The sequence below is a fragment of the Crotalus tigris genome, unplaced genomic scaffold (genome assembly GCF_016545835.1).
Source record: "Crotalus tigris isolate CLP2741 ecotype Arizona unplaced genomic scaffold, ASM1654583v1 scf7180000017605.3043972, whole genome shotgun sequence".
Taxonomy (NCBI): domain Eukaryota; kingdom Metazoa; phylum Chordata; class Lepidosauria; order Squamata; family Viperidae; genus Crotalus; species Crotalus tigris.
In genome coordinates this window covers 54,432-198,610 of record NW_024096508.1, presented here as the reverse complement: position 1 = coordinate 198,610, position 144,179 = coordinate 54,432, and the positions used below count along the sequence as shown (strand labels likewise).

The 144,179-nt window shown below is 36.7% G+C and overlaps 4 protein-coding genes and 1 long non-coding RNA gene across 18 annotated transcripts in view; 4 read left to right on the top strand and 1 right to left on the bottom strand.

Annotated features, from left to right (window-relative positions):
- The window catches only part of LOC120297655, a 26,644-nt gene extending 2,276 nt beyond the window's left edge, over positions 1 to 24,368 (top strand). The window contains exon 3 of the long non-coding RNA XR_005553853.1: positions 20,396 to 24,368. This is a non-coding gene — a long non-coding RNA (uncharacterized LOC120297655). The remainder of the gene's footprint in view (positions 1 to 20,395) is intronic.
- The window catches only part of TMCC2 (transmembrane and coiled-coil domain family 2), an 82,333-nt gene extending 32,082 nt beyond the window's left edge, over positions 1 to 50,251 (bottom strand). Inside the window, exons 1-3 of one of the 7 annotated variants that reach the window (XM_039320416.1) lie at positions 50,094 to 50,248; positions 49,535 to 49,902; positions 24,895 to 25,401 (exon numbers count right to left, since the gene is read on the bottom strand). In XM_039320416.1, coding sequence (XP_039176350.1) covers positions 24,895 to 25,401; positions 49,535 to 49,723 — 696 coding nt within the window. In that variant the 5' untranslated portion in view covers positions 49,724 to 49,902; positions 50,094 to 50,248. Of the gene's footprint in view, positions 1 to 4,949; positions 5,571 to 24,894; positions 25,402 to 49,534 lie in introns of those variants that run through there. The other 6 variants (XM_039320427.1, XM_039320437.1, XM_039320445.1 and 3 more) reach the window with 6 other exon arrangements.
- Positions 50,252 to 59,193: 8,942 nt separating this feature from the next.
- On the top strand, positions 59,194 to 101,785 carry DSTYK (dual serine/threonine and tyrosine protein kinase). 2 transcript variants are annotated; one of them, XM_039320327.1, is made up of 14 exons: positions 59,194 to 59,836; positions 71,795 to 72,183; positions 75,827 to 76,490; positions 80,110 to 80,345; positions 82,048 to 82,131; positions 82,485 to 82,661; positions 83,314 to 83,443; positions 85,162 to 85,318; positions 86,492 to 86,624; positions 89,140 to 89,253; positions 94,057 to 94,171; positions 95,450 to 95,584; positions 96,902 to 96,925; positions 97,992 to 98,122. In XM_039320327.1, the coding sequence occupies exons 1-13, from the start codon at positions 59,557 to 59,559 to the stop codon at positions 96,907 to 96,909; spliced, it is 2,622 nt and encodes an 873-aa protein (XP_039176261.1). In that variant the 5' UTR covers positions 59,194 to 59,556; the 3' UTR covers positions 96,910 to 96,925; positions 97,992 to 98,122. The 2 variants fall into 2 exon arrangements, with proteins under 2 accessions (XP_039176261.1, XP_039176252.1); XM_039320318.1 differs by lacking the exon at positions 96,902 to 96,925 and having other exon boundaries at positions 59,195 to 59,836; positions 97,992 to 101,785.
- A 4,293-nt stretch (positions 101,786 to 106,078) lies between these two features.
- On the top strand, positions 106,079 to 134,787 carry RBBP5 (RB binding protein 5, histone lysine methyltransferase complex subunit). Of its 7 annotated transcripts, none has more exons than XM_039320372.1 (14): positions 106,079 to 106,214; positions 107,892 to 107,917; positions 108,182 to 108,354; positions 108,914 to 109,054; positions 110,971 to 111,133; positions 112,378 to 112,487; positions 117,500 to 117,619; positions 118,713 to 118,866; positions 118,968 to 119,039; positions 119,850 to 119,967; positions 122,007 to 122,076; positions 122,595 to 122,824; positions 124,500 to 124,577; positions 132,243 to 134,787. In XM_039320372.1, exons 1-14 carry the CDS (start codon positions 106,196 to 106,198, stop codon positions 132,371 to 132,373), a joined length of 1,605 nt encoding a protein of 534 aa, XP_039176306.1. In that variant the 5' UTR covers positions 106,079 to 106,195; the 3' UTR covers positions 132,374 to 134,787. The 7 variants fall into 7 exon arrangements, with proteins under 7 accessions (XP_039176306.1, XP_039176273.1, XP_039176325.1 ...); XM_039320339.1 differs by having other exon boundaries at positions 124,500 to 124,694; XM_039320391.1 differs by lacking the exon at positions 132,243 to 134,787 and adding an exon at positions 129,420 to 130,828.
- Positions 133,858 to 134,787, top strand: TMEM81 (transmembrane protein 81). The gene is given in 1 exon segment (XM_039320404.1): positions 133,858 to 134,787. A coding segment is annotated over 1 exon segment (843 nt). The 3' UTR covers positions 134,701 to 134,787.
- Positions 134,788 to 144,179: the final 9,392 nt, after the last annotated feature.

Here is a 144,179-nt window from a genome sequence, read left to right as displayed (position 1 = left end):
AATGTTAAATCACAATTCATTGTTTTGTTATACACATATTCAGATGGATGGATGGATGGACAAACGGATAGACGAACAGACAGACAGACAGATAGATAGAACACCTGGGGAAACAATGGAGGACTGAAGACAGTTCAGTGAATGAACTGGCTCCCCAAATTCCTCTCAGGGTTAAGGAGAGGACTTGGGATCCTCTTTAAAGTGCTCTTTAAAGACTCTCTCCACAATGAGACCATAAAACAGGGGTTTCTGGCAGATTTTAGGGGTCTGGGTGACAGGATAATCAGCTTTGTCCAAGTAACACTTCGGAACCTTCAAACGGACACACAGGGTTCATCCACGTCCCCTCTCTTAATAACTTTTACTGGAAAAAATGGCTTGTAAATTGCTTTTTAGATACCAAGAACTTTTAGAAGAACAAGAGATTTTTTCTTCAACTCTCAGCAAAAGAAGAGTAAATTTAAGAAGCTAAAGACAACTTTTTTAAATTTGGAAATAAACAGCAAAGTTAATTAGAACACTGATTTTCAAAAGTTCTAAACTACCATGGGGCCAGGTTGACGGGAAATAAAATTTTGAAATAATTATAAGTTTATTTTAAAAATGTATTCAAAATATATGAAGATTTTGAATTTAAGGATAAGAAATCATTGGGGAAGTGTTGTGGATTAGAGAAAAACATAAGAGGAAACCTTGAAGGCTGGTTACTTAGAGGCAACCAGAAAGAGCTAGATTATAATAAAAACACCGTTTTAGAGTCTAAAGTTATAAAGAAATCAGAAACAGACACATATAGAATATGAAGGATTGGTTGGAATTATCAAAGTAACAGGCTTCAAATTCTCTATACTTTTGCTTCTTGACCACATAATGAAATAAAGATAGCTGTTTCCTCAGGTTTAACATCCTTACCCTGAGTAGACCAATAATCTAATATATTATTTCTCAATGACTTCATCTATGCCAGCTGTTCCACCTATTCAATTCCTCAGTAGTGACTTATTCATTTCTTATAAATTTCTCATAACAATATCCAATAATCACTGAAGCAATATGATGCCTGTCCTCATTACTATTATTTTGAGACGATGAGCGTTGTCCCAAATAATAAATCTCAATAAATAATAAACCTCATTTATGAAGAGTTGAGCTTAGATTGTCCTCATTTGCTAAATTACAACTTATCCCAGATCTATTTACTGTGCTGACAGGAAATTATGAGGGTGATCGCTATAACATGATGTCATTCCTAAAGGACTGAAGGTACAGTCTATATCAGGGGTGTCAAACTCAATTTCATCAGCATTGTGGTTGCCCTCGGGGGGCTGGGTGGGTGTGGCCAGGGTGGGTGCAGCCTACTGGGTGGCATGGATGGAGTGGGTGTGGCCTACTGGGTGGGCATGGCCAGCTCTACATCATTCATGGCAAGGGTGCCTGTGGGGGCCTGGCCAGTAGTGAGACAGATCTGAGGTTCTCTGACAGAAGGGAGTAGGACCAGGGCAAGTGCCAAGGCATGGTCCACTGGAGGAGCCTCACTGTTCCTCTCAGGCCACGTGGGGGGGGGCTGGATGGTGGTGTGGGCCGCCTGGAGCCCTGGGCAGCAGAAGTCAAACAAGTAGCCTGGCCCTCGAGCACCCACGGCACCAAGCCCAGACTCACTTCTCCAGCTGCACTTACCTCCTCCTCAAGGCTGCTGCTGCTGTGCTTGCTCTCCTTAGCCAGGTTGCTCATGATGGGTATGAGGGCAAAGTCAGAGGGAGGCCCATTTCTTCTCCATGGGAGGAGACCTGGCTTTGTATCCAAAGCTTCCTTAGCAATAGGATGGGAGACCCCCAGGATAGGCCAGGAGGAGGGGGCAAGGGGATGGTGAAAGGCAGCAGGGCAGGACTAAGGCAGGACTTCCCTCAGACCCTCCTTCTCCTTCTTTCCTTCTTTCCTTCCTTCCTAAGTACACAGTGGTGGGAAAATATTTGAGATGAGGGAGGGAGAAAAACAGGCAAGAAACGCAACTGGGGAGATGTCACCCTTCGTGAGGAATGAAGAAATGCATCATTGCATGGAAGTGGCCAGCACATGGCCCTCACCTACTTCACATACTGTATCTGGCTTGGTGGGCTCTGGGGGAGGGGATGCCATGAGCAGTGTGAGAGTTAATGTTACCTGCACAATGCTGCCAAGCCCCTAGCCTGCACAGTCTTGGCAGGCAGTGGGGCACTCTCCTCACAGCGCCGAGAGGCTGAGCCGGGTGGCGCAAATCCAAAAACAAGGCCTCCCAGCCCCAGCCTGCCCGCTTTCAGCAGGCAGCGAGATGCTTTCCTCACAGTGCCGAGAGGTTGAGCCGGGTGGTGCGAAGCTCGTCATCTTTGCACCTTGCTGCCTGCTGAAACTGGGCAGGCTGGGGGCTAGGCAGCATTGCACTTCTCATCAGACTCGCACCACCCGTCTCATGTTTGACATATCTGGTCTATATATTGCACAAATCCAAATATCATATTATAGGCTCTCAAGGAAATTACTCAACTATTGAATCAGCAACCCTTACAACAAGCAAAAAATAATCACCAATGGCATCTATACTCTCAAACCCCAATTTCCCCAGCTTTGCTAAGATAACAAACCTATACTATAGAACTCACCTCCTTTTAGAAAAATAAATAAAATTGTTTATCCAAGCTTTTATAAGAATCTACTTACCACATTGGGAAACCTCTGCCTCTAGTGTGATATATCCCATCATTTACAAGTGACGTTCTCTAGATACTACATAAAATAAAACAGGCCAGATTTTGTGCAAAAGAATGACACACTTGTAACCAGAGCTCAAAGTGAGGACAAAGTAATAATAGACCATTTTAACCTCTCAGGATGTTCCATTATGATCTAAAAATAGCAGTTTTGGAGAAAAAGAAACTTTGCCAGTATAATTGAATGAAATATATTGAAATATAAATCAATATATTTCAACTAATTTTAGAATTTATGAACAGAATAGAAAGACTAGAGTAGAGTAGTATTCTTAGGAGATATAGCAAAATAGTTAACACACTAATGAAAGGTATTGAAAGACAGAATGTTCAAGCTTTTATCCCCACACATAGTATCAGTGCACAAACAAATATGCAATACACTTTTCATTTTTCATATCCTGATGCATAAAATATAAATTAGGCTTATCCTTTTTTTTTAACTGTTAAGTTCATTAGAATCTTCTGCCCTAAAATTCATTGTCCTTAACCTTGCATTTAAAGGCACACTGAAATAGATTTAGGTAGCTTCATGGTTTCATTGATGGTTTTGTGGAAGATGTGGACACAGAGCTAGGCAAAGTTCACTCCTTATGACAGGCTCCAAAGATCATATAACTATTCCCAATACTTGGGGGAGAGCCACAAAATTATGGTTAACTAACAAAAGTTCCCAGTTCAGTCCTTACATCTCCAAATAGGACTGGGAGAGATTTTTGTCTGAAATTTGTGACCACTAAGATCAACCATGGTACACAATTCTGACCTAGACAGATCAGTAGTCTCATATCCCAAACTTGGTAGCTTCCTTTTGTCATCATCTATTAACAATGCTGGATGGAATTCAGAGCATTCAATGCATCTGTGCAACACAGCATTTAGGAAGTCTAAGGTATTTTTTATTTTCTTGACAGAAGTAGAAACTCAACATTAGCTAGATCTGAGATGAGGATGGATGGGAGCTAATTAAAACTGGTTTCTTTCTTTGAAATGATATTTTGGTTGAATGCCAACTGAAAGTAGTCCTAGTACTTCTACTTTAACAGACACACATCAAACAGGAATTAAAACAAGTACTGAGAATAATATTAAATGATCAAAGACTGTGAATGAGGTTACTGAGGAACCCAAAATGTCTCTGATTTAAATCCACATTCAGAGGAAGAAATAGACATAGTAGCTTGATAAACATTTTTGTAATTTAGTTGTGAAATGCTATAATAGCACTGGCTACAAAGATTATAAAGGGTAACCACCAACATTAATGAATTACACACATGACTGCTGGAATCGAACCACATAATAAACTGTTGATTTTTAAAATGCTATAGAAAATCAACCAGGATAATCATTGAAAACTTCTGAACCTTCTGTTAAATTTCTCATGGTTCTATAGGTAGCTCCTGTCTTAGACAGAATGCTGGGTTATGCAGATCTTTAACACCATATGACCTTCATTGGTCATGGTTACCGTTTGCACTTTTAGTCCTTAAAACCCTGGTCAATGAATTTAAGAGCTTTCTGAGGCAACACAATTGATTATAAAAACCAGAAGCATTGTATTAAAACTTTGGACCACCTTTGCCTGATGAGAATCCTTTGAGCTGAATAGAAACAAAGGAAAGTTAAAAAAAAAAAAAAAAGAGGACGCAATCTAAAACACGAAGCCATAGCTCTCCTGCTGCAATGAGGCAAATACTGTTAATAGATCAGGACAGCTGCTCTGCCTCCTCCACCACACGAAAGCACTGCCAGCATGCTTCATCACAGGTGCAAATCATCCTACATTCTCAGTGTACCCAAACATCCCTCTTCCCACTCTCTCGGTGGGCTGAAAATCACAGCATAGTTAATCTGCTCCCTTGTCTGCTCTTCTTCTGTCTCCATATCTGTATGTTATAGAACAAACACTGCTTGTAGAGGGATCTAATACACATGATAATAATGATGATGAAAATGATATTAACAATAAAAATAGCAAACTTCTACCCCTCTTGATTCAACAAGCCTCTTATCCTGCATTTTCAATTAAATTTTGAATCAGTAAACATCAGTTATTTCTTTGTTCCACTTTTTAATCCTCTGCTCTACTGCTGTCTCTTTCCTGCTGCTCCTCCTCCAAGCACCCACATTTTAAAGCCAGAACAAGCTATTTCCAGGAATTTATCCTGGAGTACCGAATAGACATCCAGAAAGAATGCTCACCTGAGCATGAACCATCTCGTGGAATCATATAGACTGCACAATCCCAGTGGATGACCTTCTGCCCCTCTCTCCTGTAGCATTACAGATCAGTGTAGCCTGGGGCCATAGCATGCCACAGTCCGTCTTGTGTAGGTGAAGGGTAGAAAGGAAAAATAGTGCTTCAGCCATACAGGCTCTTCCAAATCCACATGGAGGGTGTCTTCATTCAGCATTAATCCAGATACTGCCCGCCTGACTGACAGGCAGTGAAGGTTAAGCCCCGGGAGTGAATTCCAATTATTTCCATCCCTTCCTCCTCCCCCTATGACTGTCCAGTGAAATGGATGATTCTGTCTTGGTAATTCCCTCTGTCACTCTTTTCCAAGAAAGTCTGGCAGGTCATCAAAGAAGAGATTAGTGAAATAATGAAAATGCCCCTCTTTGGAGCATTCCTAATTCCATCACTGAGATTTGAGCACTGACATCCTCCCTGGATGAGACAGATGCTTCAATTATCTGGTATTGGTTTGATCTCAGTATGGAGAAATCTTTATTCCTCACAACTGTACAAATTCTTCTTACAGGCTGCAGCATCATCTGCTGGCATCAGACAGAAATGCTGCACAGCTTCTCTCACTGAAAATCTATTGATGTTAAAATCCTCGTATATTTTCAACACACACATATAACCACAACCATATACTGTATTAGGCAAGAATCTTGAAAAGCATCAGTCAATAAGCTGTGGGTCTTAATCTCATAATATATGACCTGTGTATGAATAGATTATTAATATTATTACTATAGAAAGGCTGCTTTAACGGCTATTCTAGTAAAAAGATGTAACAAACATTTTCTAATTTAAAAGCCCAGACATAAAACATAATTTATTATTTAAATTATTCAATTTATATGGGTGCCAACCTCATTGAAGCAACTCTGGGTAGAGAACAAAGTTTAGGAACAACAATGTAAATAACAATACCCCCCCCCCAAAAAAAACCCACAATCAAAACAAAAGAATGACAAAGTAATAGAAGAGTAATACCTCCAGGACAAAACAAACTATGAAGCTCAATCATTCTCCTGACCCCCATTTGACCCTATAGACCAACAGCCAGGTCTTAAGTGCTTTCTGAACTGAGCTAGCTGAGTTGGGGCCAATTTGACCTCAGGAGGCAAGGGGATCTAAAGGGCAGATGTCATGATAGAAAAGGCATGCTTCCTGAGTCCTGTGAGATGACATTCTTTTATTTGACAGGATTTGGAGTATGTCCTTCTTGATGGGGTGAATAGAGGCAAATGGAAAGAGGTAGTCTCTCAAATAGCCTGGCTCATTCCATTCAAGTCTGCAGGACTTGATAAGTGACAAGCACTCAGAAACCTACTGAGAGCCAGTGTAGTATGTGAAGCAAAGGTATCACATCAGCAAATCAAAGGATGCCCATAGTTGCTCATGCTGCTGCATTCTGGACTAATTGCAACTTTCAGCTATTTTTCAAAGGCAGCTCTATGTAGAGTGCATAGCAGTAATCCATATAGGAGGTAACCAAAGCATGAGTAACTGTGTGCAGAGCCTCCTATAACTGGTCATACAAGTATTTGTATAATGCCATCAGTGTATTTGATTCTTTACAAAAAAAAGAAGCATGTCCAAGGAATTTAACAAGTGAAGGATAAGAACAGCTGTTGAAAGTTCTAAGAATGCAGCATTCTAGTGGTAGAATAGCCAAGCAGATATCATTGTACAACAAAAAGTAGAACATGAATTCACCCTCCTATTCAGGTTTGCCAGGAAGTATTGCTCAGAGTCACATTGCCATTAATGCTGAAGAATATATATATTCTTTTTTTATTTTTTATTTTTATTTATTTTTAGCAATTTGTCCATTATCTTTTAAAAATCCATACAAACTGGTAGCCACCTCTAAGTTTTATGATGAGAAATTCCAATGGTAAACTGTTTATTGTATTAAGAATGGTTGGTTTCTATTATGTTTAGAATTCCTCAACAGGTTCATTAGAAGATTCTGGACTCATATTGCAAAGAGAAACAAGAGATTTTTTTTCCTCTTCCCATTCTCTATGTTTTTCTCCCAGGACCTCTTTCGACTTTTTAAAATTATGGAAGAGCCCAAATAATGTACCTTTTCTTAGTACCGTATGTTATGATTGATATGTACCATATTAAAAATTAAATTCGACACTTTTGCTGCTACTACTATTTTTCACTATTGTTTGATGGATTTTAATTTTAGATTATTTTTCAGCCACGGCTGGCAACATTTTTGATCTCAGAAGGTCTTGGGGTACCAGGGATCCTAGGACAATAGCTTAGGAAACACTGCTCTATGCCATACACAATTTTAGATGCTTGGTTCGCATCCTCCTTATTCACTTTGGGGGAAAGATCTTAACTGTGATAATCATTCATTACGTAATATTATGTAAATGTTCAAATAATTTTATTTATGTTTTTCCAACTCTAGAATACTCTTTTTACATCATTATATGTTCCCTGTTTTTTATTATTAAGTAGATATATATGGCTGTCCGGACTCACACACGGTGACTCTGAGTGGCATACAGCAACAAAATAAAAACCCAGAAACCCCCACCCACAATCAATCAGTCCCAATTAATTCCTATTCCCTATGAATCAGTCCTATCTTTAAAAACAATGATCCAGTTTGCATGACATGACGACCAAATGCTTTTCCTACCTCTGTTAGTTCACCTGCTTTCATCCTGGAAGATTACGACTGGAAGAGAGGAGAAGAATATGCAGAAGAGCTCAGTGGAATAAGATTATTAGAGTTAGGGAGAAGAAGCGACATACAAGAGGATGGTCAGTGGAGGAGAAAAAGAAGAAGAGAAAACAAGAAGAAGGAAGAATGATCCAGACCTGATGTTGAGTGAAAGTAATGACCAACTGATTCTGAGATAATGACAGAAGCATCAAAGCATCAAAGTGTTAAAGTGTCAAAGTCCAGTTGCTGGTAAAGAAGTTGGCAGAAGTTAGGTTGGTGGCAGCTGAAACTACAGAGAGATGGAAGTAGAGAACAGGAAGTTGGACAGAAAAGTAAAAAGTATGCAGTGTTATTGTCCTCCTTCAGGCTTTTGATTAGAACCAGACAAAAAGCAGCAGTTATAAGTTTAAATAATTGTCATAAATCAGTCATCCACAATAGCAGTAAATGAGATAAGTCTCTGAATAAAAGTTATGAATAGGCACAAGCTTGCATTCAGTGAAATACAGTGCTATTGCCTACAACACATTAGTGGGGTCCTAATCAAGCTTTTGACTGAAAACAGATGAAGACAAAGAGGCTGAGTTACCTAAGACAGAGTCAGTGCCAAAGAAGTCTATAAAATCCACTCTAAAGGTAAAGCTAGAAGTCTACCACAAAGGAATGAAGAAGAAGCAGAGCATAAAGGAATGTCAAAATTACAATACAGTATAAAAATTCCAGCTAGTATTTTACTTTGAAATGAGATTCATATATATAAGAGCATTTACGGCAGCAAAACCCTTCTCTGCTTTCTTAATCCTGTTATGATGAAGGAGACTGGAAACTTGCCAGACTGGAAGCTTGCATATGTTTTTTTTTCTGATGACTGCTGTTTGCTGTTTGACTTCTTAATGTAAGAAATAACTCAATGATAACTCATGGATAGCAGGGTGGATGGGTGGGTTCCTGTTAGACTTGGTGCTTATTTGGGGGCATATGGTATATGATATGAACAGCCATCAGTCCTTTGGCCATCAGTCTTTAAAATAGGATATGTAAAATCCTGAATTGTTATGGTTGGATCATTTTTGGGTTATGTTGCACATGATTGGCTTCCTGGATTTCTGTAAGAATGAAGAACATGCTAGGATGTTCCACTCAGGGGCCTGATTGGTAGAACTGAGTTTTAAAACTTTTTAAAGTGTTTGGGAATTTTCCAGCAACGTAGAAGGTTTTTTCTCTCATATCTGGTTTATTCTGACAAAAGGAGATTAGAACAGATTGCTTTGGTAGGGTTCTTTCTAGTCTAGTTCAAAGATTTGCCAGATGTTTTGCTGATAAAAGTCATTTAGACCTTGATGCTAGTTGGGCAGAGCCAAGAGTAATGGTGGGAGCTCAATTTCATGTCATCTGGAATTCTTCTGAACCCTATGGACCCTGAGGTAATGGTAACGTTCTCTGCAGAGTTCTGCCATGTCTGAACTGAATTCATGATCAAATGGGCTCCTTTCAGAGCATGTGTGGCTAGATTTAAGAAGTAACAAATATATCTTTGAGAGAAGATGAGGTGCTGTTAGTTTTGAACAAGGCACTAGTATGCCTTGTCTTGAAGAGGCCATCTCTAGATACAATTGTGTTAGACAACTTTCTCCCAATCTCCAATTGAAGATTTTGAAAAAATATGGTAGCTATGGAGGATCATAGATGAATTGGATTATTCCAATCAGGATTCAGGACCTGCAATTGAAACAGGATTCATTGATCTGGTGGAAGAGTTCAGTTGCCAGCTGGTAAAGGGAATTTGCTTTTGAAACTTTCAGCAGCATTCTGTACCACTGTCTGTAATATCCTTCTTGACCACCTCTGAAGATCAAGAGTGGAAGTACTCTTTACAGTGGTTCTGTTCCTACCCAAATCCTTAATTCCAGTTGGTAGCTATGATGGTGCAGCAGTCAAATTCTTGGCAGTTCTACAGGACTCGATGCTCTTGCATTGTTTAATATCTATTTAAAAAAACACTGAGAGAGGTCATCTATTGGTCTGGAAAAGGTATTGTAAACATGCTAACAATAATGATGCAACACCTCCTCACAATGGACTGGAAATGCTGTAGTTTTTAATTGATGTGTGGAGTAGATGTGCCACAAAAAGCTCAAATAAAATCCTAGCAAATAAGAGGTTCTGCTTATTTGGAAACACTGTGGCTAGAATTCAGTTCCAATGAGAGCTTTAGGCAGATCAATTTGCTCCTGTAATTGGCAGCCCTTCTGTATCTGTGTCCAAATAAACCTATGTCAGTTTGGGCTCTTTTTAGACCATGAAGCCCTGGCAATACTGTAGTGACTCATATTGTCATCTCACATTTTAATTATGGCATCACACTGAACATGTTTTTGAAGATTACTTGAAAGCTGCAATTCACAAAAACAGCAGCTAGGTGCTGATAGAGCTGTGTTGCTTTTTCAACTATTTCTTGGTTGTTGCACTAGTTCCTATAAGCTTTTGAGCCCAATTCAGAAGGCTGGTATAATATCCAACCAACCATGGGGTGCATTGCCAAGACATTTGAGGGACTATCTCCTTTAAAATGATTCTTCCTGCCTAGTGAGTTCATAGAAACAGGAGTTTCTTATGGTTCAAACTCCCATGAGGGATCCAAAGGCAAGTGTGGCAGCACTGATGTTTTTCCTCTCATATTTTGCACCTGATCTTGTGCATAGCTGTCAAAATAATGTTATTTAGACAGGCTTTTTAAGGGGCATGGTTGGAGAGAGGTTTGTTTCAGGTTCATGTTGCTTTATATTAGGTTTTTATATACTGTGTGCGTTCAGTTATGGAACTGGGGTGATATACAAGCATATTAATAAATGGGGTTTTACACCCACATATTTTTCATATTTTGCATATCTTTGAACATATTAAATGGCAAATGGAATTTTATACATGATTAATTGGTTTCTAAACATGTACAATGAATGGACAGATTTTGTCCATTGCAGCTGAGGACCCTTAAATCAAATGTTAACTGTGTCTAGATGAAAAGATTATTTTTAAGTACAGTTTCCCTCAAGATAAACTTCAATTACGAACATATCCATTTTGCTTTCTTGGCGACAATATAAAAGCAGTTTTACCAGGCTATTTTTTTAAAAAACTTTCAGACTAGTTTACAACTTTTAGGAATTTTCATCCAAACTGTAGCTAATTTTGTCTCAACTTAGCTTTTTCAATATCAGCCAAGACCAACTAGATGCTGCCATCTAACCTAGCTGGGCAAATACTATAATATTTTTTTAATTATTTAAACTGTGAGTGGTGCTTTTAAATCTTAAACTTGTCATGTAATTTAGCTAATATTTAAATATTGAATTGAAATATTTTACACTAATCATCTGTGTGCCTTCCTTCCTTCCTTCCTTCCTTCCTTCCTTCCTTCCTTCCTTCCTTCCTTCCTTCCTTCCCTCCCTCCTTCCTTCCTTCCTTCCTTCCTTCCGTCACCCAGTTCCCCAATAGGGCAACTCTATATTTCAGAAATTGAAATACATAAATGATTTAGTATTAATATTTGCTACCAGTAGATACTATTTTTTGCTACCAGTAGAGGGAGATCTATGTTAATACAACTGGCAGTGAACTCTGGTGTGGACTGAGATAAAAAAAAAGTTTTCCAGCATGCAGTATCCAAATTATGTTTGATAAGACAGGTGGTAAGTACTTAATTATGAATATTAACAGCTATTCCAAGTGCATGCTGAGGAAGAGCTGTCATATAATAAATTAATTTAGTTCTTCTATTGAAGGCATTATGCTTTTCACTCTTCCTATCATTAAATGTATAATATCCAGATGAGCTGAACATAGAAGTACCCACATACAGCAAGAAATGGCAGGCATCAGGTGTCAGCACAGTCAGCACTACAGAATAACAACTCTAATTGCATAGACATGTACAAGCAGAAGGTCAAGAGACCTGATATAACAATCCAAGTAGACTTCTGTAGTGTTCAGTAGGGCTTTAAGCAGCTTCTTGCACATTAGAAAGTATTAAAATATTGTACTTCAAATATGGGAGAAAGAGACAACTTTTTAAAGTGAGAAGGAGACATTTTCCAAATCCTGGGTCCATGAGGAGCCATTTCTGCTTGGAGATGGATCTACACATGTACATGTAGAGTCTTTTCTCATGCATCGTTAAAATATGGTTCCTATACTATGTGCTTAGAGCAGTGGTTCTCAACCTGTGGGTCGGGACCCCATTTGGGGTCGAATGACCATTTCATGGGGGTCGCCAAACAACGCAGTCCGCCATTTTCTTTTCCCCTTTTCCTTAGCTGTGCTACTCCCTTTTATTCTATTGGCTTTTGAAAGCCAATGGAATAGACTCTCTTGAATAGAGTCTAATTCTATTGGCTTTGAAAAGCCAATAGGAGTTGTCCAGGCTGTCTCTGCCCTGCTGAGCCCGCCAAAAATCCCATTCTGCAAACGGTGCTGCACCAGTTGAGTAGTCCTCGACTTACAATCGGTTGAGTAGTCCTCGACTTACGACCGGTTGGGGGTCGCGGCATTAAAAAGGTTGAGAACCACTGGCTTAGAGTCTCCAGCTATCCTTCAGTTGAATCATGTCTCCTTCCCTAAAGGTCAACAGAAAGAAATACTGGCCACTTATCAATATATATGAATAAATGGGTTCCTCAGGAAAAAATAAAGGCTTCAGATTGTCATATACTGTATATGACTTACATTGATTAGTTGCTTATAAGACAACATTTAAACCAATGTATATTTGTGGGAGCAGAGAGACTTCCATAGAAGGTAGGGAGATTAGAAAATATGCACTGCATATTTTACGATAGCTAATGTTTCAAAATGAGCAGTGTTGTTAAAAGTATACACATCAATAAACATTTCTAACTTTTTCCAATTATTCAACACACATAAAGCCATAGAGTAGGAAGGAACAACCAGGCCACCAAGTCCAACCTGTTGCTTGATATGGTTATTTTATAAATAAGGTGAATAGCATGGAACCAGACAGTTAAGTACCCAATTTTCCAAAAGTACCTAATGGCAAAACCTCACAAGCTAATTGCATGGAAATGTGTGGTATATCATTCTAGAAACTTTCCAATAACATTTCATGTGCCCACAGAGACATTAATCATTTCATGTATTATTTGCACAATAAGCCTATTTGTATTTATTTAATAACATGATATATTTTTACCAAATCAAAGCCCCAATCACAACAGCATTTATACCTGAAGCACTCTTTCAGAAACATGGTATATATATATGGTATATGCCATATTGTACTAGGGATCTTTCCAAACTTGCTGAAGTTATCAAATAGATAAATTCCAGGAGATCAAAACATGGTCCAACAAAGCACGATGATTCCTCATGTTGTGTGGATGTGTCTCTATTTTGAGCTGCCCATCATATATGGCAGGATAATTTCTCTGCACTCGCCCCACTCCAGCTTTTATCATATTTGTTCCCCCGGCTCCCCTATGTCCCATACCTGTTACAAAGCGAACAAATAAATAAATAAATATGATGATGATGATGATGATAATAATAATAATAATAATAATAATAATAATAAAGTTGGAAGGGACCGTGGAGGTCATCCAGTCCAACCCCCTGCTCAGGCAGGAAACCCTGTACCATTTCAGACAAATGGCTGTCCAGTCTCTTCTTAAAAACTTCCAGTGTTGAAGCATTCACTGCTTCTGGACGCAGGTTGTTCCACTGGTTAATTGTTCTAACTGTCAGGAAGTTTCTCCTTAGTTCTACGTTGCATCTCTCCTTGATTAGTTTCCATCCATTGCTTCTTGTCCTGCCTTCAGGAGCTTTGGAGAATAGCTTGACTCCTCTTCTTTGTGGCAGCCCCTGAGATATTGCAACACTGATATCATGTCCCCCCTCATCATTCTCTTCATTAAACTAGACATACCCAATTCCAGCAATCGTTCCTTATATGTTTTAGCCTCCAGTCCTCTAATCATCTTTCTTGCTCTTCTCTGTACTCTTTCTAGAGTGTCAACATCTTTTTTACATCGTGGTGACCAAAACTGGATGCAGTATTCCAAGTGTGGCCTTACCAAGGCATTGCAAAATAGTATTAATACTTCACGTGATCTTGATTCTATCCCTCTATTAATGCAGCCTAACACTGTGTTGGCTTTTTTGGCAGCTGCAGCACACTGCTGGCTCATATCTAAGTAATTGTCCACTAGGACTCCAAGATTCCTCTCATAGTTCCTACTATTGAGCAAGGTACCCCCTATACTATACCTGTGCATTTGGTTTTTCTTGCCTAAATGTAGAACCTTACTTTTTTTTCACTATTGAATTTCATTTTGTTAGATAGCGCCCAGTGTTCAAGTCTGTCCGGATCCTCCTGTATCTTAAGCCTGTCTTCTGGAGTGTTGGCTATTCCTGCCAGCTTGGTGTTGTCTGCAAATTTGATGAGTTCCCCATCTATCCCCTCGTCCAAATTGTTGATGAAGATGTTGAAGAGCACTGGGCCCAGAACAGTGTGTAGTGGCACCCCACTACACACTTCCCTCCATGCAGATGCGGTTCCATTGAGGACCACATATTGAGTATGGCCAGTCAGCCAGCTTTGAATTCATCTGGTGGTGATGTTGTCTAATCCACATTTTTCTATCTTATCAAGTAGTAGGTTGTGGTCTACTTTATCAAATGCCTTAATGAAGTCCAAATAAGTTATATCCACAGCATTCCTCTGGTCCACTAATTTTGTCACTTGGTTAAAGAATGCAATAAGTTTTGCCTGGCATGATCTGTTTTTGACAAACCCATACAAAGGGGATGGTAGACTGGGCCCCTGCACACAAAAACTATACTTTCCAGTTAACTAAAAGCAGAGAATAAGGATCTCAAACTTGTTTAATATCCACCTTGACAAACATTTAGGAGGGTTCTAACTGTTGCCAACAAGGCAGCTCAGTACTATCACAAAATGTCCAATGACTGGGTTCATTGAGTGGAGCCGACAGAATGAAAATGGTTAATCTTCACAGTTCAGTTAGAGTATAAACATTAATAATTGTATTCATAAAGATAAAGCAGACTTAAATAATAGATAAACAGATCATTTCCTGGATTGTAATAACCTTGCATCTCTGTCATAGAGCTTTTAAATGAACAAACACATTAAGCTTGTTATTGCTTAATCACTATTACTATAGCAAAAGTGTACATCATACCAAGTTCACTATTCTTGTGTAAAAGCTTTGGTATCCTTTCCAGCACAGCTAAAAATGAGCTGTCCTAGAAACAATGCCTCTAACAGGCCATTTGTCCTGAAGACTAAGTGCCAGCAGGAACATGAAGCCAGTTCTGTGAAGCAGATACACAGAATTCTTCTCAAGGAAAGAGAAAAACTGGAATCATATATCTTGACTACTCCAACCTCTTCTCAGTTGTCTAGGGCAGTCAAGGTCAATCAGCACCACACTGAGAATGAAAAGCATACTGTTTGAATGTGGCACATAAAGGCTAGCAGCAAAGTAGCAGTAAAAGTATTACTCAACATTTACTTACAGCATCTAGAGACTATCTCAGCCTATTCTTATTGCTCTGTGTGTATCAGTATGTATATCTTTGTGCATGCTTGCAAACGCATCTGGTTATATGACCATGCAACTGCTTGAGCACAGTTCTGAGCTCATACAGAATGCATATATGAATCCATGTACAAAATTACATAATAATGCATGTGTGTGTGCATTTTAAACATAATTAAGCAACTTACTGCTGTTAATATGTTAGAAGTATATAATGATCTCCTTTGGGCAGTTTACACCCAAGCAGATGTGCTCTCTCTCTCTCTCTCTCTCTCTCTCTCTCTCTCTCTCACACACACACACACACACACACACACACAGTTCCAAATATAGAATGTTGGATAGAATTTCAGTTCAAAAACATGCCTTCCCCATGGAATGGAAAAATATGACAGAATAATTTAGAGTTTTAGTTTAAATTAATAAAATAAATATAACTTATCCACTGATTTTTTTTATAACAAAACCACACTAACTTTATTCTGCCTTCAGCTGATCTAGTTATTTGCTGGTAGTCACTGAAATTTAAAAATTTTTATACTTAACCTTTCACTTATTAGTTAGATTTATAAATGGTTAGATTTGTAAAATACCTTTTCTATAGAAGCTCTGAATATCTAAAATGAGAGCCTCCCTTCATTTTATACATATAGTGTAACAGCAATCCTGCGAAGTAGATCTGTTTAAGAGAACAATTAGTCCAAAGTTACCCAGTGTGTTTCTGTGGCTTGGGGGGTGATGTGTTAAAAATGCAAACACATCCTTTTTAAAAAAGTAGTAATAGAATTTTTATTTGCCTTACACATTTTCCAATGGTTGCAGATCATACGCACATCTTGTATTCATACTTCCTTATCTTTATGGTGGAATGCTATGCTTGTTTCAAAGTATACAGTGGTATCTTGGTACTCAACTGCTTTGAAACTCATCGAATTTGGTTACTAATTTGGAACTTATTTATCCAACTGATTGATTATATGCCATCAAGTTATTATTAAATCTTAGTGACCAAATAGATTTTCCTCTACGATGACCTGTTCCTAACTTGGACTTCTAACGGTGCATCCATTGCTACTGTAACCAAATCTATTTATCTTACTGCTGGTTATTCTCTTCTTCTCTTTCTCTCTACCTTTACCAGGATCTTCACAGATTGTGTCTGAACTAGGATGATTTATGCCTGGTCACTTGTGCCTCAAGTGAGAACTCTGGGCTGATTTAGTGGTCCATAGGTTTGTTTTCCTGCCTGTGCATGGTATATTCAGGAATCTTCTCCAACATCAAAGTTCAAAAGCAGCAACACTCTTCCTATTCTGCTTCTTCCAAGTCTAACTTCTGCTTCTATAATGTGTCATAAGGAATGCAAGATCTGCATAATTCTGATCTGTATAGGTACATAGACATATAATAGCTTCTGAATAACTTTTTATGGCTAGTTTGTCAAGTGCTAGTCTGTGGTACATTTCTTGATTGTTTATTCCTTTGCTATAGATGGTTGAACCCAAAAGGTAGGTGCTATCCAACACATCACATAAATGGAGTTATGAGAACGTTCAGCACACTACAATGGTTGACTAAGGAATCCTAGGAGTTGAAGTCCACACATCTTAATATTGCTAAGATTAAGAAAAACAGGATTAAGAGCAGGGAGAACCAGTTCTAATCTATTGTCAGTCACAAAAATTCACTTGAGATTTTGGGAGCAGTCACATTCCTTCAGTCTCACCTATACCACAGGATTGTTATGAGGAAAAAAGGAGGAGGAAGCACTATATATGGTGCCTTGTGTTCCTGAATAAAAAGCAATTAAGCATTGAAATCACACGCTTTGAAAAATGCAAGGAATTCCTGATCTTCAAATAATTACATTAAATATATTGTGACTTTAATAAAAGTCAATTTTAAAATACTGATTTTCTCACTGAAGCCACCTTTAAAATAACAGTTTAACATAGGACCCTATATGTTGAGAATTAGGAGAACTAAGTTCTTCATTCTAGGTCTATAACTGTAACATAATTTTTTTTGTGTGTAACTCAATCAATTCAAGTATTCTGAAAGTTTGTAACAGAACAAAATGAAACACCATGTATCATCTTTGCCACCTTAAAATAATGAGCCACTTTTTTTCTTTATGACAAAGGCCTTGTATCAGGAAGCTACGTAATTTCTTGAACTATGTAGCTACTTAGAACATTCAGTTCACAATCCTAATCCTATTCTCTATTGAAAATAGCATAGCCTTATCATATGGTATATGGTACTGATGATAAAAAGATACAGGACTGAATGACAGGTAGATATGCTAAATATCAGGTGGCACAATTGAATGGCCCCCTTGCTTTGTACCCAGCAGAATGTTACCAACAACAATCTCAGTTTAGTTGAGAAAAACCTATCCATGTCCTAAATTGAAAACAGATTTAAAGCATTTAAAACACTTTAAATTCTGCTCAGAAACATATCACTGATATTGACTGTCTTAGGCTACTTCTGATTAGTAGCCTAGCAACTGTACTATGAAAAAAACTGTAACTTCCAAAAGCTATGTAAAGACAGCATCAATAATGTATTATAATTACCTAATTTGGAAGTTATCAAAGTACATACAAGTATAATCAAGCTTTGAGAAGTTACACTTTATATAACAGCTGAGGAAAGCATTCCTTGCTCACAGAAGCAATCTGGACAGTCACTAACGAAGTAGGTAAGTCCTTTGGTGCTCCTGAGTTATAAAAAAAATTAGGGAAATGCAACCTCCACCAAAACAGTTTGAAAATCATCTCCACGCTTTATATAGTTTATCTGGTCCAATACAGATTCTGTATTATTTATTCAGCATTTCCATTGCCTAAAGAAAATCAGATGAAAAAGAAAAACCATGATGAAAATGGTCAATTTTTTAATATCCGTGAAGGCTTCTTGAAGATGCTTTCATGCAAATCATGATCAGCTTAGCAGAAATAATGGAACCCAACATGAGCCCACAATACAAGCCATAGCACTAAGCAGTAATCAAATAATGTTTAAACTGGGTTTATTGATTCAGAGTTTTTTTGTTTATGCCCAAATTTCCAGATCATTGGAGGAGGAGAGTTGCATATTGAGTTGAATCCTAAAGTGGTGAGCTGTGGTTTCATAAGGCTTACCCAAGGCACCAAAATGAATTGGGAGAAGTAGGAATGTTAATTTCAATAGATTACAAAAATAATGCTTCTTAGCCTTGTCACATGGGGGAGTTTAGGTTTATTCAGATACAGTACATCTTTTTCAATCAAAAGTTTATACAGGTAGTCCTTATTTACCAATCACAATTCAGACCAGCGATTCCATCACCAAGTGATTTTAAATTGGTTTTAAAATTGAAAAGTCGAAGTGACAGTGGTAGACTTATGCAGTGCATTTTTTCTTAAAAAAAAAAAAAAGATTCGGAACTCACACACGTCATACAACCTGCCTTACCTACCCTACAAGGTTCCATCTAAAAAAGGTGCTGGAACTCCGTTCTGGGCGTTCTATGAGAAAAAAAGCCCTGGACTTATGACATCAATTCATCAGTACTGACTACAATTGTTAAGTGAATCATTGAGAGTTGTTAAGCAAAATATCACATGACTATGAATTGAAACTTCCTGCCAACTTGGTTGATAACAACCCATCATTAGAAACATCGCTAGATGTTTGTATTGCAGTGTTTCTACAACCTCAGGAACTTTAAGATATGTGGACTACAATTCTCAGAATTCTAGCATGCCATCCCCAGCTATCATCCTGGGGAATTCTGGGAGTTGGTTCATGCATGTTAAATATCCTGAGGGTCTATTGCAGTGGTTCTCAACCTGTGGGTCGGGACCCCATTTGGGGTCTAACGACCATTTCACGGAGGTCGCCAAACAATGCAGTCCGCCATTTTCCCCCCTTTTCCTTAGCTGTGCTACTCCTCTTTATTCTATTGGCTTTTGAAAGCCAATAGAACAGGCTCTCTTGAATAGAGTCTAATTCTATTGGCTTTCAAAAGCCAATAGGAATTGTCCAGGCTGTCTCTGCCCTGCTAAGCCCGCCAAAAGTCCCATTCTGCAAACGGTGTTGCACCAGTTGAGTAATCCTCGACTTACGACCGGTTGAGTAGTCCTCAACTTACGACCGGTTGGGGGGTCGCGGCATTAAAAAGGTTGAGAACCACTGGTCTATTGCAATATACATAGTCCTTCACTTTACAACCACAAAATTTTCATTGCTAAGCAAGGCGGTTGTTAAATGAGTCATACCCCATTTTATGTCCCTTTTGCCATGGTTAAGTGAATCACTGCAGTTGTTAAAGGAATTGTGCAGTCTTTAAATGAATTTGGCTTCCTCAATTAACTTTGCTTGTCAAAAGATCCCTAGATAGGTTGCAAATGACAATCCCAAGACCTGGAATGCTGCAACCATTGTAAATACATGCCACTTGCCAAGCACCCAAAGTTTGATTACATGGTTATGTGGATGCTGCGACGATCATAAGTGTGAGAACTGGTCACTACTTTCAGTGTCTTTGTGACTTTTGTCATTAAACGAGGACTACTACCTGTATACCAAATGATGAGTGAAATAAGAGAATGCAAATGTTATTGTTTCTAATACTGCATCAGTCAACAAAAGGATCAAATGATCACATTTCATTCTTTCATGACATGCAGAAATAAATTCATTTCAGTTACTTAAGGAACAATTGGAGCCAGTCGTGAGCCATCTGTGTCTCTTCTCTGATTCCTTTTCTTCTGAATGTATAAATCAGGTCACCTGGAGGTTGCTGTCCTGCTGAATGGTATCAGTATGGAACAGGAGCCTGTCATCTGAGACTCTTTCTTGGTTTTCAAGCGAGAAAAGTTCTGTTGTGGCATCTACTGTGTAGAACACTGAGACTGAATGCCTTGTCCGATGCACCAAAACTGGCAACTAAACTGAAATGTTAGTTTATGCTTAATTTTCAGACCTTAATAAGCCCTCACTGTTCTGGATACAATTTATACAAAAATTGTACATTATGACTATTACTCTTTTTTTAAAAAAAATCAATTTTAATCTATTATTGAACTAGTATAAAGCAACTGGTCATGTTCCTATAATTATGTGGTTTTTTTTTTCCTTCACTGGACAGAATAACAGATTTGGAAGTGGACTGCCATGGAAACCCTCCATAATGAACAGCCCCCTGCATACTAAAGCAAAGGACAGAAAAAGTAACATACTGAGTCCAGTACTAGCTCCTCTATGAATGAGTGGAAATATAGCCCTACAAAGAACACGGGGAATGGAAGATGGTTTTGAATGGTTTGCTGAAAAAAATGTCCTCATGGGTTCCTTGATTTCTGTTCCACACCTCACTTAGCAAATACTAGGCTGGATTAAGCAAGAGGGAGATGCCAAAGAGGCCATACTGGTTCTTTTCTTCTTATGATTTCAGCATAAAGTTTATGGCTGATGAATTGTGACAAGGGATTGCTGGGATACTGTTAGGCACAAGAATGCTCAGCTGCTTAAAAAAAAAAATATTGTGCCTTTCCCTCCCTGCCAGGCACTTGGTTATCCCTCTCTGAAATAATCAACTAAATTTGCAAGGTTTGTTTACCAACATCCCTCCTCCTTAGGAAATAAATGAGATGATGTCCTTCTTGTCTTTCCAATATGAGATTCACTCTAGGAGGAGTTCTGCAGTTTTCCAGTTCTATCACCATCATCTCCCTTTCCACAGAGAATGAACAAACCCCAAAATTGGGCATTAGGACTTTCTAGTTCCATTTCTGACATATTCTCTGGCAAGTTTAAGAGAGAATAACCTCTACCTTATTTGAGATCTAGAATTTTGTAAGTATGAAAAGAGTTAAGTTTCATCCAAAAAAGAAAAAAAATATAACTATAGTGCTACACTGAAAAAGATTCACTGGAGATAGTGATTTGCCCAGATTTTGTCCTTAACCACATTATTTTTTGCCTGTCTTTCACCAGTAGCAAGCCAAGAAGCCTTTTTAAAAATGGAAGAATATGACTGGATTTTGTAAAATCATAAGTAGAAGGCAAAATGGATGGATGAATGAAAATAGACATTTTCCTGTCAAAGAGAAACTGGCTGAGCTGAATGAAGGGAATCAAATAAGGAATTAGTCTGGAATCCCTACATGGGCATAAGAGGCAAAGTGTGACACCCCTTGAGTGCCATTGAAGCTTATCTAGTCTGACCTAGGTGCAAACTATCAAACAGCTAATTGACGTCTTTGCATGTGGATCTGTTTGTTTGCACCTAACATTATCTTCAATGCAGGGACATGCCCTTGTAAGATTCCCTGTGCTGAAAAACAGCAAAATATTTTGCCCTAGCTGCCCTGGGCAAACAGAAATGTTTGCAGTGAGCAAACTAAATACATTTGCCCTGTGATACTGACTTATCTTTTTCTGGGTAATTCACTGTGAACCAGACAAAGCAACTTGATTGCAATTCAAACTCTAGCCTTTTCCAAATCCTTTCTGAACTCCCAAGCAGTCCTTGTTTGACAAGGTTGAAATAGCCAAGAACCTAATAATGAATAAAGGACAGATATGTTTATTTCACCTAAATGTTTTTCTTGAATCAGTAGCTTACTTTCATAGACGTTTAATAGAATTATAGTTTCTTACCAAAGTCTGCCTTAATAACAGCTTGCAGTGACTGCTGACTTTTGCTTTATGGAATATTCCCAAATGGTTCTCAACAATAATGTTTTAACTGCACTCATCTTCAAGAAGAACAGTTAGAGCAAGCTAGGTTATCTTATTAGAGAATTTCATTTGCCGAGTAAGGTGAAAGGTAATGATTGCCTCTTGTGCCGAGTTACGTGTATAGAGAACATGAGGGAAATCATTCTCAGAAGTTGAAATTACTAGCTAATCTACAACTTTATAAAAATACAAATAAATCCCATAGCGCCTCTTGTTCATGCAAATTAATATTCATGCAATACAGAAAAGTGATCCAAACAAAGGGAAATAATAGTTTGCAGAGAGCACTAAGAACCCAGCAGTACAACCTGCACTACATATATTCTTTTGGAAGTATACAAGTAGCAGCTTATCTAGGGCAACAGTTGTTTTCAGTTTCTTAGAACCAGACAAGATGGTCAAAATAATGAAATATAAAGATGAATCACTGAGTTAAGTTCATATTTCTCTCCTAATGAAAGCAACTGGAACTATGAATTCAGTTTGTAGATGCTGCAGTTTCTTGACCAAAAATCTTACTTAAAATAGAGCAATTACAGAATAGCAAGAAGTTATTGAGACAATAGTAGAGAATTGTCTCATCTTGCTGATACTGGTTGAACCAGGAAATATATTTTTCTCCTACCAATAATTAGTAGCCATAAAAAACCTTAGTGAGGATTTGCAAAGCTCCTTGCAAACATCCTCAAATCCTCTTATTCAAAATATACACAAGCATATTTAATACCTTCAAGTTACCAGAAAGAAAATATCTGCAGTATCAAAATACAGCTCATAAGCATGGGTAACTGCCATTTCATTCTCCTGAGTGCTATTTCAGTGAAAGCATATTGCAAAGATAACTTGTATGGCTTGGTTTGGCGGCCTAACTTGGACAGACTTGTCCCTTTAAAGTTCTCAGTTGATTCTATGACATGAATTCAGGAGACCTGAGCACCAATACCACATTTGGACTAGGCAGTTTCTAAGCAAGGATTGTGTACAGTTTTATTTAATGTTGATAAAAAGAAGACTATATTTGTTCTCATTAGAGATTTTAAAATATATATATATAAGTTCTCCTTCCAGTCAAACTTGACTCCTGGTGACAATGTAGAAATGAAAAATCTATGCTATTTTCTTGGCAACAATGCAGAAGTAGATTTCATTAATGTCTCGAATTCTTTACTTCCCAAACCAGTATACAACCCTGGGCTTTCTTAGTGGCTTTCTACCATCAGTACTTAACCACTTCCAACCTGACATATGAAGATTTTCAGTCATCCATTCATGGTTGTCCCAAGGCTGCCTTTTAAGAAAGCACCTTTGGAACTTCCAGCCTACTCAGGTTTTTGTGTAGTAAGCCAAGATGAGGTAAGTGCTGTTCCTATTAAGTAAGCTGAAATTCTTTAGATTCTCATTCCTGAACCTACATACCAAACTCCATACTAGAAATACTGGGCATGCAATTTCTTCTCCATTTATACTTATTTCTTATTTATTTTTATTTTATTTTTTAAAAGGATTTCTTAGGGCTCAATTTTTTGTGGTTTGTGATTTGAGACCAGATTTTGTATCATAGGAGTTTAGAACTATCCAACAATTAAGTGAATTAATTCTGCAACTGCAGAGTTTATATAGTTTCACTTGAATTTAATCAGTATTGAATTGAATTTATTCAGTATTCAGTGCTAAAGATACGGCTATAAGAATTATGCCATTTTAAAAAAAGTGCTGTGTAACATGGTCACTCATAATTGATAATTGACTGAAAATAATGCTTTTGAAGAGTCAGAAAATAAAAAAGCAAATTTTCCTCTATCACAGAGTGAGTCTAAGTATAATACTATTTTCCCAGTAAAATACTCCAAACTTTTGATGAAATAAACAATAATCCCTGAAAGTTTATAGAGCAATTTAGTCTTTAAGGTGCACCAAGATTCTGTTGTGTTTTCCTTGGTTTTAATTTAAATTGTTTTTGCTCCACTCATTTTCCCTGGGTGTAGTCATTAAAGTAACCCTTCCCAATCGGCAAAGGTACGATGAATATAACACAAGTTGGCTGTAAATGTATAGGGATTGAGGTCTTGTAAAGTTCGTGTGCAGCAAACTGCCTCAGTTCAAATGCATGATCTCACCCCTTTCATATCGCCATGGTGATATAGGGAAATACCCCAGGCTGGTACATGATTTCACCTGGTTCACATGATCTCACCTCGTTCACACCAACAGGATGTAGCAGAAAACTGCCCCTGGTTGGTGCCCCTGGCTGAGATATTCTTAAGGATTGACAAGGAGATTCTACCAATAAAAATGCCGTTGCTATACTGTTGTTATGTTACTTTATGCTGCTTGGAAAACTGTATAAGAGAATAAATACTACGAAGGCAGTAAGATCATTTCTGCACCCTGCAATGACTGGTCTCTGATTCCGTCATAAATGTAACTGAATACAATTTAGAGAGAGAACAATATTTCCTGAATATGTAAATACTATAATCATTAAAGCATTTTTAGATGGAAAATGTTTAAGCATACCCTAAATTTTGATTTGCACAATGAAGATGGGGAAAAAAAATCTCTATCTCCTGTAGCATGGCCTGCATAATTCAGATGAAACAAGAAACATTTTCAATGTTTTCTCAAACATTGAAGGAATATATGATTTTTGCGAAGTGATGTATTTCTTTTTTTTTTAAAAAAAGTGAAATGCCAAATCTTAGTACCAAATATCTGCATACACATATCTCTGCCATATACATACTAAGTGTATATACACTCTTAACATTATTACTTACCCTGTAAAATTGGATTCTAGAACCCAATTTTCTTAACAATGACAAATCCAGCAGTGATGTAGCAATGTAAAAATGGTATCTCCCATTTTTTCTAAGCTTTACCAAAGCCATGATTCTTTCATCTTACCTTGTCACTGAGGCATTCTGACTCCTCTGCCAGAAGGTAAACATTCCCACTTTCAGCCATAAGGATAGCAGTGTCTGTAGTAGATGAAGATCTTGGCCGGCTTTGATGTTGATGCAGGATTGCTGTCAGGCTGCTATCCTGGGGGGCCCTCCGCACAAGATGTGGACTGCTTTTTTGTGGTTCTACAGAGCCACTCTTGGCTCGGCGACTGCCACTGTGCAAACTGGTTCCTCTCTTAATAGAAGGACGAGAGCGAATCTGCTGTAGCACCCTGTTGAAAGCAGTGGGTCGAGCTGGGAGATCATGGAGAGACACAGCATAAGAGACACGATGCATCTCAGGAGAGCGTTCTTTTTCATCAGGGGAGTCATGATCAGACATGCCATGGTGTTGCTGGGATGACTCCTGGGAATTCTGATGCTCCCGTTCTCGGGATCGTCTACGACTATGGAAAAGATGTTTGAGTCCATGACCAAACATAGAACCTTCAGACAGTTGTTGTATCTTCTGTTCAAGGAAAGAAGACAAAATATTGGAATGATAGCTGAAGAAGGAACTAAATAAAATTTGTTGTAAAACACAAATGAAATATAACAAGTATGAAAAAAATCCCATCTTGCCCATGCCACCCCAAATCACAATTTTGTAATTGTCTATTGTTACTAACTGGTGTCATTCTTTTGAAGTCCAGATTTCATCCATATGAAGTGCACATCATAATCAAGAAGCCTGGACACTACGCTTCCTCATCACATTAGTAAATTCCTGTGTTGCCCTATCTACAATATATGATACACTGTTCCCCCTCCGAAAGGTAGCCAACGTCAGCTGCTATGGAGAGCTAAGGAAATAACCACGGAGAAGAATCCAGAGGCCAGTAGGAAAACACCAAGTACAGGGAAAAATATGCATTAAATCTAGAGAGGTGCAACAGCATTCTAAAAGACTAGCTTCTCATCTGACTCCCTCAGATATCACAGGGAAGAAAAGAAGGTGTGGACAGACTTGCAAGAATAAGTTATCCGAATAAAGTTCAGTTGTATTTTTCTGTGTAGTCTGTCTGGTTCATCTTGAAGGGATGACATCAACAATAGTCGAAGACTTGTCCTGAAGAAGTAGGAGTAGAGAATAAAAAAGCATGCTTTGATGGAGATAGGAAAGATCCATTACCAAGGCAACAGTAAAATAAAGTGGCTTGAGTCCATATCAAGAAAGTGTTTTACAAAAAATCTCAGAGAATCCCCCCCAGACATCATATTAGAGAAAAGGAAAAAGAAAGGAACAACATTTGGACTTGTAAGATTCTGTTACTATAGCTATTCTAATAACTGTCATGTTAGGACCACAGAGTTTCTTATAAAGCTGATAGTAGCAAAACTCTGAGGAAGACAAAGATGAATGCTTAAGGGTAAAGTGCAAGAAGACATAAAATCATATGATTAGAAAAAGTGCAATTAATTGAGTAACCTTTAGCATCATAGAGACAGACTGTCATAATATACTACCTAGCCACCATGCTATTTTATTTTGGGATAAGCAAAGTTATGTAAAGCATAGAAAAGAAATAATGAGCCAAAAGAGTTAGATGTAAGAAGAAGAAAAGAAAATATAGCGGAATGTAGTTTATACCTTCATCATTCACTACTCTTCTCCAAATCCTGCTTCCACTAGATTTACATATTGATATTGTCATTTGTTCTTTCAGATTTATATATTATTCCTTCTAAAGATACATTTCTTATGTGATGGCAAACTTACTAAATCATGAAAGTCATCCATCATTGTTATGTGTCACTTGAAACATGGCATTGTAAGGAATATCCATAGTTGGATATTTTGAATATCAAAGCAGCTCACAGAATCCACAAGCTAAAGTGTAACTTGTGTGGCAACAGTATTGTGATCACTTTTGTTTTGCATTTTAAATCTTAACAATATTTCCAAATGAAATATTTCTTTTTGCCATTCTGGAGAAGATTCCTGCGAGTCCCCTGGACTGCAAGGCAACTAAACCGGTCAGTCGTAGAGGAGATCAACCCTGACTGCTCTTTAGAAGTCCAGATCCTGAAGTTGAAACTCAAGTACTTTGGCCACCTAATGAGAAGGAAGGACTCACTGGAGAAGAGCCTAATGCTGGGAAAGATTGAGGGCAATAGAAGAAACAGACGACAGAGAATGAGGTGGCTGGATGGAGTCACTGAAGCAGTAGGCGTGAGCTTAAATGGACTCCAGAAGACGGTAGAGGACAGAAAGGCCTGGAGGAACATTGTCCATGAGGTCACAATGGGTTGGACATGACTTCGCAACTAACAACAACAATATGATTTAATTAGAAAGCGGTCCCAAAAGCTTGATCAGTCTGTTACATATATTAACTCTATTTCTGTTTCTTTACTGTTCTCCATTGGCACCAGCTATTGCCAAAGCCACTGTTTGAAAAGCCTAAGGGAGAAGTTACTCTAAGGAAGAGCAATCTACTCTGCAGGCTCTGTTGCTTTTGCCAAACCACAAGACCAGCTAATGTTACAGATATTTGAAGGTAAGCCTAATAGAGATACATCATATAAATAAAAAGACCAAAAGGAAAAAATAAGTTCCTACAGTATTCATAAATGAATGACAACAAGATTATAGATATAAGCTGTTCCAAGCAAGGCTGCCTTTTACCATTGACTGAGGGTGATTTTATTAATAGCAATGATAGTGATGTTATTATTTTATGATAAAAATAAGCAATAAGCATTCTCAAAATAGCTTGAAAGATGCAAATTGTAAAGACAAATCACTACTTATTTCTTCTATCAATGTTTTCTACTTGTACAGAACCTTCACTCTGATAGGAAGCAAGAAAAGACTAATGATGGGTCAAGAGTCATATACAAAAACAGTGATCATGTTACTGCACAAGACATTAATCAACAGAGGTTAATGGAATGCTATAGAATTGCATTAAAAGCCTAGCTATTGGTTTCTTATTAAAGTTCTGAAACTTTTCAGACCTCCTTGCCTCTTTCTAAAGTTATTCTACTTTTTGAGTTTTTCAAGTTAATAACCTATTCTATAATGAAGTGGAGAGATCCTGACATACGGTTGTGAACATATAGCCTGTGTGCATACATTTCTGGATTGGAACAGTAATCCACAAAGTTTGAGAAGACAAATACGGTAGATCAGACTGTTTCCAATTCTATCTAATGGAAAAAGAGCACAGCCCTTTTTCCATTAGATTCAGAATACAGGTTTTAGAATTCCAGAATTTAATATTAATTGGCCTTTGACAAAATATCTGAGGCTAAGATATATGAAAAACAAAATCCCATGTTTTGAACAAGATATAATTCCTCACCCATATCCTAGGGATTGTTATCTTAGAAAATTATTTCTGAAAGAGGGGAAGATTTTTCTATGGAATTGTTGCTTTGGACATTACAATTTAAAGTTTATTCTATTTATAGTGTTTCTATGGAAACAGTGTATGTAAGATTAAAGAAGAACTACAAAACCTACAGATTTCTCCCATCACGATACAAGATGGATTTAGATTCTTCATCTGCCTTTAAAAAGACTCATGGGAACCAAAATGAACAGTTCCCACATTTTAAAAATAACTAAGTGAAACATTAAAAAGAGAAAGTTGGTGACGGAGAAGGAAAAACAAGTTATTTTGACAGCAACATACAAAGACTAACTTAATCTCATTTTTTCCATTAAAACGGGGTGGGGGCGGGAGTGGATTGAGGCTGACAGATGACAGCCAAACATAGCAAAACAAATAACGACAGCTGAAATTTTTGTTTCTACATTATTCAGGAAGACACATACAACGTTAAAGAGAACAAGTGGTTTGTTCAATTACACCAAGTAACTCAGCCTTTCTCATACTGGTGATCTCAGATGTGTTGGAACTATAACCCCAGAACTTCCCACAGTGCAGGACTCTGCTGGGGTGTTGTAGTCCCAACACATCTGGAAGATACCAGCAAACAGAAGCGGTATCCTATTTCATGCAGTGGTCGGGTTTTACAGGCTTACATGTAATTGATAAAGAAGCAATTGTTTTTCAAAAAATACATTGCTTCTGGATAATTCACATCCCAGAGAAAGTGACTACAGACATCATGGATTCATTCACAGCAACATACTGAAGTTTATTGGTAATGTTTCTTGCTGAATTGGTACTACTATTAAGCAGAATATTACTTATTAAATGGTTAATTGGAAACCAGCCTGACCTGATCTCCTCTTTTGATAGAATGACCACATTAGTCAGCCATGGGAAATGTAGCAGATGTAGTGTACCTTGATTTCAACAAAACATTTGACAAACTTTCACTGCAATTCTAGTAGAGACAATGGCAAAATGTGGCTGGACTATGCTACTATTAGAAAAATACAAAGTTGGCTGAATACTTATGCCAAAGAGTATTAATAGCCCTACATCAATTGGAGGGAAGTATAGTTTGACTTACAATAGGGCTCCATGCTTCTGCAATATATGTCTAAATGATTCAAATGAACAGTTTGAAAATATGATTTACAGATCACCTCAAATATTAAGGCGTTCCATCTGGCTGCACCCAGATGGAGTGTCTTTTCTGCTGTGGCTTCCCTCTCTAGAACATCATTCCACTTGAAGTGAGGTTGCTCCCATCATTGCTTCCCCTTTAGAAAGCCTTAAAACATGGTTTTACCATCAATCTTGGGATCCCATGAGGAGCCTGCTGTTTCTCCAATCTTGGGTTTTTATGTCTTTTTTATTTACATTTGAGTGTTTTAGTTTTTATTGTCACTATGTTTGTATGCCGCCCTGAGTCACATTTTATGAGATGAGCAGCTACTGTATATAATTCTGCTAAAATAAATAAGCATTGGATAAGAAAAGAATGGGTTATAATTTAAAGGAAATAGATTTCAATTGGACACTTAATGGTAACTATTCAAAATTGCTATGTAGTTAAAATAAAAGAATAATGCTTATTTAAAACATATATAGTTACAATGTTCTATTCTTACTAACTTTTGGGAGAAAGTAGTGGATTATATAAATATAATTGTGTGACAAAACTTAAAATTTACAGAGGATAATATTCTCTTGAACTACATACCTAGTGCATGGAATTTGATAATGTAAATGAATTTTCTATGCTCTTGTTATGGCCCAAAGACTGATACTGCAGCATTGAAAAGATAAATATATGGTAAGGAAACATTTCACTTAATAGATTAAAGACCTGATTGTACTTGTCACCTACAAGTGGATTCCTATAAATGTAGACCTTTATGGACAAATAGAATAAAATATGGGATTCATTTATACAAAATGCAATAGGTTAAAATAATGTGATATTTATAGAAGTGTATTACAAATATATACATATGTGAACAATATTTGCAATAGATAAGTATATATAGAATTGTAACTGTTTATTGTACTATCAAAATGTTATATTCTAGGTTTTTTTTTCTTTTTTTCCTTTGTGTACTTTTTCATTTCTTTAAAAAAAATCTATGTGTTTTTTTTCCTTGAACAATGTATGTATTTCTATCATATTAATTTTGGGTGTTTTGTTCTTTTTCTTTTTTTGTCATTATTTTAAAAGCAATTAAAAAAACAAAAAAACCCCACCATTGCTATGTACTTCACAGGAGTTACTGATACAGACTGGATGGCCACTTATTACAGATGAAGTAGTGTTGAATTGCTGCACTGGATGTTGAACTTCATTTAGCAACCACAAGTGGGACCAACAACTGGGTTATTAAATGAAATGGTTGCTAAATGAAACCATGATTGTGCTTATGATCTTCCTTCAGCTTTCCTTTGTTTTATAGACCTGCAAAGGCTGTAAAAGTGAGGATTAGTTATAAAGACACTTTTTCATCCCCAGTCACTAAACAAGGGCTACCTGTACTACCAAGTTCCTTCCAAGCCTTACATTCTTCTGATTCTATGATCCTCAAATCTTGAATTTTAAAATAGCTTTGCAGCTGTGGAAACATTTCTCTTCTGAAAAATGAATGGCAAAAATCTTATTCAAGAGCGGCTGTGCTGACCTGCTAACCTTAGCTGAGCAACTCAACAACTGCCTTTCAAGCTGAAAGAAGAAAGCAAGTAAACCTGATTCATTTTCTTTAAAATACAAGGGGAAAATGCAGAAAAACAATATATGCTGTGAATAGAGACAGACTCCTATTATTTTTCCTATTATTATTTTGGGTAGGATTAGGACTCTTCCATCTACAGTATTTATGCCACCCTAACATCAGCATTGCATTTCTGTGTTCCCATAACACTGTCCTTCTTGAACAACTAAGATAATCATTATTCCATTTCAGAACCTGCTGGTCAAACTGGAGAATTCAATGTTATAATTGTTAAGGCCTGAGTTCCAAAGGTTTGGGGGCAAACTATTTCCTCAGTAACAGGAACCACATATCCACATAGCCTGAATTCAGATCTCTCTGGGTAGATTTCACAAGCAGTCCTACTTGGTATATCTAATTTTTATCCCTCTGTTCAGTTTATGATACCCTGCCAAGCTTGATTTCTCTGCTTATACACATCAATGTTACTTTACCAAGCCTACCCATCTCTGGAATCAAGCAAGCTGTTATTCCCTGACCCCTGCCACAAATATAGATGCTACACGGTTGCATATAATCGTCACAGCTTTCACTGAAATTTATATCAACATATATTTATGTTGAAGGCTAAGCAATTTTCTTCCCATACTGACACTTCACATTTTTATGCAAACTGACTAAGCAAATATTTATACCAAGTCCTGAAAATACTGGGGTACTAACACTTCTCCCCCTTTCTGTGTGGGCAGAAGGAAAAGAGGATTTTTTTTTTTTATCCCATTATCTGCTGAAGTTCAGGAGGAGAACACTAAATGGTGGTTCTGTACATTCTTTTTTATTGGCTAGAGGAAACACTGATTAACTCTTGATGCTATCTGCAGTTCTCAGAATTTTCAAAGAACTTCAATTCACCAGGAGCAAAAACTTCCAACTGCTCTGGAATGAAAAAAAATTACCACGTGAACCTATTCCAAAGATTTTGCATATACAATTGATTCAAATAAATATAATAAATATGGTAGTAATAGGTTAATACTGTTAAAGTTTTGTTGAAAAGAAGTTTCATTGAGCAATGCTTTCTAGGTATGCTTTCATATTTGGATTTTGGCTGGATTTTCTGTTAAAACACTATTTCAGTTCTAGAAGAAGCTATAAAAGGTCATGTTTCTCCCAGGACTGAAGGAATTCTAAACATGTTTTAAAGCATTTCCATAGTTGGTCCTGGGCATTTCAAGAATTGTATTTCTGTGGGTGGGTGGTGGTGGTGCAGTAGTCTTGGCACATTTCCTTGCATTCTTCACTCATTTCTCCCAGGAATAATTCCCACAACAAAGAGGCAATAGAGAAGGATTTGGGGAGAGGACTGCCACATGTATGTATGAATTACATTTATCTTTAAACCATAGATTGGAATTGGAACTTTTTCTAAAAGATACTCACCAAATAAACACTATTCTCATTCATTTTTGAGTCTTTGAATGGCCCAATCACTTTTTCCTTAGTCTCTCAACCATCTATTCATGCCATATGATAGAATAATCTTGTCCTGGAATCACTTTCATTCAGAATATTGTACAATTTTTCTAAAATGCATCTGTGATTACTTTGCTGTTATATCACCATTTTAGCCATTATCTATCCACTGTAGGGTGAAGGCCTCTTCTGTATGTTTCCAACCAACATGATCCTGAGCTTTCTTTTGCCAATCGGGCCTGCAATACTTGCTGATGTCGTCAATCCATCTTGTTTTAGGTCTTTTTCGTGGACACTTTTTGTCAAGTGGAATCCATTCTATGACTGCCTTGGTCCACCTGCCCTCAGTTGTTCTTGCTCTGTGACCAGCCCATTTCCATTTCAATTCTTTTACTCTCTTGATGATATCATATGCCTTTGTTTGTTTTCTAATCCATGTGCAGGTCTTTCTATCTTGTCTTGTAATGCCAAGCATGTATCTTTCCATGGCTCTTTGTGCCACTCGTAACTTTTGTATCGATTGTGGGGTTAGTGTCCTTGTTTCATCGGCATACATTAGAGCAGGTAGCACCCATTGATCGAAGACTTTTCTCTGAAGGCATAGAGAGAGGTTGTTCTTGAAAATTATGCTTAGCTTGCTGAATGCCTGCCAACCACATTAACACATCATTAATTATCACCTTCCATTGAGATCCATGGCCAAGGTATATGTAGTGGTCTACTACATCCAGTTCTTCTCCAGATACAAATGTTTTCCTTTCTTTGGTGAATTTATTAAACATAACCTGGCTCTTTTTCAGTTTTATTTTTAAGCCAAATGGTTCTCCTCCTGTTTTGTGCAGCTCTTGTATGTGTCTTTGTAGCTCTTCTGGGTCTTGTGAGAAGAGAACAACATCATCTGCAAATCTTAAGTGATTTAAATAGGCACCATTGATTTTTATTCCATCTTTTGCCCAGTCTAGTTTGCAAAATACTTCTTCAAGGCAGGCTGAGAAAAGGATAGATGATATTATATCGTCTTGTCATACACCTCATTTTATGTTGATTTTCACTTTAAGATCATTAAGGCAAATTGTTGCCATTGTTTTTTCATATATTGATTGTAGTAAGTTTATATAAGCAGTGTCTACACCTTGGCTGAGCAATGCATTAATTATTGCTTGCTGGGATACTATGTCAAATGCCTTTTCGTAGTCAATGAAAGCCATGCAAAGAGGCATGATGTACTTGTTGTGCTTTTCAATGACTTGCTGAATAACCTGGATGTGATCCATTGACTTGTAACCACTTCTGAACCTTGCTTGCTCCTTTATCTGTGCATCATTTAATGTTCTCAATATTCTTTTTTGCTATTATCTTAATGAAAATCTTGTAGATGACTGAATCTACAAGACTGTTATTACTATATCCTGGAGCATATTGTGCGACTATCACCCATTTATTAATTCATATTTTTCTAACCACACACAAAACAATTTAGATGATAACAATTTAGCTTTTTTATTCAGAATTAAGCCATTCCCATACATGTATTCACCACTCCACGAGTTCAGACCACCTTCATTCATCCTTTTTTCTTTCTCCTAGTTTCACCAACACACAACACACCTGTTTTTACTTTCTTTTCAGTCTTTCAGATGTGTTCTTTCCCATTTCATTCTCTTACATTCCAAGTTGCAAACTTTAAACAATTATGCTCTTTAAAAAAAACTATTCTACGTAACTGATGGGCCTGTTTGGAGACAAAAACAAAGGCCACCTTTGGATTTCAAAACAACCAAGGAATGCAACATTATTTAGTGTACCAAATTAAAGTATTTACATTTCGCTTCTCTTATTCAATTTCAAGTGGTATAACAAAGAAGCTGTTGCAGTGCCATTTCCCACTTTTCTATCCAACCCTGCCCATCGTGCTCACTGGGGTAATCTGAGGAGAATCCCATTGTGGGACTGAATCTTCTGTGCATCACTCCCTTCTCAGTGGAGGAACTCACCACTTTGTTCTCTTTTTAAAGTCTTGAAACGTGCGTCTTCAAACATATTTTCATTCATTTTTAATATCCTTATTTTTAACATCACTTTAAGATTTTATCTTTAAGTTGCAAAACACTGAGGTATTTCAGAAGTCAGTAGAATATAAAATCTAATAAAAGAAATAAAGTGCAAAAGGCAAGTTGATTTAGGTCTCTTGTAGAGGTAATCCTCGACTTACAACAGTTCATTTAGTGACTGTTCAAAGTTACAATGGCACTGAAAAAAGTGACTTATGACCATTTTTCACACTTGCAACCATTGCAGCATCCCGATGGCCATGTGATCAAAATTCAGTTGCTTGGCACAACTGACTCATAGTTATGACAACTGTAGTGTCCCAGGGTCATGTGATCGCCTTTTGCAGCTTTCTTACAAGCAAAGTCCATGGGGATGCCAGATTCACTTAACAATCATGACACTTACTTAATAAGTGCAATAATTCACTTAACAACTGTGTCAAGAAAGGTTGTAAAATGGGTCAAATTCACTTAACAAATGTTTCACTTATCAATAGAAATATTGGGCTCAATTGTGATCGTAAGCTGAGGATTACCTGTATTGAGGTCTATCAACTGCAAATACGTATACTGTGGAAGGTCTTGTCCCCAAACATCTTGTTATCGTAACGGTATCTCAGAGATTAAAGGAATAGTGCAGCCTCCTTCCAAATGTGTAAAAAGGTGCAAGAAACTTGATGCAAGAACAAATTCCAGTAGCAGAAAGGTGGCATTAATCATGACATTCCAGAGACTAAGATGGTCCTGCTCCAAACTGTTTCCCAACAAATGTAACTGGGGAAGCTGAAACACATAGATTATTCTTCCTGCCTGCATATTAGAGGTATTAGCAATAGCTCTGACACTGTACGTTTTACTCTTCATGAATTAAAAAAAGGCAACATCAAATCAACTTACTTCAGCTGTCCCATGCAGCAGAATGTTAATGGCTCTTGACGAAGAACATTAATTTTTAGCAAAGAAAAATGTTCCAATTGTCAGAATGGATACAGATACAGTGGCTTTAAAATAAAGAAGTATGTTTAAATATAGATATATAATGATGCATTTTAATTTAAAGCTAGGATTTCTTTTTTTTTTCTTGCCAAGCTTCAGTAATAGAAAAGAAGCTCATCTTCTTCAAAAGGTAAAGGTGAAAAATGAGTTATTTGTGGTACTGAGAACATGTATACAAATTTGGGAATTATCTCCAAATAACATAGCTTGCATATTATTTTAATGAAAATAGCAGATGCCAGGATGCAGATGGTAGAAATATTCCCCTTCTGCAGATTCCTATTTTGAAATCCTATCATTCAGATTTGGAAGACATGAGTCAGCTTCTGCAGAATCTTTTATTGCATAGATAAGTTATAGAAGCTGTAATAAGTCTGACCTCTTTTATCCATTGCATGCTCTTTCACAGACAGTATTATCTGCTTGATCTGCATTGTTCATTATTGGTACCTGAGGGCTAGATAGCTGCTTCTTTTGTTCCCAACTTAAACTGAGTTTCTTGGCACTCAAGAAAATACCTACTGGGAATAAAATAAAATGTATATACTTTGAAAATGTATATAGTTTTGATGGATATAGATAATCCCAAACAAACAATGAAAATTGTTCACTACAACTTCTTTTAAATTATGGGAGTTTTCTCCTAATTAAATAAAATTAGGATTCTTTTTCCCACTGTTATCCCTCTGTCATCTCTCTCATGAATACTTTGGCAGTTTCAACAGTGCACTTCTTGACTCATCCCACCTTAGCAGTAATGAGGCAAGTAAACAATTTAACTTATTCAAATTATTGGATGCTTGTAATTAATTCATTCCTAGGCCTCAATAAATGCACCATATGATAATCAGAAGCATATATTCTTTTGCTGGTAACTCTGTCTCAGCCTTTCCCAATCTGATGACCTCTAACTAAGTTGGGATGATAACATCCAACTGAGTGGGAAATCCAGGTAACATAATCCTAACTATTCTGGGAAGGCATCAGGTTCCACTCACTTCAAAACGTAACTTCTACAGGTAAAACAATGGCTGGATTCACTGTTCAGCCTAAGATATAATATAATTTGTTTAGCTTGGTTCATATTAGTAGAATGCCAATTATGCTTTAGTCAGGAAATATTAAGTAAATCATAGCTTAATGAGATATTTGAATCCAATCAATCAAAATTGCTTTGGATAGATCCCAGAACTGCACTTGAACTGCACACCACTAGTTGCACTATTACTAACTGAACTTTGGAATTCTCTAACGTAAGTTACAGTTATGGTCCCATCAACTTAAATGCCTTTTAAAAGAAAACAAGACCAATTAATAAAGGCATTAATGACAACTAATAATGAAGCCTGTATCTACCCTCCAGAATAATAGGACCTATACCTCTAGATACGAATGGCAATGGAACATTATTGGAAAACTGCTATTACTTTTACATCATGCTTGTGAACTTCCTGCTGCTATATCATTCTAGAAACAGGTTTTAGACTAAATAGTTTGTTCTTTTGTATGAAACTATCTCATGTGTGCCACTAGTTTTCCTCAATGCAAATTAATTTAGTAAAAGAGATATTAGGAATCCTGGGGGGGAGGGGGAAATCTCACTGACAAGTGTAGGTTCTATAAGCACCAAATATTTTTTATACCCTACAGTTCTGAAATAGCAATTTCCATATAAACAAATTGGGTTCTGGAATTGAAAAGAGGAATGGAAGACTGAAGAATGGAATTTTCTGGGGTTTGCCTTCTTTATGGCCATGTTATATTTGATATTAAATGCAGCATGGACAAATCCCCTAGCTTTTGTAATAGCAATCATGAAGAGTCTACAATCTTAATCAAGGGAGGGAAAATTTCTATTATGTTCCCAGTGAAAATAGTACCCTCTCCAATGCTATTAGCAGCAGAAAGAAAATTCATTCCCACTGAACATAATAAAGCATTGTCCACCAAAAATGTGGGTTTTTTTTTAAAAAAAGCAAGGAATTGACAACTTCCAAATAACATTTACTATCTTGTTTATTTTAGCTTCCAATGCTCACTTCAATAATGATGGAAAAAGCAATTAATGGTCATCCTTTTTTACCATTACAGAAATGTTGCAGCCCATTATAACTGCAGGACTGGTTTTTTTCTTTAAAAGCTCAGCTTGCAAAGAATAATTATAATTGTATGCTTCATGAAGGATAGGACCTTTGCAAAGCTGACTTTAAGCAAGGACAACAAAGCTGTTTGTATTGAATTTTGAAATTGTATGGACTTATCAGCAATGAAATTATATTGTCTTTTACTCAACATAATAAAATGAAGGATGCACCTACACCAGCATTTTTTGGCAGCTAAAAAAAAAGAAAGATCTTCAATCACATCCTTACTGAAGAAAGAGAATACTGTGGAATACAACAAAAGAAAAAGTCATGAGACTAATTTATTATTTATTCACTTGGAAAACTAGCATTTATAGAAAGAAAAATATATATGTAATTATAGCAGCATGACTAAGCCTGTGAAGTAAGAAAGTGGAAGTCCCAAACTTCCTCTTTCATATGCCTTCAAGGTTTATTCATTTTAGTTTTGCCTCTTGTCTTGGTGCAGTGGCTTGTAAGTTCTTACTGCTACTGCTCATCTTCAAGGAATAGCTTATATGGGATCTAACTAAAGCAGTGGTTCTCAACCTGTGGGTCGGGACCCCATTTGGGGTCGAATGACCATTTCACGGGGGTCGCCAAACAAGGCTGTCCGCCATTTTTCCCCCTTTTCTTTGGCCACGCCCCTGGCACCCGGTGATGTATAAGTGGTTGGGGGTCACCACAACATGGGGAACTGTATTATGGGGTCACGGCATTAGAAAGGTTGAGAACCACTGAACTAAAGCATGTGAAACAAAAGGGGCTTTTGCAACCTGTATCATTTCTCTGGGAAATTCAAAAGGGAAAAATACAATAAAGTAAAATAAATTCTATAGTTGGCTCCATGGCACCAAGATGCATAACTAGGGGGAAAAAATCCTCCACTTTGGGAGCTATACCAAACTCACAAGAATTAAACAGAATCCATGTAGCAATCATAATATTGCAATTATCTCTTTTTAAAATAGCAAGGGTACAGTAGAAAAATATTCCTGGCAGATGCAATACTATTTGAAAAACAAGAATATATCACTACACCATTTTCAAAACATTTTCAAAACTCATTTTGATCAGTAAGAACTTGGCAGAGTTCCAATAGTTAGGAATTAATTTTTAAATCAGAATTTTTAAATCCTATCACAATAAATGGTTGACTGTGTATTCCAAATTTTCTTACTATTCTTCTCAAATAATTATGCTGACATCATAATCACCATACTTCCAACTCATCCCTGATAGAATCCAGTCATCTATCTGCTATTGCCTCTTACCAGGGCTTTTTCCAAGTCTTTTTCCTGATAAGAAGCCTGCTTATAACTAGATGACCAGTTTCTCTACTTGAAAAAAGTAAACATGCAACACTGAACTCTTATTTTTCCATCCATGAAAATGCTATAGATTCTTCACTATTCCTAATGCTTCAGCAGAACTTTAAAGCCTGAAAACTAGGCAACAAGAGGGACTAAACTCTACTCTGCAGATTCTTTACAATAACCCTTTTTGTAATAAGGGGGGAAAAATAGCTGGGATGTAGAGGTGAGAGTGGAATAGAAATAATATGCAGCTAAATATAAGTGCCCAGTTCAACCTCTATTGCTGCCAAGTAAAAAGACATCTATTTGACACTTCCATGTAAGAAGCTGTAATAATTCAAATGCCTATCCAGCTCTGTGACCCCTTAATGTTGATTGGATTTGGCAGCTGTGGATATTTCCAGTTGAGCTGCAGCATAATCCAAATCACTAAAAACATTTTTTTTTTCCATTTTGCAACTGAGAAGCTCCATGAAGCTCTTGAATTCCACGTTTGAAATATTTTTTCCAGCATCAACTACCCTGTTAAAGTGAATGCTGGCTTGACTTATCAGGGATGAGCCTGACGAGAGCTACATCAGTTTCCCACTTTTCTTTAGCAGGAAAGGGCTCAGTACATTAAGCACCAGACTGCTTAGATTTTTTTGTTAACATTTTATTAATTTTCTAATTTTACAATCATAAATACTTAATAAACAACGTGGTGTCTGTCCATTGATAATTCAGTGGTACGTATTAACTTTCTCAGTCTAGTTTCAATATTACACCATCCAGTGCTTCCTTGATCCTCTCCTCTTCCGGTGGTATGCATTTTTCCACCCTGGACAAATACAGTTCTTGTTACTGTTGATACATATAAAACTAAATATAGACATCTTCATCACATTTTTCTAGTATTATACATAATATCAATAATATCAGTTTATAATATCTTTTCTAGCCAAAACATATCTCAACTGCATATAATAATGATGATGATGATGATGATGATGATGATGATGATGATGATGAAGTTGGAAGGGACCTTGGAGGTCATCTAGTCCAACCCTCTATTCAGGCAGGAAACCCTGTACCATTTTGGACAAATGGCTGTCCAGTTTCTTCTTAAAAACTTCCAGTGTTGGAGCATTCACCGCTTCTGGAGGCAGGTTGTTCCACTGGTTAATTGTTGTAACTTTCAGGAAGTTTCTCCTTAGTTCTAGGTTGCTTCTCTCTTTGGTTAGTTTCCACCCGTTGCTCCTTGTCCTGCCTTCAGGTGCTTTGGAAAATAGCTTGACTCCCTCTTCTTTGTGGCAGCCCCTGAAATATTGGAACACTGCTATCATGTCCCCCCTCGTCCTTCTCTTTGTTAAACTAGACATACCCAATTCCAGCAACCGTTCCTTATATGTTTTAGCCTCCAGTCTCCTAATCATCTTCGTTGCTCTTCTCTGTACTCTTTCTAGAGTGTCAACATTTTTTTTACATCGTGGAGACCAAAACTGGATGCAGTATTCCAAGTGTGGCCTTACCAAGGCATTGTAAAGTAGTATTAATACTTCACATGATATTAATTAATTTCCCATCAATGTTCAAAATATCTCTATCATTTATAATTTTCTCATAATATATAATATTTGGGTAACCAAAAGCTTCCCTTATTCAAACCCTTTTAGAATTTTCATATTTCCCTTCTCATAACAAAATATAATATTCTAGTAAGAAATCCTATCCTTCTAGTTATAATAATACTTTTATTTGTAACAGTTATCTATTTTCTTAACCATATTCAAACATCTGTTTAATAATATAATATCCCATCTCTATCGCTTATAGTTTTCTCATAGTAAATTATATTTGGGTAACCAAAAGTTTCCCTTATTCAGACCCTCTTGGTATTTTCATATTTCCTTTCTCATACCAACATATAGTATTCTAGACTTCTGGTCCTGCGCAGCAGTGCAGCAGTTGAGGGATTCGGGACTCCGTGCCCTTCAGCTGAGTTTCTTCCTGTCAGGGCACCCTAAATGGGCCAGAAACCGCCTCGAAGAAGTGGCAAAGAAGGAAGTCCCGGGGACCTCGGAGAGATGGCAGTCGACCCGATCAGTCCAGGAGAAGTCTTCCAGAAACCAACAGGAGAAAGGTGTAGCCTAACTTCAGAGTCTGGCCCAAGCTGCAAGCAACCAAAGTCAAAAGCACTATTTTAAGCTGATTGTAAACAGCGCGTTTGAATCTGGGTAAAATCATCGATTTTCTCTATCCTACTTATCAACTTTCCTGAAGGAAAAAAAATCCCAAGAAGCAAAAAACCTCCAAAAGGGAAGGAGGGGGATTTTTGCCCTATCTTTTTTACTAACAGAAGTGGCGAATTAAACCTTTTATAGAAGACCAAAATGTATTGAAATGAAATGACTATAAAACCTAAATTTGGATAAGTTTGAAATTACTGAATGTTTAAAATTCTCATTTTAAAGGCAATTTGTTCATTTTTAAAATTTGAAAAATAAACCAATGCTGACATCTAGTGGTGGATGAAGATTACAACAGCTATGGAATAGGGTGAAAATTCCCTTTCCCTCTCTCATTAGGGAGGATTCTTTGCTTTGGGTGTTTTTTTTTTTCAGGAAAAAGTCTTAAAGTTATAAAGAGAGGATAGAGTCTCTCCCAGTTTCATCCATGTTGCTCAAAAGTTGCTCATTAGTGCTTATTTCCTTCGGCTGTCAGCAGTTTCTGACTGGCTACACAAATGTAGACAGTCTTTCCTCCGCTGGTTTGGAGGGCTTCCTCAGATCAAACGGAAGGTCGCCACCCCTCCGCGATCAACAAGGGTCCCCTCCTTCTTCGTCGCCTCTCCAGGGCAACTTTCAACCCTTTTTAGGGTCACCAGCAGGGCAAAATCGAACGTGGAAGATGGATCCCTGTCTTCCTGCGTCCGTTATGCCAAGATATCAAACCAGAAGTCTGCTTAGAAGGCATTTTGATTATTTCAATAGAGTCCCAATGAGGATGGTGGTATAGAAATACCTTCACAATCACTAACTAGTCTTTTCAGGCTGCTTATGTTTATAATTAACAAGCCCTTTCCTCACTTAGTCACTGGTTACATACCCTAAAAAAATACATTGTGACAAAATTGATAACAGACCTCCATAAATTTGTAATAGTGGAAACGTGATGGTGGGAAACCAGGCAGATCATCCTTTCACAAACCTTCTGTTTTGTTTTTGTAAGATAAAGGCAAATATTTCCCCTGTCCTGTCATGTCTGATTCTAGGGGTGGTACTCTTCTTTATTTCCTAGCCAGCATTGTCCAAAGATGCTTCCATGGTCATATGGCCAGCATAACTATATGCCAAGGCGCATGGAGTGCTGCTACCTTCCCACCAAAGTAGTATTTATTTATCTACTTGCATTTGCTTGCTTTCAAACTGCTAGGTTGGCAGGGGTAAAAACAGCAGCTCACCCCATTACGCGATACTTGGATCTCAAACTGCCAACCTTCTGGTCAATAGCCCAGCTATCTTAACTGCTAAGGCCACTGTGCCTTTTTGTTTTTGTTTTTGTAAATGGCCAGCCAAATGCATACAATGTGTACTGAAAATATGTATTGGTTGAGGCTGAGGGAAAGGGAGAGGTTTTTTGGTACTTCAAGTCAGGCAGTGGCTTGAGTGGATCACCGACGGACTGACATTTTTTTCAAGTTTTTATTGGATACCTAGAGCAGGGGTGTCGAACTTGCAATGTCACGTGACATATCGCGACGTATCACAACTTTTCCCCCATTGCCAGAGCTGGGGCGGGTGTGGTTTCAGCATGATGCATCCGGCCCGTGGGCCAGCAGTTTGACCCCCCTGACCTAGAGGGACAGCATAGATTAGCTCATTGTATTCTACTGTTCTGGAATGAGCAGTTGGAGGAATTTAGGGATAGAAGCAATGCTATGTAGAAATGCTCTACAATGCTACAGTTAAAGCCAAATAAGAGTGAGGTTGACATATTTGCAAGCATGTACACTAAGTGGAGCTAAAGTAATCTTCAAAGGTGAAAGCTGCATACCATGACAGAAAACATATCTCCAAAAGAATCCTATTTCACAGAAATGTGAATGTAGACTAAAAGACTGTGTGTATATAAAGCAGAACGCAGTGGAACTAATGTCCACACACAAAACTTCAAAGTATCTTCATTTAGGCTGCAATAAAAAGTATTTTACCAATTGTATTAAATTCTACTCCCAGGTTTTTCAAATATCCTCAAAAATACAACAGTTTGGCATTCTAATAAAATAGCAAATTATGTGTTTTGATGTTATGTTGTTATAAGACCAGATATAAAATAGTATAGTAATTTAGAATCCCCTTACACAATATTGAGAATATAATATCTTTTATATCCATCCACACTTTTTGCTTTCTCTCCCATTTACCACTTTTCCTTTTTTATTATTAAGGTTACAATTCTAATTTACAAATATAAATATATTTGTATAGTATAAGATCCATTGAAATAGGCAGAATTACACTACTGAAAAATGAACCTATACAACCTTTCTCTACATTTGTTTTATGCCTCACAAAAATATACATCCTGATATACCAACACTTTCTAACCCTAATCCAGTTATTCTTTGTACCTTCTCTGTAGCAATTGTGGATGAGAGAAGAAAACAAATAGAACCTAAAAAGCATTTAAAAAACAAACAAAAGAAACATAAAGTGGGGGAAAAAGAAAAACAATTATGGGAAAATAAAGGAAGAGGATGTAGTAAATGGATGTAAAATGAAACTAATACCAATAGCTTTTCATTTATCTTCAAAACCAAAAGGTGGCAGAAAATTTGAAAGTCACAAAACAACATACTCTCTCTAATTTACCCTCAGATTATTAACTTCAGGCCTCCTTTCTTTTCCAGGGGCTCCTTAAATACATATCACAGGTTCTCTGGTTTTCAAGGAAGAACTGAGCAAGCAGTGTGATCTTTAGTCTTTAAGGAATATCCCAGCAAGACAATAACAGTTGCATTCAATCAATTAAGGGAACCAATTACAATACAACTAAAGCAGGGGTCTTCGAACCTGGCCCTTTTATGACTTGTGGACTTCAACTCCCAGAATTCCTCAGCCAGCTATAGTATAGCTGGCTGAGGAATTCTGGAAGTTGAAGTCCACAAGTCATAAAAGGGCCATGTTTGAAGACCCCTAAATTAAAGTAAAAAGCAGAATGTCTTTTATTTTAGTTGACTAAGTGGCCTTTGTTGGCCTTACTTTACAATAGCTACAATAATTGTATTATTGGGAGAAGGAGCCTTGGCTTAGACTGTTTATGTTCTCATGATATACTTAACCTGTCTGCTGATATTGATAATACAGGATTGCTATGCATCTGGTAATTCATATTAGACAATGGGGAAAGTCATATTTCCTTTATCAGCTACAAAACAACATTTAGGTTTATGACTTATTATCTCTTCCATCTAATCACTCTTTGTTTCCAGGTTGGGGAAAAAGTCAAAATGGTGGCCCAACTGGGGTCAAACCATTGTATATGGAGAGTGTTAGTAAGTTTGCCTGCTTCTGCCTCCATTTTGTCACCTATAGGGATAAAAAGAAAAAAACCCACACACAATGGAAATGAATTAATGCTCTTGCCTCTTGTCTCCCTATTCATAGCTGGAAAGGGAGTTCATTTCACTTTAAACTCCATTTCAGATTCACAAGACACAAGCTAGCTGAGTTAAAATAAAAACTAACAATTCAAATATTTTGTTTTTAATTGGGAACTCAATTCTGAGTTCCTTGTTATATCAAGACTTCCCTGTCCAATCACAATCATTATCTGAAAAGAGTAACAAGAGGAAGAAAAATAGGTTATTCGTTTTAAAGTCAGGGCCCAGTATAGCAATCATGGCAGAACTGAGTCCTACCATTTCTTAGCTTTTGGCCTTGGATTAATTACAAAATTTCATATACCCAAGTTCACAAAAGAGCTAGTTGTACAGATTGAGATTCAAAGATACGAGGGAGATAGAGGATCACTAGACTTCAAGGAAGAGCTGCATGGAAATAGGGAATTCCTCCTGAGTAGTTCTAGATTCTGTTTGAGGCCAATTAGCATCACCTGTATGTAGGTGAATACTAAAAGACTTCCTGTATAAAAACATCTACTGAGCTATGATGAGTCAGGTTCTAGAACAGTGTCAGCAACAAGCTTGCCTTATATATTCTTAGCAGTGGGTTATGCAACTGATTTTTCTGGAAAACTGACCTTTGCTATTGCTTAGATATAGTGGGTTGTTTATTACTTGGGTTTTGTATATCTTATCTCTGAAATATTCTTTGACTGTGTCTTATCCTGATGATTTCTATTATAAATGAATGTATAAAAATACGTGTATTAAATTATCTTTCTGACCATCACTTGAAATGCATTCTTGCTCTAAGGGAATTTTTTATGAAGGGGTTCTACCAATTCACCTGTCATTTTGGGACATCATAATGCTACAAAGTTTGAGAATCCTGTCTAAAAAGAGTTTTGAAAAGAAATACAGTTTTTGTTCTTTCCAGGGAAAATAGCATTCCGTTTTTCATCATAGTATCTTTTTACATATATATTTGCATGAAAGGTATTCTATTTTCATTTTAAACCACTAGTATTTTATATACTGTGATTAACATATTTTCAGCACATGACAACTGAAATATCCTTGCGTTTTTCTGAATGCTAACAATGCTACACTTGCAACTTTCCAATTCCTAGGAAATATAAAACATGGCAGTGAAATTCACTAAATAGCATCCTGTACAATTTTACACTCTCTGATAAATTTATCGTGGCCTTGGTTCCTTCTGATGCCTTTAGAGTTGTCTGCTGTTTTATTGGACTCTTCTATTTTTTTTTACTCAGATTTCTTTTCTTCATTGTAAACCCATCCTGTAATCACAGGATGAAGACCAGTATATAAATTTCATAGTGCTAAAATTAGAAATGATAAGGTGACCAACTTTTTTACAATGAAAAGGAGGACACAAATAAATTGAAGAAAAAAATATCGTAAATAAAAGAAACATTTTATTCATTGCAACAATAATACAGACAACTTGCATGTGCAAAGTTTGCCGGTCGGGTGTTTTGGCACGCTCAGCAGCAATTCCTATTGGCTTTCGAAAGCCAATAGCGGGAGTAGCACAGCTCATGCAAAAGTTGAACAAAAAAACCATCAAAAAAAGGTGCCAGAATGCCGTTCTGAGCTTTCTATGAGAAAAAAAAGTCCTGCAGATTAGTCTTTAAATAACGAAAACGAGGACATGTAGGAGGACACTTTTTGAGGGAGGACAGAACTTACAAAAGGAGGACTGTCCTCCCTAAAGGAGGACGGTTGGTCACCTTAGAAATGATGCAGATATTTGTTCTGGGATTATAATGCTTCCTTAGACAAGACATTTTTTTGATCTCACCCATATTTAATCATATCAGACGAGATTAACACCTCTGGCTGATCTTCTCACCGATTGCTACATTTCAACAAGTTATGTACTGGTACATTTCAACACGTTATATACTGGGTGCATCTTGTTCAAATGTGTTATATTTTTTTTAAAAAAATCCATATTTTTTTGTTGGCTGTAAATATAACTGTAAAAAGACTGCAACTGTTCTGAAAAACTTGAGTAGAATTAACATTTTTTTTAAAAAAATATGGTTGACAAGTACATCAAAAACTTAGAGACGTTGACCATGAGACATCACTGAAAGACATTTTTATATGTTCTCATCAATAATGTTTTTATAAAAAAACATAACCTGGGGCCATACAAACCCAACAGAAATATTTAAAAAGGTAAAGTTACAAGTATGTATTGGTGTGATCCCAACAATTTGAGAAAATTTAATAGATAAATAATTTCCTAGGGAGAGCATTTAAATGGAAGTGGGGATGAGCAGATCTTAAATGGGATGGGAGCCAAAGAATTATAGAACAATGATAGAGAGGGTATATTTGGTGTTCTATTCATCTTAGACAGAAAAAATATAGTTTATACATTTTAAATTATTTTATTCTATTTCTATCTCTAGTTTTCAACCAATAAAACCCAAAACACCTGGAGAACAGTATTATTATAAAATGTTTGCAGGAATTCAATTATTTTTCGAGATATAATAAAGTTCCACAGAGAAAACACAAAAATGTACCAGCCCACATCTTGGGCAAATATAAACACCAAATAAAATCATTAATGTACAGTTACTCCATTTTTGCAAGAGTATCTACAGTAATTACTGACCCATCTGAGAGCCCTGTACTTCAGGGCTAACCCCCTAACCCAGGGGTAGGCAACTTTGGCTCTTTTATGACTCGTGGACTTCAACTCCCAGAATTTCTGAACCAGCACAGCTAGGTATATGCCACATCTTAATTAGTTTCCCTCTGTCTCATCCCTAGTAGTTTATGTTATCTTCAGCTGTTCAAGTTTTAAAATATGATCTCCCTCTTTTCAACGCAATTTTTGCTGGAGATACTTTTTAACACACTTAATCAACCATATGGTTAATAATGTGGTATGGGCTGGGGATCAGTTCAACTCCTATTGGCCACTTTGTACTGCTAGAGGCATACCCCCTACTCCTCTAGATGCTGAGCATTGCCCTTTGTGGTCATTTTAGCGTGAGTTGGAGAAGAAAACAGATTTCTCAGAGGGACCTTCCATGTAATGTCTGAGAGACACTTTCACTTGACCTTGTTATTGTGTACAGATTCAATGCTCGTTTGAAAAAGAATTAGATCTGTGTCGACAGGATTAGCAGTCTTTTAGCGGAGTGTAATTCTATGTTTCATTAAAGGTTAATTTAGACTGTGAAAAAGAGACAGATGCTATCCATTATATATTGCTGTCTTGTCCTTATTTCCTGTAGGGTAGCAGTGTCATTTTGACCATTCTACAGGTTATTTCTGCATTTTGTCACCAATAACCTTCCCTTGTATCACTAGCTGAGAATGGAAGTTGCTTGTATATTCATTGTTCCTTCTTGCTTCACCTGTGCCCATGTTATCCATGTTACAGATCACAAGCACCGGAAGGCCTGAGGTAAGATGGAAAGTAAGGAAAGCCACGATAGATTGCGGATATAGAAGAAAGCTTTTGAGGACTGTCACTCAGGCAATTTGAAAGATGGTTAAACTTTTCATCTTCTACACTTGCCTAACCCTAATCTACCATAGGTTAAGAAGAATGATTAGCAGTGATCCCCACTTCATCTATGGAGATGGTGCTCAGCAGAAGGGGAAAAGTAGTTAGGGGAATCCAGCAATCATTTTCCTTAACCCATCCTGCAATAACATTTTTAATATTGGCACCATTAATTGGCTCTTTCCTGAGACATAGTAAGGTTCAGGGCAACACAATTTATGCCGGCATAGTTTTCTGCTGATTCAGGAATAGTACTATAATGCAGCCATCTGGCTGTGCCCTGAAACAGTCATTTATGGCTCATTAAAGTCTAAAAGAAAAGCAGCAGGAATGCTCTTCTAATTTATAAAAGGTTTTATTCCTGGTTACTTGAAGGGAAATTTTACTGTTACAGTGAGTCAATGAACTTGCAACAGGACTCTGTAACCTATAATTTTTATATTCAAACCAGTTTAAGTACTGTTTGTTAGCCTATATGGTAGTCTGGTTTTATTAAAAATAATTCACAATGATAACAATCTGTCTGGGAAATTCTTTTGGGAACATCTTAAACTCAAAAGTAATAAATAATCCATACAAATATCATTATCACACAATCATTAGTGTAAACCATTATTAGAAGCTATACCATATCCTATATATGTGGGAATAAGATTATAGTTTATAATTTGAGTATATTTTGCAATTGTGCAGTTAATTTTACCAAGTTCATTAAATCATACTCCACAATAAAGATAATCATAGCTACACTTGATCATTATCCTATTATAACAATGTCCACTCTTCAGATCAACATCCTTTGATAGTCACTGATGTCTAACAAACCAAGGGTGAAATTGCATAAGTTTGTCTAAGAGCTGTCTAAATTTTCCACTAATTTGAGTATTACTTTATTAAATTCTACTTAGTAATTTGTATTTCTACACATAGTAAATAGCAGTCAAGGAATTACCAGATAAAATTTAAAACCAGCAATACAACTCTGTAACAGTGTCTGTTTAAATATAGGTCCCAATGGGCTCCCTGGAGTTTATTTTCGGGTATGGAACTGCAGCCTAAAGATATACATAGATAAAAATGATGGTGTGAAATGTCAACTTAAAATGTCATTGAATATGATCAAATCAGATTCCCCAATCACTGCACCACTATAGAATATATTTTATTTATATTATGTTGCAAAGGCGACTAAGTGAAGGAAGTCTGTTATTTAACAATGAACATATATGAACACAAGAAAATTCAGCTCTGGGAACTTGTCATGCAAGCTGAATAGTAGAATTATTGCATTGACTGATGGACCTTTAAAAATAAGTACATGCAAATGTAGCACCTGTGATATTTTTGCACTTGTCAATAATTTATACACCTCCCAGTTGGGGGTCCAGGCTCTAGTCCAGTCAAATACATTTCTAAAAAGCATTTAAAAATACCTTTAAATCAGGAGGTTTGCACCGGGTAACAAGATGGGGAGCTGGGTTTGGATTGGAGATACCCAAATCTGCCGGAGCAGCAGCTGAGTCCCCAAGCTTGGCATCCATGGTAGGCAAAAGGAGGGCATCTTCTGTCCCAGCAGAGTCTCCGTCTAACTGCTGCAGCTCATCTGACTTGCACCTCTTCATGCTGGGTGAGACGTCAGCCTCTGGTTCTTGCTTTTTCAAAGCATTGCAGATAAGAAACAGAAGGGAAAGGAAATCGCGGGTGGGGGGAGGAAGCGAAGGACCAAGTCAGATCATCCCAGAAAGCTGAAGTTCATTTTCACCTGTGATCCGGAGGAAGGTAAGCAGACTACAGGGAGGAGCTGTGAAGAAAAACATGTCCATCCAACTCAATGCAGGACAGGACCTGCTACCACCACCCAACTTTGACTGCCTGAGTTGAAATTGCAACTGGGAAAGAGCTGGGTGGCTGGGATTTGACTGGGAGGATGACGCGCGAGTAAACAGTATGCATTTGCTAGCGATGCCCTCCCTCCTTTCACAGGCTACTCACTGCTTAGGAAAACGAAAGAGAGATCTTGATCTGAGCTTCCTGCATGGCTGGAAATTCTCTCGCGCTGAGGGCATCTCTTCCTATTTTCTTTTAACGCGACGGCCAGTCGTTGCTTACTGACTTCCCCCACGCATGCCAAAAGAACCCACTTTCCGCCGTTCCCTGCCGAGGCTGAAGAGCAAATCCCTCAGCCTAACCCACCCATTTAGCTAGCCGGCTGGATAGCCTGATTGATAGCCAGAACTAGCCAATCTGAGTCGTAGCTCGATCTGGAGAGCAGGAGGAGGGTATAGCCTCGAGCGCTTTCCAGGTTTGGTTGGCCGGTGGCTCTCATCCTCCCCCGCCCGCCGCCCGCCCCTTCTCGCTATCAGGAGCTGTCAATAGGGGAATGGTGCTGCACTGGGCTGCGGCTTTGCAGTACGGGCGGGAGTTCGCCTCGCAGCGTTGCGGGGACGGGAGGAGGACATTGGCGTGGTCTCCTCGCGTGAACCCCCTGATTGGGTCCCGCTTAGCCTGTTTTGGGGGACGCGGCTGATATCAGTCATGCCAACTCTTTCTATTGCCATGGGAACTCCTCCCACCAGCAAGCCACTCACCAAGGGCTGGTTTTGCTTTGAATTTATTCGCAGCTTCACCAGAGGAATATGTTTCAGCTTTAAACATTTGGTTGCTTTTAGTTTAGTATTCTGGGTGTGCATTTCAGGTATGCATGTGAGTGTCAACAGGACGTATAGAATTTGTACTTCTATAATACACTTCGTTATCAATTCCATTGAAAAGAGAGGAGAGGTGTTTGATGATCCTGCATATGCGGCCCTCCAGATACATGCAGCAAAAAGAATCCACTACAGCACCCATCCACCCCAACCTGCAAATGCTCCTGTGCAAACGTATTTCAAATATGTTCTTATTAAATTTAGTCAATCGTATTTATTATTCTATGTGCTAACATTTCACCACATGGCATCAATATGTTGGAAGCATATCATATGTCAGATACTATTTCATGTTGTTTTCCTCCCCTTATTGAAACCTTTATCTTATGACTTTTAAAAGGCAAGGCAGCAATGTGCATAACATGCTTATATATAAATCACAACTCATATTACTGCATTATATAAAATTAGAGTTACCTTATGGCTTTTACACTTTCCTTAACCTGTAAAATTTGTCTGGTGCTTTTCCCATGTGCAGATTAGCATATTTATGGTGGACATTCCCCATGGCATCTCAGGCCCCACACCCCATTTCAATCTCAATCAGTCCCACAAGAAATATTGGCTTTATTTCTGGTTGTTTTTAGAAGATCTTCCCAATGTAGGCTCACTAGATGGGTTGGTTTACAATTCATCCCTCAGATATCAGGGCAGGTTGGCTGGACACCAATGCCTTAGACCAAAATACTTCAAGGATGCCAGTAGTTCAAGAAGATTAGATCATTGAGTTTTACCCTATCTTAGCTAGGGTAGTTTTACCTTAAGATACATTATAGTAAAAATGGCATATATTATACTAGATTCATTGAAATTTTATTAAGACTTTCAGGAAAGTCTCTTCAAGATGGGGGGGTGAGGAGGAGGGAGGAGAGAGAGGGAGTTATCAGTCCAGCTAGTAAATCCAAAGAAAAAAACTTTTCTTCCCCCAACCCAGGGATCTTCAAAATTTTCACTGTTGAAGAATATTTTTTTGAAATTAAATTACTAATCCCCGATGATTGGGTGTACGTAATTTCCCTTTGAAATTATCCATTAAATGTAAAGAAGGACAATAAAATAAAAAAACTACTGTCAACTGCTGCTAAAAGCTACATAATTTGTTTGTAACTATCTATAACTACTGTCAACTATTAAAAATGATTTATAACAATCTCCTCAAATCTTATTGCCCTTTTAGTCAGCTGTTTGTCAGCTCTTAGTCATCTGATTTACTTTCATGTAGTAATGATTTTATGGGTGTGCTTATATTTCCAACAGTATTAATACTGTATTTATGTAATATATAGCCTGAATAGAGGCTTTTGCTAATTCAACAATAAAGTCTTTGAACATCATTTTTTTTTCCAATTTCTAACTCCTAAGGAAAAAGATGACCCACATTTTATACATTGCTTTGAGTCTTATTTAAAATATTCACTTTGAGCTTTGCGGTCCAAGCAGAACTTGAACATACAATACACAGTAACTTCAAGACTAAATATGACTTCAGAACATAAAACAGTATTATGTTTTATCAGATCTTTTCCTATGTCCTATCAAAACAAAATAATTCAGAAAAATAACAGTAGAGTTTTTTGGATGTATATGAACCTTTCAATTAGACTTTACTCTTGTTGACTACATGGACTAATCTATAGTAAGCAGTTTTCTTGGCCATATTTTCAGCAATAGTTCTTCCTAGGGCTGAGAGGTATTGGTTGGCACAAAGTCTGAATGATGCCCCTCTTTTATCAAGTGATATAATAATAATAATAATAATAATAATAATAATAGTAGTAGTAGTAGTAGTAGTAGTAGTAGTAGTAGTAGTAAAGTTGGAAGGGACCTTGGAGGTCATCTAGTCCAACTCCCTGCTCAGGCAGGAAACCCTACACCATTTCGGACAAATGGCTGTCCAGTCTCTTCTTAAAAACTTCCAGTGTTGGAGCATTTACTGCTTCTGGAGGCAGGCAAACCTATGGCACGGGTGCCAGCGGCAGCACTCAGAACCCTCTCTGTGGGCATGCACACCATCTCCCCAATCCTAGGCCTTCAGCTGGGTTTTATAAAACCTTTTCGCTTTAGGCCTCCGCCGCCGTGTACAAAAAAAAAAAGATTCAATCAATCAATTTCAACTTCTCGCGGGGAAAAAAAATCTTGCAAAGTTGGAATTGATTGATTAAACTTTTTAGTCCCACCCAGTCTGCCTTTACCACTGCAGCCACGCCCACCCACTGGGCCACACCCACCCAATTGGCCACACTCAGCCAATGGGCCACACCCACCCGGCACCCAATGATGCATAAGTGGGTTTTGGGCTGCAGTTTGGGCACTCGGTCTCTAAAAGGTTCGCCATCACTGATCTAGTGATCCATTTTTATGTTTTAACAGGCATAACGGATTATTCAAGTTATACATCTTCTGCAACAATTCAAAATAGTTATTTTGACCAAATATAATGTACTATCATTTTAATAATAACAGAACTACCTATAGTATGTACCAAAGATTTGGAATGGGAGGACCATTTATTATGAGATTCATTTGACAGAAAACATAGATGAATGAACTTCCCCACATGTATATTTCATATTATTAATTGAAGTTAGTCCCACAAAAGCTGCAAAAACTAATTAACCTATGTATAACAATCCATGTAAAATAACTCTCAGAAGACATGGTATTTCATAGGAACACAATGAAATAGCCTGTTTCAAATAATGAAAAGGATAAATAAAGGCAGGAATGAATGTCTGAATGAGACTTTGTATAATGTAACTCTGTAATGTATACTCTTAGATAAATCCCAGCGTCTTTAATAAGATTACTTCTGAGAAAGTACATTTAGAACTGTAGCCTTAGTCAACACTTCTATGTTGAGATCCTTTTAAATCCAATAGAGTTTAGTCCATAGAAGTGGGTGATGGATTACTATCTTCAAGTATTTGACCAAGCAAGAGGTTGTGCAGCCATTTTCTTTTCTGACTCAAGCAATAAATTGTAGTAAACTAACATTAGTTTTTAAATGGTAGCTAAATTTTAGCCCTCAAGTTTCTAAGATTCACACATGTTCTTTGCTTTTCTTCACCTCATACCGGTACTTTCTATTAGAAGAGCTATTTAAAGTTCTAAAAACTGAATATATATCTCTCAACACAAAATATGCTCATTCTTTAACTATAGCTCCATTTCAAACTGTTGCAAATTATTTTAACTTAATAAATGGCAATTAACTTTTAAAAACTAGGATGCAAAATAGTTAAGGTAGAAATGTTTTTCTTGTATAATATAGACAAGAAAACCTAACTGAATATTTCAAAAATAATTATTTTAAATGCATCTTAAAAATCATGTTTTTGAAGCAACTTAAATATTCTAAACAGTCACTCAGATCAACTTTACAGATCCAGTTATGAACAATTCATAATCAAAAAGTAAGTTTGTCTGGTTTCATTGACATTATTTTCAAGCAAAAGTCTCAGTCCTATGAAGATGTTTATAATATAGTTCCGTGAGTATAAAATCAGTTTCAGTCCTTTCAAATAAACCGATTACATCACTCAGAGATAAGTGCTTCAACAGACTATGGATGACTAGTTTCCTTCAAAGGAAAAAGTTAGTTAGAAAATGAAATATGAATGGATATATAAATGGATAAATTCCTTTATCTTATTACAACTTTGCCCATTTCTGATTTACCAAATTTTGTCAGCAAGAGGTTGAGCTGTTCCTCTATTTTTTTAAGGCATGGTTCCAGTTTAGTTTTCAAAGAAATTCATTAGACAGCATGAGGGCCAAAATCAGAATGTGCCTGATGTATAATTCACTAAGTCAGCAGGGCATTAATAAGCTTCACAAAGATAATTTCCTATGGAAGTTCTTACAGGGGGGTATTCATTAATACAAATGTCTCAGCTTGGAGCCCTTTGGAATTAGTTTTGCGTCATGAAAATGATCTTGGTAGCTTTTCTCAGTGTATATTAAGATATATTGGGACTGTAAATTCTAAAATTTCCATCCTGGTAGACCAAACATACCTAGAATCAACAGTTGGAGAAGGTATCTACAGACAACTTAATACTGTTTCAGGGCTGCCTAGAGGAACGAGGGAGCTGAGGAAATTGTACAAACAGAAGGTTCCCACAAAGCAAGATACCACATTCTGAGTTTTCATGAAAACTAATGGACCCTGCTCTTCTTGTGGCATATTCTTCACCAGAGATCAACATCTGCATAGGTCTTTCCACGGGGAAATATCACTATCCACTACATCAGGCCTATTTTAGGTACTCTGCATAGTTCTACCACTTCTCCTGGTTTTCTGGATTTAGTCACCATACCTGTATTTGATTGCCCACTTTCTATTAAAACACCAGTAGCAATAACATCAAGAGGTTAATCATTATGAACTGAATAATTTCCAATATCATCTGCCAAATAACTTTAAATGTTATGAATAATGTTATATTATTTATCACATATTTCCAATCACTTTACAGGGGTCTGCTATCAAGCAAAAAGGCAAAAAAGAAATACTTTAAATAAATAGTCTCATATATCATAATACGGATCAAGGGAATTTAAAATTAAGGATTATGTTAAAATATTATAGATAATTTAAAGTATTAAAGTAAACAAGGTGAGCCTTCAAAATATTTATAGTCTGAAGCTTATTGTTAAAAGAAAGAATCAATTATCTGTTTTGGAATATTTGCAACATAAAGTTAGAGAGTTACCATCAATTTGAAGGATTATGTATGGTTTAAAAGAATTTCTCTTTGAAAATGTATACATTTTTTCTTTAGACTCATTATCAACTTGTCCAAATCTGTTTTGTAGGTTTTTGAAATAATATAAAAACCTGCAAACCCTGTTTTAGCAGAGCCAAAGGTAGGACAGATATATGATTGAATAGCATAAATCATGTTTTTAAATTATCTCCAATTATTGACCTTGTCCAGCCTGTTTGATCAATTACGTGGAAGGAATTGCTTGAGTGTGAATGAAATAAAATGTTCCCCATGGACCATTAAAAGCCCTTCATTCCTGCACTTCTGTTCCCAGATACTTTACCACTCAATCAAATTTCTCTTGTTTCCTGCATTTCTCTTACTCCAAAGTACATGAGTGCTGTTCACGCTGGTGAGGGGCAGGGGAAAAGAGGATGCAGGGTATGTGTATGCACATAGAGGCTGGGGAAAGAGGATGTGTGTGCCAGAAAATGAGGAAAGAAGGGTGGAATTTTCCTATCCTGCTGCTACTAGGAGTTGTGGGGACTACCATACATCTTGTGGGTATCAGATGGGGAAGGCTGATGTATACCTGTTTTATTTATGCTGAAAAATGTTACAGAATTTGTAGTTGGAAGATAAGATGACTGATTAAGATCTAGGCTGCAATGTAACAGATGACCAAAAGACTAGATTTACCAGTTCCCAAGACAACCAATTATCTTGGCCAATCAAACACTGACTTTTTTTAATGTCTTAGATTTTAAATTCTTTATGCAGAGAATTACTGTAATTTAAGGGAGTAAAAGAAAACCCACAGATTCTAGCAAGATCAGGGCTGTCTGTTTTATGACACCTCATCTACAATTAGGCAAACACCTACTCCAGGAATAGTTTATTCTTGGGGAGTGCAGGGCAGTGGTCAATTCCACAGTCCATAAAGAAACACAAAGACCTAAAACAATCCAGTGAATTCCATGAGGGTCAGGGATTATTGTCTCTAAATGACAACCCTGAAATAATTCTCAGGTAACCATTGAAACTTTGTAATGTAAACAAACCTTCAGAGATTAAGAAGAGACCTGAATGGATCCAGGCTGCAAACTGAGTATATTGCACCATTATTTGTTATCATATTGTGTAAAAAGAATAAGATTCCATATGGGTTGTAGCCTTCCTCAATGCAAAGGAAGACTAAAGTAAAAAAGAAATGAGAAAAAGGACTTGTCACCCACCACCTTTGCTTATACAGTAACATTTTGGAATGATCTAGTAAGTTAAAGACTATCACCAGAACATTAATATGTATGGAATTTATCCCTTGATTAAATGCTAGTTGTTAGGCTATATATTTATACAGTCCATTTTAATTCCATTATGTCTCTGCTGATTCCACAAAACATTTTAACCTAGGATTTAGAACAGAAGCATACAAGCATTCAAAAATTCAATATTATGGCCCAGTAATAATATATTGATTTTAAGGGAACCTAACGTTGGCGAATTAATATAGCAGAATGAGACATGATGCTTATACAATTATCAGAATTCAGTGGGACAACTTATACAAAACATTATCAATATGTCAATTACTAGAGTTTATTACATGTCCACTAAGAAGACATGTAATAAGAGGATAAGAAGACAGTAACCTAATTTCTTCAGACGATGGAAATAAAAAAATACAATCCTGTGCACATTCTTTTAAAATGTATTAAGCACTGTGCTTAATTATGAGATTTGGTTCTGTTTTTATTTGCATTGATACAACATTCAAGCCAATCAGTTAAGCAGATATGACTATTTCAATATTGGGAGAAATGTTTTGTCCTAATAGCATTTTCTTCAGTTAAAAAAGAAAACTGAATGATCCACAAACATGGAATTTTATGGTACGGCACTTTTTGCACAAATAAACCTTTCAGCTCAGCTGAGTTCATAATGGCCAAGGGGTACTGAAGGTCATTCAAAATGAAGTAGGAATAAAGGATTCCTTATTTATTTATTTATTTAAACAAGTTTTATTAGTTTTTTCATTTTACAAACCAGTGCTTAAGAATCACTGTGGTGGCAGGGCAATCAATTGTCCAAATACAAAGTCATACTCATAAAGATCAAATTAAATCATTTAAAAAAAAGTTAAAAGAAAAGCACCCCTCTCTATTCCCTCTAGTAGTATATTATATTCAAGTTAATATATTTCAGTACAACTAAGTCAGTCATCAATAAAATTTCATCTAAATAAATCCAAATCCTATATTAAGCTTTACTATTTCAATTGCTATATTCCATATTGTAACAAAAATACATAATTAACACTTCAAATGTCTCTCCATACCTTTTTTTCCCATTAACACAATCAATATTCATTTATTAATATCATTCCTTCTTTTTTCTTAATCAGTAACATTTCATCTAAATAAGTCCAAATCCTGAGGGAGTGATAGTTTTTTCCTTTCTCTCTTTTCTTTTTTGAATTAATATTTTTATTATTAGGAATGATAGCTATTTTGTAATGGAAGAAGAATAAGAAAAAAAAGAAATGATATTAACAAATGTTTATTGATTATGTTAAGAAAAAAGGGAATGGGGAGACACCCGAAGTGTTAATTATTTATTTAGATTAGCTATATGGAAGATAGTAATTGATTCCTTTTTTATTTTATGGGAATTACCCAGAGTTACATCTGCCAGCAGGAAGATGGGTATGTGTTCAGGCAAATAACTTTGGTGTTATTAAGTTATTTTGTATGTATGTCCATGGAAATCAGAACTCCACCCTTTGGATCCTAAAAATATCATGTGATAATAATGTTGCATTGGCAGCAACTACTCAAAATATTATTTGCATACCTGTTTAAAAAAGATTACTGCTTTAGGTGGTAGTCTAGGTCTAGACAACTTTGAGGAGACAATGTAATCCAAATATAAGAAACTGTAGTATGTCTCATTACTATTTATTTGATTTTTAATTTGTCTTTATTATTATTTACTACATCTTTTTTATGCAACCTCTATTCTGTTTCTCCTAGTATTAATTTTCTATTACAAGATAGTGTGAATGATTTACTTATCCTATTCCTTTAGAGGCTTACTAAGCTTTAGACCAATTATCTTCCAAAATTTTATAGAAGGATATGCATTTGTTCAACAAAACAGTGTGACTTGCTATGATTTAAATATTTGTTTTCTGCATGATGATATATGTGTTTTAATTATTCATTTAATTAAATAATGCATTCATAAGGTATACTATATTCCTAGCCTTTGCAATTGGAGAAAAGTTTAAATCATGTTGAAAATTGATCTGTCAATTATTTCATTTAGCTACATCAACATCTCTTCCAAGCTTGATTCTTGTGACTAACTGGACACATACGGTATGTTGTATTATTGGCAACAATACAGGTTTCCATTGCTTCATCCTTAATTCGATTCAGAGAATGAATCATTTTCTATTTTCCAAGGAAATAAAACGTTGAAATATTCACAAAAGCGAGTTAACTGCATAACCTTCTACCGATTACACCCTTACATTTGGAGGTTTTATATTCTTTTAAAGTTCCCATTCACTGCTTTTTTTTCATCCCCCCCCCCATTTATACTTAGCCTAAACCCTCTAATGAGCTGCTACCGAATTTCAGTAAATTAATCCTGGAAGAGAACGGAAAACATTTCAGTATTTAGCTTGAAAACTACAAAACCCAGGATTCAGTTCGGGAAAAGTGCCTATTTTCAGAGCTCCCCTATAAAGAAAGGAACTGATATAATAGGGAAGTTCTCCCAAATACGACTACATTCCCCATAGTTCAAGGCGACCAAAATATCCGTATGGGGTCCGCCCCTGGCCACCTCCCTCTCCCCGGCAGAGCGCCCGGATAAAGGTTCCGTTCCGTGCGCAGTGCGACTTGATGCGTCGCTGCTGACAGGACAGCAGGAGGTTAAGGCTGGGGAAAAGGCGGCAGCGACAGCCTGGCATCTCCCGACTCCCCACCGCGGTGGGAAGGGGACTCTGGAGTTGAAGCCCCGGCGGAGGAAATGTCGGAAGGATGGGGAGGCCCCACCGTCCGCGGCTCCGGCGGAGGATTAAACCGCGAGCTATGCCGCACGTTCGGCCACTACAACCGGCACCTAGCGCGATTGCAGCACAACTTGCGCGAAACGAAGAAATTCTTCCGCGACATCAAATATTCCCAAGGGCCCACTGTTTTCCCCGTTGCTAATGCTGGGCCTGTCGGGGAGGAGCCGCCTGAACAACACCCCGCCCCTTCGGCCGTTGATAGCGCCCCTGCTGGTGGGGGTGCCTGCCTGCAGACCGGTAAGTGTGAAGGGCATAACAGAGACGACGGTGTGGAAGACTTGCATTCAGGGTCCTGGGGGGGGGGACAATTCCCCACACCCCATCAAACGGGACGTCTAGAAAAAAACACATTGGGACAGCTGTAGTTCTTTCTGTCTCCATCACTGAAGCGGGAAAGGCCAGCGCTTTACGGAAATCCCGTGGGCAAAGTGAGGGGGTGGACTCGACTGGAGAGAGAAAACCCCAGATTTGAGCAGCGGGTAGAGAAAGGGCAGGTGGAAGACATTACAGAATTGATGGAAACTGACAAATGTTTTCGGAGGTGCCTTGAAGACAGCAGGAAAGCACGGTTGACAACCCTGTGCTTAATAAAGCCTGTCCACCTCCAAGCGCAGGGGGCCTGCTGTGGATGCACAAATGACAGCTGTGTTCTCCGTTAGGGCATCTGACCTGAGAGAAGAGCTGCTGGTGATGGCCCGTGGCTAGTTTTTACTGTGTTTTAAAGAAGGGCGGGCAGTGTGATTCTGAATAGACGATATTTTTTTTTTAAAAAAAACCTCTCTATTTTAAAACTCTTAGTTTGGAGATTTCACCTGGTTCCTGATTCTTGTGCAAGACCTTCCTTTATATCTTGGATTAATGATAATATTTGTAGCTCAGTGTTCAAAGGAGGGGTCCTTGGTTTTCTCTGAGCTTGTTTTCTTGCAGACATTTTATTACCCAAAGTAGGTAACATCATCAGTGCTGGATTGTAGATCTGTTTTCAGTAATTGTGTAAACCATCTTTCTTTACTTCAGCAAAACAAAAGTCTGGGAACTTAAACTTGGAGAATGTGCAGCAATGGCCAAATTATCAGCATTTATTCATTAAAATATGACTTATTAAGGGAAAAAGAATGACCAAATCAGATATAAATGAACATTTTAAATTTGCAAAAAAGATGAAAGTTGCCATTATCCTTTTGAAGCAAATATACTGAAGCATGATCTATAGGCAGCAAACTTGAGTACTATACTGCTCTCTCAAGTAGCGATTAGAAGATAACTATAAACATCACAATAGAATAGTGTGTAGGGAAAGCTAATTATTTTTCACTTCCTTTTTTTCTTTGATCGCTCCAAATATGTGAATCTAGCTTCTGGATACTTTGTAAACAGATCGTCCATTTATTAACATTGGAAATGGTAGAATTTCTAGAGCTATTAATGAAGTAATAAATCAATATTTTTGAAGAAATATATGAATAAGTGGATATATCCGAAGCCTAGATGCACTGTATAGGACTTAATAGAATAATGTTTCATTGTACAAATTGGAACAAGATTCTGAAGAAATGTGTAAGTTGAATATATGACCTGTATCTTTGAGAAATATGATAAATTTATGCTAAGTAAATGAGTAGTTAAAATATGTGTCTTCTGATAAGAGAAATACTTTCATATAAGTCGTTTGGGCTGTTTGTGTTTGTCTTGTAACTTACATTTCAAGAAACATTTAAGTATTGAATTTTTGGTTGAGAGCTATTAATATGAAAGTTATAACAATGCTGTAATATTGATCTGGCAGTTATTTTAGGGTCAGTAGAATGTTTTGCTCTATAACTTGTCTATTTAGAGACTTCTGTGGTTCATGCCTCATGGAGTAGACCAAAATATACTAGGAAAATCTCTATTTGAAGAAATTACTGCATATACAACTGAAGCAGTATAAATTCTCCCTGGTGTACAGATGTCTATTATGGGAAAATGAGACAGTTAATAATTTATTAACTGTTTAATATATTAAACAATTTATTAATAATTTAAACAGAATTTAAACATTTTTGTCCTCCATCCCTTGTCCCTTGAGAAATAGTGTTACTAGATAGAATAAACATATATAGAAACAGGCTGTATACCCAGCATACTGTAGTTGCCAAGTTATGTTTGATAACTGATATAATACCTGAAAGGGTAATGGAAGTAAAGTTGCTTTGTTACAGTTTGGAGCCAAAGACTTGGGCAAGTTTGTACATGTAATACCACTTCCAAGATGCTTCTTGTGCATTTGCAGCATTGGAATAAACTCTGATTCATACTAAGACCATGCACAACTTATGCCATATGATTGTAGGAAAAGGTGCAGTTGGTATAAAGGTTTGCAAACCTACATTCCTGCCCCTTCCTTCTGAAAAACCATTTTACTTTCAGATCTGAAGTATATGGTACGGCTCTAGTTCATACAATACCTTTTTGTTATGATTACAAATGGATGGAACCAGAGAATAAGCAATTATGAACCTGATATTACCATATGAAAAAAGCTTATTTTGAAATATTGAGATTAATAGAATATTTCTGTAAAAGGTAATTTAGGTTAATTTCACTTTTTCTTGCAGTTCACCATTAATGGTTCATATGTTGTTGTTTTCATTGAAATAATGAAACAAATCATTAGTTAAACTTTATACATTTATGTGTTTACATTTGTACAATTAATAACTTAGCTATTTTTTATTCAAGTTATATTGTATTTAAATAGATTTTTGTAGTATAAAGCATATAGCCTAAGATTCCATGCTAGTGTATCTCTGCCACTGTGGAAAAAAGTCTTTAATATCTTTCTAAAAACAAATCCCAAAACAATGGTATTTTTTTATTAGGTGTTCCTAACTTGAAAACATTCCAAAAATGTTCTTTTCCCTCAAAACCCTATCAGACTAATAGAGTCAATATGATAAAATAGTAACAAAAAATTGAACAATATATATTTAGTTGATTGCAAGTATGCTGAGTGCCTTCAACTCAGCTAATAAAAGAAGCTACAGTTTTTCACTGCCTAAGTTTTAGGATGATTTCTGTAGAACATACTGTAATTTGGATGGAAAATATTGAATAATACATTTCTGAAGTCCCACAGCTTTTTTTAGCATATTCAAAATTATAGTAAATTTTTATAGTTTATCTGAATTTCATATCTAAATCCTTTGCGTCCTTAATAAATATTGTAAAGAGTGACTTAGTGGCCTTGTCTAAATTGATCAACTAGCTTGATATGTTTCTTATTGGTGGGTGGGGGTTGTCCTTTAATAAGCAGCACAGATTTGATATTGATATGTAGTTGAATTTTGAGCTGGGTTTCTCCCTTCATTGCATGCTATGAAATCCTCAATGATAATGATAGATATATTGGCAAATTGGCTTGTTACATGCAAATGGAAGAAAAGTGTGCAACACCCATGATTTGATTGAAAGCTACTTCATGTACTGTAGTACAATCCTGACATGAATATAGAGTAAAAGATGTGCATAATGTTTATAAATCATCTACACATTTTGAAATTAAGCATGTGATAAAGTCATAATTGCAGGCAAAGGATTTAACAATAGTTATTTTTAATTAAGTATATTAAGCATTGCATTGTTTTACTATTATTTAATATTAAAGTTTTAAAAAGGAAACGAATCCTAACAAAAATTAATAGAAGGTAATGAAATAAGGGAAGAAAGAAAAAAAGAGAAAAGTGCAAAAAAGAAAATATAGAAAGAAATTTCCAATTTTATTTGCAGCAAATATATTTACAAAGTTATCTCTTATTCTATGGTAAATAAAGAAAAGCTTTCTTTTTTCTATTATATAGTTTTTTCCTAATCATCAAAACCACAAATCGTAAGTTCATTTTTTTCCTGTTTTATGCAAAAAGTCTATAAGGGATTTCTATTTAGCAATAAATTTAGCCTATATTACCTTTTCTTCAGTCAGGGAAGTCAGTTCCATTTTTGAGCATATAATAATATTGCTGCAATTATTATATATAAAACTTATATATATTATATATGACTTTTTTCCAGCTTTCTGTCCATTAATCCCAATATATCCTTTTATTATTAGATCTTCTCTTGATTTTGTTTTATATTCCCTTTGAAAAAAAATCTAATATATTTAGTTTCATGTAGTTTCATAAACATAAACCATTTATGTTTTCATCTATAAATGATTCTTGTCCTGAGAGCCACAAAAGATTTTTTTGGGCACAACCTAGGTTTATATTTATTACATATTTTCAGAATTGCACAGCTGGATAATTATTTTCAAAATCTATATTAACCTAGCTTTGTTGTATCCATTCCACCCAAATCTCAGATTATGTCCTTCCAATTCTTATAACCTTTTCTTATGACACTGTTTAATCCAAACTAAACAATGAGCTGCAAAGTATAATTTCAAACTTGATAAATCCAATTCTCTTGTTTCTTTTTGCATCTTTCAATACCTTATATTTAACTTGTGTTCCCCCCACCCCCGGTCATACAAATTTAGCCATTGCTTACATAGTGCATCAGTTGTCAAAGCAGATATTGTCTGAAAGAAAAATAACATTCTAGGCAAAACATTCATCTTAATCACAGAAATTCTGCCTAATAATGACAGTTGTACTTTATCCCATGTTAACATTTTTTAAATTACATTCCATGTCTTCACATAATTATTTTGAAAAAAACATACAATCATATTTTTCATAGTGATACACAAATATTTTACCTTTCTTTTGATCTTGAAATTAATTTTATTCATCAGTTTTTTTGATATTGTATTAATTTAAAAACCTACTGGTTCATCCTTATCTTAATTGTTAGTGCACCAAATCCTTTTAATGCTAAGAACTTTCAAATAGACTGCTGGAAAGAATAATACAATATGTTATTTCAGAATTACTTGTACAGCAAAAAATAAGTAATGAAACTAAGGTGTTTTTTTCATCATTCAGTTTTTCTTCAGAAGAACATAAACTTTCATATCCTTACCTAATACAATAGTAAAACAACATTTGCCAAATTTAACATTGCTTTTGAATAGCTTCAAATACAAAAACTATTCCAGTAGCTTTAAACTTATTTAATGCTGATTTTGTAGATTTGTTTTAAGGGCATCTGATTGTGGAATGACTCTGGGCAGATACAATGGGAGAATGATCTTGGGAGATGGCAGGAAGAGATGATGCCTAGGATAATGGTTGGATAAAAGACTTCACAGCCCGCAGCTGCATAATGGAAAGAAGCTCAGAAGGGACACCTCCCCCCAAATTCTCAGGCTGTAAAGAAGATGGCAGGAGAGCTGTACTTTTAAGACTTGTAAAATTCTGTTAATGTAGCCTTACAATAAAATAGGATTAGCTCATCTGATTGTGTTTCCTGTGTAGTCTACCTCTGAAGGCTGATAGCAGTTTACATAAGAAAGTATGAAACACAACAAAAATAATACATGTGATCTTGCTTCCTATTTTTCTCACAATAGAAACAAATAGAAATAGTGAAGTAGATTGGGTTGGGTTGATATAATTATACATTAGGGATGGAGATGAAATTTTCAACTACCGTAAATGCCGGCGTATAAGACGACTTCCGCGAGCGCTGAAATCAGCGCCAAAGACGGGGGTCGTCTTATACGCCGAGTCGTCTTATACGCCGGAAATACTGGTAGTTTCCGGCGTATAAGACGACGTTCTAGGAATGCGGCCCGGCTATAAAGACGGGGGTCGTCTTATACGCCGGGTCGCCTTGTACGCCGGCATTTACGGTAAGCATGTTGAATTAAAATCTTGTATTACTATTGTCACAATTAATTTCAGTGGGCCGAACAGTTTATTTAACAACCAGAAATCTTCCAGGACTCCATAGCGTTTCTTTAATAATAGTTTTGTTCAAGCAATATTTTTTTTTGTTTACCTGGATGATGTCTAATTAGAGATTTGATGCACAGTTAATATGGATTTGAAACAAAGTTAAAGGGCTTCAAATAAATAAAATCACTTCCACTAGGTAGTATATTTCAGATTCTGTGTGTTTAATCATGGTGAGATTTGTGAAGTATATTTTAAATGCCTGCCTGTGTTCTTTATCTTTAATGCAAGGATAGCTTGTCTAGAACTCTCAAGATGTGTTCTAAGGATTGTAAGTTTGTTCTTATGAAGAAACATAATTGTTTTCTAGACAGTTGGAAATTCTGATAATATTTTTTCATCTGGTATAAAATGATTTCGCTATCAAACTGGTTTAGTCTAGCTATTACTAATTATTACTAATTATTCTTGCTTACACATTCTTTTTCAGTTTGCAGAATGATAGCTTTTCAATTCAGTTATTTTCTACCTCTTTAGCTTGCTAGAATTATCTGAAAAAGAAAAGTAATTACAGAAAAATCTATGAAAGTTGACCACCCAAGGGATTAAATGAAAGTGGTCAATATAGGAGGTGGTCAACATATGGAACAACTGTACTAATATGTACATGTGCCTCATTTTATTGTACAGCTTTTATTAGAGAATGTCATACAGAAACACACATAGAGAAAACACAGGAAAATCATTCCTACAATACTGCATTATGCAAAATCAATACATTTACATATGAATGTATGTATTGTTTTCTCATGGTTTGATCATACTTTCTGAAAAAAAGAGTCAATTTTAGTCTGTTTCTTTTTCTTTTTATGAAGGTAAACGGAAAAGGCACTCTTAATGCTGGGTATACCGCTCAGCATACCTGGGCATTTTTCCATGGCAAGTGACTTTAACTGCATTATCAAATGACTGACATCCTCTTCTTTCGGAATATCTGCAATTCCTGTGTCCTCCTCACTTAATTCTTCTGCTTCATCAGTTGCTTCCAGCTGGGCTGTACCTTGGTCAATACTGACTGGAAAATTGCTTCTGGGTCAGGGTTAGGGTTAGGATTTTGCTTCTGCAGATGGACCATCGGTTTGCATTTTAGCAATGACCCACTGCAGAAGCTGGGCTCGGTAGTGCATTTTGAATGTCTTGATTATGCCTTGGTTGAGAGGTTTAGTTTTTGATGAAGTGTTAAGAGGCAAAAATTTTAGTTTCACGTTTGTAAGATGATTCATTTGGGGATGGCTCGGACAGTTATCCACTACAAGGAGAATGGACCTTTTTCATTTCTCGGTCAATACCTCTTATCCACTCCTCAAATAGAGCACCAGTCATCCATTCAGATTTGTTAGATTTCCGGGTAATGGGAAGGTCTTTGGGCTGCAGGTTCTTGAATGAGCATTGCTTTGTGGATTTACCAATCACCAAAGGTTTTAGCTTCTCTCTTGTTAAACTCACACACAGCAGAACGGTGAAACGTTTTTAGAAAGTTTTCCACTGTTACATTTGTCACCCCTCATAACGAGGAGTGTCAGGCATTGCCTTGAAAAAGAGTCTATACTCATCAGCATTAAAGAGGTCATCACCTTTACTGCAGAATCAAAGTTAAAAATATTGTATTCTTTGATATTCTTCTTGAAAGAAATTCATTGCTACTAATTCTGCATTTCACTTTTCTTGCCCTTGATGCAGACTGGACACAACTGGTCAAGTTATAGAGAATAAATTAATACTGTGTGTCAAGGTCCAGGTGGTCGGGGTACAACTTACAGAGGTGGTCGATATAGAGAGGTTGGCTTTCTATTGTGTACATATAGGTATCTCCAGTCTACAAAAATTAGGTCAACTTAGGGAGGTGGTCAATGTAGGGAGGTGATGAATTATGGAGGTTTTACTATATATCTTTAAATATGTTGATTGCACCATGAAGTATTTTCTACATACACCTTAACAGCCTTCTCCATGAGTCAATGGATATGTAATAGGAAGTTAAAATATTCATGAAGAATATTAATTTCAGTCAACCATCTGCCTAGAGAGTTATTTGATGACAGTGTTCTGTCTCCCTTTATAAATCTATTCAAAGCAAAGATAGTTACCCAGTACTATACAGGCAAATTTAATCACTAGATTGCTTCTTGCTGCCTTGCTGTCTTTATACATTTAGACAATTTCAACCAATACCTGTACCCTTTGTCTCCTGAATTATATGATACTGGCAAAGCAAGTTGCTTCAACAGTAAGAATTGTGATTAGAATTGGATAGTCAAATATTTATTCAGTATACAGATAGTCCTTGCTTACTGACCACTTGTTCAACGATAATTTGAAGTTGCAATGGTACTGAATAATATGTAATAAGCACTTACAGCTGGGTCATGTAAACTGTAACAGTTTAAAAGCATGCAAATGCAAGTAGATAAATAGATACCATTTTGGTAGGAAGGTAACAGTGTTCCATCTGCCTTGGTTTATTATAGTTATGCTGGCCAAATGTGCTCAGACAATGCTGGCTCCTTAAGCAAAGAAACGATTCTGTCCCCTAGAATCAGTTATGACTTTATTATCTTTGTCTGTCTCCCTGTCTGTCTATCGAATCTCCCACCTTTATTATTTTTACAAATAACTCCAGGTGATGAACATATCCAGCACACCTTCCTCCTTTTATTTTTCCCACAACAACCCTGTGAGGTGAGTTGGGCTGAGAGAGAGTGACAGGCCCAAGGTCGCCAACTAAGGCAGCACTTGATCTCATGGTCTCTAGTTTTCTAGCCTTATGCCTTACCCATAGACTAAGCTACCTCCTATGGTATTTATAGCTGGCCCTCTAAGTTATAGCCGTCACAGTGCCTCTGCAGTCACAAGTCACGACTAGGGTATTTGGCACTTATAATGGTTGTGATGTCTTGCAGTTACATGATCACTATTTGTGGTCTTCCCCACTGGCTTCTCACAAGGAAAATCAATGGGGAAGCCATCAGGGAAAGTTGCAAGGTCTCTGGTAAGTCAGCCCCCCGGCATTCTTGCACTCATGCCCCACTGGGACATCCTGCCTACAGCCTCCTGATGCTCATATCCTATGACGCCATCCATGTCTTGGCTTTCTTGCATTCACACATGGCCTTCATTAGGCTTCCTAAGCCTTTCTCAGCCTGCCCTAACACACACAGCCTGCGCCAGCACCCCCCCAGGTTTCCCCCAACTCTCCATGCTACACCTCCATGTTCTTTACCTGAGACTTCCACCAGTTCCTGCTTAACAACTCATGTATCTTGAGTTATAAGGGCGCTAGGACTGCTGGGATTATAATTTAGCAACAACAATTGCAGTCTAATTGCTGTCATAATTGAAATAACCCGTATTTGTATTAGGAAAAGATCACTTATGTTAATCTTAAAAACAATCTGATTACAATGGATTTTAATAAATAAAAGCAAATCATTGCATAGTTCTTTTTAAATAAACTTTTAGCATGATTTTATTTTTAAAAGTGGTGTGACTTTTAAAACAAAAATCTATTATGTTTTTCTAAAGGAACCTTCTAACTTGTTCTTCACTGACTAATTCACTTCCAATTGCATAATCATGATTTTCAAATTTCTTCAGGGCCTATGGACAAAAACACTTGGTATCATGTCACACATTAGCTAAAAATAAGAAAATCTCTCTGCAATTACATTTTTGGATTCAGAAAACATTTGAAATGCTATTTTATTACCAAAAGAATAAAAATTGGCAATACTTGGTCACTTGGCCAACAGTTTTAGATTGGTGAAAAAAATTAAGCCAACATAGTGTACTACCTGTGGTTTTAGAGACAAACTGCCTAGAGTACAGGTGTCAAACTCGCCACATCACGTGACATGTTGCGACGTATCATGACTCTTTGCATTGCCGGCAATGGGGTGGGCGTGGCTTCGGTATGATGAAACAGGCCCATGGGACAGCAGTTCAACACCCCTGGCCTAGAGGAAAAAAACTCACAAACTTGTTTAGCATACAATGGGCTTAAAGTTGTATTTCAACATACCTTCCATCTTCAGTTTGAATGTTGGTTTTCAGGTTTTGCAGAAAAGAGCTTTCTCCTTTTACTGTGGGTGTTACAGCAGTCCCATTTTAATTTCAGCAGAACGCTTTCGGCTTTTATATGCTTTCTATTGCATTAATTTGCATACAAAATACTACTATTGCATTTTAGCATCTATAGTTGATAAACAGCGTATAGAAAGAGTTCTGTTTTCTATATAATTACAGTTTTATAAATGAAAGTACTATGCTTCAATTACGAATGTGAACATTAATCTGCCTGCTTTTCTCATTGTTACTTGACCTAAGCATTGTGTATCAATAGAAAATTGCTACCACAACTTTGAATAGTAGCCATTATTATTCATATGACCTGCAAAATTTTAGACCAACATTAACACTGCAATCATATACTGTACAGATATGCTAACTTCTATTGATTTATGTGCACCTTGCATCAACCAAAGTTGCATACCAGTCCCACATAATCAACATGACAAAAGTATGGCTTACATCAAATTAATATAATTTAATCCATAGAATTGCACTTAATATTTCTGTGTTGAAGACATGTAGCAAACTTTTTAAGCTATGTCTAATTTTGTCTAACGCTTTTAATGTTAAAGACTCCCTTCAGTTGAACTTGACTTCTGTTAACTACAGGGATATGTAATTCTTTTGGCAGCCATCAAGAAGTAGCGTGCTATGGCCTTCCTCCTGGATGTTTTTTTCAATTTCCCAGTCTAATCAGTAGCCTTAGGATTTCCTAATTAATTCCTGTCCAACTGCTAAAAAGGTCTGCCATTGCTTAGATTTTTGGGTTACGGATAATTTTATTTGGGAAACAGTGGGAAATCTTATGATGGAGGAAATAAGCTGCACAATCATGGTTTGAATATAGGAGTGTTCAAAGAGCACCCCTCCCTGAAAAACTGGCAACATGGCCAAGCAACATAACTATTTTATTTTATCTTGTTTCCATTTTATGGAAACTACATATCATTGATAGGATTTATATTTCTGAATTCATTAGTAGCCTTTGTATTTTGATAATGCGGTAGGAAATAAATATTTTTGGGAAAATAAGTTATTCAACACATAACTCCTCACTTTTTCAGATTAACTGTCTTCAGATAGAATGGCTTGAAGGCTATAATATAATAGTATATGGAGGCAGGCAATCTGTGCACAATGGAATGGATGTACCAGTAGCCTTGGAAATAACAGCTGATAGCTGGAGGGAATAGAAGGGAAGGGGAATATCATTATGGATGGGAGCCTTGCCTCTCTTTCATCAGCTGAAACTTAAGATAAATTCAAGTTTTAGTGTTGCATTAAACTTGAAGTTGGGCTGTGGAAAAGATGCTTATTCAATTTCCTGCCATTATGTAAATTAAAAGCACAAGATTCTGGATTGTTGCTTTTTATCCTCCTTCCTGCCTAAAATGTGTATTTGCTGGCATGGGAAGAACAGCCTTGATATGTGGGAGCAGTAGCTCCTAAGCCATATCCAGTTCTCTGTGGAGATAATAGCTTGCTGTCTCTGATTTCTCTATCATCATTTCTCTCTTCCTCTCCCCTCCCCCCCCAACACTGTCTATATACAAAATTCTCTTAGGGCTATAACACATTTGACAAAGTGGACAGTGATCCATGAATGCTTACACTGTAATCAAGAAAAACCTTGAAATGTCACAAGAACGTTTTGTTCTTACTTTAGAATTGATTTGTCTAAGATAGGCTTCTTAATATGGGAATCCTCCAGATCAGGGGTCCCCAACATTTCTTTGTTGGCCCGGTGCGGGGGGGGGGGTAGAGATGCCTTTATGCACCCATGTGCACGCGAAGGGAGTTGCAAGCACATGAATGGGGCCAGAATTTCACGTGTGACGCAAATGTGGCCACTAGCACCCGCGCAATGCTTGGGCAACATTAGTGCCTGGGCGCCACCACAATGCTAGCGCAAGTGAGGGGGTGTGCTCATGATGCTAGCTAGCGCTTGTACGATGCTCACTGTGGGGGGTGCACGACACGTACATGCACTGGCCAGCCACTCAGGCAGCCCAGTGGCCAACAGCCCACGGCCCGGTAGTGGGCCGTGGCCCACAGGTTGGGTACATCTGCTCCAGATGTATTGGGAATATAAACTGCAGGGGCTCTGCTTGCGGATTAATTCTGGGAATTGGCAGTCCCAACACTGACAGGAGGCCTTGAATGGGAAGGTTAATCTTGGGGAAATCTGTGCTGAGAACCTTGCAGCATAAAATTCCTCATAATATTTATATGCTTTTTTTTTTTTTAGGACAGCTAAGTTCAATCGCCTTTCCCCGACATGAGGAGGAATACCTCCAGCTGACAGTAAGCTGTCACCCATGCTTATTAATCTTCGGTCAAAACTGTAATGCCAAATGCCAATTACTCAACATGCTCTTGGGAAGGAGACTGCTACCTACCACCAAAATTAGCAGCGAGGAGAATTGTAAGAGACGTCGAATTCGTTTCACACATGGAAGACAAACACGGATCAGTTTAGCTCTACCAGGACAGTATGAATTGGTTCATAATTTGGCAGCTCATCAAAGTAGTTGGGAAACAATACCTGAGGAGGACTTAGAAATCCATGATGACAGTGAGGATCTGGCACATCAGATTGCAGAGTTGGAGGTTACACTGAATCATACTTTATTACAGGTACCAATGAAAACAAATACCTTTGTATATACTATTTCATGTTTAAACATAGGAAAGTAGTTTTGCCAGAAGTCTTTTAATTAATGTTACATTTTTTTATTTTGAATATAGATGAAGAAATTCTATAGATAGAACAAACAATAACTTTAAAAATATAAGAGTTTGAGTTCATCCTTAAGTTTAATTTCAATGTGTGTCTCTGAATTTAAAACTACTGTTTCTAGAGTATGAAATATGGAGGATGCAATTTGAAGTAAAGAAACTTTGGTTGGAAATAAAATGTTTAAATCTTCCCCTGATTGGCATACTTGGTCAACCCTTAGTTTATCCGTGATTAAGATTATGAATTTACATTTATAAAATTTAAATGTTCTTTTCCATATCCTTTATTGTACTTAAATATTGTATTCCTCAGTTGGGTATTAGTGCATTATAGATATATACTAAAGTTTCTTTTGGTTTGGGCTATCTATCTTTTACATGAGAATCATATTGTATTACTACTAGCTCTAGAAAATTTGCCTAAAGTCTATTTTTTAAGTATATCTTAATATTGGAATATTGCTAATATGGAATGAAATGTTATGTGAGCACAGAAAACCATTGATTTAATGTCATGCATTTCAACTAAATATGCTAATCTAGTTTTATTTATGTAAGTCAATTTATGGAAGACAACTGAAAGGTGTTCTGTGAACTTCTTGAATCAATGAAAAAGATACTTTTGTTAGAATCAGGATATAGTTAGGCAAATTCAGTATTTGCATCATAAGAAATAGTAAATTCAGAGTTTTTAAATTCAACCCCCCTCCCCCAAAGGACCATTGTTAGATTTCCCATTTATGGAATTTTAAATAAAAAATTAAGTGAAATATCAATTAAAATAAGTAGGTGAAAATAACTAATGCCAAGATTGACATTTTTGCACAGAATTCTATCAGAGAAATGTTAAGGAACAAAAGATGTAGAATTGTAAAATATGGATTTATTTAGCCAGATTGTAAAATGCTTGGCTTGAATAAAATTGTTTTGATTTCCAACTGCTAGAGATACTGTTAATCTAATTCAAAGAATTGAAGGCTGTTGTTACTATGTGGTTTTTATGCCCTATGTAGCTCTGACTAAATCATTATTTTTCATTCAAACATTGTAAAAAATACATTGCTAGGCTTTTCTTTTTTTAAAGTAGATTCTTAAAGATATTAATTCTTTGTATGCACATTGAGATTAGATATAAGAAGGTTCTGAATTATACTATTCTTAACCCCTGTTAAGAATTGAGCATTTATACAATTATATAGTCAGTTGAGAGGGGTGGAAAAAAAAAGCTGTGGAAAAGTAGATTGGGACTGCTTAACTGACTGATACTGTGTTCCAGCCTTTTCTTCCAACTGCATTAGACTTTAATTCCCATATATAAAGTGTGAATAGTATTGGTCAGTTCTGGCACATTTTGGAATACCAGTGGATTCTTAGGATAGAATGGATAAAATATAAGTTTCTCTCTTCCTGTTATCTACAAATATTGCTGATTCTTATTTGTAGGTAATTGTATTCAGGTTGCTTTTTATCATATTATGGATATATTTTTAAAAATACTGCATACCAAAAAGGAAAACTGGCTATTAAAAAAAGATGTGAACAGGGTTTCAGCTAATGATTAAAATGTATTGATTGTGTTAACAATGTTCCCTCTTGTAAAAGAAAAATACTATTTTAAGATGGTACTTGCTATCCAGTTCCTTTAGTTATAGTTCTAACATATATTTAATTTAATATCAAAAATTCTTTTCCACCAGATTATTTTATTCAGCTGGAGCAATGAGTGGATGTCCTGAAGTTGTTAACTCATCAATTACAATTTTTTTTTGCAATGTTAATTTGGTTGAGAATGTCTTAAACTCTATAAGTTTAATTTCCAAACATTAAATCCGGTTGCAGAAATAGGTTCCACTGTGGAATATTAGCCTTATACTTAGGAACTCTGTTATCCTGTGTGAGAAGAGGCAAAAGCTAAAAGAAAACCACTGATAAGAGCTAGCGAGAATACTCACTTTAGCTTCTGTTCATCAAATAAGATTAATTGCCATATTGAGATGTCTAACTCTTTCTACTTCATTGACTTTGTTTATTGCAATGAATGTGAGTCATCTCTCATGGCAAATGTTGATTTGCACATGAATCTTTATCTTAACTTTCACTTTTGCCTAGCAACATCAGTTTTTGTATTCTATGTTCTGAAGTCCCATGACAGTCAGGCAAACGGCAATTAACAGTTTAGTTTGAGAGTTGCAGGGAAAGAATTTTGGAAAACCTAGTGATGTATTGAAGGGGCTGAAATTTGCTACATTTAATTGTTTAGTAATAGCTTTATAGGGTTATCATCCTTGTGCTCAGTTTTGGTTTATTCGTGGTGGAGACAGTTGAGATGTTTGCTCTAAGTTGCATTGAAATCTGTGTCTCAGACAGCATATTTGTTTGATGCTTGTTCAGAGACAAAACACCTTCTTTCTGAAATTTACTTTGATCTTTTTTATATTACCAATTCTAAGCTTATATAATGTTTTAAGAGTAATATGAATCTGGATCAACCAAAGTGATATATTTAATACCTGAATTTTTCTTAAACCTGGCTCTTTACTTCATTCTTCATAACACACTTGCATGGGTGTGGGGGCTGCAGTTGTTATTTAATATAATATTTGGCATGGTTCTGATTCTGCTGAAAATGTGATTAAAATTATAAATTGTTTCTGTGAAAAGTCAAGGAAAATGTATCAGTTCAGGGAGTGTTTGCCAGAATCTATTACAATTCTGCTATTCATATTTGTAAACTGACAGTATATCAAAGGAGCATCAAACAAATGAGTTGAATTAATAAACAGGCGTATCAGGATAGATTTCAAAATAGCAGAGGCCATAAGTATAGAGATATAGAGCTTCTGAAGTTTTACATAATTACTGTATAGATTTTTAAAAAGAAAAATTCTTACAGCCAATGTAGTTTAACACACACACATAAAGTTATTACAGGCCAACCCAAGTCAATTCAGTAGCTGCAGTGCAGTTACTGGGCATGAGGCAATTACAAGACTTTATGAAGAGCACAGATATCTGGCACAAAGACTAGACAGTTTATTTATGAAACACCTACAAAATAATTATAGCCTTAATTATGGTTCTGTTTTTCTGTTGTGAAAAACATAGGGGTAATGTATCATCCCGTTTTCTCAAACCATATAGGTATACTATATATTTAAGCTAGCCACTTTACTGAAAGCTAAATAAATTTATCTGCTATGCACTGAAGAATTGCACTGGATTATCTACAATTTTTGGAAGCCATCTCTTCTGTCCTATTGTAGAACATGTTCTGTATCTAAATGAGGAAAAATTGGTGTCATTAATATAAGATTTTTTTTATATTCTGAAAGTTAAAGGGAAAATTAAGGAACTATCTTCACTTATACAAAATTGAGACTTTAATTGTACTTAAAGATTATTATTATGTTTATCTTTCTCAGATTCCCCTTGAAAGCAGGAGAGATACATTTTTTGCTAAGGATGTGGAAGGGAGGGAGTGCTGAATGCAAAGCTCAAATCAGCCCTTAATGTTAAATTTTTAATGCTTTGATATCTTCAGGAAATGGATATTGTGATAGCTCCATGTCGGGGATTCCAATCAGCTGAAGACACTTTGGGAGAATCTATCAACAGCGTTCTTCCAGTCATCACTTTTGCCATCAGTGAGGCTGAACTTTCAACACTGGACATGAATGAGTTGCAAGAGATTAAAGAGAAGTTTGCTTTACCCATCTTCTTTTTCAAAGTATTAGATTTGGGATCTGAACTAATATCTCCTCAAAATGCAGAAACTGAAAAGTCATCCCTTTTTCGGCAACTGCTAGATTTAGATTATCTTAGTAGCAACCATTGCAGTTGTGGAGCTCCTAGCACTGATGCCAAAGCCCAAAGCATGCTGGTAGAACAATCTGATAAGATTCGTCTGCTTAGCACTTTCTCCAAACAAGTGCTGCAACAGCGTTTGGTAGATGCTGCCACCATTTTGAACATCGTACATTACCGTTGCTTAGACATCTTCATCAACCAAGCCTTTGACATGCAACGAGACCTGCAAATCACTCCAAAGCGTTTAGAGTATACACAGACAAAAGAGAATGAGCTGTACGAATCTCTGATGAGTATAGCCAACCGCAAACAAGAAGAAATGAAAGATATGATAATTGAAACTCTCAGTAACATGAAAGAAGAGCTCCTGGAAGATGCTGCTAATATGGAATTCAAAGGTAAAGCAAGTCATATCATAAAACATAATGACCTGCAAAGAGAATTCTATTTTGCATTTTATATTGATTCTGGAAAACCTCCTACTTAGAGATTCCCATGTTGGTCCAGGTAAAAATGTTCATATGTTTTCCTTTTAAATGTTACAAGTCAAGTGAATATGCCATCAGGATTGAAACACAATTGATGGAAATTTCATACACATTGGATCAGTATGAGTAATTTATTAATGTAGTTTTCTCCAGCTGAATACTCTCCAGGTAGTATAAATATTTCTAAGAATTTTGGGAGCTGAAACCTACATGTCTGAAGTATGCTCACATTGGGGAATGACTAGTGTGATGGCTATCTATGACTAAAAGAGATACAGCTTTCTAACTAAGATAACAATGTTCTGTAAAAGTATTTACATATTGTACATTTTTGTACTGAATGTTATACAGACTTCATAAAGATCCTGCTTCTTGCATGTGTGTGTGCAAGTAATTGCCCTCCTAGTGCAGTCAAGTAAATTAAATTAAAGGATAATTAGGACCAGACTTAACTTATATCAGTGTTACAAACTTCGGCTCTCTTCAAGACAGTAGAGGAATGTCATACCCTTTTCAGAATATATTTCTGAACACCATTATAAAAAAGGAATTGATGTGTCTCAACCAAGAAATTGATTTTAAAATTTTTCTAAAGCCTTGAAGCTTTCTGCTGATCCATAATCAGAGTAATAGTCATGAAATGGAAAAGGTTTGGGGTAATACTGAATGGTTGTTCTAGTGAAATCATTTCAAGCCACAAGTCTCAAGGAATCTAAGAAAAACATTCTGGGATCTGTAGGCTTCCCTCATTAAACATGCAAAAATTCATAATTCTATCATTAGAAAATATAGGGTAAAGGTTGGATAGCATAATAGTGGTCATAGAATATCAAGTTATCTCAAGTTTGCCTAAAAGTATCTAGATGACACAGCAGATTCTTTTAGAGTGGGTAGCAGAAGGAATGCCCTCCGGATTTGATGACATGCCTTCTTTGAAGGAAGAATGAATTCTGCTTTGTATCAAAATTAAACCAGAGAATATCAGGCCAGCTGTCTGAAGTTGTGGGTTATGTAACAAAAACAGTAATAAACATTCAAACAGGTTTATGAGAGAATGGATGAACAATAAATTCAGAGTTTTGAAATGGCCAAATCAAAGTTTAGTCTAAACCCCAAGGAAAAGTTTTGGTAGGATCTGAAATGACTAGTTTATTTAATATTTATTTATTTGATAAATTTATATAGCTGCTCATCTCACATAAAGTTAAAAATACAAAAATGATACTACAAAATAACCCAAACCATAACAAATGTTATCAAAAATCAATAAAAACTATTAAAGAGCATAATCTGCAGGGGAGTGAACTAACTTTGCACTTTACAGGTTCCATACCGACATTACAGGATGTCCAGGCCAGATGGCAAAGCTATGTTTTCAGGCCCTTCTGGAAGGCCAGCAAGGTCAGGACCAATCTGTTCTTGGGGAAATGGTCCAAGGATTCTCTTCTTTGGTCCATTACATGACATTCCTGTAATATTTCTTTCTTTACCAAACCTGATGGGATGAGTATATACGATTTGAGGGATAGAGTCCCTCAAATAACCTGGTCCCATGCTAATTTTTCTAGTTCATACTAGAAAAGCTCAATTGAAGCTGTTTACAAAGGAGGAGTGAGTCAGATATACGAGAGACTGTTTTCACTTATAGGAAGCATTTATTGCAGTTATTGCAATAAAAGATAATTGCAACCGGGGCGTTATCTAAGGAGCACATCACATGTTTGATGATGTTATGAAATAATGACAATATTTCAGTGTGGTCAAATCCTTTTCTATATTGGTAAGATCGACAGGAAGGTCTAGTAACACTGAGTAGCAAAATATGCAAAAATTGAGAAGATCCAAAAGATAGTGGATAGTTTTTCCCCAGGAATTACATTCTGTTCATTTCTCAAACATGCTATTTGGGATGGGGCAGTGGTAACAACTACTTAAGAGCCAGATCTATGTTTATCTGTGCTACTTAAACTCCATTACAAGGTTCTTTTAGATAAATATAATTTTAACTATATAAAAATCAACATGCTATAGAGCAGTGGTTCTCAAGCTTTCTAATGCCATGACCTCATAATACAGTTCCCCATGTTGTGGTGACCCCCAAGTGGGTGTGGCCACTAATAAGAGGGAGTAGGACAGCTAGGGAAAAGGGAAAAAAATGGTGGACAGCGTGGTTTGGCGACCCCCGTGAAATGGTCATTCGACCCCAAATGGGGTCCCGACCCACAGGTTGAGAACCACTGCTATAGAGAGAAGTAATATTTTCATTCAGTGATTTAAATAATCTATGCGGCATTCAATTGCTTAGCAGTAAAACTGAAAATTAAATGTGGCCTGTCTTCTTTAATTTTGAAAAAAATCAAAGATAAATCTGTCTTTGTTTTGCTTTCAGGAGCTATGAGAACAGCAGTAAAAAATTAACTGACTTTTAAAAATAGAAAATCTATAGTATAGCAGTATAGTTATATGTTAACTTCTGCAAACTTAATTACAGAAGTTAATTTGTAAAAATAATTTGTAGAATGATTCTAACGTATTTAATGTTTAATTCAGAACAAAGCACTTTTTGATAGATGCACTTAGGACTGCAGTTTGAAGTGATTTATCACTTTTAAAGGGGCTCTGCAATGATTGTATTTTTTATTTATTGAAAAAGCAAATTTCATGTAAAGATGGAATCAATAGTAGTTGATCTTAAAATTAACTTTATGCTCTTGTTTTACCTCCAATTTCCTTTTAACTACTATGATATATACATAAATACCACCAGCCAGCTTTACTCAAATACTGTTCAGTAGCACATATACAAAAATTTGAATTCATTGACATATTGTAAAAAAAACCCAAAATATATTTAGATGTGATAAACCTCAATAATACACTAGTCCGTCTTGTAAGTAACAAACAACTTTTGAAGAGTTAAGCCTAATTTTATGAACCATTTGGGGGAAGGGGGTATTCATTCTTCCTCAATGTCTGTTAAATCATAATTGTAATGATATACTGCATAACATTATCATACAAATGATGAATACCATCACAAATAAGTGTGTCTGTTTTAAATTTATCACCTTAATTGTGAACATAATGAATATTGTTTTTGAGAGATCTCGAGATGGAAATCTTATTTGTTATTTGTTGCATCCAAAGTTCATTAAATCAGGGTTGCTAGATTGAAGTTTCACTATTTAGTTTTGGAATAATCTAGTGAAAGAGTCCAATTAATCTGAACAGTTTAGCAGTGCAGATTTGAAAATTTCTACTCCATAAGAAAGCTTGATAGGGCTTATTTTTAGGTGAGTTTGATTTTACAATATCTAAACTAGTCCTATTAAGAGAGTTAAATAAATGCTTAACTTTCCTCCTAACTTCAAGGGACAAAATGCTTAATTTGTGGGATATGTTACTAAAACCCAATTTAGCTAGCATGTTATATTTAATTGCACAAGCACAAAATGTAACATTACTTTTGTTTTGAGAAGCTGCTTAAACTTCCTTTAATGTTGATTTTTTTTCTTTACCTCTCTCCTAGATATAATTATTCCTGAGAATGGGGAGCCTATAAGTTCTAAAGACATTAAGTGCTGTATTAAGCAAATCCAGGAATTGATAATCTCAAGGTTAAATCAAGCAGTTGCTAATAAATTGATAAGTTCTGTGGACTACTTGCGAGAAAGTTTTGTAGGCACTCTGGAAAGATGTCTGAAGAGTCTGGAAAAATCTCAGCAGGATGTTTCAGTACATATTACAAGCAATTATTTAAAACAGGTAAAGCAGTACAAATTACTTAGATCATTTTACAGAACTTTTTCTAGGATATTAGCTGATTGAGAGGCAATGTGATGCAAAAACAATTTGATTTGGATTGGAGAACGTTGGGTTGAACTACAACCCCTTGGGTATGACTATGGGTCAACCACTATCCCAACATCTGCCTCACAAGTTTGTTGGGAGATTAAAAGTGCATGTGTTGAAAAAAAAAAGAACTTCTTTGAACACTTACAGAAAAAATGGAATATAAGTTTAATAAATAAAGAGTGCACACACAAAGATACTGAAGTAACATATACAGAAAGATTAGAAGTTTTCTCCTAATAACCATCTATGTATTGGAAGACTTCATTCTATGTTTGCTGAGAACGTGCTAATGGAGCATTATGCTGTTGAAAATGAGTAAATGGCAGAAGGATAGTAAGGGAATGAATTGTCCCTTCAAGCGAAAAAGACTACCGTGGACAAACCACTGCCTTTGTTGTTCATTATGTGTAAGGGGATGCATGTTTGCCATAGAAAGTCTCCTCTGTACTTGGAGGCTTGTAACACAATAGGATCCTTGATAGTAGTATCCTCACTTTGCATATAACTTCCATAGATAAGAGATTTCCAAGTAGATACTTGGCCTCAGCATTTGGAATAGAATGACAGTGATTGAACAGGAATGAAGTCCTACATGTATTTACGTAGGAGTTTCAATCATTGAACTAAACAAAACTTAATATAGAGTAAGCATGCACAGATATTTTTGTGCTTTTAAGTCCAGCACAAAGGCCTATACTGATCTGTTATCTCTTTGTAAAAAGAAGGGGGGGGGACCCTCAATATTCTAAGAAAAATTCTAATTTTTCCTCAATTTTCATCCCATTATATGTGAAATAAGCTGAGCTATACAAATCATTCTATCAGCATAGCAGCAGTCTATGCATACTTACCTGGGGATATGAGCCACTAGACTTAATGGAATCTAAGGCGGAGTAAGTATGTGTAGATGTTGCTTACTAAATCCAGATTTCTTCAGATTTTCTGTATGTGAACATTTGTGTGTGAGAGAATTATGCATGTGTGTGTAGATTGTGACCAATTAATTTTACATATAGGGTATCATATTTTATAAGAAATTAGTTAATATTGATTAAAATCAATCCTATTGATTTTTTTTAAATGTGGCCTCTTCCCATTGTATTTGTGTGCATGCTGTGTTTGCAGCATAACACATTTGGGTGAGCAGTTAATCTGCAGAATTGATTTCAATTGGAGTTGGCAATTCTAATTGATATATTAGAGCAGGCATGTCAAACTCGCGATGTCACATGACATCGCGCGATGTATCGGAGCTTTTTCGCAATTGCCAGCAATAGGGTGGGCGCGGCTCCGGTATGATGAAACCGGCCTGCGGGCTGGAAGTTTAACACCCCTGTATTAGAGAAGTTGGGCAATGCACAAGATTTTATATGTATATTGTTTTGATCTACATGTCCTTTGGGAAATGGGTTTGCCTTAAATTCAGGCTCTTCTTCCTCTTGGGTAAATTGGGAATGGACTGAATTCATACATAGACCAAAATAGTTTGCTTTTTGGCACAAAGAGTCCATGTATTGGAATTTATTTGTGAAGCTCTTTCCAGGGTACTCAGTTGTTTAAATATAGTGGACAGTTATTTCAATTTGCAGGTATATAATTAATCTCTTTGCAGATATTGAATGCAGCCTACCACGTAGAAGTTACTTTTCACTCTGGTTCAACAGTATCACGGATGCTGTGGGAACAGATCAAGCAGGTATTAAATATTTTAACAGCATTGATTCATTGTAATAAAATTTATCTTAAGTACATTGTCTTCTATTAATTCATATCATCACCATCTGCATAATTGGAAAATAGCTACTTCTATTATGCATTAAGATTCAGAGGCATCTTATGTTGGAATAAAAGACAATTGATTTTAAAAACGCAGAGATAAAATATGGCAAGTGTGTTGGATATAACAACTACAACAACATTTATCTAATCTCATCCATTATCCTAATTTATTTGTGCCTGCCAGATTCAAAGTTAGTGTTGGCTAAGATGAAAGCAGCACTTTAATACTTGAGTTCCAACAATAAGATACATATATTTTTTCTTCTTTAGATAATACAACGGATCACTTGGGTGAGCCCTCCTGCTATCACCACGGAGTGGAAAAGGAAGGTAGCTCAGGATGCCATTGAGAGTCTTAGTGCATCCAGATTAGCAAAGAGCATCTGCAGCCAGTTCCGAACAAGGCTAAATAGTTCTCATGAAGCTTTTGCTGCTTCTTTGCGACAGGTCAGTTTGAACCGCAAAGAACACAAATCAGCACATTTAATCTCAGATTTTCAAATAATAAGGAGGACATTTATTGCTCATCTCTCTATTCTTTGGCAACATAAAGAACACTTGGACACCATCTTATCTCTTGTAGTCCTTTTAACAATAGGAGATACAGGTATAAAAACACAACTGTGCTAATTCCATTGAACTGGAGGATTGTACTGTGTTACAGCTATTCTAGTCATTAAAATGGGTGAAATGGTGGTGGTGATACTGTAGCGCTCATTTGCCAACTCTTAAAAATTACTGGGGAATAAACATTTTGCATTTGATATTATGGATTGCATCTAGAGTTACATTAAAAGAGTAGATAAACCAGCTACAACTGTTAGACATGGGCAGAAACTGGAAATCAAACCGGAAACAGCAGAAGATGCTGCTTATTATCTCCTGCTCAAGGGATAATTATAGAGAGTCCTCGAGTTACAAACATTCTTTCAGTGACTGAAGTTATAGTGGCATGAATGAAAGGATTTATGACTGGTCCTATTTAATTTTTTAAATATTAATTTCAATGGAAGAAAGTAGAATATTGTGTGAGTAATCTATCTAAATATTATCCAAAGGATGGCACAGATGTACTTATATTAGATCAATTTTGTATTAGCTAGAGGCTGGCCATTCAGGTAGGCTTGAAAAAACAGAAGATCTTTGGTTGAAGGTGCGGAAAGACCATGCCCCTCGCCTTGCCCGTCTGTCACTGGAAAGCAGGTCCTTGCAAGATGTTTTGTTATATGGTGAGCCACATTTCTTTTTCTTTTTTAATTTATTAATGGTTTGGCTTCATTTTCTCCTACAATATTTTCAATATTACAAGTAGATGGTCCTTTATTTATATTATGTACACATAATAACTGGAATGATTGGAAAAGTTAGAGGTGACCATAACTTAGAAGGCTAATGTTTTAATTCTAACTCTAGACAGTAAGACATTCATACAGTTAGTAATCATATATTTTAAATAAATCACCTCCCAAATTGTGACCTGAGCCCATGGCTTGCATAGTTGCTGTAATCTATGTTTGCCAGTGGTAGCTGGCAACTTACAACTGTAATAAAGCCTGCCCATCATGTTTGTAACTCGTGATGATTGTAAAATGGGTCAGTCATATGACATCTTTTTTGGGGCAGTCATTAAGTGAACCATCACAATGGTCATGGGTTTGCCAAAAACTAGAAGTAAATGCAATTGTAAAATGCAGTTGCATGACTGTAAGACAGTGCTAATAGCCATATATGCAGCTTGGTTGATGAATGCCTGAAATGTGATCATGTGACCGCATGGGGCCCTGAAAGGGTTTCGAATCCGGGTTGTAAGTACTCCCCAGGTAAGCCCATCGGTACTTTGAATGGTTGCTAAGCGACCATTCGTAAGTTGAGGACTGTCTGTATATAGCATTCAGATGAGCTATAGAGTTGGAGTTAAAGACAAAGAGTTGAAACGTCAGTATAAATCGATAGACATAGTATGAAACAACATTAACAGAACACAATTCTTTAATGTTTAATAGATTGAAGAAAAATAAAGCGACTGTGTGATCAGGTGGGAGTTGCAGATAGAAGAAGTTATATAGCTACAGCTTATTCTTATTACAATAATTCCCCCAAATCAAGTGATCAGAAAATAAGGTTTTAAATGTTTTGCATTTTTAATTATCTTATGTTAAAATTGATTGATTTGAAATTAAAATTAGTAATTTACTTTTAAATAAAAACTTCATTTAAATTGCATTAAGAGACATAAGTAGATCTAGCAACACATAAAATGCTTATTCTTCAATCTAGAGTGTTTATTAATGAAACTTCACTCTTAGGATTCTTTCTATGGGATTGGGGAAATTACCCCTTTTTTCCTGGAATCCACTATTTCAGCTGAAAATAAGTTCTGGAAGGGTACTAGCAGAAATCAAAAACATCACTTAATCCCTCTTCTTTTAGTAGGAGGCATTGTGCAACCAAAAACTCCCTTTAGTTTGTAAAAGGATAACTCTAGACCTAATACTGTCTAGTACTTTATTGTCCTAAGACCTGGAAACAATTGTGAAAGCAAAATAGAAAAAGAGCTGAAATATTGTACATATAGCTTGGTATAGTTTTATTACGTTTCAGAGCAGCTATTGAAAATGTAATAAATCTAAAAATACAGCCTGATTTGATGAAACAGGAGATAACAGAATACATTTATAATTCATACCAAATAATAATAATGCAGCTGTCAGGAAGCAGATATCCTTTACATTGTATCAATGTAACATTTGATTAAATCTGATTCAGTATGGTATTATAAATTATATAAATTATACTGTGAAGAAGTTCATTGTATAATTGAACTTATACAATTAATTAATAGCATATTCATTAGCTTTTATTAAAGTTAATAAAAATAGAAAAATACATACTATCAGAGAGGACCATAGAAAATACTTTACTTTGATAAAGTTGATATTTATTTCAGGTAAACCAAAGCTAGGCCGTGAATTGGGCCGAGGGCAATATGGAGTGGTGTACCTATGTAATGCCTGGGGGGGACACTTCCCATGTGCACTCAAATCTGTTGTTCCACCAGATGAGAAGCATTGGAATGATCTTGCACTGGAATTTCACTATATGAGGTGGGTATAATTACATTTTGTGGTTAACGAGCAGGAAATAGCAAGAAACGCCTGCCAAACTATAGGTAGTCTTCAAGGTGCGAAAGGTGACTTAATGGCTGCTCGACGTTATAACAGACCCCCTACATACAACCTAGTTTCGAAGTTATGGCCATTGCAGTGCCCTGCACTCATTTGTTTTTATGATTGATTGCAGGGATGCTGCAGCAATCCCCTGCCTCTCCTCCCCATCCCAATTGTACAGACTGCATCAAGGCAGCAAAACAGAGCAGTTTATGCATTGAATGCATAGCATGATTCTGGAAGTGGCAGTGATACCAGAATGCCCCAGAGATTTCCAAAAAGCAGACTACATTAGCAAAGGTTATTTTGTCCCTCTGATGCATGATTCAGGAGGTGATCACCATATTTCCAGTAGCCGAATTACATTTTGGTAGTTGTAAATATTGTTGCTGCTTCCAGAATCATGTCACATGGCTGTGCAATGAAGCAATCCTTTCCAGTCTCTGAAATGCCTCAGAGCTCTTGAAAAAGTAAGTGAGGAGGAGAGTGTTTGTCCTGGCAGGGTAGGAATTGGACCTAAAGCCTATGGGGTCCTGGGGAAGTGAGAAAAAGCCTGTGGGGACCCAACTGGTGGGAAGTGGAGACAAAGTGTCTCAGGAGGATGGGGGAGACTTCGGGAGGCGGACCTGGGCCTGCACTAGGTCTACAAAGACCTCCCTCCTTCACCCTATGCTCCATTTAATGACCTAGTCTTTCATTTAATGGCCGCATCAAGAAGAGCAGGGTGTGAGGGTCATTAGGAAGCCCATTTCGTTTAACGTCTGTTGTAACGTGACTTTAATGGCAAGCCCCCTTATGGCCGCATCTCAAAGATATATCAAAATCAATATAACTTGGCAAAAAGAAGTGTCAAATCTTTTAGCAGATTTGCTGTAATTTGCATATTTTCATAGTTAGAATATTTATCTGTAATTTTTTCATCCTAACGCTGATTAAAAACAATACTTTAAACTAAGTGCATATTTCTGAAAGTATAGGTTAAAGAAAAATAATCTGGAAATGTTCTAGGTTAGAAAAACTGCTTTGCTTCTTTTGATAGTAATTGTCTGTTCCTAAGAAATCAAGTAAGTAGAATGACTACTTGGATCTTACTTTTGACATACCCTCTAGGTCACTGCCAAAGCATGAGCGGTTGGTAGACCTTCATGGATCCGTGATAGATTATAGCTATGGAGGAGGTTCCAGCATTGCTGTTTTACTGATAATGGAACAGTTACACAGAGACCTCTATACTGGATTAAAGGTAAGGAGAAACTCTTTCAAAATAGGAAAAAAGGTTTTAAAGAAAATGAAATGCCTATGTGACTAGTGGCCCTGTGTGATAGCTCTACTTAGTTTAACCAAAAATAAAACAAAGATCGTTACAAAAAATATGACTAACATACAAAAAGGCAAAATTAGGCATACAAGTAGTTTCTAAATTTAAATACCTAGGGATAGTTATTTCAGCACGCTGCTCATCAATTAAAGAAGACAATTATGGTAAATTAGTACAGAATATTAAAGTAGACCTAGAACGCTGGAAAAACTTACACCTTTCATTACTTGGGAGAATTGCAGCAGTAAAAATGAATATCCTTCCCAAAATGATATTTTTGTTTCAGAATATCCCAATTCAATTAGATAAGAAATTTTTCAAGGAGTTAAATAAAATAATCTTAGAATTTGTGTGATCTGGTAAGAAGGCTAGAATAAAATTAAAGGCTCTACAAGATGCCAAAGAAAGGGGTGGTTTAGGTTTCCCTGATTGGGAATTATATTACCTAGCCGCAGCCCTGACGTGGATTAGTGATTGGATAACCTTAGAAAATCAAAGATGCTTATAGTTAGAGGGTTATGATCTTCAGCAGGGATGGCATGCTCACATGTGAATGGGGCAAAACAGAAATCACCAATATTAAGACACAAGGTTCAGCAAGGATTAATAAAAAGCTGGAACACAGTTAAACGTCGATATTATACAAAGATTCCGGCCTGGTTATCGCCACTGGAGGCAGTTACATACCCCAATCTGTTTAGGAAAGACAAGGTTATTACATATAAAGACATTCTGACAGAAGAGGGTTATTTAAAATCAAAACAAGAGTTAAGACAACAAGGAATAGACATAGAGTGGTGGTCTTACCTCCAGATTCAAGCAAGATACACGAAAGATAAGCAAGAATGGGGTATTAATAGACAAGATATGGGGCTAGACAAAATATTGCTAAGCCCGGAGAAAAAACAAATAAAGAATATTTATAAACACTTATTGGAGTATAGACTATTCGAAGAACAGGTCGAAGAAACAATGGTGACATGGGCGATAGATCTAGGACATAATATTAATTTGGATCAATGGCAGCAGGTATGGATGCAAAACAATAAAATCACATTGGCGTCAACATATAAAGAGAATTTGTAAAAGATGGTTTACAGATGGCATCTCCCTCCAGCCAGATTAGCCAAAATGTATAAAGGGTATTCATCTATGTGTTGGAAATGTAAAAAAGAAAGGGGCACTTTTTTTCATGTTTGGTGGACATGTAGAAAAGAACAGGTGTATTGGGGTATGGTCTGGGAATGGGCAATAGAAATGACTATGTAAAACATTTAGTACAAACCTGAGACTTTGCTGTTAGGAATACTTAAAAAAAATGTAAGTAAAGATGACACATATTTATTCATTCACGTGGTTACAGCGGCAAGGATATTATTTGCGCAAAAATGGAAAGCTACGGATGTACCGAGTGGGGAAACATGTATTGCGCAGAATTAGACAGGATAACTAAAAGATTAAAAAATCAGGATGAATCAGATTTTTATCAAATATGGAATAAATTTTATAGATGGTGGGGAAAAAATCGAGGTCATTGAAATGAGAAAAGCCAAGATTGAGATTAGAATGATGTTACTATAAAGAGATTTAATTGTAATTAATGTAAATATGAACTGAGATGTCTGTCAAATGTTGATTTACCATGTTCAATGTTTTTAATTCCTTTTTTTATTCAATAAAATAAAAAATAATAATAATCTCAGTTTAACCCTTTCCACTTTCCACTCAAAAGTGTGGTTCTGATAGTATGGTTTAATTTAGTTTAGATTAGATTAGATCACATTAGGTTAGCATCTCCATCTTTCCTGCTTATGTCCAGCCAATAAGGAAATGGGCATTTAGTAGGGCTATTTAGGTTTCATGTGAGAGTGAAAAAGCAACATTTTTATTTTCTAGTTCCTATATTTCCCCACCCCATGTTGCTAAATAAACAGATATCACTATTATATTGAGAAATGGGACAGAGAGAAAAAAATGTTTTTCTTTCTTACTTATCTCTGGAACTTTCTGCTAAGTGCAAGAAGGAGACCATAATTTCCCGCACACTATTGTCTCAGGGATTCCAAAAGAACAATTCACTTTAACTTATTCAGTTGCCACCTTCAATATTCAGTTGCTTCAGATGGTGCTGAGAATGTTAAATTCTCATTGGGCTGCCCTTGAAACCTTTTCCTTCCTCCTTTTATTGCAAATATAGACTTCCCTGAGAATGTGTGTGTGTATTCCAGTTAGCATTCTCATATTCAGCCTAGCAGAATGAAATAGAATAGAACAAGCAGAACCATGCAATGACCTTTTCAACTAATCTTCTGAGAGGAAAAGTTTCTCAGGAAACTTTTTCCTGAGAAAACCTTTTGTCATATACAAGAATCACTTCTTAATAATTGGAGCTACTAATCACATTAAGAGATTGCTAAAAGAAAGTTTTCTTTTCACTTAGGCTGGTTTGACACTGGAGACAAGATTACAGATTGCACTGGATGTGGTTGAAGGGATTCGTTTTCTTCATAGCCAGGGGCTTGTTCATAGAGACATCAAACTTAAAAATGTACTGGTAAGGAATAACTCTGTGCCTGTAATTTTATACCCTATGCTCAAGTGAAATTAAATATCAATAGGTAAAATAAGGGTTTTATTTAAATTGTTCTCTAAAAAGAGGCCTCTGCTTTTACAAATAAATAAGTAGAAATGATTGTGATTGTAAAATGGAGGAAAGTCATCTTGTTTGGTTGAAGAAAAAAACCTAAGTTTTCTATATATAGAAAGATAAAGAACAAGAAAGACATAATTTCCTGTTGACACTCATGCTAAACAGAAAATCTCTGGTTTTCAAGTGATTAAAACAATTAGTACAATATTTATTAGTTTATAATACTGAAAATGATTAATGGTTAAAATCTGGTGGAAGAGATGAGTCTTCACAGATTTGATAAAAGCTGAGAGAGTCAGAGCTAAATAGTTTCTGAGGAAATGCATTCCATAACAAGAAGATACCCTTTATTCTTTCTAGATAAGAGAGCACCGTGATATTGGACTTTTTCTACAGATCTTAATTCTTAGATGAGGTCATAATTGGAGATATATATATATATATATTAGTAACAATATTAAAAACAAAAGAGTGATTCCTGGGTGTATTCATATCAAATAGCTAAAAAGCATAAGCACCAGGAAATTTACAAAACTATAGAAGTTTTAATTCAATAAAACACCAAGCTTTCGTTGGCAGCTGCCAACATCAGGGTACATTCTAGTCAATGGGGAAGTTCATTTATAGGTGAGACGCATTTGCGCCCGGCTCCTAGATCTCGTCACGGGTCCCAGCCGACCAATCTGCATTTTGGTCGTAGCTTCCATATTACTAACTGTATGTTCCTTACTTCTCTTGCCTGTATGTGTGTTACTGTCCATTTCCCCCTCCTTGTACGGCTGTAAACCAGGGGGATTCTTCACCTTCCTTTTTTGATCGATTGTGAGCTCCACATCCCTAAACTGTTTTCTCTTCTCACACCCCTCCCTGGGGCACTCCATCTCAGTGAGCTTTCTCCCACCTTCCCCCTCTCCATGTCCGTCATTCGCATTCCCATTGTCCTCCTTCCTACCGCAGAGCTTCACTCTAAATGTCTCGCCTTGGCCTCTGTTCTCCAGTCCCTCCCCCTCGTCAGCACATTTGCCAATCCCACAGGTGCTATCTCTTCCAACACTTACTTTCCCCCTCTCCCCACTCATACTGGCAACGCTTCCTGAGATGTCATGGAAATCAACCCGTAATCCTCACTGCCTCAACCGGGCTGTCAGCATGGGATGTACTCTCAGGCATATCTGCTCCGTCATCCCCTCAAGCCGGCTCCTCCCATCTTCCCCACACGGGGAATCCAACGGAGTCCTCGGCTTGCCGTCCGTCCGTTTCCCTACACCTCGGGAGCGGTGCACACCCCTGAGATGAGGGGATCCTCTGGTCCTCAGTTACCTCCCCCTTGCATGTTTCCGGGGGGTGTTGTTCCTCCTGGATGTTTCGGAAGGTGCGGGGAGACTTTTTTTCTCCCTATTCTCCGGGGGTATACCCGTGATTCTGAGGCAGACACAGTGGCGGGGATGGCGGTGGAGGTAGCGGTGGGGGTGGAGGCGGTGGAGGGGTCCCTCGGGTGTTGATTGTCTTGCCTCTGGATGCGTATGTACGGTGTTGTCCCTTCTGAGCACCTCACATGGCCCAGGGAAGCATCTGGCTCATTGGGAGCTGGATCTTTGATGTCAATAGATTTCCTTGCTCATTGAGAGTGCATGCATGCTCTCGTAGTTGGGAGGTTTTCCAGCTGTCGGTTGTTCCTTTCCTGGACATTCCTGGATCGTTGTTAACGAGGGGCTTGTCTCCCCCCTAGTTTCCCTCTCCAGGGGACACGGTACAAAATTGGATTGCTTCCATCGGGATTATCGACCACGCGTATCCCATGCCCTCATTGTTATATGCGCCGGGCACAGGTCTACATGCTGATTAATGGACTCTCCATCCGAGAGCCAGGCTTCCTTAAGTAGCCGGCCCCCTTTTGTACTAACACTGGCAATCACCGTACGTTGTCAAAATCAAACTTATGTCCGGATTCTGCCATGTGTGTCCAGATTTGGGAGTACTGTTCCCCTCTTTTTACGGCCAGCCTGTGTTCATGGATCCTAGTTTTAACTCTTTTTGAAGTTTCTCCCACATAATTGCTAGGGCAATCCTTGCAACCGATCTTATATACAATCCCTGATTTTTCTGCCATGGGGAGTGGATCCTTAGGTCTCATAACCTTGGACCATAATGTCTGGTTAGGTTTGTGTGCCACCCTCACATTGTAGGGCGCCAACAACCTAGCTGTGGCCTCCGAAACATTACTGATGTAGGGCAGGATAACACGGACTGCTTGTGATGGTGATTCTTCTGTCCATGAATTATTCGGGGGTCTGGATGGAATACTATGGTGCTTGATAAATTTCATTGGATAGCCATTGCGTCTGCATACGTGGAAAAGGTTTTTCCTTTCCTCTATTTTAGCTCTAGCTGTGTTGCAGTGGGAGTCTATTCTCTTAAAGAGTGTTCTAATACAGCTGGCTTTGTGGGCCACAGGGTGGTTACTGTCATGATGTAGAATTCTATCAGTATGCGTGGGTTTATGGTGGACCTGGCTCTCGGATGGAGAGTAAATTTCCTGGTGCTTATGCTTTTTAGCTATTTGATATAGATATATATATATATTTGATACACACACACACACACACACACACACATAGGTGTGTGTGTGTGTGTAAATTATGTAATATACATACACATGCATACACATACACATACACACAGATTTATATATATAGGGGTGTGTGTATGTAAATTATTTAAAGGCTACTACAAACACGCACACACACACCTATATATTTGTGTGTGTGTAAATTAAAGGCTAATACACACACACATACAGACATACAGACAGACAGAGAGACAGAAACAAAGAGAGATCCTAAATTATTTAAAGACTAATACAAACATTTTGTGACCAATAAGCAATTGGTAACCTTTTCAGATTTGTGATATCTATATTTTGCACTAGCTAACAGTGCAATTACAATTTATAATACAATTTGTAACATAATTCTTTAAGAGTAATCTATGTAGAGCATGATGCACTAACCAACATTGATATAACCAAGTAATGGATAAACTTATCACTATATCTAGTTTGCTCAGGAAGATTAACAGCTCATAATCCCTTTCACGCAAAATAAAAATAATTATATCAAATTTACCTGATGCTTTTATTTATTGGTTTGTTATTTATATTCTCCCTTTTCTCCCAGGGAAGATGCATAGGGCTCCTTCTTTCATTTCCCAACAATAACAGTATCTAGTAGATTGAGTAGAGATAGAGACTAGACCACAGGTCGGCAACCTGCGGCTCCAGAGCCGCATGCGGCTCTTTGAGCCTTCCCCGGTGGCTCCCAGCCTCCTCTGCCTTTGCAGAGAGAGACAGAGACAGAGAGAGGCAATTGCGCTTCCCTGCTTCCTTCTCTCTCTCTCTCTCTCTCTCTCTCTCTCTCTCTCTCTCTCTCTCTCTCTGTGTGTGTGTGTGTGTAAAAGATTGCACTCACAGTGTTCTCCGAGGAGCTGAAAAGCTTTCTGGACGGAGCTCCTCCTTTGCTGCGTCTCTGCAGGAAGCAGGAAGCAGGAAGGGCAGGAGAGAGCTAGCTAGCCCAGCTAGGCTGACTCAGGAATTCTGGGAATTGAAGTCCATGAGTCATAAAAGAGACGCGGTTGCTTACCCTGAGCTTGTTGGACAACAGCTTGAAGCTTGCCAGGTGAGCAGCAGATAGGAGAGAGAGAGAGAGAGAGAGAGAGAGAGAGAGGAAAGAGAGAGAGAGAGAGAGAGAAAGAAAGAGAATGGGGGAAGAGGAGTGGCAGGCAGACCAAGGGCAGATAGAGAGGGAGGGAGAGAGAGAGACAGACAGACAGAGAGAGAGAGACCCTTCTGACATCTAAAATGAAGATAACACTGCATATATCCTTTTTTAACCTGTATGTGTATGTATGTGTGTATATCTATATCTATATCTATATCTATCTGTCTGTCTGTCTCTCTCTGTGTGTGTGTGTGTATACATACATAAATACACACACACACACATATATACACACACACAAACACACACACACCTATAATAAAGGTAAAAAAGGACATATGCAGTGTTATCTTCATTTTAGATATCAAAAGGATTTTGCAGCTCCCGGTGTTTTTGGTGGGAAACGGGTCCAAGTGGCTCTTTGAGTGTTTTGGGTTGCCTACCCCTGGACTAGACTAACATTACCCAGTAAATTTCCATGGCTGAGTATAGATTTAAGTGTTGGTATTCATGGATCTCCAGTATCCAAAGCACTGTATCTTTTTTATTGTACTAGTAGTAAAATGGGATGGATTTGAAAGATTTGTTTTCTTTATAAGAAAATTCCGTCTAGTCAGTGGTTAAGACGACAACTGTATATCACCTTATGTTGGAAATTTTTTGAAGAATTTAATGAAGTATGAGACTCTATGTAATAGCTGAAAGCAGAACCTCTAGTATCAAATCTGATATGATCTAGAGTTATAATATGAACAACAAGGGTGGCTACTTTTTAAAATATCCTAGTTAATTGCTTCTAAGACCATGTATCTGATGCCACTGGTCAAAGTATGAGACTTCATTAACTTTGTTCAGCAAAGACACTTTTGAAAATAGGAATTGTTTGTAGAAGTTACTGCTTCCTAAAGAGATTTGATGGCAGAATGTTTTTGATAATCATTGTATTGCTTGTTGTGCAATCATTGTATACTACATTTTATATTCTTTACAGCTGGATAAAAACAATAGAGCTAAAATCACTGACCTGGGATTTTGTAAACCTGAAGCAATGATGTCTGGAAGTATTGTTGGGACACCCATACACATGGCTCCTGAACTCTTCACAGGTGAACTTATCTTGAAAATCTTATTGTTAGCAATGAAGAATTCTGAAGTAAAATCTTGGTAAAATAGTCTATATCCAAGAAAACCAGAAAAAGTACTGTTTCTTTCAGGAAAGTTCGTGTGTCCATGATAAGGAGAAGTAAACACGTTGAACTCTGTTACATAGATCTCAATCTTGCAAAACTTTAAAAAAGGAGTTAATTTCAAGGACAACAAAATTTCATAATTTGGGGCCACTAGAGAGATTCTCTCTTTTGCTCTCTAAAACTACCAAACAAATGAAATAATTGAAAGAACTTAGGTAATCCTTGGTACAAATACAAAATGATTTAGTTTAATGTTAGCATTTTATCAGAATGTGAAAATATAATCCATGAATGGTATTGTTAATCTAATTTTCATCACTGTGTTCCGAGAAGCTGCTTGTGAACACTGTGGGTATAGGAGATGGGGGGAGGGCAAATTAAAAGCCCTTAACACAAATGCAGTCCTCCGAGGGAAAATACTGACTTGGTTATCTGGTGCCAAAATGGGCAACTATCTCATTATAAAAACACTTTCTTAGGAAAATTACACTGCTTAGTACATTTAGAAGGTAAGGAATGCAGAATGCTAGGAAAGCAAAGTAACTCCTTAGAAAAAAAATATGTTACTTCTCTTTGTTCTTTCAGACTAGCACCCACCTCCATCTTTGTAGTCTTGTCCCATTACCTCATAGTTATACCCTAATATTCTTCCTGACTTTACTGGGTGCATGATCAGTTATATTCATTGAAACACCTGGCTGCCAAATCCAATCCCATGCAATTCTAATTTGCTTAAGTCTATAAATATAGTCTGTAGCTCCATCTCTCTTTAGGCTTGTCTTTGCTTCCAGCGCTGTAAATAGACCAATTTACACTTCACTTATAGCGTTTCCTAGTTTCTGGTTCAACTGAACCTTTTTGAGGGAAATGTACTTATTTTATACCCAGAATATTATACGCTTTATCTCCTTGAATATGGTATGTAGATTCTTGGTATACAAATCTATGAAATCACATGATCAGTGACGTCAGTGCTCCCTAGTCTAAAAAAGAGCATTTCTGATTGGCTGATTATTACTTGATCCAAGAGAGTGATAAAAAAATACTGTATATGTGGCTCAAGTTGTCACATTTGTGGTATAACATTTTGTGCCAGCCTCCATTATTGTGCTGCTCTTGCCCTACTAGATTATCTAATGGAGGATGAATACACGTAATAGATTTTAACCAATATTTCTTGTTCATATTTCACAGGGAAATATGATAACTCTGTGGATGTATACGCATTTGGCATCCTATTCTGGTACATCTGTTCAGGACATGTGAAATTACCAGAGGCTTTTGAGAGATGTGCAAGCAAAGATCATCTTTGGAACAATGTACGAAGAGGTAGGCATAGCTGCAACACAAATAGATTATATCAAATTGTGAAATGGTGAATACATAGAATTTCCTAAAGCAGAGGTCTGCTGGTCAGATTCTGTCTTCATAGTATTTCAGAATGTGAATGAAGTACAAACCAAAAAAAGATTAGTGGGTAAGTATTTTAAGTATTGGATTTCTTTTCTTACATCAACTTATGCTAAAGTTATCTTCATGGAAACTTATTTTAACAAGCATGAAGAATGGAATAGAAGGGCCCATAGCACTCATTTTAATACGGTGACAACTATCAATACATCATATAATAATGTATACTTCATTATCTTGATGTGCTTACAGGAACAAACCATGTAGACTGTTTTATCATTCTTCTAGAAATGTATACCAACTACAATTTATAAAAAGTTTAAAGCAATGTTGGAGTAATAAAATGTTCTTGCATTTCTTGGTAATGCTGCCTGTTGGTCTTTCAACCTTCCATCAGGATCCTAAATCTGGGAATGATTCACATAAGCCACATAAATTTTTCTTTAGAAAATGAGGGAAATGTAATTCTAACCTCATTATATCCTACTGGAGTCCAATTCCTCAGGAACTTTGAATCTGAAACACTCTGAAGTGTTGGGAAATGCCAGCTAGGCAGGGAGGAGGAATCAAGCAGGGAATTATAACCTTGAGTCAAGATTCAGGACTAACCCCCCCCCCCCCCAAAAAAAAACAACAACTCCATGGAACCTTATTTATTTTTTCCCAAAGGAAGCAAACAGTCTGGAGAGATTTCTGTGTTATAAGCAGAATATAATAAAATTGGTATCTTGAACCCTACACATGTGGATCTGGTCGCTTGCGAGTTTAGATTGCCATTCCTAAATACTATCCTGTGGATCTCTGCTATGGTCAAAGGGATTTGCTTCTGTTGTATACTTAAGATGGGAACTGGGTCATGTTTCTGAAGACAGAGATATAGATAGCGCTAAATATAAATGTACTAAATATGAGATAGAATATATTAAAAGTGAATCACGCTAACGTTTACTCACGTAAATGGTCTAATATGTACACTATAACACAGAAATAAGCTATTTAATCAGAACATCAGCAGCTGTATGTATAAATCTACAGTATCTATAAATGTCTATGCACTAGGAAAATTCTGTTTCCTTTTGCATTCTGCCTATGCAAATTGTTACTGTAATTTTAAATAGACTACTTGCGTAAGTCTTTATTCATACATATTTGAGAATATTCATAATATTTCTTTATGTTTCTCTCTTTCTCCCAATTTTTATGGTTAATCACTTGTCAAATCTGGCCTGCTAATAGAGGATTAAAAACATCAAAACACAAGTAAGAATCAATAAAAACTGACAGTACTGGGGTAAATAGATGACATGGGTGGCACACAAATCTAATAAATAAAAATAATTCATATAGCATACACTAAAATGGGCATGTAAAATATACTGCCTCAATGCCTGGGGGGAGGGGACTGGGACTAAAGCTTGATAGGATCAGGGCCATCTGAATCTTGGAAGCAGGGAAATGTTATTCACAGGACAGTCAAATATCTAGGCCAGTGGTTCTCAACCTGTGGGTCGGGACCCCATTTGGGGTCGAATGACCATTTCATGGGGGTCACCAAACCATGCTGTCCGCCATTTTTTTCCCTTTTCCCTAGCTGCCCTACTCCCTCTTATTGGTGGCCACACCCACTTGGGGGTCACCACAACATGGGGAACTGTATTATGGGGTCACGGCATTAGAAAGGTTGAGAATCACTGATCTAGGCCCTGTGCTATGTAGGGCTTTCTAGATAACCACAATGCAGTCAAAGGCCTGCATTGTGGTTATGCAGGCCTGCTAAGCTGTATCTTTAACAACTTGTATTACTGTATTTTTGGTAACTGAAGCTTCTTAGAGATCTTCAAGGGCAGCCCCATATATGTCACAGGCCAAATGAGAGGTGACTGAAACATTAGTGACTGAGAATAAGACCTCCCAATACAAAAATAGGCACACTTGGTACATAAGATGAATTTGTGCAAAGGCCCTACTAACCATGGCTGCCATTGCTCTTTAAGCAGGAGCTACAAGAGTACAGGACTTTGACATTCTGCACTAGTTGTCTGGGGAAGTGCAACCCAGACCAGGATTAATAGTGGAAGCTCTCTAGAACATAATAGCTCCCAAATCCATAGTCACTCAGTTTTGTTAGGGTTGAACCTCAGTGTTTTATTTCCCATCCAGATTCCCACGGATCCTAAATAATGTGTTATCTCAAAACCTTTTATTCTTTATAAAACTTTGGATAAAATTTATTTCCAGAAATAACAGAACAAAACCGCTGCAATTTATAGGTCAAAGGATTAACTTTGCACCTTCATTACCTTACCACATTCTCCTCTCTTCTTAGGTGTTCGCCCTGAACGTCTTCCCATTTTTGATGAGGAATGTTGGCAGTTGATGGAAGCCTGTTGGGATGGGGACTCCTCTCAGCGCCCTCTCTTGGGCATAGTCCAACCTATGTTGCAAAGAATAATGGACAGACTTTGCAAATTGTACTCTGAGCAGTTGAACAAAGGACTGGATGATTCCACTTGAAGACATTGTGAATTTGTTCAGTTATATGAGAACCCAGGTCCCCACTTTGCCACTGGCAACTCAGTGGCTCCCTGGAACAAACCAGTCAAAAATTGAGGGTTCAGGTGAGATGATTGAAATTCCACCTTTATATAGTAGCCAGAGACTTCTGTTTTCAATACACACTACTAATGCAGCTTTCCAGTGCTTCCTTTTTTCTTAAAAATAAATTAGAAGACTAGGAACTTAGACCCCAGTCTGCAAGGGGTTTTACTTATCTGTTCAGGTTCCAGTAGAGACAGAAAGCACTGTTAAGTTCAGAAGCCTGGCAGTCAACACAACTGCATCTTAAGCTACAGTCCCTACTAGCTAGATGCATGTACATCAGCCTTTCTGAATGTCATACGTGTGAATGCGGATGATTGGAAAAAATAAGATGGTGTCCCTTCCAAAGGGAAGGTAATCTTCTAATTTTTGCAGTGCAGAGAGTTGTGAATTAATCTGGACTTCTGATAATATGTGGTATTGTTTGCACAATGGGATCAAAGCTCATAATGGGAAAGTCTCACTGCAAGAATATCTCGAAGTATGAGCTCACTGTCATTTATGAACCAAATTGCTTTTGGGGAAATTGACAATTAGGTTACAATGGCCTTATTTTATTATTACCATTACTTTACAAACTTTAAGACAATACTTCACTCAAAGGTTGTTGATATATTGAAATAAAAAGACAAGTAACAACTATTGCCCGTAACCAATGGACAACCAGATGTTTTTAATCATAGCAGATTATTTTGCTTTGCTTTTCTCCCTTTGAATCTAAAGAAAGGCAATGACTGTTTTAAACTCTTAATGTTGACTGGCTATTTTAAAACATTTTGTCAGCTTTGTATTTTTAAGTCATTCCTTTGAAGACTATTTAAGAGAAACTTGTCACTTTTCTGTGGATGTGTCTGACCATCATTTTCTTATTGGGCTTTATTATTTAATATTTCCCATGTAATTTACATACTCTAACACAAAGATGCCTTTTCATTTTTTTATACACAATTTAGTTTCATAGCACAATATTTTAAGAATGTTTAGCCTGAAATGCAGTGTTTCTGGCACAGATATAGAATGGGACCAATTACCAGTAGCAGTGTTCCTTCAGTTATTTAGAGAATGGGAAAAACCATTTTCCTTCATCAGTATACCATGAGACATACTGGTCCCATTGACATAGGATAAACTGTGTGCTGTGCAAACCTAATCATTTTTTCTAGGAGGCACCATTTGTACAAAGCTGAAATGGGGCCTTTTCCCTAGTTATGTAAATCACTAAAAACAAAAGTAGCCCCTCAGTGTTACTCAGTAGTGAGATAAACCTTTGTGTGTGTGCAATAAAATCAGATATAATTCTTTTAAAATAACTGCTTCTTACTTAGTTGCATTTATGGTTCTGTTGCAGTCTAAAGTTGTTTTGGCACTTCTGTCCAATAATTGTAGCATTTGGCAAATTTACCAAAATAGGCAGCCATAGCTGTGAACTTTACAGAAAAGCACCTTTTCTCAAATCAGAAGCTCTATTATTGTCACGGATGTATTTTTGGAGTACCATTCCAGTCACTTGATAGTATTCCTTATTTTATATCTTTGTTTGTGCCATGGTGGCTAGTGATATTGTTTAGAATTAGGAGCATCTCGGTCAGTATTTTTGGAAGTATAGAAATGGTTTATGTAATATAAAATGAAGCTGTTTTTGAACACATTGTGCATAGCTTTTACCAATCAGCTACTTTTTCACCATTTATCTTGTGCCTTTAAAAACTAACAGTCATCAAATCATGCTCTTTTGAGGCTGTTTTCCCCATTGATATAAAATTGGCTGTATCACTTCTCAATATAAAACACGCATGCACTTTTCTGCTGGGAATATATTTTTATTTGTGCTGTTATCAGCCCCCACAAACATGTTGTATGTACAAAAACCAGATGAATGTTTTTGTTCCTAAAGATGTGCTATTAGTAAAATACATTTAGGTTTGGATTTAAAAGATACATTCCATTTCATATTAGAAAGTTTGTGAGTTTTCCTAGTGTTATTACTACTACTGTAGCATGAGAAATGCAGCATATATTGTAAACACTAAATATTTTCAAAGGTGAAGGTATAGAGCAAAATGTGGTATTATCCATAATATTGCAATGGATGATACAACTGTCAATGAATATAAAAAAGTCAAAGAGATTTGACAAAAGTATAGTATCAGATCTCTCTAAAATCTTCCAGTTATGATTGCCTATAACTACTCCGTTTCCATTAAAACATGGTTAATTTTATCCCAATTATTCCATACTCAAGAATGATACTTTATTTATTGAACTGTACAACGCAAGGTTTACATATTAATACCAACTGAATGGCTAAAGCAGGTGCTCCAGAAGATTAGATTACTATGTATACAGATCAAAGGAAATCCAGCTAGTTTACAAAACAGATACAACTGCAGAAATTACAGCTGGCAGAATCAAATTATTTACATTGGTGCTAGTAATTGATGCTTCTTAGGTGAAACTATCTGAAGTTGTTTCATTGCTTGGATAGTCCATTTTGATTTGGGAACTGGCCATATAAGTTCTGGACAAACACTACAGAGGAGTTACATGAGCTACATTTTAGCTTACAAAACAAGGCTTGAATTCAGGGTAAGACTGCACTGTTGTAGTGATGAGTCCTAGCCTTAGCTTGCTGGTGCATTGCTCTACCAGTCACATTGCTATTTAAGTGGACTGACATTTTTTTTGTATCACCTCAATTTTTTATTGCTTATAGCTTGATTGTGCAATGTGCACTGTTCTAGCTTTTCTAATTAAAAAAACAAGCTCTACCATGTAACAGTTTTTATCAGCACTTTTTGTTAATTCTTTTTTCTGTTCCTTCTCCTCCTCTTATCAGGATTTGGAAAGTCAGGAGAGATACTTGAATCATCATTTTCTTCTTTTATTTCCAGAGCGATAGACTTAATGAGAGGAACATCAGCACTGCTCCTTTATTTAATGTGTTTTTGTGCTGAGCTCCTTTCATTTTTAGAAATGTATATAATGCTTGTCTATATCCACTGCCTCTTAGTCAGAAGTTATCCTTTTAAAAATATTATTGGTTTATTTTTCTCCAGGGAGAGAATAAGAGCATATTTGCATATGAAACTCCCTCAGGGGCTTAAACAGTACTGCATTTCTTTAACATGTTCATTTAAGTCTGTTAAATTGATGGTCAACTGTTACACTTGATCAGGAGCAGATGAAACATGAGAGAGTTGTATAGTTCCACTGTAATGCCTGTAGATTTTGTATTACTTTTTATTTTTTAAAAAAACTGGTGTATTATAGTGTTAAAGGCAAGATAACAAACTTACCAATTATATAGGAAAAGTGCAATAATATGGAAATTCAAGATTTAAAGACAAGTATTTTTCTTGTATTGTATTAATTACTTTTCCACTGCTGCCCCTCTCCATAACATGTATTTTAAAACAATGTGAGAATTAAGACTTCATTTAATGCCATAATGAAGCTCTGTTTTAATAGGTGATAGAATGCACTGAAGTGCTGTTACATAATAAAGATTTCATTAACATTTTATGTTACTGGTGTGGTTTATTCTTTTAATAATTGTTATAGTATTATAACATCACCAGCTGTGGTGAAAAGAGAGACAAATCGCAGTAACACTGATGACTAAATTGATGTTTTATTTACTTAAGCTTGCTTCCATTAATAGCATTTTTCTACTTGACTGCTGGTATTGACATATCTTGTTTCTATGCCTATAACTGTAACAAAGTAGCGACCCTAAATCAATCAATCCTACTTCTGATTCTTTCCACCTTTTTATTGTAAGCTTCCTTCCATGATGAAGTGTCTTCCAGGAAGACAGAATGAAGTCAATTTAGCAAAGATAAGTGCCTTCATTAGGACTTACTTTGTGGCACTAGGGGGGTAAAGTGCACTTATTTCTCCATCCTTACTGCACCCGCAGATAGACCAGGTTCCTTCTGAGTAAGGAGCAGCTGGGGAACTACTACAGGCTGCTCTGAGGAATAGTTTCAGCATCTACTAGACAAAGTAGCTCAACTTTGCTCAGAGTGGGATTCCAACTGAGCAAATTCTTTGGAAGTGACAGAGACATGTTTAAGCCCTGTTATTTGGGAGGAGTTTGAATTGGTTGGTTGCATGGAAGTGAAAAAGGTCTTGTGGCTGTAGTTTGGCCATCTGTTTTTTAGACTCAAACTTAAGAGTTGAGGCTTCCTGGGAGGTGGCTTGTAGATGGGTCCAAGAAATGGTTACTGCCTGTTTGCAGGAGGAAATGATTCTGCCTACTCTGAAAGACGAGGTGAATCAACCACTTCTTAAGATGCCATTGAATTCAGACAATTTTCGTCCCATCTCCATCCTTCCTTTGTTGGGGAAGTGGAGATGACATTGGGGCTCAGCTGCAGAGTTCTGGATGAAGATTATCTAGATCAGGGGTCCTCAACCTTGGCAACTTTAAGACTTGTGGACTTCAAATCCCAGAATTCCTCAGCCAGCAAAGCTGGCTGAGGAATTCTGAGAGTTGAAGTCCACAAGTCTTAAAGTTGCCAAGGTTGAGGACCCCTGATCTAGATCCTTTTCAGTCTGGATTCAAGCCAGAGTCCAGTACTGAGATGGCATTGGCTGTACTTGCAGATAACCTGGAATGCTCGGGATGGAGATGGTACAACCATTCTGCCCACCTCCCCCTGGATCTCTCAGAGGTTTTCAATACCATTGACTGTTGTAAACTTGGTATCCTGATCCAGCTTTAGGGGCTGAAATTGGGAGGCACTATTTTGCAATATTCTCCTTTCTTCATGGCCAGCTTTTTGGAGACAAGAGTTCAAGCCGTAGATCCCTGCAATGCGAGGTGTCTCAAGAGTTTTTTTCTTTATCTTTTAACATCTATATGAAACCCTGGGTGAGATCATTTGCCAGCAGGTGGTATGGTATAGTCAGTATAAGGTATAATTCAGCTACACATCACCCCTGGTTGGGCAAGTTATCCTATTGAAGTGCAGACTGTGTGTCTGGAGGCTGTGGGGTCTGGTTAGGGAGAAGCCTATTTGGACTTAACTCTGGCAAAATGGAATGTTGGGTTTCTGGTCCCAGGGTCTGGTGACATGCCAGCTTTGATTCTGGACAGGATGAGACTTCCTTGGATGGAGCTGGTGTGCAATCTGGGGGTCCTTCTACATTCCTTCTATACCTCTACACTCACAACTCCTGCTCAATGAATAATTGACAATCATCACTAGGAAAATTATTCTTGTGTTCCAGTTGCATCTTTCCTGGATTGGGAGGTTTTGTTCATGGTCACTGATGCCTTGGTTGCTTCCCATTTGGATTACTACAACATGGTCTACATGGAGCACCCCTTGAAGACAACCCAGAAACTAAAACAGCAGTAGTAGCAGCACACAATTTTGGGCACTCCTAGGTTCATCTATTATACCCCTGTTGCACAAGCTGCATTAGATCCCAGTTTCTTTATGAATGCAATTCAAGATGCTGGTTATCTGCTAATACTGTTGCATCTATTTGATACTTCTTAACCAGTTGGGTGAAATGGTGCATCATAGAACAACAATTTTTGAATCAGCATACCTCAAGCGGACTAATTTACAGAATGTGTCCAAAATCAGGACAGGAAGATAGAAGGGGCAGAAAGGCCCAACAGGTGAGTGGTCATTAACTGATTTGGAACGAAGACCCAAATTTGAAATCTCTTAACAGCAATGGCAGTTATGTGAGAGAAGAATGAAGGAGTGACTTGGATGCCTGCTGGCAAAGTTGAGTTGACTGGGGCTGGTGGGAGGTTGGTGGTTGACAGGTGTGCCCTTTCCTTAGGGATACACTGGAATGGGAAGGGGGTGTGAAGCTTTTCCTCCCTTTGTTTCCCCTCTGCCCCAGTAAAGGGGCAGGCAGTTCCCTGGCAAAGTAAGCAGAAGAGGATGAGGCAGCTTCACTGCTGCTCTCCTGGGAATTATGAGGGGAAGGGAAATAGTGCAAACCTATATAAGGAATGATAAATATATGGAATCATTCATATATGGAATGAGGAAAGACAAAGAAGCAACTTGGCTGGCGGCCGGCAACAACTCCCTGGAGGGATGGGCCCTTGGGACATAGTGTAATGGGAAGTGGGGTTGTAGTGGTCCATTCTTTGTTCCCCCCTCCCCGTAGCAAGGTGGCAAGCAGTTCCACAAGTCAGAGGAAAAGGAGGAGGCTTTACAATATGCTGCCCATACAGAGAGACTGGACAACTTACAAAGGCATACAAATATAAAAGCATTAAAATTAACGACAATAGTTAAACGCCAAGAATATAGTGAGACAATAAGGGGGTGGACTTTTGTTAATAGATTGGATAACCATTTGACTAGGATGATATAATGTCTCCTGCCTTAAGCTGGAGGTTGGACTAGAAGACCTCTGAGGTCCCTTCCAGCCTTAAGATTCTATGTTCTATGACTCTCCTAAGGAATGAGGGAAAATGGTACAAGCCTAAGGTCCCATAAAACATTTCCCTTAGACTAACTTAAGCAACGGTTCATTTTTTTAAGGCTAACTTTTTTGAGAGACAGAGATTTAGCATATTAAATTCAAGAGCTAACTAAGCTGCTTCCAAAGTGGTGTAAAATGGAATTTGAGCTGGGAGCACGAACTGTTTGCTTACAATACATAGATTTTGCATACAAAAGTTACCAGTCCTGATTCTTAAGCTACACAGGACTGGAAAAGATTTTTAACACTGAGGAGAACAGTATAATCCAAAAGTGAACAAGTTATACAACTTTATAAAAGGGAGTATAATATTGTTTTATTCAAAACATGCTATGATAACCATTTCCTTGTATTTGATTCCCTTCCTCAGTCCTTTTGGTCAGTCTAAGTTTGATTATGCCACAATACCAGTTCAGTGTTGTTTTTTTCACAATTATTTCTTTGTATTTATGAAATTTACAGAGCCCCCTCCCAACACACAGAATTAAACCTTCACCTTCTTTCCCTGCATATATTTAACTCCATTCTACAAAATCAGGAAACTTTCATTTAGATCTGTTGTACCTTTCCCCCATTTTTTAAAGTTTTAGGTACCTACACAGTGGCTATGATTTGATTTATTATTCAGGCATTACTTATGCTTCTTATATTTGAAGCCAAATACTAGGTGCATAAAATACTAGGTCTACTGCTCATTAAGGCCTTGTTCAATGAAGCTTTCTTATAGCGTTTTTCATTAAGATAAACAATAGATTAGGTTTTCAATGTTGTTTGTAGGTGTGTTGCATGTAGCATTCCCTGCTAAGTCTAAATTATTGGCCCGTTTGGGCAGTAAACCACAAGTAAACCACGTTTAATCAAAGCATACTCAACAGTATTGTGCACAAACTAAGATTTCTAATATTGTATAGAGATTTACTTGCAAACTGTTAGCGGAATCCCCAAAGCTCAGAGGTACACATAGTTCCACAGAGGTACACATAGTTCCTGACATTCATTCACGATTGTAAACTGTTTAAATTTTAGATTCCGCGGCTACCTCGGTTGGCTCCTTTCCCCAGCCAGTTCCCCATCTCTCTTCCTCTTTGCTTTCTTTACTTCTTTCTCCTTCCATTATCTCTTGTTTCTCTTCCCTCCGCCTCTTTCGAATCCGTAATGGGAACTCCTTTCACCTCACTTTGTTTCAGCACGGTTTATATTAGTGGAGTGTGTCGATGCCGGTCTGTCCACGGTGCTGCCTGTTTTCTCCACACATCCAAAATGCTTCTCGCCATGTTATTCTCCGCTTTTAGGAAATTTTGGGTATGAAAACGATGAGCAATTATTTTGTATGACGCAGAGAAGGATCGAAGCCGTGAGGAAATAGAAAACGTTTTCATCAGGCTGAGTTACGGCGGCAACCCCTTCGGGTGGGGGCCTTTGGGTCTTTGCGTCCGAAGCGGGATCGGACGGAAGAAGAGTGTGAGCAAGATGAACCTGGAGCTGCTCGGTGCGTGGGGAGAAAGACGCTTTGGTCGCTGCTCTTTACTTGGGGCTGGGATGCGTGGACGGGGCAGCCGGGGGACGATGAGCAGACGGGCTGTGGGATAAACTCGGGAAGGCGCGTTTGTGGGCGGTAAAGCATCGCGGTGTTGGAACTGGCTCGGGGGGGGGGGGGAAGAAAGGGCCGCTGGGTTGCTTCTTTGACTGGAACGCGGGAAGCGGCGGGGGGCGGGGGGGGCCCGCGCATTTTCCTTCATCCCGTTTGCAGATCTGGGCACAGCTATCCAGCGATGCGGAAACGGCGGGACGCTGCCTCCCGATCGCTTCAAAAGCATTTGGTGTGGTTGAAATGCAAAAGAGTCCAGGAGACAAGAGGCAGATTTATGCTGTTGGTTTGAGCTCCGAGCTTGGCAATTTGGTTGCAAACGTTTCGTCACCGTTCGAGGAGATACCGGCAGGAGGCTTTGAATTGTGCTCGTCTGTCGGAACAGTGGCCTTTAAATGCCTTTTATTATATAATGCAAATTGGTATGCGTGTTGTTTATTTGGATATCCGAAATCAGACCGTGACTCAGAAATATCCGAATAAACAACATGCATACCAATTTGCATCACATAAAAGGCATTTAAAGGCCAGTGTTCCGACAGACGAGCACAATTCAAAGCGCCCTGACGATGTCTCCTCGATTGGTGACGAAACGTTTGCAACCAAATTGCCAAGCTCGGAGCTCAAACCAACAGCCTAGCTACCAACCCCAGGTACTGATATTCAAACATATGTCAGGCAGATTTATGACGCGGGCGCCTACATCGGACCCCGATGGACCCGATTTTGAGAATTGTTATAGGTGGGCCGGGCGATTTCATCTTTTCTCTTTTGCTGCCCCCCCCCCCGAAAAATCCATTATGTATAGCGAGGAAACCCATCCTTAATGTAATATTGAGGTCAGGTTATTTCACTATTGTGTTTTAACTTTAGAAGTATTATATAGATGAGTTACAAATGATTTAAGTAGTATAAATTATGTGATAAAGGAATATCTGGTGAAAGTATCAGCTTCATAACATTTTGTAACAGGCAGTGCATCTTTTTCTAGTCCTCTACATGCCTATTTCACTTGAGATGAAGTTACAGTTAAAGGGTTTGGAGTATAAATGAGAATTAATGGACCTCAGTAGATAATTACTTCCAAAGTGACCTGTCAAAAAGAAAACCTATGTATGTTTCTTTTTTAAAAAAAGTTTTATATTATTAATTGCTTCCCCTTAAGGCATGGCAACATCCCATTTTTGAACATTTCTAACTTTAAGAAATACTTAATTTTGATGATTATATGGTTGTTGGAATCCAAAGAGTAATTTTGGATAAAATTTTGAGATTCCTGCAGCAAGGAATTTATATTTTGCTCATCCAAAAATAGTAAATATTGTTAATTTTACCAATATAGCAGATAAGATTTTCAGTTTTTCAATTTAAATATATTAAATTACTTGAACCTCATTGCTAAAACTTCCTTCAATTTCTGGATAGCAGATATAATATTGTAATACATGCTACTGATTTATAGATCAGATTTATTATTTCAGTACCTGCTCTTATCATTAGATCTTCAGTAATATAGCATGCAACAAAAAGGAGTGAGGCATTTTTGAATTTCCTTCATATTTTCTTCTTTTTTTTCAGAATCCTTTGGGCAGAACTATCCAGAGGTATATATATATATATATATATGTATTTACCCTTGTATAAATATTTTGTAATATTGTTTGTGACTATTTTGCTGAAATAGAAATGAGAATTCTTGGTATATGCTCATACACATGAAATAGACTGTGTGTCTTAAATCTTCAACTTATTACATGAACATTGCGACAAGTTATTTACTGTATTTGCATTTCATGGGGTGAAGTAACATGGTTATGTAACCTATACATGAAACCTCTCCATTGTTTCTATCCCTTTTTTGTTTTCAGGAAGCTGATGGCACATTGGACTGTATTAGTATGGCTCTTACATGTACTTTTAACAGATGGGGCACTCTTCTAGCAGTGGGCTGTAATGATGGCCGAATTGTCATTTGGGATTTCTTGACAAGGGGCATTGCAAAAATAATAAGTGCCCATATTCACCCAGTTTGTTCATTATGGTAAGGAATTATCCTAATACAAATTTAATTTGCTTTGTGGATGATGTGCCTGCAGTTGAGGTCAGAAAAAAGAACTCTGCATGCATTTATTGTACAATTTTCATACATTTAAACTTTGGACATTTTATTAGAATATTACTAGTTTTTATTACTGGAAGCTACAGTTCAGGAATATGCATAGATGACAGCTAGGCAGCTCAAAACTTTGGGTGAACTTTACATCACCAGGTGTACCCAAAAAAATGAATTGGACTGAAGTGTCCAGTATTTTGGGCAGTGAAAGTTGTTCCAATAAAAATTTCAGCGACAGCTTCAGCTGCAATTTGATTCTCAAATACACATGCAGTCAGTTTATTTTGATACCAGCTAATAGGTGATGCATAAAGATGTGTTAAGGTTGTAATACGTGATTTTTTCCCATTGAACTTACAAGGCATTTGGTTCTTTAAATGTTTTTTGGAAATTAAAGATTGGAGTGCTGCAGAAGGCTTGTCAACATGATATTTGATCAGGACAGTGAAGATTGTACTGAGAGGCTATCTAGATCTTTCTCTTTCAGTTGGAGTCGTGATGGTCATAAGTTAGTGAGTGCATCAACTGATAATATGGTGTCTCAGTGGGATGTTTTGACTGGTGATTGTGATCAGAGGTTTCGTTTTCCTTCTCCTATTTTGAAAGTCCAGTATCATCCCCGTGATCAGTAAGTAATATTAACACCTTTTTTAAAAAACAGTAGTAATCTAGATAATTTCTTTAAAGTATATGCAAGTTATAATACCTTTTCATGGGTTGTAGTCAAAACAGATTTTTTTTTTTTTTTTACTATGCAGCTTAGCAACTGAAGAAAAACAAAAACTGGCTAGGTTGGGCATACAGTGTTATCACCACTGTAGGAATATCAACCAGCTCCAGGAATAAGAAAGTATATCTGAAAAACTGTGGGTCAATGCATCAATAGGTTGATAGCATTGAGATCTAAGACTCTCAGAATTCAGTATTGTTTTCAAGTGCACGCAGCATACATGTTAGGTGATAGAGAAAGATCTTGCCTTTCATTCCCACTATCAATATCTGTGTTTCTCTTGTTTGTGAATCTTGATACTATTCTAAACTTTGTGAAATTTTCCTAGGATTTTTTCTTCTATATGTGTTTTCCTAAATACATATGGAAATACAAATGTGCAAAATGCAAATATACAAAATACAAAGTCTCTTAATCTGGCAGTTTGAAAGATATGAGGTTCCTGCAAAGTTCACATTGCTGTTGTTTAGAATAGCCATGAGAATCTGGGTCTTCATCTAGGACTTTGATGAGAGAAAGTGAGACCATTACTTCATTCCACTTGGTCTGTTTGCTTGTCATCTTTTATCTTTATATTTCATTAAATGTTTTGTAATTTCTTTGATTGTAGTGGGCCATCTAGAGTTGAGAGTCAGGCAGCATACATTTAAACATTATTATTGTGGGCGGTTGCACAGCTGTCTACCTTTTTATCATATTTAATGCATACATTATTAATTATAATTATTATTATTTCCTGTGCTGGCATGCCAAGTTGCCAGGAGGCAAAATAGCAGGCATAGAATCTACCTTAGGCCCAATATAAATAGGCTCAGACTCTATAACAGCAAACTATATTAATACAGTCTTTGAAAAAATCCCTTTGCAATGTCTTTGAGGTCAAACTCATGGTCAAACAGGAAAGCAGGGTTTGAAACTGATAAGTTATCACTAGACAGTAAATCCACAGAAGATGCAAAAAACAAGATTAGAGAAATCCTAGATGCAGCAATGCCGGATATTTATAAGAGATATTTAAATTGTTCTTAACACTGCCCAGAGGGAGTGAGCACATTAAATAAACTTTGCTAAACCTCCATTCAGTAAACAGCAGAGACTCATTAAAAAGTTGCTGCAGAGTTTGTTCTCCTGTTAGTACTTAACATGCCTGTTGACTAGTTTCTCATTTCTGTGAAACTCAATCTCTAGTCCTGGATTTTCATTAAGCAATTCTTTCTATGATTAAATAGCTAAACCTCTGATTTTCAGTTATTGTCAACAGATACAAGCAAGAGATTCTGTGAATTTGTTGAGTTTTTTTAAGAATAGGATCACTAGTTCCAATGTTGTTAGAATCATGAGTGACAGGAATACTGTCACTTAATTGTTTCTAGCTTCATTTCTCCTCATTCTTCTCATCCCCTAGCCAGATCACGTCAAATACCTTTACTGGATCACTATTCTGCTGAATAATCACTGTTACATTTCGTGAGGGCCTGACCTAAAAGGTTATTCAGAAACTTTCCTCATTGGAGAATATCATCTTTGTCCTTTTATTTTATGGATTCTTGGATGACTTATGGAATAAAAATGAAATGAATGTATCTATGTATGGGGAAGTGAAAACATAATTACCAGATATAAGCATTGTATTAACTATTTAGAATATGAATGATACTGAATTGATTTATTAATCCCGCTTGTTTATGAATACAAAATACGATTCATTTTTTTTTCAGGGGAAAAACATACTTCCTTTGTGTTTTTCATGTTTTTGATGATGCGTTGCTTGATGTTTAGGAATTTTTTTTGTTTCTTGTTTTCTATTTCTTTAGAAACAAAGTATTAGTATGTCCAATGAAATCTGCCCCAGTAATGCTAACATTGTCTGATTCGAGGCATGTTGTCCTACCAGTAGATGATGATTCTGATCTCAATGTGGTAGCTTCTTTTGATCGACGAGGGGAATATATCTACACAGGGAATGCTAAAGGGAAGGTGAGAAATAATTATATTGTTTTGTTTGTTCTATAACCTAAACCTGTCTCAAAGGTAAAATCCATGGAAATAAATGGGATTTGTATCTGGTAAGTAAAAATTAGTTCTTCAGCATAGGGGTGCAATCCTTGCTCATCTCATATTAAATCCCATTGAATCCAATGAAGCTTTTCAATAATCACAGAGGATTCTGCTTCAATAATAAGGCTCAATGATCATACTTTGGACACATTATGCATAGACATAGTCCTCTGGAGAAGTCAATAACGCTGGGAAAGATGGAAGAAGACAGAAGAAAGGAATCACAAGCAATAAGGTGGTTGGACTTAATTACAGCAGTGATGGATAAACTATTGGAAAAGTTGGGGACAGATTTGTCTATCAGTAAAAGTCAGCACTGAGTTGATGACCCATAATCATTCAATGTGTTTGGTCACACTGTTCACCAGTTTGTTTGAAAGGTTGTTGTATTTGCAATATGTCCACTACATGTCATGCAATGAATATTTTATTGCTCAAAGAGATACCACACATTCATGAATAATAGATAAATGCAGAAAAAGTATATTACCCTACTACATTGATCAAGGATTTGGCATGACTACTGTCTCAAATGCTATTATATAACCATACATCTGGTTTAGGTTGGCTGATCTAGGTCTTGTTCCAGAGAATTCACAAAACTGTTAATTAGTCTGTTACTTGAAGCTTTTAACAATTGAGTTTTATGATATAAAATGTAGTATATCATACAGAAAAAAATCTAGCTTGCTCAGGAGTGAGGATGCTTGTTGGCATGTGACTGGTAAAGATAACCAGCATTGGACAATATGAAGGTCATTTTATCCTTCCTGGTGAACTTGTAAAAATGCCAGAAATTTTTGGGTCCAAATGCATGCAATGATACAAAGAATATTCAGATTGTCATTCAATTGAAACTTCTTATAGTAATTCTGTAAAACGTTTCTTAATGATGCTATTCTCATTTGGAAAGATACTACTGTGCAAAATGAAATCTATACTATTGGCAGAGTTTTTAATACCTGCTGTAGTATTGCAATGTTAAATGTAAAGCTTTGTCTCATTTTTAATGTTTTAAGATCCTTGCTTACTATTTGATAAGTTATGGAGTAAAATAAAATTGCAAGGGTATATAGTTGGGGTGAACTGTATACCCTTGCAATTCATTGATTTTTCTTACAAATTTTAGGTAGTAAGATTGTACAAATTTCTTTCTTTTTCAGATCTTAGTGTTAAAGACAGACACTCAGGACCTTGTTGCTTCCTTCAGAGTGACAACAGGAACCAGCAACACTACTGCAATTAAATCTATAGAATTTGCTCGAAAAGGAAGGTGAGTTGAAGTCAGTCAGAGCTTCACAATTTATTCACTGAAAGCATAATGATGAAAAGCTTTTCCCCCCAAATGCCATTTGTGTAGACAATTTTAAATTCTTCCCACTTGTGATAATGGAGTGGAATTACTGAATATAATCCTGTTCCTCTCAACGCACATTCTGTGAGTGTTCTGCAGTGATGACAATAATTCATTTCAAAATGAGGTTAAATTATGAGAGTATCTGGATTTATCAGGAAAGCATAGGAAATTGCCAGGTATGCCACATCTTGTTTATCTAGGCTGGTATTGTTCGTTCTGGTCAAGCTCATGCAGTAATATTTCCTGTCACTTAGTTCTTTATCTTTTAACGGACTTGAATTTGAAGGTTTCTTTACACAAATCATGTATCATAAAACAGAGCTATGCTCCTTCCCTAATAAGCTATGTTAGTTCCCCAGATGTCCTGATTGGTACCACCTGCAGCTAAAATTTAATTTAAATCCCTTAGAGTTGTCAAATGCCCATTTTTATCAATGGATTAATACTTGGGCTTATTTTTCAGAATGACTTTCTTTTGCCTTTGGAAATGTTTTGAGACGTGTTTTAGATAAGGACAATTTTAGAATTTTGAGTTTGCATTAGATTGTATGATCTTCAGCCAAGTTTGTTCGTATATCTTTTAGGCTAATTGTGAAATTGTCCTAGTGACTGTTGCTTTTGAAAGTGATAAAAGTGATCACCAGTATTTGAAATTAGGTAGATACTTGAACATTAGCTAATTTAAGGTGCAGCTGTCATGAAAAAAGGATAAAGTTAGTTAATACTATGATTGAAAGCTAAACAAATAAAACATCTAAATGTAATTGTACATGCTTGAAGACGCTTTAGTGTAGCTTTCATGTCACATGGCAATTTGTTTTTCAAACTGAAAAAGTTTTGAAAAAGCAACTTACATCCTGACATAAAAAGCAGCCTTCAAAAACTAAACTTATTGAGACTTCCGGTGGATCTGCGCGCGCGATGGCGGCTACTTTGTAGCCGTCCTCCTGGGTAAGTGTTTGAATCGCTATGAACAGCGGCCATCAGCTGTTCAGCGGTTCAAAATCCCCCTCCCGGGCAAAGGGGGGGGGAAGAGGGTTGTCTGAATAGTGGTAGAGCCACTCTCATGCACCCCCAAGGCTTTTTTTGGGGGGTGAGAGGAGTGCTCCCATGGAGTTCAGACTGTCTCCGCTTCCCAGCTGCTTTTGTCCCTAGGGACAAAACAAGCCGCTGCAACCACCTCCGCGATTAAACTGATCTGGTGAGGTTTTTTTAGAGGCGGACAGAGCTGAGTATTTAGCTTTTGCTTTCTTTGATTTTATTTGGATTTTAAGTTTAAAGATTTACTTTTACTTTTATATTCCCTCTTTTTATTTTTTTTCCTTTTGTTGAAAGGGAAAGTAAAATGGCGATCGGCAAGCCTTTCGGGTTTTGTTTGTTTGTTTGTTTTTTGGGAAGGTAGAATGGCGATCGGCAGGCTTTTTGGTGTTTTTTTTATCCTTTCCCCCCTTTTTTTTAATGATTGGAATGGAATGTGGATTTGATTTTGATGTTGGGTTTGGATTTTAGAAGCATTATTATTTTTGTTTAACTTCTTTGTTTTGCTTTTTGTACTTTTAAAAAAATGGAATGGATTTTTTCTATTTAATTATTTTTTTCTTCTTCCCTTTTCTTTTTTTAACTCCTTTCTTTTTATTATAATGATCTCCTTTTGAAGGATTTTTTGATTTTTTGGAGTTAATCTCTCTTTTTCTTTTGTTTAATTTTTGTAACTTTTAAGAAGGAGTAAAGATTTTTCTAAGATGGCTCCAAAGCGTTCAGTATTTTTTTGTTATAATGATCTCCTTTTGAAGGATTTTTTGAATTTTTTTGGACTTAATCTCTCTTTTTCTTTTGCTTAATTTTTGTAATTTTTAAGAAGGAGTAAAGATTTTTTTTAAGATGGCTCCAAAGCGTCCAGTAATTCATACAGCTCCTAAGGTGGTTTCTTCTTCGGTGTTATCATCAGTGCAACAACCTAAATCAATAGCTTCACCCTCTTCCTTGGTACAGCCAATAATTGTGAAGGATTTGCAAGATATGATGGGAAATGTTATATCTCAAATTAGGGCAGAAATGAAAGAGATTTTAGAGGAAAATAATAAGATTTTGAGGCAAGAGATAGTTTTGGCTCTAAAAGGAGTTGCCTCTGTTCTTGAAAAGCTGAACTCTCGTGTAGAAGAGGTAGCAGAAAAAGTGGAATTGATGGAGGGAAAATTTGAAAGCATGGAAAAAGAAATGGAAAATGAGATTCTTATGCTTCAATATAGACAAATGGAATATGCCTTAAGAATCAGAGGTTTGGGAGAGTCTGTGCAAGGAGATCTGAGAGAGATGGTTGCAAAGGACTTTGCTGTGATTTTGAATAAAGAAAAAGAGGAAATACTCAGTGAAATTGAAAAATTATTTAGAGTTAACTCTGTGGTGGCAGTGCAAAAGAATTTGCCAAGAGATGTGGTAATTTACTTTGGGAAAAGATCTCTGCGCAACGAAATTATACAAGCTTTTTATAAGAAGAGATTTCAAATTGCTTCACAAGATGTTATAATTCTAAAGGAGATCCCATCTAAAATTTTAAGAAGAAGAAAGGAGTTTGCTTTTTTAGCAGATGAACTTAAAAAGAGACGAATCTTGTTCAGATGGGATGTTCCGATTGGAATGGTGGTGAATTACCTGGGGATATGTTATAGACTTAATACTGTTTCTCAAGCAAAAGACTTTTATACTTCGGTCCTGGGGGTATGTTCATCGCCATCTATTAGGTTTAAAGCTTTGGAAGAAAAGAAGGTAGAATTGCAGTCTGAAGAGCCTATACTTATGAAAATTGGGAAACCTCAGTTTGAGGGGCCTCAACAAGTCGAGATGGAGGAGCAGAGGATAACCTGTGCAACATATAACTGTAAAGAAAAGGAGCAACAGAAGAAGGTTAAGGAAGCCTCACAACTATTGGTTTCTGAATCTGTGGGAGAAGTAGGATTTATAAATTTTTTGGAGCAACCTTTAAGGGTAGAATTGCAGTCTGAAGAGCCTATATTAATGAATGGGAAATCTCAGTTTGAGGGGTCTCAACAAGTCGAGATGAAGGAGCAGAAGACAACTCATGCAACATATAATCGTAAAGAAAAAGAGCAACAGAAGAAGGAGTTTAAGGAAGCCTCACAAGTATTGGCTCCTGAGTCTGTGGGAGAAGCAGGATTTATAAACTTTTTGGAGCTACCTTTAAGGGCAGATTTCAAAGCACTTCTTTCGAGATTTATGGATAAGAGAGACTGACAAGGATTACTTAGTTTAAGTATTCAAAAGAGTACTGAGTCTGTGGGAGAAGCAAGATTTACAAACTTTTTGGAGTTAGCTTTAAGGGCAGTTTTCAAAGCACTTCTTTTGAGGTTTATGGACAAGAGAGACTGATAAGGAATGTGTTTATTGTGGATGGAATTATTTTAATGGTTTATGGACAAGAGAGACTGATAAGGAATGTGTTTATTGTGGATGGAATTTGTTATTGGTAAAGATTTAAATGTGTATAAGGGAATTCTAATGTTTTAAGTAATGTTCAAATTTGTGTTTTGGAGGGAGTTTATAAAGAATGATGGATAATAACGTAAGTATGATATGAAAAGGTTCAGAGTATATTATAATGTGTTTAATGATTGGGGTTTTTATTATTATTATTATTATTATTATTATTATTATTATTATTATTATTATTTTTAAGAGAAGATAACTTGTTTAATTAAATGTACCTAGATTTGTTTAGGATTTATATGTCTTTTAAGTTTTTTTTTGATAGGAGAGAAGATTATGGAGATTGAATGAAAATCTTAGATAAGAAGTTTAAGTTTAAGTATTTAGTTTAAGTATTCAAAGAGTATTTAGTTTTAATGGTATAATGAAGGTTTATATGTTTATTTTTGTGTTCTAGGATAAAGAAAGAGGGAGAGATTAGATTTTATATTGTAGGTATAGATATTCAAAGAAAGTAATGTTTAATTTGTGTTTTGGAGGGAGTTTATACAGAATGATGGATAATAATATAAGTATGATACTAGAAAATGTTTAGAGCATATTATAATGTGTTTAATGATTGCATTTTTAGAGAAGATAACCTATTTAATTTAATGTATTTAGATTTGTTTAGGATTTATATGTGTTTTAAGTTTTTCTTTTTCTGAAAAATTTTAATTAAGCCTGTACTCTGCTCTGGGAAGGTTGGGGGAGGGTTTGGGAGGTTTGGGGAGGTGGGGGAGGGTATGGGAGGGTGGGGGGGGGTTTAGGGAGGGGATTTGTTTTGTAAAATTTAAAAAACTTTCAATAAAAAAAAACTAAACTTATTCTATTGCATCTGAATCTTTGGGTGCATCCAAAGGAAGTCTTTCTGGCTTACATATTATAATATTATTATTATTGATTACCAGATATGCAGATAGTCCTTGCTTAACAATGGCAATTGGGATCTGCAACTCTTTTCTAAATGACACTGAATGTAAAGCAGAAAATCACATGCCAATTTACAACATTAGTCCCTTTTATTTATTAAATTTATATATCACCCAAATCGCTGTTTGCCATCATGAAGCAAATTGCACATGGTCATTAAGTGTGATGCAATTGCAACCTCCTGCTGGCTTCCCCATTCACTTTGCTAATGAGAAGCCAGCAGTGAAGGTGGCAAATCATGATAATAAGGCCACAAGATGTTGGAACCATGATAATTGTTTGCTGGTCAACTAGCACTTGAATTGTGATCATACGGTTGTGGATATATTACAAATGCCAGAACTTCAAGGACCGGTTATAAGTTTTACTCATTCAGTGTGGTCATAATTTTGAATGGTCACTGATTGAGTGGTCATTAAGCAATTACTACCTGTATTGTAAAAGGGTGGTTCAGCAGTATATTTCAGAAAGCTAGTATCATTGTAGCATACTAATATATTTCCATCTTCCAGTTGCTTTCTCATAAATACTGCTGATCGCATAATCCGAGTTTATGATGGCCGGGAAATCTTGACCTGTGGTAGAGATGGGGAACCAGAACCAATGCAAAAACTGCAAGATTTGGTGAACAGGTAAATGTGTGTAAAGTAGCTAAATATTTTAAGGCATCAGAATATATTTCTTTTGTAATATTCAGTATTTAATTGAATAGCTAATAATAGTTAAGCCTCTTACATAGCTGTTTGCTTTGTGACCTTCCAAAACAATAATTATTCATTCAAATATTCAACTTGTCCTATATGACAGGCTTCCCTGACCATTGATCCCTCACTACTGATCCCCCATTTACAAAAAGAAGACCTCAATCTACATGGGTAGGATTGTATAATTATTTAGTAGTAACTCTTTCAAAAACTGAAATTTACTTTTACAATATAATCCTATGAAGATTACTCAGATTTCTAAATGTCAGGCTCAGCTCCTAGTAATTACATATCCATGTTGTTTTATTAACAATAAAATGAAATGGTTGTGTCTTTTTTCAACTTACTGGTTTGATTTATAGCCCTAGAATTTGCTGTTGGTCTCCCATCCTAGTCCTAACTGGGGAATTGCTGCTTAGGCATTTTGAGATCAGCCAGTCACTTGGGTCTTCCTATTAGCTATTGATTTATTTGAAAAATTTATATAGTGCCCATCTTGCAACAAGCTCTGGGTGGCTCTTAATAAATAAAAAAGCTCAAATTAGTGATGCAGATAATTCTGGGACAAGATGAGCCAACAAGTGATTTTAGACAGATTTGCAGAGTTGTTTGCTTTTCTGTCCATTTTCATTCGTATATTTTTAAAGGCTGTTTCTGTTGAAACAGAACCTTCTTTTGATTAATCTTGTGCAAGCCCAGATCTGTCCTGAGCAGAACTTTAGAGTCTGGAAAAGTACAGTGATGCGGTTTATTTTTATATTTTCTATTACATTTTGCAATAGCTTTTCTAAATAATCACCCAAGGATTGATGGTCCAGTTAATCAATTTGGGAAATATAACTTGACTTGAATAGTTACATTTACATAGCAGAATTTGCAATGTGCATTTTTGAAATAATATGTCATTGTCTCCAAAGAAAGCATTGTTAGAGGGGTTTTTTGGAGGGGGGGATTGGAATCTTTTATTTTTCCTGCTCTTGAAAGAATCGGTTAACTTTTTCTACTAATTTCTTTTTTGTAGGACGCCTTGGAAAAAATGCTGTTTCTCTGGTGACGGGGAATATATTGTTGCAGGGTCAGCCCGTCAGCATGCTCTGTACATTTGGGAGAAAAGTATTGGCAACCTTGTGAAAATCCTGCATGGCACTAGGGGAGAGCTGTTGCTGGATGTGGCAGTAAGTGCTCCATCTTTCTCTCCATTCTATTTTGTCAGAATAATTGGCCTGAATTTTTTTTAATATATGTGCCATTGTTCTCCTTCTTGCTGCAATTCTAGTGGCATCCTGTCCGACCAATCATTGCTTCTATTTCCAGTGGAGTGGTATCTATATGGGCACAGAATCAAGTGGTAGGTAGAATTCTGCTGCATTTTATTAGTCTTTTACATTTTGATTTTGGGTAGCGACTCTGTTTTCATTTATTCTGAATATTTTTACAATATTTGCATAAACTTCCCTAGGATTTGTATTCTAAATAAATACAGAATACAGAATAATATAAAAGAATGCAAGAACCATCTAAATGTTTTTAAAAATCCTAACATGGAAAGCAATTTGACAGTAGAGCCAATTATACAGAGAGATGCTAGACTCCCCTTCATTGGATGTGCCTAGGTGAAAGCTTGACAGCTGTTTGTCTTGTTTAATTTTTTGCACTGAAGGAAAACTTGACCATGATGATTTAGATGACCTCTCCTGTTATGTTCTAGAACAATCAGGGACACCCAGAGAAGTTGAGGTGCTAGACTTTCACTTCATATTTAAGCAAAGACAAGTACCAGCAGGCAGGGCTTTTGGGCAAGCATACGGAAGTTTAATCAAACAAGTTCAAATTACAAGAGTCCAAAGCAGCAGGTGAAGACATTATTGGGTTATGAGAGAGTGACTTTTAGGAAGCAGGAGGTTTCAGGCTTTTGATGCAAAGACACAGGATAAAAGGGTTGGCCCAAACTGGCTTTTAAGTAGAACCTTTATGTAGTGAGTCACAATCAATACTGGAAACACCTTTTTTGGACAAGGAGGGCCATAGAGGGAGTTTGCTGCTCAATACATAGCACGGTGTGATTGAAAAGTGGTTGCTCAGTGCTTACATGGTGCTTATCTGTTACATGGCATCACAAGTTTGAAATGTTTTTGGGTGGGGGGGATTTATGGTTTAGGAAAACTGGAGTGCCTTTGCACCTGATTTTAAAGAGCTGGATGAAAATGTAGAATATGAAGAACGGGAGTCTGAATTTGACATTGAAGATGAAGATAAAAGTGAGCCAGAACAAACAGGTAATTAATGTATTATTTTAAATTTATTTTAAAACAAGAATAACTCTGTTGGAAATGTCAATGCCCATTTGAATCCAGCCTTTTTTTTTTTTTCTTACCATGGCAAATTGATATCTTTGTGGTAGATGAAAACATACTGGTTTTTTTTAATCATTCAACCAACAGATGATGGTTGTCTTCATCTGCTGACAGCAGCAGTTGCCAGCAGCATGCTTGGAGCCCAGCTACCATAAGAAAGCCATGTGAAGTTTCAGAACTGGGGTCCATGTTAAGTGAATGTATGTGACCTAACCTTAATCTTTAAAATAGTGAAATTAGTGTAAAATTAAAGATATGCTTTTGAAGCTCTCCACTCCTGTGCTTTAAAGAATGTTTGGTATGAGTCATTTCACATGTATAAGTAGTGCAGTTTGTCTTTTTGTTAATATGGTACAATTGTCAGAAATTATACTTTATAAAATAAAACACATCTTCGCCCATACAGGTTATAGCAAATCCCAATTATATTGATATGTATAGAGTGTATAACTTTGCCACATAAACTTTAGAACTTGTGTGTGTGTGTATAGACGTGTGTGTGTGTGTGTGTGTGTGTGTGTGTGTGTATGTATGTTTTCTGAGGTTTTCGTGGGTGTTTGTATGTAGGTCTTTGGTTATTCGGGTTTTCTTCCAATTTGACGCGGGAGAAAACCCGAATAATCAAAGACCTACAGAGAGAGAGAGAGAGAGAGAGAGAGAGAGAGATGTATAGATATAGATATATATAGGTCTTTGGTTGTTCGGGTTTTCTCCCGCGTAAAATTGGAAGTGTCTTGGCGACGTTTCGACGAAGTCCCATTCGTCATCTTCAGGCTGGTGTTTTCAGCTTCGTGCTTTGAGCAGCAATGTGTGGTCTTAGCTGTTTCTTCCTTTTAACTGCCAGTGGGGGTATGAACTGATTGGGTGGGAGCTTGGCTGTGTTATTGTTTTATTGGCTACATAAAAAGTATGCATATATAAATATAGAATTATTCTGTTTATTATATTATATTATACTATACTATATTACATTATATTGAATCAAGCAACATTACATAAAACTTCTATTAAAAGCATAATAAAGTTGAATGTGTTACTTAAAAATATAGCTATTGTTTAAGTAATCTAATAAATCTTTCAAGAAGATTGTCATGGTTCTGTCAGATGAAACCCTTCAAAAGAACTTCAAGGCATTGTTTACCTTAAAGAATCTTTTATTCGGGAAACAAAGTATTGGCACTACATAGCTGAAGCCAAAAACTAAATTTCCCTCTCCTGGATACAAAGTAACAAAGTACAATTCCCACCTCCAATAAACAGTCATAAAGCACATTCCCCAATTAGCTTGAAGTGCAGGAAGCCCCAGCTCTCCAGCCCCAAAATGCTATCAGCTCTGGGCCCAATGACCTTGGGTTCCCCACGGCAAAGTTGTTATTGTTATGACTAGGTAGACTCATCCCATTCTCCCCTCCCAGCATCAACTAATTCTAAAAGAATAGAGAAAATGGCTGCATTTTCATTTGTTGTCAAAGCAAGAATATCCGATGTTAGCAGTGTTGACAGATTGCTAGAGGATAGCAAACATTGCCAATGCCTATTTTTATGAGAAGTTTTGTTTAATGCTTTTGCACTCAAAAGAGCCCAAAGCAGTATAGGGGGAAAATAATAAAGAATGATAAAAAAATCAGTAATAAATTTCCATAAACAAAAGAGTAAAACATTTTAAATGCTCCAATTTAAGAGAGTTCAATTACATAACATTTAATTCTGGAGGTCTTGTTACTTTGCAAATGTTTTACATGAGCGAGTTAGTGTTAATGATATTTGAAACAGAACAGCATCTGAATTAATGGTGCATCCCTTTGGAGGGCATTCCATTACCTAGAAGCAATAATAGTATATGTTTAATATTATGGTTTACTATCCTTTGATCTCCACTGATTTGCTAGTGCAGAACAGCGCTTATCAAGTAAATGCTAATGGTCCCCTAATTTGTGATTCTGACTTTCATTACTTGACAGGTGCTGATGCTGCAGAAGATGAGGAAGTGGATGTAACTAGTGTAGACCCTATTGCAGCTTTTTGTAGCAGGTAAATTGGTAACGGCCCAGCTATTACAAGACTATAAAGAAATTTTAGTTGATTCAAATTATGAGCATGAATTATTTGTCTGTGTATATTTCAGAATCAAGTCCTGCCCATTCAGTAATGTTTACTGTTTGTTAAAGCAGATTAACCTTGAAGCTCTAAAAGATCTGTGGTATGAGTAGGTAGCTAGTTCTCATCAAAAATGCCCTTGAGCAAGAGTCTGTTTTAAATAGCATCTATTTAAATATCCTTCTTCCAAGTTTCTGAAGAATGCTTTTCTCTTATAAAAGTTGTGTGACTAATGTAATTTGTGGTGAAACTTATTAGGAAACCAGGACTGTTATTGAGAGGAGTATTCTTTTTTGCCATATGTGAGATGCCTTCACAGCGTGCATTTGAATGGTTAATGTAGCGGTGATAATACTCTAGGAGAGGCAAGAGTACAAAATCAAATGAAGGAACATTCCTTCCCTCATGAGCTGTGTGTTGCTAATGAGCAAAATAAATTATTTCTCTGACAGTGATGAAGAACTGGAAGACTCTAAAGCTTTACTCTACTTGCCTATTGCTCCTGAGGTGGAAGACCCAGAGGAAAATCCATATGGGCCTCCACCAGATGCAGTTCAGACTGCTTTACCTGATGAAGGAATAGGCTCTGAGAAGAAGCGGCCATCTTTGTCTGATGGACCTCAGCCTCCAAAGAAGAAACCTAAAACAACCAACATAGAACTGCAGGGAGTACCTAATGATGGTGGGTAGGGATTCCTTTTCATTCCTTTATAGTTAGGTAGACTTATTAAAGAATCATGATCTGTCCTTCAGTCCATACTGCCAACATAATTAATTTTCAGTGGTCTGCAGAATAGATGGGGATGTACAGTTATGCTCACTTTTTTCTGAATTACTTGACATATATGATTCATTTAAGAAATGAATGGATAGTATATTTACTTTTCAAGAAAGCAGAATTCTGACATTTGTTATTGTTCTTATTTTCTATGGGACCAGCTTATCACCCAGAAAAGAATGCTTCTGAATTGGACATCTTCCCTACCCTTTACCTCATTACATAAAATTTGAAGTTATTTCATATGTTACTTCTCTTTACTCTGCTTCACAAAGTTTTGGCAAGAATTGTGAGAGCACTCTGCCTTCTTCAGACTGTTCACCAAAAGCTTTTGGAAAGAGCACATCTCTATAAATATTGATCAGTGCAGGCATATAATGTCTCCTCTGGATTGCCAAAAGGTTGTGTGAGTGCTTCAGAGGAAGCAAATGGCTCATCCTCCACAGCAGTCACCAGATCTATGAGAAATTTTTGGCACAGTTGCAGACCAAGCATTGCAAGAATAATGTGCAATTTAATTCTTCTGGATTATTTGCCAAAACCTTGGGGGAACAGGCTTTAAGAGTGAACAGTGCCTTTAGCATGAGTCACCAAAGATGCAGCAGGCCTTGCCAGAAAATAATCATCTTCAGAATTCCCTGGCCAAATTCCAAAGAAATGACTGAAGTGACTGTAGGGCAGTGTTTCTCAACCTTGACAATTTTAAGGCATGTGGACTTCAACTCCCAGAATTCTGGGAGTTGAAGTCCACATGCCTTAAAATTGTCAAGGTTGAGAAACACTGCTGTAGGGGATGGACAAAGCTTTTTTGAAGCAAATTGCATTGTCTCTTTGCTTCAATGAAGAGAATCAGGTCATCTCATCTTAAGATGGTGATGAAGTTGCTGAAATGCCTAACTTCTTTTCAGGGGTAGATTAAGTGCAGGGGAAAGGAAGAATGGCTTCAGTTAAAATCATCATATCCTGAAAGCTAATGTCTCATAATCAGGTTAAAAAAATGAAGGTGAAATGTTTCAACAAGACAGTGATCTCAAATATAGTTCTAATGCATCTGGGAAGTTCTTATAGAAAAGAAAGCTAAAGGCTTTGGAGTTGTCTTTAAAGCCCCCAGACTGAATAAATAAATAAATACATTCTCTGGAGAGAATTTAAACATGTGATGCATACAAGGAGACTTGTGAATGTTCCTGCAAGGATAATTGACAGAAAAAAATTCAAAAGCAAGAAGGAAAAAGCTTTTAGCTGACCACAAGAAAAGTTTGGAGGCTATTAATTCAGCCAAGGAAAGTATTACAGATGCTGTTCAAAGTTTTGCCACTAACACATTCACTGTTTACTTTGAATCTATAAAGACCCATACATAAATTATAAGTAGGTATGTTTGCAGAAACACATACTTGACTTTGTACCATGGTGTCAGTTTTTGTTCCTATAGTTGAATTCATTGACATTTGACCATTTTTATATACAACTGTGTGCCTTGATCTACACAGATTTGGAAAATAAACAAGAGAATGAACAGATTAATTTCCTCTTATTTTTTTTAACAAAAATACACTTCTGTTCTAAACTTTTACAGAAGTCCATCCACTGCTGGGTGTAAAAGGAGATGGTAAATCCAAGAAGAAGCAAGCAGGGAGACCTAAAGGATCAAAAGGTAAAGAGAAAGATTCTCCATTTAAACCGAAACTCTACAAAGGGGACAGAGGTTCTTTACCTCTGGAAGGAGCAGCGAAAGGTAAAGTGCAGGCGGAGCTGGGACAGCCTTTGCCAGGTAAGGACCCACCATGAGCATCTGCTTGCTTGGTGACCTTGCTTTGTACAGAAATGGCCTATTCTGAGCATTTGAACTTCTCAGACACTACCTGCTTGCTAAATGTTTAGTTTCTGCACTCTCAAGAATAGACAGAATTGTACTTTTTCAGTTATAACATTTACACTGCATGACAAATATTGGTAGGTTCTATAACACACATTCTTCAAGAATGTGAACCCTAAAAAAGAATGCAATTTTACCATAAGGAGAAGCAAGCTTTTGATGTTGATTCTCTTTAGTTCATTATTATTTCACGATTTCCAAATTTGCTGTTAAAAGAAGTCCCAGAAGCTGAAAAGAAAGTGATAGAAATAGTGAAAACTAAAATTCTTTTCAGAATGCAACTGCTATCATTTTTTAAATGTCATACTCTTTGCAGATGCTAGGAATTAAGAGTATTTTAAAAGCTTTTGAAAGGCTCGGGATAATATATACCTTTCTTTATGTATCAACTTTGCCTATAGTTGAGGAGGGCATTCTGAAAAATGCCGTTTGCTCTTCCCTTTGCTCCACTAGGCAGGAATAAAAAAATTGCAACAGTTGCTAGAGTAGGGAAGAGCATCCCTTCCACCTTATTTATGTCCTGCTAACTCCATTTTCAGCAGGTGCTAAGAACTTTGTTCAGCATTTATCTTGTCTTATTTCTAAGCTGTGGAATTTATAGGCAGTTCAATATTGTTTATTAGACACTTTGAAGCATCTTTCTAACATTTCTTGAACTCGGCCTCCAGCTGTGAGCTCCAGCAATGGTAGTAGAGGCTTTGATTGCAAACTGCATGCCATCACGTACTGCTATTATGTGGGCCAAAACATGCAGGGTTCACCATTTAGTCTTTAACGAGGATGTTTTACCAGTTCAAACCAGAAAAGATGGCTGCATAAACAAGTATAATGTAGATAATACTTTTCTTCTACCTCTTCTTTCTCACCGTTTTAATTATTGTTGCTCTGGCATTGCTAGAAGCAACAGACTGCCATTGCTTTTAGTGGCACCAGCCTTTTGCTTATGGGAAGAAAGGGCATTATCTGCAAAAGGAGATGCCATGATATTTGTTGCGGCCAGACTGTTTTGCAGGCTGATTTTTCTCAGTTGAAAAAAAGCGAATCCTTTACAGTTACAAGGAGTGGTCTAAGCATGCTTTTTTCATAGCAGTAGGTTGACCTTATGCCAGCAGTTTTGTGTTCTGCTATGGTATAACTTGGCAGATTCTGTAAATTTACATATGAATTGGGAAACAGTAGCTCTAGCTTTATAAATCCTAGACTGACTCACAATCTCTCCCATTTATAATGTTTTTGTTCGTTGGTAGAGTTGTGTGCAAGGATAGAAGTAAGACTTTATTGTCCCATTTTGTGTTCAGGGAGATTAATATCTGGACCTCGTTCATTTGCAGATATAAGGATCCAATTGAAGGCATGAGTTCTTTTGAAACTGAAAACAGATGTGTTTCCTACAAATAAATCATTTAGCACTACTAAATCCCCTTGAAAGGTTATATTTAAGTGATATGAACAGATTATGTTAATTTTTTAAGTGAACATTGAGATTACTATTTCTTAGGGTTTATATTTGAAAATTGTTTTAGGGTAACCATAATGCCCTGGCTTGTATTCAAGCCCTGCAAAAGAAGAATCAGTATGTATATTTCTTGTGTGCTGGACTTTTGGAAATATATTATAGGGAGTTTCTAAAAATAAATCCTTGAATATTATTGTTTTTCTAATGTATTTAAAGTGAAAGACTTAAAATTTGAATGAATCTATATCTTTTTCTAGTGCGTGTCTCTGCCCAGCCTCTGCTCACCAGAGAAACAGTATTTTTGTTTGTTTATTTTTGCTCCCCCCCCCGGTGACTCTCTCTATATAAAGTTACTACATGGGCTTTTACTATTTCCTTTGTTCTCATAGAACAATATATCACATCCTCTTAGCAATTATTTTTGTATGTCCCAATTTTGAAGATTCTCTTCTCAGTGTTGAAAAGTAGAGCATTGGATTTGCCATGAAGGATCTTTTTCATGGGTAGAAGAGAACCATCCTTCCCTGATGAGACAATGAATTCTGTCTGACTTTTTCCCCTAAAATTTGCTTTGAAGTTCCTGTCGCTTTTCAGTGTTATTACTGGGAGGGAGAAAATACTTTCCCTTGTGCTGGGGATTGTTCAAAATACTCCTAGAAATCCTGGAGCAATTGGGAGGAGCAACCCATTATCCCTGTGGAAAATCTTAATGTTCCACTCTAAACTCTTAGGGAGAAAAATCATCTTTCTGCTACTGTGCTACTGCTACTAGCAGAGAATCTCAGTGCTAAGATGTTTGCTTTCCTCAAGTTCAGTGATATTAATTGACAAAGGGGCAGGGTTGCAAATTGATTCTATTACACTGAATTTTTTAGAATTCTGTAGAGGTAGTCCTCGATCTATGACCACAGCTGAGCCCAAAGTTTCCATTGCTAAGTGAAACATTTGTTAAGCGACTTTTGCCCCATTTTATGACCTTTCTTGCCACAGTGAATCAGTGCAGAACAACTAGTAATACGGTTGTTAAACAAGTCTGGCTTGTCGGAAGATCACAAAAAATGATCACATGACCCTGGGACACTGCAGCCGCCATAAATGCGCGTCAGTTGCCAAGCGTCTGAATTTTGATCACACAACCATGGCGATGCTGCAATGGTTGTAAGTGTGAAAAATGGTCACAAATCACTTTTTCCAGTGCCGTTGTAATTTTGCATGGTCACTAAATGAACTGCTGTAAGTCGAGGACTACCTGTACTCACTTGCTTTGCCTTTCAGACTGAGTAAAACCATTTTCATCCTTCAATCTGTATACAGATGACAAGATTATTTTCTGCTCAATTGCTCGATAAGGCTCAATGCTAAAAGAAATGGGTATAGGTGAAACATGACGTGATTTTGACAATTTTTTGTAATAGCTGTTAAGTTGATATTCAAAGGTAACTCAGCCTAAAATATTTTGTATGTCCTTGAAGCTCAGTAGCTATTGCTGTGAATTTTGTAATTTCCAGATCCTTCTTTTCCTCATTGCTGGCTCACTGTTACCCAGCGTGCTCATTGTCCTTCCTGCTCTGCTCCTGTTTTGTTGTTTTTATGATGATATTATCCCCTGAATTGTTGCTTACAAAAGAGGATTGGGAAGCTTGGCAGCTTTCCAAGTCATAAACTTGTTTCCATATTTTTTCCCCTGAGAGCTAATTTTAGTTTTTTAACTGTTCAACACTTGTTCAGAAATAATCAGAAGCTTTTTATTTGTGTGCATGTGTATATATATGGGTGTCTGTATAAAAGCTATCCCGTTCCTACGTAGAAATAAAAGTGCAATTAAATGATATTAAAGGGTACTTTTCTAATGGTTTCTACGGTACCTATTAATCCCTGAGTTTCATTGAAGCCAGCCCCAATGAGCAGGCAGGGTTTTTCCACCACCAGCCCAGAGATCAGCTCCAGAAGGTTGGAGAGAGATCGGGTGGAGCAGCAGTATAGTCAATAAATCAGCAGGACCTTCATCTTGTGTGGACACTCGTATCCCAGTGTCTTCAGGGTGCATTTCCTGGTTTTAGATAAAGAATTTCTCATCATCAAAGTCATCCTGATTCCCGGCTGGGAGGATATTTAGGGACCTGATAACTGGCCAGGCAGATCTCCAAAAAGACTACAACGTTGCCCTTGCCCAGTATGTCTTAGTAATCTGCCAATTCCGCTAGGTTCCATATAGAGTTCATGCTTCATTGTCTAGTACTTGGTACTTTCCACTTTTTTTTTATCAGCTTGTCCAAAATTGGCTGTGGATTATGGGAGATCCACTATTTTATAATAACCAGGTTGGGGAGGCCAAATTAATGCCAGGTTGGGGAGGCTAAATTAATGGCTGGCTCCTCGATATTCTAGCTACAGTTCATTCCAACCTCCACAACCTGATTTTAAGATAGAGCGGTCATGATTTAGGAAAATAGAGTAGAAATGGGTTGGCTCTCTGCCAGACCCATATAAAATGTAGAGGAAAAAAAGCCACATTCATAAATTAGAAATAATTGCAAAGGAATATCTGGTGTACTTTTCAACTGTTTAGTGGTTGGCAGAGTTAACTTTAAAAAATAATAAATAATAAAAAAATAAAAAATACCAGTGGTCCACATAGACCTGCCACATGCTGTGCCACATGTGACCTGCATGCCATATGTTATGCAAGCCTGCTCAGTACGGTTATGAATTAGTTTATGAGGCCATAATTATGTGAACTATTTTTGAATAGTCCTGGCAAATTGAATCTCATGGGAAAGAATAATGCTTCCTTGTCATACAAACAAGAACTGCCTTCCCTGTGTAGAGCTTAATTAATAAACTGATCTTGAGATAAAATTGCCATATTGTTCCTGCCTCTATCTGAGGTTCTGATCCTCACTTTCCTTACTACAGAGAGTACTCTGACAGGGTAATAGTGAGAGGAATTCCTGAGTTTTTCTGAAATTTATTTACTTTTTGCAACAGTTTGAAAAAGCTAAAAACAGGAAGCGTGTTAAATGTTGAGGAAGAACCTCCCTTTACTTCTACACCAGGTGTAGATGATTTTTGTAGTGTTTATATTTTCTGCAAACTATCTGAATTCTGTTGGGAATATCAGTAATACTTGAGTTTTCTTTTCTTTTGGTTTTGATTTTTAGCAGGTGGTGGAATTTCGGAGTTGTTATGAAAGCTTCCCTCCTCATTCCGTCTTTTTTCTTACTTTGGCGTCATTACGTGGAATAAGGACAAATGTTAAGTCAGATAATGGACTGCCTTCATGTGGGAAAAAAAAATATGACTGAATGGCCTGCATCTCCAGGGAACAATTTATGCAAATTATGGAAGAGGAACATTTTGTCCCTAGTCATTTCTTTTTATTAATAGTAAACGGACAAGGAAAGATTTATATAAAATCTGATGGGAAAGAGCTGTTTTTTTACCCATAATCTTCTTAGAGTTCCTTAAAGGACAAAGTATGGAACAAGATAAGAAGCATGTGCATTGAGTCCTGGGTTACTTTATGTTATGTGGCTTAATGCTGAAATCTCATTGAATTCCTGCAACAGGTTATTGCATCGTGACTGGCTAAAGCAAATTACTCTGAGCCTTGTTGTTTATTTCTCAACCATCTTGAATTGTAAATGCAGTTAGTGCTTAGCTTACTATCCCACAGCTATGATATATTGTAAATTGATCTAGTTGTCAAATGGGTTGCTGAAATCCAAATGTCTATGATGTATAAGAACAAGAACTTTTTTTCCAAGGGAGAAAAGGAGCATATAAAATAGTTAAGTAGACTGAGCAAAAACACGAGGGACTCTTGTTTCCTCTCAGCATGTTTTAACCACATCCACAGATGCTTGTTTCCCAAACTCTTTGGGGTTCTAGGGAGAACAAACTTTCCCTAGACTCTGTAGAGTGTATAAGTGTATAAAAATGGAAAACCTGGACTTACATTAAATGGATTCATTTTGTTAATGTTCTCTGAAAACAATTTGAGGATGTGAATGTTGATCCTGGGTCTATTTTAGAAAACAGGCCTTTCATTCAGGAGATTTAAAGACAGAGATGTCTTCAAAGTATAACTAAAGGATATACAGGTGATTTACATACTTAGATCTATCTGTAGAATGGATAAAGGTGTTTTAAAAATGCCTTTTAGTTTGTTTTGTTTTCTGCATAATGTCCTGTGGTATGTTTCTTCTAAATATATCCTGTGTTGAAATCTCATATTTTGTATATTATTATTTATGCCATCCTCACTTCTACAATTTTATGCAACTTTCCCTTATATAAGCTACAGAGCTTTCCAGTGCTTATAAGAATAATAGAAAAGCTGGTTGGATAATGACTGTTGTATTGTTTATGTGGTATTGTGAATTCAAATCAGATCTGCAGTTTTCTACAGTTTAGAGTGCTTTGTTTTATTTTTCAGTTTTCTATTATTATTTTTGTTACTATTGTAGTGTGTACATAACCTGAAAAATAATTGCTTTGTAGCTACTGTAAAGTACTGTTATGATGTTAGCGTCTCTATTTGTAAATAAAGAGGTACGTTTTATTTCTTAAATGTTGTAATCTGCTCTTTTTTTTATACTACTTTATTCAAACAAGTTGTAGAATATTTTCTTCAATCTAGCCCTTAATTGATAAATTGATTATGTGCCATCAAGTTACATTTGGCTCCTAACAAGTAAATGCTATTATGGTAATTTGTGATGTATTCTGGTCATTTTAATTGAAGTGCAAACATTATTCTGAAGAAACCAATGGCTTGCAACTGGCCTCTTCAAAACTGAGAAAATGAAAAAATATTGCAAACTAAATAGTGGGAATTATAGGAAGCTTATATAATGCTATTGAATGCACTATAAAATTATAATAAGAACAAAGAGGAAGAGTAATGAAGGATAGCTTCCGTGATACGTGTACTTTTTATAACTTTAATTTGAGCAAGATGTTTGTCATGCATTGATCAGCCACTTCATGTCACATCAGAATAATGCAGTGATTAGTAAAATAATATTTTAACATCCAAGGATAAAAAAAGAATAACTGCCAATCCACAATTACAGGTAGTCCTCAACTTACAATTAATTTAGTGACCGTTCCAAGTTATAACAGCACTGAAAAAAGTGACTTATGATGTTTTTTCACAAGACTGTTGCAGCATTCCCATGGTCACATGATCAAAATTCAGATGCTCATATTTATGATGGCTGCAACATCCCGGGGTCATGTGATCGTCTTTTGCAACCTTCTGACAAGCACAGTCAATGGGGAAACCAGATTCATTTAACCATGTTACTAACTTATCAACTGCACTGATTCACTTAATAACTGTGGCAATAAAAGTTGTAAAATGGAACAAAATTCACATAATAACTGTCTTAGCAACAGAAATTTTGGGCTCAGTTGTGGTTGCAAATCGAGGACTATTTGTACTATAGCAATCTTCCATCGTGAACTTCATTCTGAAGACCATTCCTGCAAAAAATCAATTATTGTGGAGCAGTAATGTAATCTTAAGTCTGACAGTATTCAGGCACTGTTCTCTTTTTCCCAGCACTTTATAAAAGATCAGCAAAGCCAATCCTCTGTTTTCTGATTTTTTTTTTTCTAGCTTTGATGCCACAGTTGAATAACTCCAAAAATGTTACAAAGAATTTAGGTGTACAATCTCTATTTCTGGAACTTCGGTTCCTTCACAGTATTGCTCTATACATTGCCAGTATTTTCAGTATAATATGTAAGTCTTGTTTTAATGAATTCCATCTTATCATCACTTCCATTCATCTTACTGCATTTCTACTATCATTTCTTTTTATTTGGATTTTAGGTATACAGTACACATACAGTACATAGTATCACACAATTGCCATTGCAGTCCAGATATACTAAATGTGCAACTAATTCCTAACTAGGTATGTTGTTTGATTACAGTTAAAGCATTTCTACTTATCCCACCTGCATCTCTTGTTTAGATCCAGCCCACTGCAGTCATGCTGCTGAAATTCTGAAGGAAAAAGAATACAGTACTGCAATCAATACTAGAACTGTTGGTCTTTTTAACAATTTTATAAAAGCTCCATATTCTCAAGAAAAAATAAGTTAAAATGATTTCCCTGTACCATAATAACATGTATTGCTTCACTGCCATATTATTTGCAGCTACTGAAGGACAAAAATGCTGTTGAAATTGCCATTCCTGAGTGATAGAAGCACTAGGATTGGGAAAACATGTTGGAAACTGACAAAATCCTCTTTGATATTGTAGAGAAGTAAGATGGGAAAGGGAAAATAGTAAAACAAGATCCTAGAAAGGTCAATTTTGGGCTTAGACCAGGGGTGTCAAACTACCAGCCCGCGGGCCGGTTGCATCATACGAAGGCCGCGCCCACCCCAGCTCTGGCAATGCAAAAAAAGTCACACTACATCTCGACACATCACGTGACGCAGCGAATTTGACACCCATGGCTTTTAGACTATTCCAGGCATTCAATTCCTTGAATGTCATGCTCCAAAGTACCTTGGAGAATCACAATGAATATTCAGTTTCTGCCTTGATAATTATGTAATCTGTGATTCTTTTAATATATATTTTAGGTACACATCAGATAAGTTTTGATTATTCATATTACCTTTCTGTAACTGGGAGCACTATTCAGACAAGGATGCATTATGTAGTTTTATTATAGAATGGTTCTTTATGACATCACAATTTTAAAACTGACTCCATGCTGCAATGGCAAAAGCTGTTGAATGAGCATCATGAGCCAGACAAAGTCATTTCCTTTTTTAGTAGTTTATGCTTACCATGGAGAATGACAGCCCAATTTACATGTTTCTAATACCCTTAATATAGAGTATGTCTTTTTCAACACAAATATTTACAATATTTTTATGATTCCAAAAAGTTTGGTTTAAATTTGAATATATAATGTGGATGTCAGCTTTATGTAAGTATTGCTTCTGCTCTCCCCCTTGTCTGCATCCAATATTTTCTACATTAGGGGATTTTGGAATAAAGTTGTTTTTGTGGTAAGGATGGCATATCTTCATGAAAGAATTGGGTTACTGATGCTAAGACCAGTATTAATATTAAAGCTGAGACACTGGTATGGAGCTGTATTTTCATGGCAGATCTTTTTTTTAACCATGACTGAAAACATTGTGTTAATGGTCCATTTATAAACTGAGACTGAAATAGTGTACTTGCTGATAAAGATGGTTATAACTGATTTTCCTGGTTTGGCTGCTTCAGGTATCACATGATCAATTAAGGAACAATATGTACATTTAAAAATATGAAAAATAGCAATTTTTATGTGGAAGTTTACTACATTCCTCTTATATTTTACTAAGAGAATAATTTTATTTATTTATATAAAACTTTCCATTTTAAGCATTTTTTAAAAGTTAAATTGATTTTTAATATACAATAGCAGATGTACTGTATCTGTATCACTTGCAGACTGGCTTTTATGAATGTCCACCTTTTACCAGGTTAATCTGCTTTCTTTTGGCAATATGTCAAAGAGTGGTCTTTGATTCTTGTGGATTCCTCATGTCCAGGAACTTCATTGATATTTTAAATGAATGACACTTAGGTCATTTGATCAGACAACTGAGTGGATCCTAAAAGGACTCTTCAGGTATGATGATGCCTATTTTATTGTTAAATTGTTAGTATTTGCTTTCTGACTACCTGTTTCCATGGCTTCTATTGGAACAATTACCATTCCTGTCAAAATGAGAACTGCTACTGCTAGAGTTTCCATCAGTTCCACCAGCTGCAGTGTGACCTGTGGCATGGGTTACAAAGTTGAAGAAACATGTCAGATTGGGCCTAATGGTGAAAGAAGATACTGTGATATTCAAAAAGTGGAGTGCTTGACCAACTGGCTCTGTGGGATGCTCCATTTCACTATTCTTGTTGGTAAGCCTTTTGAATTCCAGTGCTTGTCTCCTACAGAAATTGGCCCAGAAATCAGCAGCTTCAGTTATTCATGGAGGATAGCCAGAGGCATCATTACCACTGATGATGCTCTCTTTAAACCATTCAAGACTACTGGCTTTGTCATTAAGCTTTCCCCAGCCAAGGAATATGATGCAGGGACATACCGGTGTGATGTGCAGTTCATGAGAACCTATAAGATTGTCAAAAGAATTTACTTTGGAATTCGTGTGATCCCTGGTCACTTGGTGGATCTGAACTTTGACCAATCCTTGACTCTGGAACAGCACTTGGCAAGTGAGAAGGAAAAAACCCAGCAGAATGCCACCAGTGTTCCTGTCCAGAAGCAGCAGCACTTTTGGCGCCAAAGAACTCTTTTTGTATTTTTAATAGGCATTGGAAGCGGTGTGGTAGGAGGAATCTTGTTGCACATTTTCTACTATTTAGTGAAGGTTCCCAATAATTATGGCTATGTGGAGAAATAAAATGTTCTTGTCTTGCTGTATGCTGATTGATGTATTTAATCATTTTGCTGTATTGTTTATGGTTATTAAGATTATGTTGTGAAATCACATGGTTTCCCTTAATTTATTTAAAAAGCAATAACATATCTTGTTCCTTAATTATATTTCATAAAACTTTAAAGACAATACAAAACATGTAAATCAGTACATCTTTGGATGTGAGTTCAGTCAGTACATGCTTTCCATGTAGGAAATCCTAATTTCAGTTCTCAGGGCCAGAAAGAATCCCTACAACACTGGAAGATCTTCCAAGTCAACATAGATCAGTTTTTTTATATCTTGAGACCACAAATCTCACAATTCCTAGCAGGAACAACTAGGTTCAGTAAGAAAGGTAATCTCACCCAGTTGGGGAGAACAGTGTGAGCTAGAGATGAGCATTGAAGATGAGATTGAAACAACCCATTTCACATTCTAATGCAGCATTTCTCAGATTTGGTAACTTAAGACATGTTGATTTCAATTCCCAGAATTCTCCAGCAGATAAAGTAAGAGAGGAGAGAGGTGCATTCACACAGGCAAGATTCTGTTATTGTAACCTCATAATAAACATAATATTCATCATTTCGGTTTCCTAAGCTGGTTTAGGACTGACATCAAACTTACAAATCCCTCCTTTTATTTTCTGGATTGCTGAAGAGTCAAATCCAAGATCGTTTCTCTAATTACATTTCTGTATTGAACTCAGACTTCTTTAATCGGACCATGTCTTGGTTGTAGCTCTTGGTCCTGTCCCTCAAGGTTATTCTTACTGTCCTCACTGTTGTTTTAAATATTCAAGTTACTGAATCTGTGCCTATTCCTTGCCTGCCTGAACTTTTCTAGTGACAGCAGAGCCACAATAAGCACCCGTGGCCTTCAGACATAATAATACTGTTCAATGATAACGTTATGCCCCAAGCATCAAGAAGAGTCCAGTTAACCTTAAACATATGACTCAGTTGAGATACAGCATTCATTAGCTCCTGATCTACCTTTCCAAGATACTTTGATCACCACTATTGAAATTCAGCTTCTAGTGTGGTCTTGTTATGCAGATTTTTATATGAGGAAAGATACATACATACATGTATACATATACACATACACATATATACATATACATACACACACACACACACACACACACACATATATGTAGGTCTTTGGTTATTCGAGTTTTCTCCCGCGTAAAATTGGAAGTGTCTTGGCGACGTTTCGACGAAGTCCCATTCGTCATCTTCAGGCTGGTGTTTTCAGCTTCGTGCTTCGAGGAGCAATGTGTGGTCTTAGCTGTTTCTTCCTTTTAACTGCCAGTGGGGGTATGAACTGATTGGGTGGGAGCTTGGCTGTGTTCTGATTGGGTGGAGGTGTATTCTGATTGGTTAGGGGCTTGGCTGTGCTCTGATTGGCTGGGGGGTTGGCTGTGCTCTGATTGGCTGGACCCAACCAGAACACAGCCAAGCTCCCACCCAATCATTTCATACCCCCACTGGCAGTTAAAAGGAAGAAACAGCTAAGACCACACATTGCTCCTCGAAGCACGAAGCTGAAAACACCAGCCTGAAGATGACGAATGGGACTTTGTCGAAATGTCGCCAAGATACTTCCAATTTTACGCAGGAGAAAACCTAAATAACCAAAGACCTACATACAAACACCGCAAAAACCTCAGAAAACAAATACACATGCATATATATACATATACACACGTGTGTATGTATATAGGTATACATATATAAAATCTTTATTGAAAGTTTTTAACTACAATAAGCAAAACAAACTGGTAGAACAAAAAAGAAAAATAAAAGAAGTGCAAAAAGAAAAAATAGAATAAAAGTAGAGAGAAAAAAGACACAAAGATATAAAGAGCTTCCAATCTTCACAGCAGTTATAAATACAATTATATTATAACCTCTCTAAGTTTACATCATGACTCTTCTTTCTAGAATCTAAGCTGCAGTGATTGAAAATAATTTTTCCAATGATTTCTTAATTTTTAAAAATGTCTTGATATTGCATCTTTCATTTGAAATCATAAGAATGAGAACTGGGGAATGTGAACTAATAGATTTATTTGACATCCAAAGTGAAACAAGCGCTCTTTATTTTCCTGTCAATTTTGGGATTTGTAAAATGCACACAGCCAACCCTGAGCTTCAGGCTGAAGGCTTTTTAAAGGCTTGATTAAGTAAGAATAGAAAAGCAGAGTATTACTTGGAATCCCCTGTATTAATGTATACATAAGTCATAAATCATTTCAAAATGGGCACAAAGATAGGAAACATTTAGCGATTTAAACCCTGAGATTAGAAAGAAGAAAGGGAAATAGGTAGCTGCCCCATGTAATACCTGAGAAGGTGGGCAATTGAAGTCAAGTTATTCCATTTCCATCATCTATTCAAAATGTGCTTCTATTTCTTAAAAATAAAAATTACATTTGAAGAAATTTGCTAGAGTGTTTGTAGAATTTTATTTAAGAACTGGGTGCTACAACATCAGAAGATAATATAGTTTACTTAAAATGCTTATTCCCTTTTGTTCACTTTAAAAAAATAGCATTCATCAAAATTACTGGCTAAATATTGTTCCATATTTGAAGAAATTAGTAGAGGAGTTAAGTTAAAAGCAAGGGATGTTCCTAAGCTGAAGTTGGCAATGGCAGGATACTGTTTGGGAGTTGTGTCAAATCAGATTCATAATTAAATCAGCTCTTTATAGACTTTGTGGTAGCTACTGAAACTTTGTAGAACACTATAGTTATCTTATGTCCAATTAATGGTCACGTGGGAGAACAAGTGAGTGAGGAAAGATGCCTTTTTTTCAATATATAGTATTTGACCAGCAAAGCACACATCTATATTGTATGATATGGTCTCTAAACAAGGATGAGCATATGGCAGGAATATCCTGGAGCCCTATCCAGTTATTCAAAATTTGGGAGGACTAAAAGCAACAGGCATAGGTAATGTTCTCCTTCTAGCTGTAGCTTCCATTATTTAGGTACAAGAAAAAGTAGATTTGGCTTGAATTTGGTCACTGAACTCTGGTGGCCAGGAGTCCTACCCTTTCAGTATTTCCTATTAATAGGAATAATTCTGTGACAGAATTAAATAGAAAATGGATGCAAATTTCCTTTAAGCATGTAAGTTATAATGGCATGGACATCCCCCGTTCCCTGTACTTAAAAATGTTGGTCTGAAGAATACTTTTATCTTTACTAAAAACCATGAGATTTTCCAATAAAGCAACACTTTTCCTCTGTCCATTCCTACTGTACAGCATAGATTTAGGCATATATACAGGTTTCTTTTAGTACTGTCCATGGGGTTTTCATGGCAAAGATACTGGAGTGGTTTGCCATTTCCTTCTCCAGTGGATCACATTTTGTCAGAACTCTCTGGTATGACCTGTCCATCTTGGGTGGCCCTGCACGGCATAGCTTATAGCTTCATTGAGTTACACAAGCCCCTTCGCCACGACAAGGCAGTAAAGCGCCAAAGAATTGAGGCCTTTGAACTATGGTGCTGGAGAAGACTGCAAGGTGTTCAAACCGGTCAGTCCTAGAAGAGATCAACCCCGACTGCTCTTTAGAAGGCCAGATCCTGAAATTGAAACTCAAATACTTTGGCCACCTAATGAGAAGGAAGGACTCACTGGAGAAGGGCCTAATGCTGGGAAAGATTGAGGGCAATAGAAGAAGGGGACGACAGAGAATGAGATGGCTGGATGGAGTCACTGAAGCAGTAGGTGTGAACTTAAATGGACTCCAGAAGATGGTAGAGGACAGGAAGACTGGAGGAACATTGTCCATGGGGTCGCGATGGGTCGGACACGACTTCGCAATTAACAACAACAACACAGGTTTCTACAACACCTTTCAAATTTTCTAATGAGCACTGAATTGCTTCCTAAATTAGAACAAAAGTTTCCCATAAAGTAGTTTACTGTACATATCAGAAGTATTAATTACATTCTTTAATTTCCTTGTAAATGGATGTTTAAATTAGTTGAAAAATTTCTTAACAACCAGCAGTGGACAACAATATTAAAAGAAGGTAGGCAAAATATAATTCTAGTTTTTAAAGAATAGAAATAGCTGTTGTGGCTGAATGTTGAGTCGTGGCAACTGGACTTTTTTTCTTTCTGGGTTTGAAACGTTTTGCTGCTTATCCAAGTGGCTTCTTCAGTATGAGCAAGATGGTTAGGGGAACTCCATATACTGTATGTCTTCCAGGCTGGTTTCATTTCTCAGCTAATCTGAATAGGCTCATTAGGTGAGCAGGCAAAGAGTCATTAAGAGTCTTTGCTCCTAAATCCTTCTTTTAGGTGGGTCATTAAGTGTAATCTCCCTGGTGAACCTGTGAAGTGATCTATTCTAGATTTTCCTGGGGACTGATGAAAGAGCAGCATAAAATATGGGGGGGGGACAGGTTGTGTCTGAGACCTCCACTAGAGGTGCTCTTGGATCAGATCACAGGTTAACAGTGAGGTCTCGCTTAGCCACTCACCTAAGAGAAGGATTTAGGAACAAGAACTCTTAATGACTCTTTGCCTAGTCACCTAATGAGCTTATTCATATTAGGAGAGAAATGAAACCACCTTGGAGGACATATATGAAATCCTCCTAACCAATTTGCTCAACCTGAAGAAGCTACTAAGATAAGCAAAACATTTCAAACCAGAAAAGAAAAGTCCAGTTGCTCAACTTCCAGATAACTCTACCTAGATGACTGAGAACCTTCATCAAAATAAGCGTTGTGGTACATAAACATGATCAAAACTAAAAAAAAACCCATACAAAACAATGCTTGATAAACTGAATAACATTAAACTTATTATAAAAACTCCAGTTCATCAAATTCTGCACTAGTGACAAAAATGAAGTGGATGAGATTGTAATGGAATGAGATTGCCACATTTTTTTTCTGCTCTTAAAAACACATTTCTGATAAAATTCAATCAAAGTCAGTCTTATTTGATTACGCAGGGGTTCTCAACCTTGGCAACTTTAAGACTTGTGGACTTCAACTCACAGAATTCCTCAGCCAGCAAAGCTGGCTGAGGAATTCTGGGAGTTTAAGTCCACAAATCTTAAAGTTGCCAAGGTTGAGAACCCCTGGTCATTAGAGTTTGTTCATGTCTTTCAAAAAGGGATTTTAGCTTTGGCCACAGTCATGGGGTGGTGCGGTGGCTCAGCAGTTAACACACTGGGCTTGTCAGCTGGTAAGCCGGCAGCCCAATTCCGAGATCCAAGCGCCATGCAATGGGGTGATCTCCTGTCCTCACTCCAGCTCCTGCCAACCTAGAAGTTTGAAAGCATGCAAATGCAAGTAGATAAATAGGTACTTCAGTGGGAAGGTCTGAAATGTCACGTTGTCCACATGACCGCAGAAATGTCTTTGGACAGTGCTGGCTCAATGGCCTTAAAACAGATGAGCACCGCCCCCTATAATCAATGATTAGCAGAGTAAAATCCGTCGGGACTCCTTTACCTTTTACAATCATATAATTAAAGGTTACATTTAGGACCATGGTTAGGACAGTTTGGATCTTCTCCTGATGGGAGAAATGTCTCTTATATAGTCCCATTCTTGAATTTCTCTAGAAATCTCTTCCAACATGGCATATTTGAAAAGTGTAGCCTTGTGTCATGAATGGATATATATGCCAACCTTCCTCAAGATGGGTGCCCTCCAGGCACGTAGTTGTCACTTTAGAAATTGCTGAGTAACCATGGCCATTGCTGAAAATTACAGGAGTCAAATACCATATTTCTGGAGATTATCCATATTGGGAAAAATAGATATATTTAGTTATTTAGTAAATATATATGCCACCGATCTCACTGCTGAAGTGCCTCTGGGTGGCTTATAAAATTATTTTTTTCCATTCGTGCAATAGAGTAGAAATTGTTCAAATGGTATGGGATAGTGAGGTGCCAAGATAAGAATGAAGGAAAAATCATGCCTTCCTTCAAGATGCCTTTGAATAGAGAAATTTGTCTACCTTTGGATTTCCTTGCTACTTATAGTCAGCTTATAGGAACTCCAATGCAAAAAAACAAGAAAAAAACCTGTAAGAATCTGCTAATCTCTAAGAAATGTACGAAAGGCCTACTTGTCTTTGGCTTAAATACTGATACAGCTTAAAATCTGACTACAAACTGTATTTTTATTTATATGTGAAAAGATAAGGTGTGAATGTAAATGAAACAGAACTAATGTACTTTAATGAATGAGGCAAAACAATACAAGTTACAAAACAAATGTACATATAAATATATACAAACATACAGACACACAAAGTAATTACATAGGGCTATAATAATACATAGTGTAACTTTATATTGCAAAATGCAGTTCATTTTTTAATTATATGAGACTGTATATTTGAGTCATGAGTGACACTCATGGAAAAAAAGTGAACTGAAATATCCTTTCCATTCAATGTGTCACTTAAATTTTGTCAGTACAAGTAGTCCTTGATATAAAACAGTTCATTTAATGACTGTTCAAAGTTACAAAGGCACTGAAAAAAATGACTTCTGACTGTTTTTCACACTGATGACTGTTGCAGCAGCCTCATGATCACATGATCAAAATTCAGATGTCTTGCAACTGACTCATATGTATGAAGGCTGCAGTGTCCCGGGGTCATGTGATCGATCACCTTTTGCAAACTTCTAATAAGCAAAGTCAACATACAGCGGGATTCACTTAATAACTATGTCACTAACTTAGCAACTATTAGTCACCTAATAGGTGACAAGAACGGTCGTAAAATGGGGCAAAATTCATTTAACCACTGTCTCTCTTAGCAATAGAAATTTGGGGCTTAATTGTGGTTGAGAACTACCTGTACTATAGAAATAGTTGAGAACTAGGGCAAGAAATATGGAAAAAATATGGATTTATCCACCTTTCACCCCAAGGAAATGCTAAAATTTGTAAATGTTAAAAAAGCTATATTTTTATTTGTCCAATTTTTATCCCATCTGTATGTTGCTTATGTGTTAACAATGTATTTTATGAATGTAGCCACTGTTATAAGCAAAAGGTTTGATGCAAAAGTGGTTTCTTTATATCCAAGCACAAGCAAAATATTCTGGCTTGAATGTTAGAATACAAAAAAGAGTGCTTTGCTATCTGGAGAAATTCCTTTGGAGCTGTCTAAAATACATTCTTCCATAATACATTTATACACCACACAACTATCTTCCACATGCTTTTAAATAAGAGCATGAAACACCCCCATCCAAACTGTTCTAGGGATATGATTTGCCTTTCTCATTGTTATCTTTGTTGCATAGAACACCCCCTAGCCCATTTTTCCCAACTTTTCTTTCTACACTGATTCAGTTCTCTTGCTGCTATCCAAAATGTTCTTTCAGATCAACACAAATGGGAATAAAATAATATAAGTAATTGGAAAATCTACCATGGCTTTATAGTAGTTTTCAGACTTCAGAGTGCTCCTCAGACAATGTTTTGGAATTCATAAGTAACCTTTATTGCAAGTTAGCATTGTTATCTCCCTCATACAGGTGAGGCACAGGAATCAAGAGGCTGTGATTTGTCTAAAGCCACCTGCAATGTCTGTGACATGGATAAGGTGACATGGTTCACAGATCAAATCTCCAAGTCATTCATTATACTCCATTAGTTCTCTTTAAATGGAGAATACTATCTTATTTATATCAGAATAAGTTGATGTAAAAAAATATACTGATCCCTTATGTGAAAGAGAAGAGAGCATCCCATATATCCTCATAAGACAATAAGCAAAGGAACATGATACAAACATCTGAACACTGAGTAGCATTTTTAGCGAAGGATTAGGGCACATATCCTTTCTATTATTCATATGTACATACATTCGTATGTATCTCCTTTTCAAGCAAGGAATATTTTTTCCAGATTCTTGAAAAGTGGCAACTTTCTACTGCATCAAACATAATAGATTTGAATGACAACAGGACTTCTTGAACAAAATACAAATAGAAAAATATTGGCACAATATTAATACACAACACTAGACAACTTATTCTGTTTTTCTTTTTTTAGTTTTCATGTTATCCAGAACAGAAGGAAAAATTAGGTGAAAATAAACAATTACTAACAATATAGTACATTACTAGGAACTGGGCTATTTTGCATTTCCCCCTTTTAAAAAAATCTGAACATCATGTTGATGCCCAGAGAAGACAGATGTAAATTCCTTGCAATGAAACATCTGCTTTCTTATAAAATAGTGAACGAATAGCCTGTCATTTTGCAGTGTTGCTTATTGTGAAAAGGGAGAATTTTTGAATTCTGAATTCTGCCACCTTCGCTTGATTTATAAGGTTTGCCCCTTTTTCTTTGCACTTGTGCCTCTGGACTCTAATCTATTACTTTATGACAGAGATATTAATATATTTCACAGGTTCAAGAAATGACAGTTAGGTAAATAACATTTAAATTCCCAGACGGAATTTTGGCTAAAATTTATTTTAATCTTGGTTTCTTAACCTGCAGGGCAGAACTACTGATGATGTCTCTGAAGAGATCATATTTTGTGAGAGCGCACCTACATGAAATCTCAAATTAATTATCACATGTTTTTAGTTTATAAAAACTTTTTAAATTAAAGGGCTAGCAGAATGCTTCACATCTCCAGTGAGCTGTTGCTAGTCAGAGTAGACAATCTCCATAAAGTGTGATGGTGACCACTATGTTGGATAGCCTTTAAAAAGTATTGCATAAATTCACGATGGAAGATTTTACAATCCCCCCCCCCCGCTTCTGAAAGGTAACATTGAATTTTTTAAAATTAAGATCTGTCCATGAATTCTGCACAGGAACAACTGTAGGAGAAGGGCATCTCTTATCTGCTATTTGTGAGTATCTCACAAGGTATCTAGTTGGCCACCACAAAAATAAAATATTGGATTAAGATGCACCTTGGTCTGAATCAGCAAGTTATTCTAATATTAGGGATATGGAACAGTGAATTGAAGGGTTTCTTAGATTTGGCAGTGTTTTACATAACTTGATAGCCTCATAAGTACGTACACTCTATAACATCTGTATCATCTTATACTTCATTATTTATTTATTTATTTATTTATTTAAGGGTACACGTAGTTTCTGAAGATTAATAGGCAGAAGAGGCAATATTCCAATTCTGTAAAATTTCTGGAATGTCAAAACAATATATAAGCTACCATGTTGGGAAGTTAACAAGGGGCAAGGTTCTTTGTTAAACACTCAGAGTTTGCTGTCAAAGTAAATTATTTCTCTAACATTTTTGACAAAAACCTGAATATATGTGGGTGGGAGTTTTTTTTAGATTATTTTTTTTCCAAGATAAAGTGAACTTGTAGAAAAGTGGAAGTAACTCTTACATTGTCTAAAATACACAAACTATAAAATTGAAGAAAGTATAGCTATTGAAATAGTGTTCAAGGGAGCATTAGG

Bases quoted from the DNA above. Each gene is read 5' to 3' on its own strand.
- RBBP5 (XM_039320339.1), top strand. The intron at 117,620-118,712 runs GTAAATGTGTGT...TCTTTTTTGTAG, and splicing joins CTGCAAGATTTGGTGAACAG to GACGCCTTGGAAAAAATGCT. The intron at 124,695-132,242 runs GTAAGGACCCAC...TCTCTTGTTTAG, and splicing joins GCTGGGACAGCCTTTGCCAG to ATCCAGCCCACTGCAGTCAT.
- DSTYK (XM_039320318.1), top strand. From the start codon at position 59,557: ATGTCGGAAGGATGGGGAGGCCCCACCGTCCGCGGCTCCGGCGGAGGA. The intron at 72,184-75,826 runs GTACCAATGAAA...TGATATCTTCAG, and splicing joins TGAATCATACTTTATTACAG to GAAATGGATATTGTGATAGC. The intron at 76,491-80,109 runs GTAAAGCAAGTC...CCTCTCTCCTAG, and splicing joins TGCTAATATGGAATTCAAAG to ATATAATTATTCCTGAGAAT.